The 144,179-nt window shown below is 41.3% G+C and overlaps 4 protein-coding genes across 6 annotated transcripts; 2 read left to right on the top strand and 2 right to left on the bottom strand.

Moving 5' to 3' along the window:
* Window positions 1-48,132: 48,132 nt before the first annotated feature.
* On the bottom strand, window positions 48,133-56,009 carry mzt2b (mitotic spindle organizing protein 2B). 3 transcript variants are annotated; one of them, XM_061733890.1, is made up of 5 exons: window positions 55,950-56,009; window positions 55,655-55,837; window positions 53,901-54,061; window positions 51,145-51,282; window positions 48,133-49,614 (listed from the first exon to the last, which is right to left on the bottom strand). In XM_061733890.1, exons 2-5 carry the CDS (start codon window positions 55,828-55,830, stop codon window positions 49,466-49,468), a joined length of 624 nt encoding a protein of 207 aa, XP_061589874.1. In that variant the 5' UTR covers window positions 55,831-55,837; window positions 55,950-56,009; the 3' UTR covers window positions 48,133-49,465. The 3 variants fall into 3 exon arrangements, with proteins under 3 accessions (XP_061589874.1, XP_061589875.1, XP_061589876.1); XM_061733891.1 differs by having other exon boundaries at window positions 51,145-51,279; XM_061733892.1 differs by lacking the exon at window positions 51,145-51,282.
* A 3,939-nt stretch (window positions 56,010-59,948) lies between these two features.
* trim23 (tripartite motif containing 23) lies at window positions 59,949-68,998 on the top strand. Its single transcript, XM_061733889.1, has 11 exons — window positions 59,949-60,064; window positions 62,174-62,336; window positions 64,197-64,318; window positions 64,401-64,679; window positions 64,748-64,930; window positions 65,015-65,230; window positions 66,157-66,291; window positions 66,374-66,503; window positions 66,591-66,701; window positions 67,298-67,422; window positions 67,524-68,998. Exons 1-11 carry the CDS (start codon window positions 59,966-59,968, stop codon window positions 67,701-67,703), a joined length of 1,743 nt encoding a protein of 580 aa, XP_061589873.1. The 5' UTR covers window positions 59,949-59,965; the 3' UTR covers window positions 67,704-68,998.
* Window positions 68,599-77,113, bottom strand: ppwd1 (peptidylprolyl isomerase domain and WD repeat containing 1). The gene is made up of 13 exons (XM_061733888.1): window positions 76,965-77,113; window positions 76,797-76,868; window positions 76,043-76,114; window positions 75,837-75,939; window positions 74,050-74,153; window positions 73,835-73,955; window positions 73,304-73,751; window positions 73,032-73,222; window positions 71,191-71,380; window positions 70,927-71,108; window positions 70,759-70,840; window positions 70,497-70,679; window positions 68,599-69,225 (listed from the first exon to the last, which is right to left on the bottom strand). The coding sequence occupies exons 1-13, from the start codon at window positions 77,071-77,073 to the stop codon at window positions 69,082-69,084; spliced, it is 2,001 nt and encodes a 666-aa protein (XP_061589872.1). The 5' UTR covers window positions 77,074-77,113; the 3' UTR covers window positions 68,599-69,081.
* A 420-nt stretch (window positions 77,114-77,533) lies between these two features.
* cwc27 (CWC27 spliceosome associated cyclophilin) lies at window positions 77,534-142,175 on the top strand. Its single transcript, XM_061733887.1, has 14 exons — window positions 77,534-77,681; window positions 77,982-78,078; window positions 81,173-81,285; window positions 81,427-81,570; window positions 81,653-81,751; window positions 82,459-82,562; window positions 84,490-84,559; window positions 87,465-87,544; window positions 87,626-87,656; window positions 87,763-87,938; window positions 110,388-110,491; window positions 134,608-134,717; window positions 134,814-134,917; window positions 141,612-142,175. The coding sequence occupies exons 1-14, from the start codon at window positions 77,640-77,642 to the stop codon at window positions 141,772-141,774; spliced, it is 1,437 nt and encodes a 478-aa protein (XP_061589871.1). The 5' UTR covers window positions 77,534-77,639; the 3' UTR covers window positions 141,775-142,175.
* Window positions 142,176-144,179: the final 2,004 nt, after the last annotated feature.

The raw sequence follows: 144,179 nt of genomic DNA, 5'->3' as shown, positions 1-144,179 counted from the left end.
TGAATAATCTTACTCAACTCTCTGAGACCACTGCTGATATCTTTCCTTTGTGGCATTGTGTTAACACACACCTGATTGCTCCAGACCAGCAAACTGAACATCTGCTTTTATTGAGGACTGCACACCTCCTGACGATGGGTTCGTGAGGGGCTGATGATCAGCAGCACCTGTCTGCAACGTCCTCTGTAAACCCTGTGGAAGCAGTGAGGGGCTACTTAGTATTGCCCACACGTTTTATATTTCTTTCTTACTTAATTTTTGTTAAATAAATAATGACGCAGAGAAGTTAGTGTTCCAGCATTTCTAGAAAATGACATGTTTACAGGCTGTTTTAATTTTAAAATACTGTATTTCTGGAATATAAGCCGCACCTGCATACAAGCCGCATCCGCTCTATTTAAAAAAAAAGATATGCAAGCTGCAGATATTTATGTTGTTAGATTAGATATTTACTACATGTACAGAAGGATTTTGAACTGTAAATGATGTACATGTTTGTACCTAAATAGATCCTTTCCTAACAGTGTCTTTTAACATGGCAGCAACTTTGCTGATTAAAACGGGACAGAACCAAGAGAAAATAACCGGTATTTATTTATCTATTTATCTGTTTGAAGGCACGGCAAGGCAAGGCAAATTTATTTATATAGCACAATTCAACACAAGGTAATTCAAAGTGCTTTGAAATCTGCTTCTAGCTACTTCTATCTGCTAAAGAAGAAGTAGTGTATTCTTCTTTGAATTTATTTTGTCCTAGTTTTGATTCTAATTCCGGTTAAAGCGCCCCGAGTGGTGGAAGAAAAATCCACAGAATAGCCGCACCTTTGTATAAGCCGCACGGTTCAAAAACTATGAAAAAAGTAGCGGCTTTTAGTCTAGAAAATACGGTAGGTAGGTTTTAGAAAGGCTCCTTTTCATCTGTTTCATCTCGACTTGCCGTAGTAACAGATGTAGTATATTATTTTTTTGGCTCATATTGATGAAGAAAAGCAAAGCAGAGCTGCTTGTTGAGTCCCCCAGCCCACAATTGAACCATGCTATTTGTTTTTCTGTGGTGTCAGACAAACTCAGGTGCTTCTTAAGGCAAATATCAGCAGTGAACACACTCGATAAAACCCAGAGGAGCCACCCGTGTGTGCATTTGTATGTGGGAGCCTCCTCGCCGTCTCCGCGCTCAGCACATCACTGTTCTCCATTGATTGCAGGATGTGTCACCACAGGCTTCTCTTTGCTCTTTTCAAATGATTGCGCTTCTAATCAAACATAATTTACTCACTATCTCGGCGCTCGCTGCAGCCCTTCTCACCCGCACTCGCCCTCACCCATCCTCACCCATTCCCCGGTAGCCCCTTAGCCCAGGGCCTGTTGCCAAGGCAACCGGCATCTAATTTCTGAAGTGTCAGTTTGCATTATTGTCTTCACGCTTTCCAGCAATAACCTCTCTGCTCTTTCTCTCTCTGGTCTGTTTGTCTGCCGCTCCCTCACATGCTCGTGCGCAGAACACACAAATACTCATACACACACAACACATACACTCGCTCTCTTTCTCTCCCTCCTCTCTCTGGTTGTGCAGTGTTTCCTCTCGGGCCTCTTGCACTTTATTCTCTAGACGTTTTTTTTTTTCTGTGCCATCTCCTTGAATTCCTCCTCTCTTTCACCATCAGAATGCGGTGCAAAACATCACATATAGAGTACGTGATGTAACTGTGTAAAATACATTGCCTTATCCTCTAAAGAAAGACCACACTAAACATTTGAATGGTTTCGTTAAAGTTCCATCTTTGTGCCATCAGTCATTTTTAACCAGAGAACAAAGCAACCCCAACTGGAAACTGTTATTAAATCTTCTGTTTATACATTTTGGGTGTAGAAACGTCTCAATGGACGATATAAATGCCACAAAATAAACATAGCATATAAGCATATATCACATCCATTACATAATCAGGTGTTTTAAGAAATGATCACATTTCGAAATGTGTTTGCCTTGAAGGTTTTACCCTACCATGGTGCACTGGAGGCGGAGCTGAACATTTCTGTTAATTAGACATCGGTGGCCTCAGGAATTAATCTGTCTTTCTTGTGGACAACGTGGTCCTGCTGGAGTGATCGAACAGAGATCTTCAGCTCTCGCTGAAGCAGTTCACAGTAGAGTGTGCAATGAGAATCAGCACCTCCAAATCCCTCTCGGCACACTCCATTTTGTTTATACTTAATACTGCCACAAGAATATTATATTAAATTGTAAAAGAGAGTGGAAAAGCAAGTTTATATATAAAACTTGAGCAGTTGCGTCTGATCTCTGTGCAACATTTTGGTGTAGATTCTCAGTCCTCCAGGTCATGGTAATCCTAAAAAAAAACTAACTTGAAGGCAACTGCAATTCTGTTCTTGGTTCTTGAACATGTTTTACCTCTCATCTGAAAGCCTGAATGCAGGACTGAAGGCGGTTTTTGGATGAAAAGCAAAACATCTTGAAGAACCAAGTCTCGTTGCCTTGCTCCTTTTTTTCAAGCTTTCTGGGATTACCGCGCAGTCCCCACAAACGTTTCTGGAGACAGCGTCTAGGGAAGAATGTCAGATGTGAGTTCAAAACTGAGCAAAAAAATTGAATAAAACGCAGAACCAGGAGATAAGCATGTAGGCTGTAGAGGAAAAATACTTAAATTAAACATACGGGGAGACGCTGAAGGTGCTGCGGATAAAAGGGAGGAAAATCCAAGAGTTGCGAATAAACCAAAGAACTCCCACCGCACAAAAGGCTGGACGACAGACAGAAACGGTAGGAAAACATCAGGCGAATGAATGGAGTGATAGGAGGGAGAGACAAGAGTCCAGTGTTCATACTTAAACTTAAACTTATTTATTTATATAGCAACATATCATACATTTGAAAATTGCAACACATGGTGCTTTACATGCAGAATAAAATGACAATCAGAAAACACAATTTAAAACATCCCATACGATCCCCCCCCACCCCCCACGCATACACACACACTCACTCACACTCATACACATGTGCACACACACACACACACACACACACACACACACACAAACACACACACACACACACACACACACACACACACACACACACACACACACACAGTAAGTGGACTGGTGACATGGCTTAGCACTAACGATCCAGGTGAGGCAAACCCTACCTATGGGTGGCCGTCCACACTGAGAGGCATCACCGACCACGACCACAAGGAGCATCGCCACAGAGGCCCCCCCAACCCGGACAGACCGGCGCAGACCCCACACAGAAGGTGGAGTCAGGCCTGAGGGACCCCCATGACGACACCCCCATGGGCAGAGTAGGCACACCTCCCAGTGTGGACGACCCCCCTGAGGAAACAGTGGAGCTAAAAACTAAAAGATGAAAAGAAAGTTAAAAAAAATGCCTAAAAGTATAAAATGTTTAGAGAAATCTATACAAAACTTAAGATGAATAATAAATAACATAAAATAAAATGAAAGTCATTAAAAATGGATTAAAGGTTTAAAGATAATAAAAGAGCTAAATAAATAAACACAATAAATAGATGAAAAGACTAGGTAAATGAGATCAGATAAAAGCCAAACTAAAAAGGTGTGTCTTGAGCCTCCTTTTAAAAATATCAACGTTCTCTGCGGCCCTGAGGTTCTCTGGCAGGCTGTTCCATAAATAAGGGCCATAATGGCTGAATGCAGCCTCACCGTGGGTTTTGGTCCCGGTTCGGGGAATGGTTAAAAGGCCGGTGCCAGAGGACCTCAGGGTCCGTGAGGGTTGATACGGTAAAAGCAGGTCAGATAAATAAGATGGCCCAAGACCGTTAAGACACTTAAAAACCAGTAAAAGAACCTTAAAATCAATCCTGAAGCGGACGGGGAGCCAATGCAGCGATTTTATAACAGGTGTAATGTGCTGTAATACTCAAGGACTGACTGGGAGAGAAGACACCGGTGGCAACAATCAAGGCAGTTACACAGAGACCAGTAGTAAAACAAAGCAAGACGCACAAAAAAAGTAGCCCTCAAGACAAAAATTAAGCATAAGCACAAGCTCTGGTTTGGAAAAAAAAAGATTCAACAGCAAAAGTATGAAAATGTGCAGTTCCTTGAATGACCACTAGGGGCTCCAAAAGTGTGTCTACAGACTCCTTAGTTACATATTTATAGCCTGGCACAAAAAAGGATTTGGTCTCCATAGTTAGTTTTTGGATCCATGACAACTGTACAGAGCTGAATTCTTATGCACCTCTTCAGGTGAAATTATGTAGAACCACAATGTTTGATGAAAGTGGTAAAAGGGGCTTTTGTTCAGAGTGAAATATCAGTTTTGGTTTCATTTGAAGGATTATTTGTGTACTTTTGCGTCATCTAGCTGTAGTGATCTTCCACTGCTGCTGTCGCCAAAAAACAGCCAAATTAACTGTGCGCTCCCCTCCCAGCGAGGCGACTGCATATCAGTTTATAGCACTGTGTCTCACATAAACAATGATGAAGCTACTGTGTACACCATGGCAGAGGGGACCAAATATGGAGCCAAATCAAGGCCAAAAGTTTTGCTAATTTGAAAATAAAATTTGAACCTGAAAATTCTTTTTTACAGTTTCAATTTTATTTTTTTCAGTATCAGATCTTTTTTCAGTTTCAAATATTTTTATTTCAGTTTCAAATCTTTTTTTCAGTTTCAAATCTTTTTTTTTCAGTTTCACGTCTTTTTTTTTCAGTTTCACGTCTTTTTTTTTCAGTTTCAAATTTTTTTTTCAGGTTCAGACTTTTGGCCCCGATCTGGCGTGGGGGGCGTGGCATCAACTGAGAGGGGCGTGGCATCATGAGTGACAGCATAACAGAGAAGGCGGGGGACGTTCCTCAGTCCTGTTGCCTTCAGGAATCGTAGGTTGCAGAAATTATCAGTAGAAGTATGATTCAACACTACACTATATTCACGTGATTGGCAGTGGAAAAAACTGATATTAGTTACGCATTTCTGTTTGAAAAGCTGTTTTAGACCGTACTTGGCACCAATCGCAGTATAAAAGCAATAAACTATGCCAGACTGTACAGTTCAACAGCCACACTTTAAAGTTTGACATTTCCCACTTCCACATACTACCAAGTACGGTCTAAAACAGCTTTTTAAACAGAAATGTGTCACTATTATCAGTTTTTTCCACTGCCAATCACGTGAATATGGTGTATAGTGTTGAATCATACTTCTACTGATAACTTCTGCAACCTACGTTTCCTGAAGGCAACATGACTGAGGAACGTCCCCCGCCTCCTCTGTTCTGCTGTCACTCATGATGCCACGCCCCTCTCAGTTGATGCCACGCCCCCCACGCCAGATCCGGGCCAAAAGTCTGAACCTGAAAAAAAAATTTGAAACTGAAAAAAAAGAAGTGAAACTGAAAAAAAAGATTTGAAACTGAAAAAAAGATTTTAAACTGAAATAAAAAGATTTGAAACTGAAAAAAAGATCTGATACTGAAAAAAATAAAATTGAAACTGTAAAAAAGAATTTTCAGGTTCAAATTTTATTTTCAAATTAGCAAAACTTTTGGCCTTGATTTGGCTCCATAACCAAACGCCTACATTTGGACCCAAAGGTTCCTCTAAACTGTTTTAAGGGGCTGCAGTCTCAAAACATGGACCAAGGGCTCTAACACCCTTAAGAGTCAGAGAGTTTAGCTGATGTTTCTATCAAAATGACAAGTATGGATGCATGTAAAATAACGATAGTTAGCATAATAGATTATCTTGAACTAAGATAAACTAAAATAACTTAAATAATAAAGTGGGCGTGTTCCACTTGCTGCTAGATTTATTCCCTCCACCCATTTGCCCATTTTTGGATTACCCTGTGGTGGAGCTACACAAGAGCTCGAGAACTGAGCCTCAAAACCAATCTACAGAAACATGTGACATCACAAAGTTTGTCCAGTTCTCTTTAAATAGTCTACGATTAAAACCAGACTTAAATGCAAATCTTGATGCAGATGTTGGCATCAGTACTCATTTGAGTTGATACTTTATGGTGAGTAACCTAAAAATATGATTAATAATAAATAATAATAATAATAATTAATTTTATGTATAGGTGCCTTTTCACCCCTGGTGACCATCAGGGCCGCTGCAAGGGGTGTGCGAACCGTGCGACTGCACGGGGCCTCGCGCCCCAAGGGCCTCGCGCTATTGGCCATTGTTTTCTTTTTTTTCTTTTTTTTTTTTCCTTCTTTCCCTTATAAATATCAACAGTCACGTTCCATTACAGACCTAAATGTGTACTAGTCTGTGCATATCAATACATATATGTGCAATGATGTGCTTGCTGATTGATGTCGCTGCGCAGCTGCGCGTGTCTGTTGTTCAATACAACTGCGTCAGACCAAGCGCATTGACACAAGGTGCTCAGATTGTGTGTAACAAACTGTCACACAATGTTGAGAGAACGAGACAGATTTAGGAAATTTCCATCAGGGAATGAAAAAAGAAAAAAACTAAAGAAAATGGAAGAGTTTAATGCCTCTCTGAAAGGCTGGTTTGATACATTTGTTACAAAAATCACCGATCCAACCAGGTCTCAAGCAGCCGCGGGGCCCCGCGTCGAGGCAAGCCGAGATGATGATGAGGCAGGGGAAGGTATGCAATGCTTCATAATGAACCGTGTGTATGTGTTTGTATCCAGTATTTTGCTAATTGGAGAGTTAAAATTGCGCATATAGACACCCGATCCGACCCGAAAACCCAAAGATTTCACGCGCGCGAGTGTAGCGAGCGCACAAGGGCCCCCCCCCGGCCATTTCGCACAGGGCCTCGCAAATCTCCCAGACAGCTCTGGTGACCATACAAGCTGCAAGAACTATGACCTGGATGGAGGATGATGACCTGAGATGGTGTGTTGATGTGGAAAGGTCATACAAGTAAAAGGGAGCGAGGCCATGGATGATCTTGAACGTAGGTAGCAGAATCTTATATTCTTTAAATTCGATGCAAAGCCAGTGAATCTGTTGCAGGACACGAGACAATGAAGGGTGTTGTGATAATGCGAGCAGCTGAGTTTTGGACTAATTGAAGTTTGTTGATGGATTTGAGAGGAAGACCAGAGAGGCGGGAGTTACAATGGTTGAGGTGAGAAGTTGCTACAGCATGAACTAAAGTGGTCACATTAATAGGTGAAACTCTTTCAAAGGAGAAAATGGAAAAACGTTGGACCCAGGACAAGACTCTGTGGAACACCTGTGTTTACTGGAAGAATGTGATCTGAAACATTTGATCTTGAATTGATATTTTTATAATAATTTATAACAATAATTTTATATCTATGGAGTAAGACCACTTCTGACCTCAGTATATCACAAGTTCATACACATGTCATCTTCTGGTGAAGGAGGCTACAAAGGGCACCTCTAGTGGGAGGAAGTGGTGTAGCAAGACATGCCGCTTCGTCCCCACTCAATAACATGGTATTCTCTTTTCTCTCAACACAGAAAATCAGTGTGCCCCAGAAATGTAATTGCTACATAATGTAGCTTTAAAGAGATGTCCTTATGTGGCTGGTAAATGGCACCTTTAAAAAAAAAAAAACTCCTGTGTATTGGATAATGGCAGATAATTTTGTTATCCACATGAGGATCTCCATCCATCCAAGTCCAGTATTCACTCTATTTTCACTCTATTGCTCTGTGTTGGACCTCCTCATGAAAGAAACTTCTAATCCTGCTGAAAGCTTGCACGTGGTAAATCAGTTGGACTGTTTGGATAGCACCAGGAAAAATAACTGATGCGCTGAAAGAACAAAACTGAGGTGGGTGCTTGAACCCAGTAAGACAAATGCACAAAGTAAGCAATGGGTTCAATAAATGGTTATGTAAAGTGAAGTGTTTTTGAAGGTCTTAAGTGAATTCTACCTGTGATCTCATTAGAAACTGAGAACATTGTGAAGTGCTGGCATTCCCCACACTGTGTAGATTTGTTTAAAAGGCTTGTGTCAGAGAGAGGAAATCTGTTTGTCGGCTCCAGACAGCAGCCAAAGAAAAGCAGACAGGAGATGTAGGATGCTGGAACAATCAGAACTAACTCAAAAAAGTTTGGATGATATAGAAAATGCAACTTAAGAAAGTAACTTTTAATTGGTAAATTTACTTTTTTTTGTTTAAAGACATTATGAATACAAGATATTTCATGTTTTTTCTGTCAGCTTCCTTTCACTTGTTAATCTACATCCACTTTAACAACATGTTCTAGCACTGAGGACACCAAGTGATTGAGCTTGTCAGTTGTCATATTCTCCTATTCTTCCACAGATGTCTTAAGCTGTACAACAGTGCTGGACCGTCACCGTTGCATTGCACTTTGAAATTCAAGTCTCAACACTTTTCTCTGCAAGAAAAATTCCAATATCTGCACACTCTCCTCCCTCAGCCAAGTTTTTGTGCTTGGAGATACTTTTTTCAAAAGCATATACTGCTCAAAGGTCTAAGAGTCATGCTGCTGCATCCTTGCCACCCAGTCATCAAGATGGTCTCTAAACATGTGGTTCCTCAAATGACCACTAGATGCTGCTTCCAAAAGTGAGCAAATGTCCATTGTTAAAATTTTCAGGCTGGTAGAAAATACTGTTGATGTCATGAAATCCTTTTTGTGTAACTGATCATGTAAAATTGTCTAAAGCCACAAATTTGTGTATAATCAAGGATCGTTTTTTTTGTGTCTGTGTCGCGTCTGTAGTATCAAAGAGAAGAACTGCAACCAGGTCTGGGTTGGGTTAGCCTGGACAGCTCTGGGGATGAAGTTTAGCAAAGCAACGGGCAGAAGCTACCCTTACCTAGAGCTGAATGTTGCCACACAAAGGAAAATGCCGCTAGCTCATCACCTGTTAGCTTTGGCAGCAGCCTGGTCCTCCATGTTGCTGAACCCACCTCTAGCTAGCAGCTGGGTAGCTACTTTCTCCCAGATGTCTGCCTGGACTGAGCTCCTCTGGGTTCTGGTAAAGGACCTTGTGGACTATAACATAGGCCACATGTCTGGTTGTAGCCTTTCCAGTGCCATTTCAATTGTTTTTTTTCCAATGCCAATTGTACCGGCTACTCAAGGTGAGCCATCTTCCTGCTCGTGACAGATGACAGCAGCAACTCCTGTGTAGGTTAGTGAGTGCTCTGCTAGTCCAGTAATTTACTTGTTTTCAAATATTTCAGTTATAACATCTGAAATGAGGATGGGCTGACAGATTATACTAGAATAAATGCAACATCCATTAACATCATCGGTTAGCAGGAGCTAAATTAGAGCGTTTGTGGTGACTGAAGTTAAGCAAAAATGATCCAGCCAGTTTCTGGGTTTGTTTGACCAACACATTTCCTGCTTTTTGACTCCCCTGGGTTACGCTCAATGTCCTGCCAATTTGAGGTCACCCAGAACCCCAAAACATGAGCCGAATGGCACTTTTGCACTAGGACTTACTGAGCCCGACTCGGCTCGTCACGCCTCTACCCGTTTGTTTTTCCACAGCCAGGTGAGAAGTGGGGGGGTTGGGGTGAAGCTGCTGTGACGTACTCGATTGCACAACCGCTTTGTTCATGTCGGCGCTGATCAGAAATCAGCTGGAGCCGCGAGCGGCTGAGAGTAAAACAGCCCGTCTACATCCCTTTTTTAATTATCTCCTCAGCCACCAGGTTTATGAACATCTGCACCTCAGAGTTGGATCACCAAACAGACGTTTTGCGCTTTATAATAAAATCGCTGCGAGTCGCGGGTAGCTCTCGCGCTGACTCCCGCTTCCTGATTCAAACGTCTGACGGCCCCGCCCCCCGACCAATCAGTGGCGCGGAGGGTGGTGACGTCAGAAATAGTCCCGGCTCAACCCGCAAAGAACCTCGCCAGAATGGTTACAGAAATAGTATCGGCTTGGAGCGGCTCTACCCGTCTCAGCCCCTAGTGCAAACGTGCAACACGGGGCCGCACCGAGCCGAGCCGGGCGGAGGCGGGACTAGTGCAAAAGCGCCATAACATGCACGCTTCAGAAAAAACCTGTGAGAGATGTCAAGTTCTTTTTATACAGTCTGTGGTTGAAGCTCACCTTCTGTCCAGTTATAAAGTTAAAGTACTGAACAACAGTTTTTATTACCCCTTTACGGGGGCTCTCATAAATCCTTACATAATGGCATTTTCAGATGGTTCAGCTGCATCACATCGCCCAAACTGTGAACATTAAAGACAGAAGTAATGGGTGTAATGGGTTTAAGAGCGCAGAAAGTACTGTGGTCTAGGCTATCTTAGAATTATTAAAAACAGGCTCTACATGTGGAGACCTAAAGAAGTAGAAGATCAAACATGATGATCCTTGAAACGATCACGACCTGCTTCTTCTTAGGAATTTGGATTGAATGGATGGATGGATGGATGGATGGATGGATGGATGGATGGATGGATGGATGGAAGTTTTAGGGAAGAGTTGCCTCAAACTGTAAATCATTTATTAAACAAGTTTTTAAGCAATTATTTACTTTTATCTCTTAGAATACCCTCAAATTTTGCTCAGAAAATCAATGCAAAAGCATATATATTGAGTTGTTTTTTCATAGCTACATATTTGAGCTTTTCCCTTCATAGGGGTCAACACAGCATCACTGTGTTCCACATATTGATGTGGCATAGTTTGTTGGGTTATTTTTGTTTAATTCATTGATTATTTTTTTTAAAATTCATTGATTTTTTTATTATTTATTTTACATTAGACACTTCCGGACACAACTCTTCCCTTTCAAGCCAAGCTTCTGTGGGTGGGCGTTCAGTGTGTTGCCCAAGGACACCGACGCATGACGAGGCCGGGGATCGATCCGGCGACCTTCCGGTTGGAGGACGCCTAACTCTACCACTACATCACTTCTGACATTAATGGAGTGAAATATGAATTAACAACTCAGAGGAATATAAAAAAAACCTATGTCAGCAGATGATTTATAGATATATAAACTTTTTCTTTTCTTTTCTAGAAGTTCCTTGTAGTCACTAGCTACTTACAGTTTATAAATGGGTCCAAGATGCAAAAGTATGGACCATATAATTGCACATTTTGATTCTACACGTTGCATAAAAACTTGCATGTACTGTAACTTCTTTCTCTTTTAAAACTAGCAAAATCGTCTAAGATGAGTTCAGCCACTGGACAAAAGGTGAGACTAATTTTCTTAAAACAAAACTTACAAATGACTTTTTGCAGTACGGTTACTTCGTTATGATCGCGGGTGTCTTCATTTGGTAGTTTTACTGTGTTTTATTGCTGTAAAGCTGAAACAGTTGCTTAGCAGCTTGACAGAAGTTGATCTAACAAAAGTTTCTGTCATTTTCAGCAGATGCTGAGTGAGTTACAATATGTCATTTCAACGTTTACTGATATTTTGTACAATTATGGAAATAAAATGAACTCAATTGTGAGAATAATTTCCACGTAGGTGAGGTTCTTTCATCGCTCTATGAGCTTCTTATTTAAGATAAATATTTATTGAATATTTTGTGGTTACAATAAGGAACCTCTGAAAGAGTTTCGAGGAGCAGGTTATATTTTTCTGTAGAAGTTCATCTCTGCCGGCCTCTCCGAGCCATCCAGTTCACACTTCAGGGCCCAGTTGTTAGAGGCCTCCCAGGACCTGGAAGGTTAATATTTGAGAGAGGGATGGCTCATAAATATGAGCAAAGGGACTTTTAATTAAATAATCACTTCTTAAATATTCTCCTGAGCCTGCTGCTTTTGTTTAAAGATGAGTGATTGACTACTATCTCTCCAGGCAGGACCATTAGTTTCGCCACTCCCCGCCGTACTCCATCCGTCCCCGCTGTCTCTCTATTTTTCCAGATCTGTCAACATCTCTCCTCCCTTTTTCTCTCAATTACCTTCCTTCCCTCTCTCTTTCCTTTCTCTGTCCTGCCTCCCTCTCCCTCCTTCTGCATGCGTCTGCTGTCAGTTCCCGTTCCCTTTTCTGTTTTCATCAGTCCACGTCCCTGAGCCTCTCTCAGGAGGCCCATATTTCTCCAAGCTCATGACAAGGTAATGAGGCCATGCTAAATCCTACCACGCCCTGGAGCTACATCAGAAAGAGAGGGCGAGGGGTGGGGGGGGGGTCGTGGCGGGTCGTTCCCTGGTCCGACACCGGCCCAGCCCCGGCTGCTGCTTCAGCCGCATTTTTTAAAATGAATTCCACACCTTCAACCGTCCTACTTCGCTCTTTGTTTGTCTTTATCTCATGGTCTTGTTCTCTCCATCTCTATCTCTCTCTCTGTCTTTCTCTCTGTGCCTCTCTCTCTCTCTGTGTCTCCGTCTCTCCCTTCCCTCCTTCGTCCGTTTGCTGCAGCAGCAGTCTGCCATGCTCTGCTGATTTCTAGCTGGAAGACGGAGATCGGCGGGGGAGCTCAGTCTGACTGTGGGCAGCTGAGCAATAGATGGCACACACACACACACACACACACACACACACACACACACACACACACACACACACACACACACACACACACACACACACAAGGAAACAGGTATGTGTGGCCAAGGGATGTGAGGAACTGTGGGTGTAATATGTCTTAACATTTGCACCTTGTCATTCTGAAATCTTTGCAGCTTTCAGAATTCAGCATAGGTTATCCTCGTGCTTGCATAAAAGAAAAACACATCCTCATATGTATAAATATTGCATATAATGTGGGAAAGACGTTCACCGTAGAAGTCTTTACATTACTGGGTATAATTCTCAATTATGGTTTGCAGTTTCCAACAAAATTACATTTCACAACTAATTTCTAAATCAAAAAGAGGAATTAACACACACAAATCATTTTTTTCTTTGTTCACCTCCATGAGGGATTTGATAATAGACAATCAAAGATTTGTTCAGTTTTGATTTGAGGTATGTCACGAAATGATGATTTCTTTTTAGACACCGAGATCAGAAGTAGGAGGTTGGAGCGAAGCTGCTGTGACGTATTTGATTGTATGATCTAAACGAAGAAGACAATAACACTAAAGATGTAGAACCTGGAGGAGATGATATATGTGCTGCTGGGTCTGAGACTTGTGTTCGATATCAAGTTAAAAAATTAGAGTGAAAGAAGCTTCAAGCGGCGATGCTTTTTTTTGTTTGTTCGTTTGTCTCGCTGACTCACGCTGCTGAAAAGTCGAGAGCCGCGAGCAGCTATGAAGAGTCAGAGCGCCTGGTGGATCTTGTCGTTCCTTATCGCCCGTCTACATCCCTTTTTAATTCTCTCCTCAGCCACCAGGTTTATGAACATCTGCACCTCAGAGTTGGATCATGAAACAGACTTTTACGCTGCCATTCCTGGTCGAATAAAATGAAGAAGAAGCCACGAGTCGCTCTTTCACTGATTTCCACCTCCTGTTTCAAACGTCTGACGGCCCTGTCCCCCGACCAATCGGTGACGTGTAGTGTGATGACGTCAGATACAGGGCTGACTCAGCACACTTAGAACCTCGGCAGAATAGATACAGAAAAAGTATCTACTCGGCACGCCTCCACCCGCCTCGCCCCCTAGTGGAGAAGCGCAAAACCGGGGCGTGGCGAGTCGAGCCGCGCTGAGTAGGTACTAGTGGAAAAGCGCCATAAGTGGCACATACTGTTATAAGACATGCTGGACCATCCTTACCATTCAGCAACACAGCAGTTCCAATGTAGATGCCTCCCTATGGTCAGAAATAGTACTGCTGCATAAAGTGGTTTTAAAGGAGCTTGAGGCTCCTTTTAAGAAATGAGACTCTCTAGCGCCACCCTTCACCATGACGGCCGTCGGGGGTACTGCAGCCAACAGTGAAGCCGGCACGGGAGAACGGGGAGAACAGGGAGAACGCACATGCAGCGTCATGTGACGTCACATCCGCAGGACAGCGCGGGAAATTCGGGACCGAATTGCAGCACATTTTGCAGCACACAGCCTGTTCAAGGCAAAGGAGAGATACACTAGAGGGCTCATTCTTTTGGGTTTGGAACGCTTCATCTGACATGTATACGGATTTTTTTCATAAATCCTGCCACAATCCGGCCTCAAGCTCCTTTAAGTCAAGTCACTTGATTTTTAGGGGCTCAAAAGTATTTGGACAACAGGACATACTTGTAAATATAACCAGATTTATTTTCCATCCTTGGATGAAAGACAGTCAATGACTGACTGAAGTCTGGAGTCCATGTTTCCGCCCTGGAGACACTTCATCAGGCCTTCACTGCAGACACCTTCAACTGCGGCTTGTTTCTGGATCTTTATGCCTACAGTTTGGTCTCCAGTAACTGTAAAGCTGCTCTGTTGGGTTGAGATCAGACCAGGAACTGTATGTAGCAATATGACATCTGACCATACGGGGACAGCATACCACAAAGATATTCAAGGCTTTTACCCGGGCAAAGTGCACCTCTATGGCGCTTTTACACTAGTACCCACTCAGCGCGACTTGACTCGCCACGCCTCGTCTCGCCTACACTCGCCTTGCCCTCGTTTCTTTTTAGACACCGAGATCAGAAGTAGGAGGGTTGGAGCGAAGCTGCTGTGACGGATTTGATTGTATGATCTAAACGAAGAAGACAACAACACTAAAGATGTAGAACCTGGAGGAGATGATAGATGTGCTGCTGGGTCTGTGACTTGTGTTCGATATCAAGTTAAAAAATGAGAGTGACACTGCAGACACCTTCAGCTTCTGGATCTTCATGCCTACAGGTTGGTCTCCAGTAACTGTAAAGCTGCTCTGTTGGGTTGAGATCAGACCACTGTGAAGCTCCGTCCATCAGTTCTGTAGCATTAGTTTTAATGTAATCAGACAGAATAAACCGTCCCAGAATGCATCTCACTACTTCTACCAGCAGTCACATCATCAGTAAACACAAGTCGTGCTATTCATGCCCATAACGCCACCATGTTTGACACATGGTTTCATTCTGAAGGTTTCATCTGGCCAAAGAACCTGATTCCTGAACACAGGAAGGTTTTTATTTATTAACCCATGTTGAATGTTTTCTGGTGACGTCTAATGTGACTTTCCTCAAATGTTACTGGGGCTTTTGTCCTTGCTGTATTTACATCCATGAAGGTGTCTCATAATTGTTGATGCTGACAATGACCCTTCTGCCTTCCTCACTTTTCTTGACTTCTGTTGATGTTCTGAAGTGTTTTTTCTTCACTTAGAAGTCATCCTGTGATCATCCATGGCTGGAATTCCTAAATGAGATATATATATATATATATATATATATATATATATAGTGTATATATATAGTGTGTGTGTGTTTGTGTGTATTGTAGCGCCATCTAATCTTCTATCCTGTAACAGATTGGAAACCACTGTGCATTCATTAGCACATATTGATCTACATGTTTACCAAACACTTTAATGATACGACTGAAAACTGGAGTGCAAACAGGGAGACTGACACGGACTGATCCATGCGTGGGATGGAGTGACACTGCATGGAGAGTGGGAGAGCGCGGAGAAGAGGCAGGAGAGGTGATGGTGTGATAATGGAGTCGGCGGAGGGGAAAACACTTGGAGGGGACACGGGAGGATATGGAGACGATGGTCCCGAGTATTGGGCAGAGAGGCAGGTAAAGGACGGATGCAGGTGAATGGAGGAGCAGGACCATGTGAGAAAAAGGAGGGGTTGTGTGGTTGAGGAGGAGGAGGAGGAGGAGGCGAGACTTATTAAAAATGCAGCAGTGGGGAGCAGGACGGGGATTCACAGTAATTAGATGACAAAACGGCGGCGCGCTGGAGATGAGAGAGAGGGGTCACACACAATGCCACTGCCGCCGGGTAATTTGTAAGTGTCAATCACCAGCCTGCCAGGGGAAAAGAGAGAGCGGGGACTGGGAATGGAAGGGGGTGGGGGTTAGGGGGGTAGTGTATAGGAGGAGGCGGTGGGCTTAGATAGAACGAGTGAGACTGAGTATGAGGGTGTAAGCAGGCTGAGAGAGGAGGTGGGGGTGGTGGTGGGGTTTAAGACGAGATGGAAAGTCAGAGGAGACAGGAAAGGGAAGCGAAAATTTAAAGACAGAGACAAGAGTGTGAGACCAGGAAGAGGAGGCGACGAAGAGGATACGTGACTTCCAGGTTGTGGTACTCAAGATGTGGGTTAACGTGAAATTAACAGTTTTGGTTTGTGGTCTGTTACTGTTGCTGCACACTGCATTTATTTCTCATTTTACAAGTTGAAAAACACAATTCACAGGTTAAAATTAATTCTCCCTGAATTCCCGGAGTTACAAGACAGTAGGGTGCTAAAACCTTTTGTTTTTATTTTTCTCTCTCGACTTTGATTTATTTTTATTTTTTTGGTTTATTAATTTTTATTTCTTTTCATGTCTTTTATTTCATTGTACACGATTGCACCTGTTCTGTTAGTATCTGTTAATATTGATAAAGAGTGTAAATGTGTATTAATCTGTTTGTGTTCAATAAAAAAATAAGTAAAAAAAAAAAAAGACAGTAGGGTGCTTTCAGGCACTCAAAACATTTATTTAATTCTACCTTCAAAAAACAATTTTTGTCTCTGAAACATCTGCAAAAAGGGAGTTGGGTGCTGAGTTTGTGCAGATGCCATCTGTTCTGGAGAAGTTGCAAGTTACAACCAACTCCCGAGATTATTTACTCAAAATAAACCTGGGAATTCAAAAACAATTTAGAAGAACCGAGGCACTCAAGAAGTTAGAAAAATATAAAAGGCCTTTATTAAATCATGACTTAGAAAAAGTTAAAATGCCATGCCATGCCAAGGCCATGTAGGCCTTCCTCAAGGCAGATAGCCTTTATCTGCCTTGAGGAAGGCCTACATGGCCGAAAAATGTTGGCATTTTAACTTTTTCTAGGCATTTTAACTTTTTCTAAGCCATGATTTAATAAAGGCCTTTTATATTTTTCTAACTTCTTGAGTGCCTCGGTTCTTCTAAATTGTTTTTGAATCTTTTGGATCCCCATGCCGAAGTGCACCTGAAGTATACTCTTTTTTTACACCCAGCAGCACTCCATGCGTTTGTAGTTGCCTTAATAAACCTGGGAATTGTTTGCATATATCTTTCCAAAAAGAAAAGGCTCATAAAAGCATTTGATTTGATTGGCTGAAGTATCCGTCTATCACTGACACATTCTAGTAAGTTGTTAGACCATCGTAGCTCCTCGTGGACCCCACTTAAGAATATATGGCAGAGGGAGTTGGGGATTTGACTTGGGTGAGGAACAGTGGGATTCTACATGTCGGAATGTTTTTATATCCTTGTCCTGTAATAAAATAATTAAACAGAATTACAGGTTCATACAGAGGAGTGGTGAAGAAGGAGCTGAGTCGAAAGGCAAGCTCTCGATTGGGATGGGATCCATACCTGCCAACACTCCCGATTTATGCGGGAGTCTCCCGATTTTCAACCATTTCTCCCGCCCTGCTCCCAATTTGTAATTTCTCCCGCTTATCTCCCGATTTTAAAGTGAAAAGAGTTGGTGTTGTTTCATGATTCGTGGTACCTGACAACCTGGCAACCCAACCGAAAAGCACCCGCCCTACGTGCCTTAGGTGCCATACGTCACTGCCTACGTCCAAGCTCACGTCCATTCCCGGGCTACAAAAAATGAGTGGGATGGAGACCATAGACATGTTTCCTTATCCGCCCCATGGAGCTGCTGCGATACGTCAACGTCGCCGCCATATTGGATGTGGCAAGACTGCGCTATAAACTGATACAAGTAAATTGCCTTATTTTCATAAAGCGCCCTTCTACAAAGAAATTTACGTCTCATTTATTCATTCACACACGCACTGGTATACTTGGGAAACAGTTAGGCACCAAATATAATATATTTAATATTCTCTGATGGCCAAAATAAGAACTTTGTTGATCCCACATAGGAGTAATTCATGTTATATCAGCTATAGAGAACAAGGTAGTGCCGAAAAACAATATATATCCCCCCTCACAAAAAGAAAAATAGAGAAACATATTTTCTCATCAGTAAAGCATATTTGACATAAACATATGTTATTTTATTGTCTGAATAATGGTTTAAATATGTTGTTTTGTTATTTGAAAATTTTTAAATTTGTTTTGTTTGAGAAAATGCTTTGAAAAAAAGCTGAGGGAAAAGTTGGTGGACTACCAAGTCATAGCAGGCAAGGATCTCCCACAGGAAGAAGAGTTGACAGGTTCTGGGGCCTTCTAGGGAAAGAGGAGAGGTTTACAAATCTGGCATCACTGATGAAGGCAATGCTCTGCATCCCTCACAGCAATGCAAGCTCAGGCCACGTTTACACGTAGCCGGGTATTTACAAAAACTGATATTTTTCCCTCTCCGTTTTCAAAAATATCCTCGTTTACACGGACTCGCATGAAAACGCTGGTAACGTCATGCCAGCCAATCAGAATCCTGGAAAAAACATCAACAAATGACACGTGTAACTTCCAGTTAAGGCTGATAAATGGTTCCGCGTTACACCATGTCCACACTGCATGCGAGCGAGCGAGCTTTATTTTTTTATTTGCACTGTCTACACTGGTTGCGAGCGACGCAGCGCCGTTTTGAGCTGGACTTTTGTCGCACGCCCTGCTTCTATTTATAGACGCTGCTGGTGACGTTTCTGTCTCATAATGTGACGTAAATCTCCGTTTTCCTCCGTTTTTGTCTGTTTAGACGCAAACGTGAAGACGGAGTTTTTGAAAATCTCCACTTTGGCCGGAGTTTTCAGAAATGATCGTTTTTGGGGGCTTTGACCTCCGTTTTGGTGTAAACGAACGGCCAAAACGCATGAAAACGCCTCCGTTTTTGCCCCGTGTAAACGGGGCCTCAGAGAGGTCATTCAGCACGGTGACAAAGATCCTCCCAAAAAACAGAATGAGTATGGATAATTCTACTCTTTGCGCACTTCTTTCTTGCAAGATTAACCATACCAGCCCTGGCCACAAGTATGTACCCTCCAAGAAAGTGATTGAAGCTGCAAGGTCTGCAACTACAACTACAACAGGTACTTGGGTGACAGAGGGAACCTGGAAAATTTAAGTCCTGGACACACACACGCCAACACACACACCACCACCACCTCAGTGCGTGATTCAGTATGTGTGTGGTTTAGAAGATTACATTATTGACAGCATTGTTTTTTGTTATTATTGTATGTACAATTGTATTGTATTTTATTGTTATTAATATTAAACATATTTGGCTCCAAGAAGGCTGTAGAGTCATTTTGGGAGGTACATTTTGGCACATTTCATTGTAGCTATGTAGCAAAGCTCATTAAAAGTCGTCTTGTTTATATCAGGGCGGGGATGTTGTAGGGGGAGCATTCCAACCACTACCCCAGAAAATCTCCCTCTTTTTCACAGCCCAATGTTGGCAGGTATGGGGATCACTTATGCACATTTTTTGGGAATGCAGAAATCTCAAGTATTTCTGGAAGGCTGTACATGATCTGACCCCCATCATTTCATTTGTTTAAACAAATTTTGAATGAAAATGTAAGGCTGGGACAATGTTCATTCATTTTGAAAGATAAAAGGGGACATTTTCCTGAGAATATGGAGACCACTTATGGACCTTGGACATCCAAAGTTTAGTCCTCGTGTACAACAAAGATCAATAAATCTTAAACCTTTTTATTGTTGGGCTTTTTTGTTGTTGCTGTTTGAATTATCTTACATTAGTTTTGATTTCTGTGTGGGGTTGTTTATTTGTGAAATGTTTAAAAAATAAAAAAGCAAACAAAAATACAGTTTTCGTCAACTATGGCTCTAACTGAATGCGACCATAAAACTCTCTTTGTTCCAGTTTACAAGGACAAGAGGGGAAACAGTTTACCAACCAAAAGATCAGATTGTCCCCGTTAAGGGGTGATATGCCTCTTTTTAGCTTGTTAGCTTTGGATTTTTCCGGTTGAGCTCTGTACAGTCTACTGTATCTGCCGTGTTCACTTTGGCTTTTCTCGTCTTGTCATTATTGGTGTTCTTCCAGAACTTCCGGGTCAAAGTTCAGGACAGGAACTTGCAGAACACATAGGCCAGTTTCAGTCCAGTTGAACATTTGCATGCAGGGACTGGCTTGGCGTGCAACCGCATTATCATGGGTGCAGACTACAAGAAGTTTGATTTAGTTGGACTAAAATCTTTAAATGCATTTTAAAACAATGGTTTCAATCAGACTCGTGCAATCATTTGATTATTTTTCTAACGTGACATACCGTCACCACACATAAAACCTACTTGCGGCACCACTGCAGTTTACTGACCGGTCCAAACCTTTGCGTTTTGGCCACAAACTGCTAGATCCGTTTCTATCTGGATCTTGCTAATATCAAAGAAATTAATTTTACTATTCGAACATGGTTAAATGACCGCTGGACCTGCAGTAATTCCAAAATTACACCCCTATATCTGTGTTTCTTTCAGCGCATTTGCACTGGATAAGTGAAGTCCATATTTTACTAGGATTTACAGACATTGATCTCCGGAGAGACATTGCATGTTATTAAGCAATTATCTTTTATTCAACATAAACTCATAAATAAAATTTAATTAAATGAAAACCCTCTGATCGGAATCTCTACAGCAATATTTCAGCATTCACACCTCTACAGTATTATTTCAGCATTCACACTGGATTAAAATCAGACTTTAATCCAGTGTGATAGGGGAGTATGAAGGTGGAAACTCATTCCCCTGGTAAAATTGAATGGGCGACCATTTGTAAGTAAAAGCTCTATAAAAAAAATGACCTAGCAACCCAAAACATGATCGTGAACTAGAAGAATCTCCAAATAAATAGTATGAGATCATGTATCTGATTCTCCTGGATGAAAGTTGGGTAAGCTGGATCACCAACAAAATCTACCTGTGTGACTTCACTGGAGGATGGCCAGCCGGAAAGTAGCTGAAGGAGCCAGCAACTCTTACTCTTTCAAGATTCACTAACAGGATTGCTAGTCAACAGTTCACCAGATACTTTCCGTAGGGACCCCAGCTCTGGAGTAAGCGAGTAAGAAGGATTGTGGGGTGTGGGGTTGTGGACCTCCACTCTAGACCAGAAGCATATGACCTCCACTCTAGGGGGCAGCTTTCCCTGACACGTTGCCCTAACCTAACCCTTGAGAGTGGTGGTCGTGTGTTTGCAGGCTAGAATGGAGCCTGCAAGTCTTTTATCGCAGTCTGCAGCCAGATCCATGCTACTGAGCTAAGGCCACGTTTAAATGTAGCCGGGTATTTACAAAAACGGATATTTCCCCCTCTACGTTTTCAAAAAAATCCTTGTTTACACGAAGCGGCATGAAAACGCTGTTAAGGTGCTATGAGCAGCCAAACCTGCAGGGGGCAGTACGGAGCGCGTCGCCGCGTACCCTACGCCGTAGGCTCTGCGTTGGTGTAACGCGGAACCATAAATCAGCCTTGACTGCCAGTTACTTCCAAGACTGAACGAGAGTCTTGGAGTGACAGAGAAGTGGAGTTAGACCCCGTCCACACGTAGCCGGGTATCTGCTAAACCGAAGATACTAAGGTATTAACGCGGCAGCTCCGTGGCGGCTGGGACACGGGGGGACTCGGGCTCGTTAACTGCGGCTTCCCGGGGAAGCTGCAGCTTCCCCGGGAGGCGCAGATGATCTACAGGTTTAGAATGCTTATGAATGTGGTCGAAAAAGCAGATCTTCGGTTACATGTGGAAGGGTTTTTTTTAAAAAAACGATGTAATGTGGATACAAATTATTTTATAAACGGAGGGGGGGAAATATTCGGTTTTAAAAATACCCGGCTACGTGTGGACGGGGTCTTACTTTTTAAGTGTGACTTTAGAATATAAAATACAAGAAAATATTGACGGTGGCCAAACAAATTGTAAACACAGGTCGCACAAATGATGCTGGTGACGTTTCTGTGACGTTCTGAGCCTAAATCTCAGTTTTCCTCCGTTTTCCTCCGTTTTCCTCCGTTTTCCTCTGTTTAGACGCAAACGTGAAAACGGAGTTTTTGAAAATCTCCACTTTGGCCGGCGTTTTCAGAAATGATCGTTTTTGGTGACTTTGACCTCCGTTTTCGTGTAAACGAACCCCGTTTTTAAACGTGTAAACGGGGCCTAAGATTCCCGGCTAAGACCTGAGCTTTCTGCGTGACAGTACCCAGGTCCCAGTAAAACTCAGCAGCTCTGGAAGTCTTCCCTTCAGCTCCAGATGGACACATTTGATCAGCATAAATGTAAGCTATCGTTTATTAGCATCACTAAATAGCAAAACCTAAGCTAAGCTAAAATAGCTATCTTGAGGTGACTGACGTAGCGTAAACATGTCCCATCTGACTGTCCAGGAAGTACAGTCCACTTGGCTTTGGGTTAGAGTCCTGAAAGATGGACAAAACCTGAAGGTGAGATTTCAGAGGGTCTGTCCGGTTGTTTTTACGCAGTCTGTGTGATAGTTCCACCTTTGGTACGAAAGAAAATGTGCTATCTGTTAATGTGGTGGCACCATGAAAAAGCAAGGAGAAACCAGTTAACAGCATGAAATCCAAGAATGAACGCCTGTTAACACAAGCAGACACTATGATTTCTTAATAAGCCAACAAACGTCAAATGTAAAGCAAATCCTTAAATTCAGTCGCAACTGTATAGACACATTCAGACCACCGCTGCACAGATGGAAACAAATTAAAATGGGATTAAACTTAATAGTGTCAGTGATGTATGTAAATACTCATCACGTTATAGGGCCATTGCCATGTCCTTTGATGGATGGTTGAATGTGTGTGTGTATGTGTGTGAGAGAGAGAGAGAGAGAGAGAGAGAGAGAGAGAGAGAGAGAGAGAGAGAGAGAGAGAGAGAGAGAGAGAGAGAGAGAGAGAGAGAGAGAGAGAGAGAGAGAGAGAGAGGGGAAGGCCTTTCTTTCTCTCTTTCTTTTTCTCCTTTCTTTTCATTGTGGGTACAATGGGGGCAGTTGTTGGCATATATCCAGCAGACAAGCGTGTGCAGAGCCAACACAATGAGCAGGCCGTGCAGCTAACACGTGCAAGGGGTTACTGTGCTTTTGTGCACTCTTCTGCAGAGGTACACGCATCCTTGCATGCAGAAAAGGGTAAAAGCTCAGAAATGTACATGATCTGTCTTTACACATGCAAAATACTTGTGCAGATACTGTATTGTGTCGCCGAAGAAGGGCAGTGACACATGACACGAAACAGCAGCACTGACATATAATGGATTCCTCAGAGGGATGAAGTCCTGCAGAGCCGCCGGCCTCTTTATCTCCGGCCTCGCACACACCTGGACAAGCACGTACGTGCATGCATGCAGCGCACTAACACACACACACACACACACACACACACACACACACACACACACACACACACACACACACACACACACACACACACACACACACACACACACACACACACACACACACACACACACACACACACGCAAGGTTAAACTGGAGCACCAGAAATAAAAGCAAGATTTTCTCCTCCAACAAACAAAATGAACGAGATAGAAATGAGAAAAAGAAAAAAAAGACATAAATGTATATCTAAATTGCTATTTGTTGTCGTACTCCTCCTTGATTTGCATCTCAGCAAGCAAACAAATGAACTGGGGAATAATAAAGAAAAAAAAGAAGAAGAGCTCAAAATCAATTCAAACTCATCGGCTTTAAAAGTTTGTAAACTACAAACCGGAGGTATATTAATTAAATACGCATGAATAAAGCCAATTAAAATCTCCACAGCTGAAATAGACGGAATAAAATATTCATTAAAATCTACCTGCGATAAAGATAGATAGGTAACCTCCGTCTCTGCCATGATTAAAAGGAGTTTTGAGCGCTACAACACGCTCGTGCACGGAAAAAGAAAGGAAAAAACTGTAGAAGTGTCTTAATTGGGAAATGGCTCAGCTTTGCTTTCCTTCCCGTATTATTCTTTCTCCTTGGCCTTATGCACAGATTGAGTGTTTTATCCCGACAGCTTAATTAGTTTAATTTTGTTTTGTTAGTTTTATCCTTTTTTTGGTTCATTTTAAGGTTGTTGTTACATTATATTTACTCACCATTTAATATAATAGACCATGTTTGATCTTTGTTTTATGAAGCACTTTGGTTTTCAATGTGCTATTTAAATAAAGTTGAATTGACTTTAGAAGTTTGTAATCAACAACCCGATGATGGTTTTTTCACACGTAACAGTGCGGCATAAATAGACACGCGTTTCACATCCCTAACATTAAATCACATATAGCATAATTTATATATGATTAAAAAGCATGGCACCACCAAAAGGGCTGTAAAAAGATTAGTTCCCAACCTGTTTGTTAACGGATGATTAGCTGGTGACGTTATCAGACGTCTGTTTCACACTGTGGATTGGAACTCACTTCTTAAAGGAACAATAGTGTTCATGTTTCTTTTAATAATATCAATCGATATAACAGCTTATAAAAGTCTGGTAGTTGATGCCACATATTTTCTCTCTCGCTCCCCTGAGATGAGGTCATCAGGGCAGAATAACTCTGCCGCGATCGATAGAGAGAGAAATTTTTTACGTGCGACCAAAAACATGCTTTTTTTTTCTTTTTGAGACCCAAATATCTCAGAAATTGCTCATCAAAACTCAATGAAACTCCCCTCACCTGTCACTAAAGCGGACAATGGTTGCTCAGCATACATTTACCATGACATATAGTGTATCTACAAAAACCCTTTAAATGTTTGATTTGCATCAACATTTTAGGAGAAATGATAGCGAGAAGCTAACATTGCAAATGTGTAACAAGCTGGTGAATCTCTTATTTGGTTGTTTGTGGTCGTACTTCAGAAGTCCCGGAGCCACTGTAAAGACTCAAATATCTACACAAAGCTCTATTTCCTTGCTTTCCGCTCTTCTTTTCCTTTTTGGAGGATGACTACTTCTCCAAAATGTCATTAACCCTTTTATTATGTAAAACCTTCAATACAATTCAACAAAACACTTTATTTGGCACTCAGGACACTTTGTAACAATTAAAAACCTAACATTCATTTTTCGCTCTTTGTTAGGATTAGGAATTTAATTGAATTTATTTATTCATGAGCTCAGCATCTGCTTTGATTGGAGATTAAAAAGTGTGAAACAAATAAATAAAGCATTCAACAGAAAAAATAAAACCGTTTTCACTGTAAAATCTAGTAAAGTTAATAGATAATACTGTATTTAGCTAAACAATGTCCCAAACAGCAGTCAAATCTATGGTGGTCCAGGGGGGACAAACATAAATCAAAATAATCAAATTACAAATATATCTTAAAAAAATAAACAAAGAACACTTTAAAACTATAACAAAAGAAACAAGTCAAACTGGAAAATAAAATAAGAAAGAAGGAAATAGAAAATAATAGCAAGAATATTATGTAAAAAAAAGTTCAAATAAAAGGAATACCAATGTGTTTTGGTCTGATTTTGTCTTGTTTTCTTTTTCTTTCCTTTTTCTTTGTATTTACTTCTAAGATTTACAAGTCTGTTTATGATTTTTGTTCATGCCCTGAAACACACGCAGAATAAAAAAAAACAATAGTAAACAGGATATGTTGTATATCACCTATATGGAACTAAAACTTAATTTTCATTACTTTGCGTAGTTTATTCTTTTGTTTATTTAATCATTTGTTGTTGTTTTCCTTTGTTTTGTGGGTACTACGTCTCAGGCCGAAAAGACATTTTTTTACAATAACACAAAACTAAAAAGAGCCACAAAATCCATGCCGATCCAAACTTTAGTTGATTCCCTTTAGTCCCCACTATCAACGTTAACATACAAAGTTAATTTAAAAACACAATAATTTTAGTCTTGAGGTGTGGTCATGAGGCCCAGTCTCTTGAGGCTCTCTTCTTTTTTTTTTCACCTTGTTTTTTTTTGGGGGGGTGACATCCACTGCTAACCCAGGAACAAGAGCACACGGAAGCACACGTCGAGCACTGTAAATCTGCAACAAAAACCACAAACGAAACACGAAACTGACACGGAGCCGACCAAAACACGAGCAGCAATCGACCCAAATCTCGAGATCTGATCACAGTCTAAGCTAAGCTACCGCTAACTAACCCCAACAACTACAGAGCAAGCATGCAGGTGAACAAGCCAGTGTGTATGTCTATGTGTGCGTGTGCGTGTATGTATATGTCTGTGTGGCTATGTGTGTGTGTGTGTGTGTGTGTGTGTGTGTGTGTGTGTGTGTGTGTGTGTGTGTGTGTGTGAGCGTGTATATGTATGTGTGTGTGTCTTGAGGCTCTCTTGAGTTATACAAAGATACACTGACAGTGGGGAGTTGGCCTTTACAATAAATACATTTTTCTCGAAATGAATCTGAATGAAACTGTTCCAGAGAGTCAGAAATTCTGGACCAACGTGAACGCAGCAGCGTCAAATAACCAGTCCAAGGCTCAACAGCTGTACGCCATGCTTCGAATGTGTGTGTGTGTGTGTGTGTGTGTGTGTGTGTGTGTGTGTGTGTGTGTGTGTGTGTGTGTGCCTCCCAACAGCCTGCTACCCGACGGGGGTCCAAGTGAGTGTGAACTCTGTTCTCTCCCGCAGCTGCCATCCGCAGACAGAAAGACTGCCGCTCGCTAATAAAGTGAATAAATAAATAAAGCTTAAGAAGCCTTGTTTACCTCCTCAGTCTCTGTCGATTAGAGCTACTTAACAAAAAGCAGGGTTGTGTGTGTGCATGCATGCGTGTGTGGATTAGGGTTTATGTATTTACCTTAGTAATTAGAGTCATCCTGACAATCCTTCTGCTTAGTCCAGAGAACGAACTTTTTATTCCACATACTTATAATAATTAATATTATAAATATACTTATTTCTGCTGCAAAGTTGGATATTTTAAGAGGGTCTTTTACATTTTAATTGGGTTTGATCTGGTTTTGGAGCCAAATAAACATATTTACAACCTGGTTCAAACAATAGTTAGATTTCAGATGCATGACAAAAACACAGAGGTAAATTTTATTTTGTACCACATCAGGTCAAATTATATAAAGCAACAAAACTATTTATAACAAGAGGTGTGGACTTTTGGCAGCCAGCACTTACGTCTTAACACTGTATTGACTTCTGAGCTGTGAATGAAGACCTAAAGGACTTAGTCACTCATATTTTGAAGATAATTCGTTTTGTTGTGTTGTTACTGCAAGTGTGCAGAATACGTTTTGTTTCAGTTCCCCGTCTGGTTGCTAGAGTCTGGCTGCAAAAGTGAGTGCATCTCCACAGACCTCCATGTTAAGATGTCCTACTTTAGAGCAGAAATAAACATATTTACAACCTGGTTCAGAAAACCGTTTTGGTTTCAACCATTCAATTTTACACCCATGACAACCCAAATGTTGAAATGTTGAAATGTTTTTCGGACCACGACGGGCGAGTTCATGTAAAGCATTAAATGTATCTCTAATATGACTGATTGGCTGGCAGCTCAGCCAATGGCTGGCCGTTATAAATTCCTCATCAACAATTGTCATGTTGTCTCGCTTAGCAAAGCAAACACCCATTTGTATTAACCCAGCGTCGGCTAAGCACTCAGCATCGAGTCGACACGTTAAGCGGTACATCCCACTGTAAAAGTCTACCGGCAGCTTTGCGGATATTTCAGCTGAAGGAGCTGCGAGCCAAAGCTAGCTGACTGACATAGGGTGGGCAGGGTTGTTTCCGTCGGCTTGCTGGAAAACATGGCAACGCCCCGTATGGAGAAGAACGGGCTTCAAAACCGCTTTTCAGGAGCTAATGGGTCACATGACCAAATGCTTAATCCAGTATAATTGACAGTCCAGAGTTCCGCCTAGTTGCCACAGATAGTAGCGCACCTGATCCAGTCCATGCAGGTCAAACAGTGGGAGGTCCCAGTGGAGCACTCGTTTCAGTAGCGGCGCTTGAAATACGGCCATTTGGACAAATTTGTTTGATGACGAACGTGAAATGACATCAATCAACATCATGCAAATTCTTTTTTTTATAGTCTTAAAATTCAACCAGATGGCATAGAAGATGGATATAATATGGTGAAATAGTTTTTGAATTTAGGAACAACTTCCTCATCGTTTGTTTGAATGTTTGCTGGACATCTTTTGAGGCACTTGGAGGATTTCGTCGAGCGATTCGATGAGCAAGCTCCACCAAACTTTTCCGCTGCAAGTCGGTCAAGCAAAACGGGAGAAATGTCACTCTCTCTGCCACAGTTTCGGTATTAAAATTCTTGTCCGAGTTCAAATTTAATGAATATATGATGCGAGTTTCTCGGGAGCAGCTTTTTCTATGCCATGTTAGGTCTGGCTCAGTTTCATGTGGTACGAGCTGAAAGTGCTGCTCTTCAAATGAAAAACCATCTTCAAAAAACATGTAAAAGGAAAGCGAATCCATGTGCAAAATGTGTCCATTTTCCTGAATATTTCATTCATCTAATATCTTCAGTTTAACTCAGTCTCTTTAAGTTCAGCCAGCCACTTCCCACGACAGGAAAAGCTCACGACAGAAGAATTCTATTCATATTCATATGAAAAGGGGCAGCTATGAGGGCAGCTATGCAAACGACTGCTCAAAAACATATTTCTAGCATATTACTGAAAGAAAAGGGAAATGCTATCTTTTGTCTGTTATCTATCCATGCAGATGCTTTTGTGTTTGAGTTATCCTTCACTGAAATTCGAGCCTGCGTCCAAAACCAGGAGAGCTGAGCGAGATTTGTTCGGTTCACATTCAGGGATGCTGCCGAAACCGACGACACTCAGGTTGGCCTTGGATTTTTTTTCTTTGGAAATTAAAGGGAGAATGGTGGTGGTGGTGGTGTGGGGGGTGCTTTCTTTCACAGAAGAAACTGGATTAAAAAAAAAAAAAAAAAAAAACTTACAACAAAGCCAGGTTTCATATGTAGCAAAGTATTCTCAACTCAAGGTGCACTTGATGCCGTTTTAAAGCTTTCAACAGCAATCCAGTCTTTTCTCCATATTTCATGCTTGAGCGCTTGATAAGCTGTGCCACCTTGTGATCTTTTTTTTAATACTCTTTGACCAATAAGCTAAATATCTTAGTACTTACGGAGGATCCGTCAGCTGCAGGCATCAATGTCGGCGAATCGTGCACCTTGGAGATTGTAAGATTTGTGATTCATGACTAAAGTTTGACTCAAAACTGCATTACACTTAAAATGTTGCTTGTTTGTTTGCTGTTATTCCTCAATACAATCCATCCATCCATCAATCTGCTACTGCTTATCCAGGTTCAGGCAGCCTAATCACAGGGGTCCAGACCAGACCTCCCTCTCCCCAGCCACCTCCTTCAGCTCATCTGGGAGGACACCGGGACGTTCCCAGGCCAGCTGAACAAAATCACATCTCCAGCAGTGTCCTGGGTTTGGCTCTAAGCCATTTCCCGGTTGGACATGCCCCAAAACACCTCCCCAAGGAGCTCTCCAGGTGGCATCCTCGCTAGATGCATGGACCACCTCAATAGCCCAGAGGACACAGCCATGAGGTTCATTCAAGCTGGACCCTTTTTATTTTCCCCGATCCACAAAACACAATCATATCATGCTTTAGTCTGACTCATCCTCCAGAACCAGTTTTCCTTGGGAAAGACGATCTGGACAACACAGTTCCTGGGATCATTTGAGCACTCTTCATAACTCGGCAAGGTAACGGATGCATGAGACAGCAGAGTCAAAACTACAGTGAGAGGAAGTAAAAGATTTATTCACAGAAACAGGCAGAACCGGAGCGACGGTTGCCAGAAGCACATCCAGAGCAGATCCAGTTAGTAGAATGTAGAAAAGACGCTAACAGCAATAAATTGAGTGTTTTCCGGGAGGCGTGGGTATGACCAGTTGGGTATCCAGAGACAGGTGAGGTCAGCACTTAATAAACCTCTAAGAAAAAAACGACTGAAGGCAAAACAGGTAACAGGACGGACTGGTTCAGCAGGAGGTTTCTACAAGTACAAGGAGGGTGTCTGCAACCCTGTAGAATATCCACCAGGACCACTCAAAGCTCCAAAACACCCACCTCCAGCCTTATAAACCTGACTACTGACAACTTGATGTGAGGCAGGTGAACAAAGACCAGTGGTGGACAGTAACGGAGTACATTTACTTGAGTACTGTACTTAAGTACCGGTACATATCCAGAGGATTTGTACTTTACTTGAGTATTAGATTTCTTTGGTACTTATTACTCTTACTTGAATACATTTCCAAGACAAATATTTTTACTTTTACTCGAGTAAATTTCTAGGAAGGCTGAAAAGTACTCGTTACTTTCAGGTCTGCTCTTTTTTCTTCTTCCCTAAAATCCTATTGGACACAAGCTGTTTTTGTCAAAGGAGGAGACCTATCACAGTGCACGCTCTCCACTGGGATGTACGTAAAGCGGAAATACGTCAAGCCTCCTCAAAACGATACCGCCAAAGTAGCCTGCGTTTGTCAAGACAGAGCCGCAACAAGTCAAGACAGAGCCGCAACAACTCAAGACATAGACGCAACAATGTCGTCAGGAGAAGAAAGACAATCCGCTGAGTCGTCTGAGTCTGATAATGAGCCGGACTCGGAGCAGGGACTTTCACAAAATCCTTGGCCGGATCTTAACTCAATGTTTGAGTTCGACCAAGTAAAAAACGAGGGCACAGACAAACAACAGACCAAATTAAAAAATTTAATTAAATTAAAATAAAAAAATATAGTAATTTACTGATGTGGAAAATAAGAAATTTACTCTTACTCTTACTTTTACTTAAAGTACATTTAAAAGCATTTACTTTTGGATACTTAAGTACCTTTAAAAGCAAGTACTTTTCTACTCTTACTCGAGTAATATTTTGACTGAGCTGCTTTTACTTGTAACGGAGTAAATTTTGACCAGTAGTATTTGTACTCTTACTCAAGTACTGGGGTCGAGTACTCTGTCCACCTCTGCAAACGAGACAAAAACAGAGCTCCAGCCCCACCAGCCGCTTCAGGACACTCACAAAAACACACACAAGTCCTGGATGATGAGGTGGTGATTCAGCACAAGGTGGCCCCAAAAATTTTAAACAGCAGGTTTATGAATTTTGACCACATGCAGAAGTACAACCGTGCATTCTTGTTTTCCTGTTTATTTGTCTTTCCAATGAATAACTTTGAGACGTACAATTCTCAAAGAACGATTCCCACTCTCAAGTTCTACTGAACACAACTAATTTGGACCCTTATAGATTCTGCTTTTTGTTTGTTCTTTATTCTTTTCAGCATCACTGGAATTAACTGGTTTTCTACATGAATTTGCCATAAAATGCGATGTGATCGTTATCTAAGCCACAACAGCGGACTGATGTATTGCGCTTAAGCTGATAACAATCAATAAATATCTCTCCTTATTGAAAAAGTCAGGAGAAAGGAGGCGAACCCTTGGAGTTAATAGCTGGTCAAACTTCTTCTGGCAGCGGTGACTTCCAGCAAGAACTTTCCGCATCTCGGGATCAGGGCTGCTCAGTGTTCAGGAGGAAGTTTGGACCGCTCCTCTCACCAGAACTGCTTCAGCTCAGACACATTTGTAAGATCTGGGGACGTTGGTCCCAAGTCTTTTCCTCTTAGGATTAATCTCATTCCTCTGAATTCAGCTTGGATTTCCAGGGGTCAGTTCGCATGGACACAGAAGAACCGCCTCTCGATGCAGTCAGATGGACATACAGTACAAACCGTTGGAGAAACAAAGGATATGAGGTAGACAAAGCAACAGCCAGACTAGGATTGATAAAAGACATCTGAAATGACACCTGGAATATCATACAGTGAAGAAAGGCTAGTGAATGACTGCTGTAGGTTTTGCAATAAAAACTTGTTAATCCAAGGTGTTATAATAAGCATCTCGTGGTTTTGAAAGGTGTCTCTTGGCCATTCCTGGATGACATCACATGCCCCGGTATGAGCGGTGCGGTACGCTCTGTACGCTTCATCACAGTCTTCCAGGTTTTCACGTATGACCAGGCCTCGTGTTTGACGTATGTTTGGCAGCTACAGCTTCAGTGTGTATTGTGACTAACACGGAAATGGTGACTGGAGGGCTGTCTTTGTCCGTGAAGACATGTGACGAGAATCCTGATGTATGTTAAGTTCAGCAGTTGTGTTACTCTGTATGCAACTGCTCCCTTGCTGCAAGAATTAAAAACTGCAGCTTAGCGAATCTGGAGCACTCTTTAGTTTTTGTTCTCTGTAAAGTATTACAGACTTTCAATGAGGCTTATGGATATGTTCTATCACCTTTTTTGTGTATTTCAACTTTACCTCTAATTGTTTTAGAATTTCTGTTTTTCCATTATTGTTAATTGGGGGAGGAATAAAAAGAGCCACAGGAGCCCCATAGTTTTCCTGGTTCATTTTTCAACTTTAAAGTCAAGAAGTCTCGTCATTTTTGACTTGCAGAGGGCCGAGGCCATCTGTATCATTTACTCTGGGAGAAGTGGGGATAGTTTGTCCAAACCTTTTTATCACAAAGACAATTTAACAAACAAATGAGAACAATAAGAGGTTAATTTGCACAACAGAAAAAAAGATCTGCCTTCTGATGCATCATTGTAGGCCGCCTGCGTGGATGTGACATAGAAGCTCCTGCATGCAATACATAAATTACCAATTCTTACTATAATAATTATTCCTGGCATTATCATGATATATTGTTTCATAGTGTATCCATCCATCCATATTAAGTTATGAAATCTCATGGGATGTTAAACTATAGTATTATTTTATTGTTATATATTATAGTATGGTGATATCATTTAGTTATATGTTATATTATAAAAATGATTATGTTATATTAGGATATTACTATATTATTATGCTATATTTATATTATATTGTGCTACACCACTCTATATGATAATTATTTATTTGTTTACTTATTTATTCTCAAATTAATATTCTTAATTTATTTATCTACTTTCATCATATTATTTACACGCACACACACGCCTAGATACATATCATTGTAACTGATGTTGTCTTTTGTCGCTGTTTGCACTGTATGTTAATAAATTAATAAAAATAAGTCACACCCGAAGAGGCCGGGTCAACTCACTGGGCTACGTCCGATTCACTAAAATGTTCCCAGCGTGGAAATCAGAAAATCCTGAAACACAGCCTTTTAACGTACCTCATGAGGTAAAAGCAACACTGGGCCACGTCCAGTTCACTAAAATGTTTCCAGTGTGGAAACAGAAAATCCTGAAAGAAGGGACCCAGCTAGTGGCTGTCCTAAAAGCCACTAAACAATGTTTATTCACCATTTGTATGTAATTGAAATGTATGCTGAAGGGAACAGAATAAAGTCATAAAAAGGGAGTGAAAAAAATAGTTTATGCTTAGAATGACTAGATTTTACTTTCTTTTTGTCTTCTCTTCTTTATGTCACAATTCCAATAGAATAGAATAGAACAAATACAATCCAATGTAATACAATACAATACAATACAATACTATACTGTTTGTTGTCAATACAAAATACAGCAGCACGGTGCAACGACATGCGATTGGCAGCACTGCCATATGCAATGGATAGAGGAAAAAAAAAATTAAATGCACATTCTGTCCAACAAGCACAAAGAACAATGGTTCAGAGCAGCTACGGAAGCTACAGCTGTTGGGAAAAGCTATTCTTGAGTTTGTTTGTGTGGCTGGTAATGACTTAAATGATTATTCAAAATGTACATTAATTAAAGTGATATATTGATAATCTCCTCTTGTAAATTAGTCTCCGCTTACAATCATATCAATGATATCTATACAACTACTGATATTGAGGATCTTTGTATATTTTTATTCTATTTTTTATTATTCATTGACTTTAATAATTTTATTGTATAAAACGGGTCTCTCTTGAAAATGAGACTCCATGTTTTAATGAGACTAACCTGCTTAAATAAATTAATACATTAATTAATAAGTATCACTGGGCCAGTACAGGATCAGTCAGCTTTGGGTTCCTGCATGTGCAATTCATTTTACGGGACACGCCGGGATGAAGATCTCCAGTTCTGACTGGAGCAGGGAGGGGCTACTGCAGGTAGTAGCTGCTGCTGCAGAGAGTGGTGAAATTAAAGTGCTCAGGAAGATAAATAAGCTGTAAAAAGAAGTAAATAGAATACATAGACATATACTAATGACTAGAAAAGTCACACAATTGTACAAATATACAAATATTGCACTGGTCCCTTACCTCAAGTCAATATGAAGACCTGCTGAAAATGTGTAACCATGAGAGTGAAATCTCAATATTAGGTGCACACGGTCAACTTAGTAGCATTTAGCATGGCAATGGCTGAAGGATAGAAACTGTATTTTAGTCTGCCTGTTTTAATCTTTATGGATCTGAACCATCTTCCTGAGGGCAGGAGTTCAGACAGTTTGTGTCCATGTTGCGAGGGGTCTTGTAAAATCCTTTTAATATTCCAGAGACAACGAGAACTGTAAAGACCTTCAAGTGAATGAAGACGACAGCCAACTATCTGCTGAGTGACCTCTATGACCCTGCAGAGCACTTTTTCTGTGCTACTGTGCAGCTGGAGAACCATACACAGAGCCAGTAAGTCAAGATGCCCTCTACTATGCAGCGGTAGAAGGACACCGGCAGTTTGTCAGGGATGTTGTTATTCCTGAGAACTCTCAGGAAGTAGAGTCCCTTTTGGACCTTCTTCAGCAGCTCAGCAGAGTGTGTTCCCCAGGTCAGGTCCTCTCTGATGTTGAGCCCTAAGAAGCGAAGGTCTGAGACCCCACACCAGGGGCGCAGATAGGATTTTTGAACTGGGGGGGACCAAGCTGTCACCAAATGATTCCAACTATTTTGTGTAAATATATATATATATATATATATATATGACCAGAAACTCTTTTAGGGGGCCTATCACCTTGTCACACTTGTCCTCTGCCTCCTTAAGTGGGAAACGGGCCCTCTTCTATTTCATTTAGGGTATGCGTGTGTATGTGCATGTACTGTATGTTATACGTATGTATGTATGTATGTATGTATGTATGTATGTATGTATGTATGTATGTATGTATGTATGTATGTATGTATGTATGTATATATATATATATATATATATATATATGTGTGTATGTGTATATGTATGTATAAAAAATTGTTAACAAAAAAATAATATAATAATAGGATAATATTTCTTTCTGCCACTTTATTGAGGTTTTTGTAGTGAAATGAGGAGGAATCATAGAGATAACTTCTCATTTCAACTAACTGGATCAGCCGTTCTTTATCCATGACTGTTTCCTACAGCGCTTTCAACCTGCTTTCAACCGGTGTTCTGAGATTTCTTCCTACCTAAAATTCTTTCCTACCGTAGCCAAAAATTATAATAAATAAAATCTATCAAACCTTCTTGCTGGATGCTGCAGTTAACCTTTGGTGGTCTGTCCATTTCCTGCTCTACCTGTTGATTTCCATCACTGCTTTTGGCACAAAACTGAATAACTTTTCCAGCTGTTTAATACAGCTGGAAAAGCATATTCACTCACGCACAGGCATAAAGACATGCATTTGATTGGTCCCTCAAACATATATGCATTAAATACTGTCCATACAAAGTATTAAAATACAAGAAACTAACCTTTTCTCTTCCGCGGTGATCAGGTAGCAGGATATTATGGCCTTCTGAAGTCTGAAGTTGCTGCTATACGCATGCGCAGTCAACTCGAGTAGGAAAAAACTATGGGTAGGAAGAAATCTCAGAACACCGGCTTTCCACCAGCTTTCAATGGAAGAAAATAGAACATTTAAATATCACAATATCAAGCTTGTTTTCTGTTTTAGAAAGTACAAACGTAGGAAGATTACAAGTGAAGCAATCACCCATATTTTACTTGTCTCTTTACTCTTTTAGGAGTTTCGAGCGCACGGGCGGGGAGCGCAGTTAAGGCTGATTTATGGTTCCGCGTAAAATCACCGGCGTAGGTTACGCGGCGACGCGCACAGTCGGTGCGTGTCGCCGCGTACCTTACGCCCGGGGTCTGCGTTGGTGTAACGCGGAACCATAAATCAGCCTACAAAGCGAGTTTCAGCTGTCAATCAAAAGAACGTGTGTGGGGGGGACATTAACGCTTTCAGCGTGGACAGAGAGCGTCCGATGTAACGCAGTGCGCGCTCCCATGCAGTTAGGACAGGCTGTTACTGTACATAGGGACAGTGGATGGGAGGGACGGATCGGGGACCACTATAAATCTGGGGGGGACGTGTCCCCCCCGTCCCCAGTGCCATCTGCGCCCATGCCCCACACAGTCCCCATTGATGGTGAGTGGCTGGGTGTTGTTTGCTTTCTTCCTCAACTCCACAATGAGCTCCTTGGTCTTTACTGTGTTCAGGAGTAAGTTGTTGTTCCTGCACCACCGTCAGTCGCTCCACCTCATCCCTGTCGGCAGACTCATCCCCCTCACAGGTGAGCCCTTCTACTGTGGTGTCATTAGCAAACTTAACAATGGTGTTACTGTGGTGGGCCGGAGTGCAGTCGTGGGTGTAAAGCACAGTGGTCACCACACACCCCTGAGGGGAGCCGGTGTTGAGAATGATGGCTGTGGAGAAGTGGGGGCCTACTCTAACCCTCTGTGTGCATTCACTCAGGAAATCCTTAATCCAGAGGCAGGTGGAGTGTGGAAGTCCTATGTCCAGCAGTTTTGCCACCAGTCTGTGAGGGACAATGGCGCTAAAAGCAGGGTTGAGGTCTATCAAGAGCAGTCATGTGTAGCTCCCCTGCTGCCCCAGATGGGACAGGACAGCGTGGACAGCAGTCCCCACCGTGTCCTCTATAGACCTATTAGCTCTGTAGAAAAACTGTTATGGGTTGAACATCGGGAGGGGCTTCTCAAAGCACTACTGGCCTGTAGTCATTGAGACTGTTGGTGGTCTGTTTCTTGGGCAGAGGGACTATGATGGAGGACTTTAGGCAGCGTGGGACGATGGACTAGGGCAGAGACTGATTGAATATCCTAACTTCTAACTTCTGACTTTGTCAGAACTTTGTCTGGAAAAAAGAAACCTTAGGATATCTATCTGAAGACATAATGAACACATACAACTATAGAGACTGATTGAATATACTTGTGAAAACCCTAGCCAGTTGGTCTGCACAATCCTTCAGCACACGTCCTGAGATGGCATGAAGATGGGGTTATTGGGGTTATTCAGCTCTTCTACAAGTGATGCGTCCCCTCCCATCGTTCTATAGTTGGTCCTGTAGTTGGTGTTGTGTCGGTCACACATCCACACCTGCCTGCTGCTGTTCCTGTCCAGGTGGTGCACAGTCTTCCTCTTGTAGTCTGACTTGGCTTCTTGGATGAGCGTTTCCCTGATTGAGGAGTATGCCAGAATCAGAAGCAGAGACGTTTCGTCAGACGGGCCAAGGTGTGGTAGCGGTTTAGCCTTGATGTTTGTTCAGACTTTATCCAGTGTGTCGGCTTCTTTGGTGGCACACTTCTAAGAAGCACAGTTTTTAAATCCACATGGTTAAAGTCCCCAGCACCGATGTATACAGTATCAGGGTGCCTGGTCAGCTAACTGCTAACACTACTATGTAGAAGTGCAATAACGGAGTTAGCATTAGCATCTTGAGCTATATAAACAGCTGTGATTATGACCACAGTTAACTCTCTGGGGAGGTAAACAGGTCTGCAGAGCCCAGCTGGAGCCCCAGAAGTCCTTGTTTCAGTTCTAGCAGTCATCATTTCATGTGTCAATTCAATGAGAATGGATGTGAGGTAAGGTAATTAGCATCATAGGTTTGCATGAAGTAATAAAAAGTAATAGGCTATAGTTAGCTTGTGGTAATTGAGGAAAGGTGGGTAAACTCCAACCAAATTCCTGGCCTGTTCATTTCACCAATATTTCCATTTTTGGATCATGGTCAGCAAGGCGGGGTCCTTCACTGGTCTGAATGATGGTCTTCAGAAACCTGAGTGTGACTTAACTGAAGCTTTGACCATTTCTTTTTATGAACCATCTTCAGCTAAACTGCGCCAGTAAAACCATGCCAATATCAACAACAGTTTGGGCCTGAAAAGCTGGAAAAACTGTCACACATTGGTACTGAAGCATAATGTTTGGAACAAGTGCTGGTTGGATGAACTTGTGTCATTAACTGGTAAACTCATTAAGAGCATTCAACATTAAAACAACATGTCAGTTTATCACTGAAAATGCAAAGTGGCACTAGTCTTTCATACTGAGATGATGTTGTAGGTGACTTTATGCAGCAGATCTGTCACAATAAGACTTTTACATTATTCTAGCCACAAATATTCATTATTATGATATCACCACATCACTTACAGTTGCTAAACAATGAAAGCACAATATTTATTTCTGTGTGGCAAGGTCTGCTTTTTCTTTTCCATCTTCTTCTTTTGACAAAATACAATTCACACATAAGAAGTTGGAGAGAGCCTGTAAAAATGCTGTAAAAAACAATAAAATCCTAATATGCAATCAATTATATTGTTTTTTTTTTTGGTAATAAGATACAAAATGACTAAGATCAAATCAAATCAAAAAGGGAAAAAAAAAATGATAAGGACCCATCTGGTGATTCCCTGCCACTGAAGATCAGACGAACAAGAACACTTATCTTTCTGTGCGCTATTATTTTTTTAACATAAATGAAGTCAAAAAGAAATATAAAACCTGCGGGTAACACTCAACCCTCCCCTGACGCACCTGGGGAAGCTGCAGCCAGGTGCTGCTGATCATCAGCTCCCGATGAAATGAGCATCAGCAGGTGTGCAGACCTCTATAAAAGCAGATGTTTTTGATACTTCGCTGGTCTGTAACATTCAGGTGTGTGTTGACACAGTACCAAGAGGGAAGACGTTAGCCATTGTCTTAGAGAAGAAACTGTTGCTGCTAATCAGTCTGTAAAGAGTTATAAAATAATTTCCAAACAATTAGTAGCTCAACGTGAAAGCATTCAAGATGGTTGCCGGGGAAGTGGACGTCCCAACGTCAGACAATGCTCAAAGAAATACAAAAAGAAAAAAAAGTGCTACATCTCAGTCCGTACATGCCGTACTGAACTTCCACAAAATAAAAATCACACCCACCATTCAGCACAGTGGTGCAGGGATGATGATTTGGGCTTGTTTTGCCGCTATAGGACCATGAGCTTCTCTGTATATTCATGTTTTCTGGAGGTAAATACAAAACCATGTGATCAACAGATGACGTTGATCACTTGGAAGAGGGTCCTTCAACAGGACAATAATCCAAATCACACTGAAACAACTCTGTAAAGAAGAACAGAACTAAATTCCTGTTCAATGAAGTGAAATACTAGGCGTTTTTAGATTGGATCCCGCCAATATGGCTGGATGGTGAACACGTGTTTAACGCCCGTTGGTAATATAAACACACGGCTGGTATCTGTCACCTCAGGCCTGAAGGCGAGTTAAGGAGAGGGAAAGCGGGTCAGAAGGCGTTAACCGCGAAAGATAACGTAACCTTTGTGGGCATGTAGAATGACATAATGTCACTACATTAGCAACATTTATACAACGTCAGACAGTAGTATTCATGTGTTTTTGGCGGGTTCTGGTTCTTGTAAAGCCTTGGTTTGTCATTTTTGTGTCCAGATGTTCAAACAATGGACCATCATCCTTTGTGGTTCTGGACATACGCCAGTTTATGGCGTCTTCGACTCTGAGGCTGAGTAGCGGATCTCCTTGTCTCCCCAGTTACTCATCTTGCAAATATAAATCCTACCTGTGACGTCCTGCTGTTGTTACTCTCATCAGCTGTTTCCTTATTTTATAAAATAATAATACTAAATTAAAAATTAAAAAACTTCCCATGGTGGGTTGTAATGAGGTGACCTCTCCCACGACCCGCCACCTGTTAGTCCTGTTTACATTAGACCTGACCCTGGGAGGTGATTTACTCACGGGGCAGCTCGACATGCCACCCTGCATCGGTCAATGTAAAAAGGACAGGCTACATGCCAGATCTGCATGTTAAACCCGGGGTGTCCACCAATTTAAAAGAGGCTACTGATATAGTGTTGCTGCTGAAGGCAGATACACAAGCTGTTGAGTTATGGGGTTACTTAAAGGTGACCTATTATGGCATTTCATGTATATTTTAAACAGGCCTTGAATGTCTTAAAAACAATCAAAAGCTTGTTGTTTCTACATAAATTAGAAATTCAGCCTCTGGGCCATGTCTTTCTTTTTACCGCTTCAAACCTCCTTCTCTATGAGGGATTCTGAGTGGGCGGGGAGGCTATGATAATGAGGCTCTGTGCAGATTGGCTGCCTGAATGACGTGTAGCAGGGGAGGGCACAAAGCCTCGCTCTGGGTTAGAAGAGCAGCATATGGGGCTACTCAAAGAGCAGTCGGCTCTGTACACTATTAAAGTGTGTCCCATGCGATGCGAGCAAGTGTCACCGACAAAATCAATTCCATTGCTTTATTCTTTTTGTAGTGGACTGTCCTAACTGGCCACGAGTTTAACAGTTTCAGTGTGGACAGAGAGCGTCCGATGTCACGCAGCTCGACGCGATAGTCAGACGCTCGCATGCAGTAAGACACGGTGTAAACGACTCCCTGGGATCTTAAAGCCTGAATTACGGTTCTGCGTTAAATTGACGCGTACCCTACGCCGTAGGCTCTGCGTTGGTGTAACGTGGAACCATAAATCAGCCTTTAGTTACCTGAAGAGGGGACCGTGTCACCTCGTCTTCACACTAATTCACACAGGAAGATTTAATTGAATTCTAAACAGGTACACCACAGGTCTTTACTCCGATTCATCATTTCATTTCTTCATTTCTAATTTTGGACGCTCTGGCCGGCGGCGTTAGTTGTGGGCGTGGTTTAATGCAGCGGAGGCCGACCTATGGAAATCGCTCCCGTCGTTACGTAACGACGGGAGCAGAATCTGAACGGCTCGTAAAAGTCACATGACACTGGAAGGATCATCCAGGCGGGGATGAACAGACCCTACAGAATTTTGTTGCTTTCCTCCTTCTCTGAGTTGGCAGGCTCAGGGTAGGCCACTTTATATATGTTAAAGCAAGAAAAACGTGTTTTTTAAGACCGGATTATGGTTCTGCGCTACACCAACGCAGAGCACACGCCGCTGCCGTGATGCCGTCGTGAACCCTCCGGACTTCTCCAACACTCCATTTCGCCGTGGTGCAATACCCCCCGCGGGCGCTAGGGGGGTGCGATCTTTTCCTGAATGGTTTATCCGACTTTTCCGGTCACAGTGAATCAAAAAGATAAGGACAACTATTGTGCAAAAAAACAAAACAAAAAAAAAAAATCACAAATACACAAAGAAAAGAGTGCTGAAAGTTCATGACTGCTTCACGAACCGGAACCGGAAATGCGTTGCTACCAAGCGAACCAATCACAGCCCCCTCGGTCTGCGTTGGTTCTGCGACCTCTTGACGCGTAGTTACAATTTGTGGGAGGTGCGCATCAGGCATGGCGTGGCATGCGGCGTTGGGTGCAACGCGGCGCAACCTGCGGCGCACACTCTGCGTCGATTTGTTGCAGAACCATAATCCAGCCTTTAGTATTGACGCATTAATAAATTATGGCACACTGAAAACAAATTGCATGCTGTTGTTCATCTGAGTTCATATTTGCCTAATACCCTTTTCAGTGAGATGGTTTTTATTCTGTCTTTGCAGGGTTTAAAAAGGGGGGTATTAACTTTTGCACTTCGCTGTAAGTTGTTTTTGCAACTCGGGTGGACTGACCCGTTTTTGTTTTACCACCACAACTCCTGTAGGAAGATACAACAAAAGCAAGAAACAGAATGACGTTTATGTTCTTCAGGTGCTGATGCAGCTACAAAAGGAACAATGATGGAGGAGGAGGATGAGCAGGAAAATGTTTAGCCGGTGGTTGAAAGACTATAGAGCGTGGAGAGCGTGGAGAGAGTGGAGAGAGCGAATGGAGATAGAGACGGAGGATAGAGGGAGGTGGTGCAACAAGATGGAGAGAGACTGCCTGCACATACTGTCAAGGCAGTTAATATAAGGTGTGGAGATAAGGCCCCACAGACAAACATTGACCAAATCAGGCATTTCTGCAGCGCAGCCCCGACTGTCAGTCAGCCTGAGAGACAGACCAACAATCAGCACTCTACCGCTGATAAGGGCTCTACTGGGCGCGTGCGGGAAATAGCCAATCTGCAGCCGCCCCGGCGAGGAAGATGATGGCGGAGGGGGTGGAGAGGGGAAGTGAATGCAGAGGGACAAACAGAGAGGGGAAGTGAAATTTAGAAAGAATATCCCTCCTCCACGCCCAAATGCTCTCACACAGGAGGAGATTCTTGGGAGGAAGATAAGTGACAGGGTTATTTGGAAAAAAAAGAGAGAGAGTAAGAGAGAGAGGGAGGGAGAGGTGTGATGTTGGCTCTTAAAATAGTGTCTCTTCACAGGTTTTGTCACCTGGGAACAGCTTGCACAGAGCCAGGGTGAGATCTTGGTTTAGACCAACACCTTACTTTAATGATTTGCCAGCAGCTTTGACTTGCTCATTCTTCAACATGCCGCCTGCCTTTCCTCGCACACAATAGCATCATTTTATCCTCTCGATTGATTAATAGTGCATAGGGTGTGTATATGCGCAACTTGCACGAGTCTGTGCAGAATGAAGGATAAGGTTCCCAGTTTAATGGAAGGACTCAGCTCTGGATGTGAAATTCCCTCATAACAAAATAAACACATCCAAAATGCTGGACTGGATACCCTTGGAAAAATCCAAAGAAGTGGAAAGGCCTCGCTCGGATCCACACTGACCCCCGTAGGCCGTCCCGGGAACCGCAGCCGGGCGGCAAGTTGGAAGAAATAAATTCCCAGCCGTTTACCTTTGACAAACACATTTAGGCTCCTCCAAGCAAAACAGCGGAGAGCACCAACAGCTGGCGAGTGTTTATTTTCGGAAGTGGAGTCAGAGGGGTGTCTGAGCTGCCTTGATCATGAACCAAGCCGCCATTACCACGACCACTGATAACAGTGGGAATCGTAAACAAGCTCATCACCCACAGCCTGTTTGTACTCTCATTTGGGTTTGCATTCTCTAGTGTGTTAGTTGGGGGCGTGAAGACGAGAAGAGACAGGCAAGGCTGGCAAAGGGTTGGGGGGGGGGGCACAATTGCAAGGTGGAGTGTGTGCGAAAGGGTTAAGATCCATCCCTGGATGCATGCTGCTTTCCCTTGCTCTGTCAAGCCCCATTAAACCTGCTACACCACTGCAATATGGTGCCATCAATTACAGGCACGCTGCCATCAATGCAGCGGGCAGAGGAGAGGCAGGGACACATAAACAGGACAAACGGCCACATAAAAGCCCCGCAGCCCGCCTCATATCTCCCCTCTCCATCTCCCCGTGCACCTCTAACCTCTGAGGTGTCATTGTGTTTCTGAATGACCATACATTCTTTTTTTCCCCATCAAATATGCACAGGAAAAAAAAAAAAAAAATCATAACACATATTTCAGATTCACTTTCATTCAAAAGCTGAGAGGGTGGAAATTTGAGCAAAGAAAAATCCCAGCAACCACATTTGCAGGAGTGAGCCTGTGCTGCCCCCATGTGATGGAAGCTCAACCACGTGAGCAACACAATCACATCCTGGCTGCACTTCTTGCCAATGAAGAAAAGAGAAAAATCAATAAGATCGTGCCCATGTAGGATCGGCAGACGCGAGCACTCCTTTCAGTGACACTGGGAAATCCTTGTTTCGTCTCCAGTGCAGGGGAACCTCTGGCTTCTTGTTGTATTATCAGTCGCTGACGATGCAAAGGACGGCGCATCGACTCGTTCAGAGCAAAACAAAGGAGAAACAGCTGTTAGCAGCCGGCACCCTGAGAAGGAGGCAACACCTTGCTTGCCCTGTACCGTTGCCAGAGGTGGACAGAGTACTCGACCTCAGTACTTGAGTAAGAGTACAAATACTACTGGTCAAAATTTACTCCGTTACAAGTAAAAGTAGCTCAGTCAAAATATTACTCGAGTAAGAGTAGAAAAGTACTTGCTTTTAAAAGGTACTTAAGTATCCAAAAGTAAATGCTTTTAAATTTACTTTAAGTAAAAGTAAGAGTAAGAGTAAATTTCTTATTTTCCACATCAGTAAATTACTATATTTTGTCTAAATTAATTTAAGGATCTTTTTAACTATTGTTTCTGAGAATTAACTCTTTGAAACCAGCTGCACTGATGTGCTGCTTTTAGAACCACAATGTTATATAAAACCTGCAGAAACACCAAAAACAAATCAAATGAATGGGATCATAAGAGGACAGCAGATGATGCAGAGTTTATTAACAATCATGAACTGAAACCAAATGAACCTGCACCATCCAACTAAGTCTGGATCCCCCTCAAAGACCACTGCTTTACAAAAAACTACATCTCTGCTTTCAATAACTCAATGTTGAAGTCACTTAACTTTACAGGAAGGACATGTACCAGTACAATATAGCAATATAGAGCATAACAAACTGTCTCCCCATGTCTGTCTTGGCTGTCTCCCAATGTCTGTCTCTGTGCCTGTCTCCCAATATCCCAATATTCTTCTCCTGACGCAGGCGTAGCCATTGTTGCAGCTATGTCTTCACTTGTTGCGGCTCTGTCTTGACAAACGTAAGCTACTTTGGCGGTATGGTTTTGAGGAGGCTTGACGTATTTCCGCTTTACGTACATCCCAGTGGAGAGCGTGCACTGTGATAGGTCTCCTCCTTTGACAAAAACAGCTTGTGTCCAATAGGATTTTAGGGAAGAAGAAAAAAGAGCAGACCTGAAAGTAACGAGTACTTTTCAGCCTTCCTAGAAATTTACTCGAGTAAAAGTAAAAATTTTTGTCTTGGAAATGTATTCAAGTAAGAGTAATAAGTACCAAAGAAATCTAATACTCAAGTAAAGTACAAATCCTCTGGATATGTACTTAAGTACAGTACTCAAGTAAATTTACTCTGTTACTGTCCACCACTGACCGTTGCAGAGTCTGCAGGACCAGCTCGGTTAGGTTTCTCCAATCACCACACTAAACAGCAGAAGTTGTACTTGTTGCACTACAGATATCAAAGGAGCATTCTTGAGTAAAATGTTTCCCCACTTAAGTAAAAGTAACAGTGCCGACATAGTCCTTACCGGTGAACACAGAGCAATTTTAGCTCTGTGAGTCCATAGAAAATGTTTCAAAAAGAGCTGTTTGAGCAGATATTTACTTCAGGTCGTTGCCATTTTTCTACCTATGTCGCTCAAACTAAGGTCAACAAACACAAAACGGGCCCTGGATAGCTCAGTGGGTTGAGCGGGCACCATTTACGGAGGCTGTAGTCCTCGTGCAGGCAGCACAGGTTCGAGTCCCCGCCTGTTGCTCTTTACTGCATGTCTTCCCCCCACACTACCAATTTCCTGTCTACTTTCCCAATAAAGGTCACGAGTGCCACAAACACGTGGGAGTTTATTAGCCTCTGCGTCTGTAGAACTGGATCAAGAGTCAGATATTTATGGCAAATTAAGCAAGTGTTAGGACCTGTAGACATGAATTCTCTTCCTCTTGCGTTTGATGACGTTTAACGGACGTACAACTAAATGCGGCCAGAGGGAGATTCCCATACAGGTTACAGTACACATACACGTCCGTAGGGAGCCTATTCCCACTAGCAGTTAAGTGGGATGACATTTTTGAGTCATAAAATAGCATTCCCCTAAAAGTGAACATTAATTGCCATTTTGCTGCAGACGTATTTTCCTTTCCCTCTTAAGCAACCTTGTCTTTCTCTGCCCTTGTCTTAAATCTGCATGCAACACATTCAGGGCTGTTTCTAGCTTTATCTGAGTCCTCTTCAAGATTCTGTTTAGGGGGGACTATTTTTACAGACTACAGGTTGTTTTAAACATTTCTCTGATGTTTTTATTGACTCTCCGATGCAGCGTGCCCCAGCCGACCTGCAACTACCCTCTGTAAAGTAAAGTAACGGTCCAACCTGGATCATTCTCCCGTGGACATACAGGACTGTCTCAGAAAATTTGAATATTGCGATAAAGTTCTTTATTTTCTGTAATGCAATTAAAAAAACTAAAATGTCATACATTCTGGATTCATTACAAATAAACTGAAATATTGCAAGCCTTTTATTATTTTAATATTGCTGATTATGGCTTACAGCTTAAGAAAACTCAAATATCCTATCTCAAAATATTAGAATATCATGAAAAAGTATACTAGTAGGGTATTCAACTAATCACTTGAATCGTCTAATTAACTCGAAACACCTGCAAGGGTTTCCTGAGCCTTGAAAAACCTTCAGCTTGGTTCAGTAAACTAAATCACAAGTATGGGGAAGACTGCTGATCTGACTGCTGTCCAGAGGACCATCATTGACACCCTTCATCAGGAGGGTAAGACAAAAAGAAATTTCTCAAAGAGCAAGCTGTTCACAGAGTGCAGTTTCAAAGCACATCCACAAAAAGTCTGTTGGAAGGGGGAAATGTGGCAGGAAACGCTGCACAACCAAGACAGATGACCGCAGCTTTAACAGCATTGTGAAGAAGAGTCTCTTCCAGAATTTGGGGGAGCTTCAAAGACAGTGGACTGAAGCTGGAGTCCAGGTATCAAAAGCCACTGTTCACAGACGTGTCCGGGAAATGGGCTACAATAGCTGTATTCCCATGGTCAAGCCACTTCTGAACTCAAGACAACGGAAGAAGCGTCTGACTTGGGCTATGGAAGAAAAGAAGCACTGGACAGTTGCTTTTCAGACGAAAGCAAGTTTTGTATTTCATTTGGAAGTCAAGGCGCCAGAGTCTGGAGAAAGGCTGGAGAGGAGCAAAATCCAAGTTGCTTGAAATCCAGTGTGAAGTTCCCACAGTCAGCGATGGATTGGGGAGCCATGTCCGCTGCTGGTGTTGGTCCACTGTGTTTCATCAAGTCCAGAGTAAATGCAGCTGTTTACCAAGAGATTTTAGAGCACTACATGCTTCTGTCTGCTGAAAAGCTCTATGGAGATGATGATTTCATTTTCCAGCATGATCTGGCACCTGCCCACAGTGCCAAAACCACCAGTAAATGGTGTACTGACCATGGTATTACTGTCCTCGATTGGCCTGCCAATTCCCCTGACCTGAACCCCATAGAGAATGTGTAGGGTATTGTGAAGAAGAAGCTGAAAGACACCAGACCCAACAATGCAAATGAGCTAAAGGCTAAACGCTATTGAAGCATCCTGCGCATCCATAACACCTCAGCAATGCCACAGGCTGATTGCCTCCATGCCACGCCGCATTTATGCAGTAATCCGTGCAAAAGGATTCCCAACCGAGTGCATTAATGGACATTTTCAAATGTTTGATTTTGTTTTTCTGTTATAAATCTTTTTTTTTTACTTGGTCTGAGGAAATATTCTAATATTTTGAGTATGTAAGCCATAATCAGCAATATTAAAATAATAAAAGGCTTGCAATATTTCAGTTGATTTGTAATGAATCCAGAATGTATGACTTTTTTTTTTTTTAATAAATTGCATTACAAAAAATAAAGAACTTTATCACAATATTCTAATTTTCTGAGACAGTCCTGTATATGGGGGCTGAAGCGTGTCAAGCAAGTTTAACTTTGTCATGTGGATCAAAGTTTTGTAAGCAATTTAGTTGACCATCTATCCATCCAGCCATCCATCCATTTACACTTATCTTTTCCCTCCTCTGAACTGTACCACAACCCCACCCTGCGATGTTCATTTCATTTTACAGCATGTCAGTCCTTACTTCATTGTTTCACATGTCCAGTAAAGGCTTCACTGAACACCTGACAGGTCACAGGCGCCATGTCCAGGCTGAGCATGCAGCTTGGGCGCCCCCTGGTGGCTGCAGGGGGCCCACGCATCTGCACAGCCTGCACACAGGAAACAAAATATTACCATAGAAATCCTTAACTTTATACACACACACACACACACACACACACACACACACACACACACACACACACACACACACACACACACACACACACACACACACACACACACACACACACACACACACACACACACACACACACACACACACTCTGGTGGTGATGTGTGTTATAAAAGAACAGGAGAAAAGAAAAGGGTCTGATACATTTCTGGTTATATTTCAATTTACTTGTATTTAGATGTACACAATACACTTTTAAAAAGAAAAAAATGTAAACTAATATTTCTGTCAACTTCACTGGTTTGACTTGAATATGGCAACAAGATTAAATATTTTTTCTTTTCGTGACTCTTCGAAGATCAAGAACGAGAAGACACTTTTTCTTTTACTTTAAAAAGAACTTGAAAAATACTCAAGCGATGGTTGAGAAGGCTTAATTTAGTGAAACTTAAGATAATACTTGCAGATAAAAACTACCACAAGAGAACATCTTCATTGATTACACAACTTTGCAAACAGAATGTGATTCAACTTTAACCTCATACAGACTTGGACCCACTTCAGATGATCAACAAACCAACAAATAATAAATATTTTTAATTAATTTTAACCCCAAAAGAAGGGAGTAAAAGTGAACAGGGCTATTTACAGCTCATTTCCCTTGAATTTTAACAAGCTGCCATCTATTCACAAGTTCTAAGACTTCTGTTGATACTCTGCATGGCTCACGTCAGTGCTCATGTGCTGACCCCAAGTGGTCACAAGTGGAATTACTGCATAGAACAACTTCAACTGATATGTGTGCTTTAAAATATTTTTCAATCAAGTAATTAACATAAGTAGGTGAAGAAAAATGAAGATTTACTGTGTTGACTTCCCAGCTACACTCATTTTTATTCCTCTTCGATAGGAATAGGAAAAACTGTTATGTTGTTTAAAAACTTGCTGTCATCGTGGTTGTTCAGTGGGTTTCGGATGCTCCTGCAGCAATCATCGAGGTGCACCTCAGTCATTTAATGAAAGAGAAGTGATGCACTGGATGTTTGTCTTTAAATACTGTCCCCATTTGGTCAAGAGTAGTATTGTTACATAATGTGGCTTTAAGCTGATGAAAGGTCTCGCTACAATCCTCACACCAACTCTTGGCAGTTCACAGTCTGTAAAGATGGCTGTCACTAGTCCTGCAGTGGTGGCGCTGTAAGGCCTACTCTGTGCAGTTCTAGAGGATGGTGATAAGACAGATCTCACCCAGGTGGTGTGTGTGACTCTCCATGCTGTGTTTAGAGCGTGTCGTACAAGCTAGGGAAACTAGCCTGAAGTATAGTGGGCTGTCACTGTGTACCATTTAAGAGGCGACCCTGTTGTTGAAGCCTGAGCCTCGACTGACATCCCTCTCGAAGCCCCCTATGTGTTTTATGAACTGCTAATTATGAATAAAGATTGTCCTTTTGTATATCACCCCTGTCTGTGGGTTTGTTTAAAGTTTCTGACATTCTTAGCTTTTATAGCTCAAAGTAAAACCCACATTTATCACAGTCTTATGTGGAGTTGATCTGCGAGGAGGAGCTGCTGCTGCCGGAGCTCTTGGTCTTCTGCCCTCTGGTGGCACTGGGCTGCCGCTGCACCCGCTGGCCGGAGGTCTCTCTGCTCTTGTCGCTGTGGCTCGCACCCCCTTTACTGCGCATCGCTGCAATAGAGCAGCAATTTTAAAAAGAAAGTCAAGTTAAAAGAAAGGATTAAGAAGTTCCAATCAACTCATGGAGGTGGACATGAAAGCATGCAGAAATGTGAAGCCAATCTGAAGGTGCACATTATTTTTACTTATGATGAACATGGCGGAACATAAACGCTGCACACCTGAGCAAGAACCATAAAGTGGCAAAAATGTTCTTCCAGTGATAGTAAAAACTGATAAAGCAGCAACCCTCGAGAGACTGGGTCCCAGTTCTATCCCGAACCTGCTTGGCCTTCCCTTTTTTAGGCTTTTATTTGCATTTGTTAACAGGAAGGGTTCTAGGAATGCTGCCCCACAAGTTTATGGTGAGTACAACTGCAGTAGATTGTTAACATGATTGTGGGACATCACGTCAGGTTATAACAGTTTTCACTTCACATTAGTGATATGAACCGACCCATCAATAAGTCCTGCCTCCTTAGTTACTGTTGCTAATCTTTCAGTGTTTACAGCTTTAAAGCTGCGACTGTCTGTGTCAAAACCTTGTCCCAAGATGTTTTCAGCATTCAAATGGGACAGAAAAACATCCTGGAGGGGATATGTAGAAAATCTAAAACTAGATCACCCTTGAGAAAACCTCAACATATATATTATTTAGGGCTGTGCGATTAATCGATTTTAAATCTAAATAGGATTTATTAATCAAGACGATGTTAAAAAAAGGAAAATCGGAAAATCGATTTTCCTTTTTTGCAGCTGGCTGCATTACAGACAGAGCACGTCTAGTCATCTTTGTTTGGTCAAGAAAATTGTAAATGTTGTCACTTTACTAAACCCAAGGAGGATTTACAGTATCTTTCAATTGCACTTCATTCCCAATAGGGACATTTGTTTGCTATTTTTCTTTAAAAATAAAGATAAAATATTTAAAACAATTTATTCCATTGTCTTTTGTAGTTTTACCAAAAAAATCAAAATCGAAATCGAAAATCGGGTTTTCAGAGAAAAGAATCGGGATTTTATTTTTGTCCAAAATCGCCCAGCCCTAATATTATTATATATATTTTTTACCTTTTTTTTTACCCCTCCCCTGCATGTGTGTGTTAAGTGTACTGCTGCTGAACAAAGTGAGTTTCCCCATTGAGGGAGAAATAAAGGATTATCTTATCTTATCTTAACAGTTTCCTTTAAATCCATAAAGGAGGTTAATCATTTCAACTTAACTGTATCACTGGTTACCTGTTTTTATTTTCACTTAAGAAAGTTAAAAAAAAAAACTAACTTTCTGGCCACTTAAAAAGAAATGTAAGAAATAACAACTGCTCACTGAATATGTTCACTTGAAAGTGAATGACATTTAGGGCAGGTTCTACTTTTCTACTCCAGACACACAAACAGTTTCCAATCAGCAACGAAAGAAAAAAGAAATTAAGAAGTCCAAGCCCTAATCATAAATCACACAACACTTGTTCAGCATTCCTCAGAAGGCAAGCAGAGACAGACGGATGAAGGTGAAGGAGACAGAAGAGCAACAGAGGGGACCTTGGGAGTGAGGAGAGCTAGCATCTTGGGGGCCGTAGACCGCAATCTTAGTGTTGACCTTTGTGGCTCTGGGGCCCGACGCTGAGGGGGGAGCCGCGGGAAGCTTAGGGCTCTTCCCAGAGACCAAAGACTCCTCTTCTTCGGGGGAACAAAAGGCACAGGAAGAAAAGAGAGAATTCATGGAGCGTAGAAAAGAAAGAGAGAGAAGCGTGACGGGCACAGATTGAGAATCAGCTTCAGTTTTATGTTTTCGTGGCTTCAGTTCAGCTCCACACTAAGTAAAAACCCTCACGGTGGGGTGAAGTGACGAAGAAAGAGTTACAGGGGACGAAGCAGCCAAGGAGGACCCTTTCTACGTACGTCCTCTTTTAATCCCATTTATTTTTCTGTAAAACATAATAAAATCATCATAATGGATACTATCAGGCAAATACAATATCTGATAAACAGCGCAATACTTTTTATTTTTCGCTGTGCTATTAGTTATTCAACAAAAATTAAGTCAAAAAGGAAAATCAGGTGGGTAATACTAAGTACCCCCATGTTTCAATAGTCTAGCACAGGGGTCGGCAACCCACGGCTCTAGAGCCGCATGCGGCTCTTTATCGCTGCCCTAGTGGCTCCTGGAGCTTTTTCAAAAATGTTTGACCTTTTTTTCTTCTTTTTTTTCTCTTTTTTTCCTCTTTTTTTCTTTTTTCCCCCTTTTATCTTTTTTTTCTTCTTTTTCTCTTTATTTCTCCCCTTTTCCTTTCCTTTTTAATCTCGACATTTCGACTTTTTTCTTGACATTGTACTTCAACATTAACCTCGACATTTCGACTTTTTCTCAAGATTTTCACTTTTTTCTCAACATTTCGACTTTTTTCTCGAGATTGTACTTCAACATTAATCTCGACATTTCGACTTTTTTCTCGACATTTCGACTTATTTCTCAACATTTCAACTTTTCTCTCGACATTTCGATTTTTCTCTCGACATTTTGACTTTTTCTCGAAGTGCATAATGAAAAAAAAAATCTTCCCCCAGTTATAACTAATATAGATACATGCAGCATGTGTTATACAAGACTTTTCATTTTTTGCGGCTCCAGACATATTTGTTTTTTGTGTTTTTGGTCCAATATGGCTCTTTCAACATTTTGGGTTGCCGACCCCTGGTCTAGCAGCACTGTGGATGGATTTTTTTTTAACAACATTGCTTCAGTTTACTGGGGTTTTAGGGTTGCTTTATGCATAAGCGTTGCTCTAAGGGCCAGGACACACCAACTCGACGGTTGGCAGAAAAGCAATCGAACTGAAAGTTGGCTCCATAGATTGGTCATAGAGGCCGACGGCTAGTGGCCAATTCTACATGTCGAATAGGCCAAAATGACCGCCGACTCAGACGCCGAGGGACAACTGCACGGGACACACAAACCCGATTCGAGTCACCGGCCTCGCCCAACTGCCCGACGGCATCCGACGGCCGATTATGGGGTTGGTGTGTCCCGGCCTTAAGACAAGTTCACGGTCGACTGCAGAGTGTCCAATGGCGCCTCCACCGACGTGCTTGATGACGGGTCTGAAAGTGTGGCTTGTTCAAATGCAGTTCTGTGGACCTCGTTTGTACTTCTGGCAACAATTACTTTTTTCTGAAACCATTGCTTATGTCTTTTCCTTTTAGAGTTGTGTTTACATGCACCTGCTTTAACAGCCTAATACAAAGAACCTCGATGATCAGATGATTCATGTTTTTACACCAAGAACGTAGGATTAAATGAGGGGGTACTAACTTTTTCACATTCCTGTAAGTGAAAAGCATCGTATAGGATTAAGTAAAATTGGGTAGTTGGTGAGGGGGATTATGCAGAGAGAAGGAACCACCTCCACAGAACTTAAGAGGAAGTTTGGAAAGAGACATAGGAAGTAGAGGAAAACATTTAAAATAATTCAAATGATACAGTCTACTCTGCCAGCACGGGCAGAGTTTGAGATCAATATATGAATAAAAATAAAAATAAAAAAAACCCAGAAAACCTGTTAAATTGTTTATCCTACAAAGTAATCCTTTTATGTATTTATTGCATGTTCTTTGGGCTGTTTCAGCCCCTCATCAAATTTTATTTTATTTTTTCCACAGATGTTCAGCTGTCCATAATTTTGTTTGTGCAATGCATTTAAGGAGAATAGCACCCAAAATTTGCAGTTTTAAAAACAGTTCTTGGAAAAGTTGTTTTCACAGCAGCAGTGTTTAAAGACAGACAGTCTCGGCTAATTATCTTTCTCCAACGGCTGATGCTGGTGATTATTCACATTTAGGTGTGCTGATCTCCACTCAGATTTTGACACATTTGTTTACATAATCCAGAGAGATCTCTTTCAGTGGTCACCAACCCTGGTCCTCCAGATCTTCTGTCCTGCATGTTTTAGATGTTACCCTGCTTCAGCACACCGTGATAAAGGCAGCTGCGTCAACAACAGAACTGCCCAGACCTTGATGACAAGCTGATGAGGACCGTTAATTAGAATCAGGTGTGCTGAGGCCGGGAAACATCCAAAACACGCGGGACAGTAGATCTTGAGGACCAGTGTCTGTGATCTTCATGGCTGCATTATTGGCCCTTTTATTAAATGTAATGTTCTAATGGGACTTGATTGCAAACTAAATATTCAGATGTTAAGTGTCCCTTTTTTTTTTGCAAATGATGCAAAGACCTGTATGCCTGAGCTGCAATGCTGTGTTAAAGCATTTCCATGTCATTCTTCCACTCCACTGACCTCTGGCCTCTGTGGGTGCTGTGTTCACACTTGTTGTGTGGGAGGCAGTCGATGTTTCTCCTCCACAGCTTTCTGTGACCCTCTGACCTGCACACATGGCCTTCAGGGTCTGGAATACCGCCTGCGGGGCCACGTTCATCTTCAGTAGGTCCACTATAATCCTGGAAGAGCAAGAAGAGGAGGCAGAGAGGTTAGAGTCGGTTCATCCGACATGTCGACTTCTGTTTCTGCCATACCTGTCAAGTCTCCCATTTTGGCCGGGAAACTACTGTATTTTATCCCCCTTTCCCTCCGTCCTCCTGTATTAGCATTTCCGCTTAATTTTCCAGTTTTATAATGTAATCATTTTTTTTTAAATAGATTTTTATTGATTTTTATCAAAATGAAAGAGACATTGAACAACAAACAAGTGCTCTCTGCAATCACAAAGGTATCAAAACAGGAAGGAAAACATACCACCATCCAAAAAAAAATAAAAAATAAAAAATTACTCAAGGTAGGATAGTCAAAAAAAAAAGGATAAGAAACTAATAAATAAATAAAAACCCTGCATCCCCACAACCCCCGGATACACTCCTCCAGTCCTACTGCCTCCCCAGCTACCGCCTCAGTCATCTATCCGCATACTGTGCCAACTGCCACCTATGTACAGTAGAAGTATATTAAAATTATAAAAATAATAATAATAATAAAAATAATACAGTACATAGAACAACGTGGATGAAGTTAATGAAAATAGAAACAGATACACAAATAAATAACATACATAATTAAACTTCAAAATTCCTAAATGAATGACATCGATAAAACCATCAGTAGGACAAAAATATAAATGTATAAATACATAAGTTAAATAATTAGACTAATTTAGAACAAAGCAAAACGATACAGCGAGGGGGGGGGTCTACAGACAGGTGATAGCAGTAGATAGGCACATTATATATAATGTAATCATTTTTAAAAAGGATTATTGTGCCTCTTCAAACTGAATTGTCACTAACCTCGCGAGAACTGTCCCTTGTTGTAGCCTGGGGGGCAGTTCTCGCGAGGTTAGTGGCAACAACGGGAACAAACTCGGAACAACAAATCAGAGATGGATGGATGTAACGAGAGTGAAGGCATTTAATAATAATAATAATAATAATAATAATAATAATAATAATGAATTTAATTTATAATGCACTTTCCATTCGGTGAATCTCAAAGTGCTACAAGAAAAAGGTAAAAAAGTCATAAGATAAAAAATAAATAAATTTGGCAGATCATTGATCATAGCTGGCGTATGATTTGCTGAAAAGGTGGGTTTTAAGTCCTCTCTTAAAAGAGTCAATTGACTGTGGTTCTCTCAGGTGTTGGGGGCGTTCTACAGTTTTTTTATGCTAAAAAAGCGAAAACTTCATGTAAATATATCTAAAAATGGGAGCCAGAGACCCACATGAGTGAAAATGACAAATTAAAAGAAAATGTTTCACTTGAAGACAATCAATTTGTATATAAACTGAAAATATTTGAAATAAATAAATGTGCTTTAATTCCCCTTTGTGTTTTCATTGAGGCTCTATTATAGGAATTGCTTACATAGGAATGTCAGCAGCATTTCAGTCAACAAAGGTAAATAAAGAGTACATAATTGTAGTTTGTAGGTGGTTGAGTAGTACATATTTTAGTCTTAAAATGTGATACTGGACCTCGGTTGGGCTGGTCCTAATTATGTTTCAAACCAAAACTTGACAGCTATGTTTCTGCTGACTCACTTGAAGACCTCCTGGTCCACAGAGATGCCTGCAGCCTCCGTCAGGTCAAACAGCTCAGTCTCCTCGGGATTGAGGACTTTCTTCTTCTTTATGGCATATTTCTGAACATTAGATGTGACTACCAGCGCGGGGGAGTCGGGGGCGGCTGGACACGTCGGTGGGGGTTGTTGAGACATCACTAACCTGAGCAATCAAACGACATTCTAGATCAATATTAGGACACACGATGACAGCATACATGCTAAATAGGTAAACATTTACAAGGCACAGCTTGATTTTAATAAGGATTTCATACCGTTATGAGCAGCAACACAGCACACTAAACAGTCCACTCTGCAGGCGGAAGTTAGACGCGCCAAACATACGTCACGACGCTTGGAATCATGGGATATGTAGTTAGGTAGTTAGAGAAACTAGATAGATAGACGTTTCACAGATCATATTGATTGGAAAAAAACTTGGATGCTTCCTAACAAATTTTTAATCACAAATAAGGTTAAGGAGGTCTCTTACAAAATCATACATAAATATTATCCTGCTAGCCATTACATGCGGAAATTTAAAAAGGACATTAATACAAATTGTTCTTTCTGTAATTTACATCCAGAAACAGTTCATTTATTCTGGCTTTGCTCTCATTCGAAAAAACTATGGGCAGATATTAGCAAATTTATTATTGACTCTTTTGCTATAGATTTTAATTTACATTGGGAAAATGTTGTTTTTGGTTTCCATTGTTTCCCTAAGAAAGAAGGAAAATGTTACTTTTTGATAAATCTGTTTTTATTTTTTGCCAAATTTCATATTCATAAGAGTAAATTTTCAAAGAAAACCCCTTGCTTTTTTGTTTCCCAGAAAGAAATGGAACTTTACTTGAAATTAATCCTAAAATCAACAAATGGAAAGGCTATTAAAACCGTAGACCTGTTTAATCTTCTTGAATAACAAACATCACCCCTGGCACATGTTCTATATTTTATTTGTTTACTGTTCTTGTATACTGTTTTGTGATAATTCTTTTAAATAAAGTATTAAAAAAAAGATAGATAGATCTATATAGATAGAAATGATAAAAAGACTACAAGCACCCCATAAAGACCTGGATGACTCAAAACTTTCTCCCTCTAAATTTAGTTAAAACTGAAGTTGTTTTAACTGAGTACTTAAGGAACATATTGTCTAAATGTCTTTGCCTTTGCCTCTGGTAGTACAGTTAGCAACCTGGAAATGTTCTTTTTTTACCAGAATCCGTCTCTGGCCTCCCTCTCTCTCCTTGCGTTTGGGTCCTCAACACCACGCCTTGTGACAATGAGGTAGACATGGTTATTGAAAGGTGCATTGTTACAGCATATGATTGTGGTTATTATTATTGCACAGTGGTTGATTCCTCTGAGACTCTATGAGTGATGAGAGTTCATCAGAGCAACAGCTTGGGGGAAGAAACTGTCTCTGAGTCTGGAGGTTTGAGGTGGGTCATTGAGAATATAAATCGCAGATTTTGTCCATAAATGGACATCCTTCAGTTATTAAGAATGGGTCTTTAACAATAAATCAAAAATGTACTAAAGCTCCTTTAATCAAGTGAATCATGGCTAAATGAATCACTTTAACTTTTGGTCTAGCTACCTCTGACCACATACCAACCAGTTGTTAAATGTTGACACTGTGCCTCTCCTGGTGGATACTGGGATTTCTGTCAACTCAGAGAAATTAAACTGGGCTAATTTATCTAAGGAGGACATTAATGTATATACTGTTTTATCTGACAGCTTACTAAAACATGTTGTATTGGCATGGGATGGCATAATGTGTCTAGATATGAACTGTACTGACACGCAACACACGGCTGACATCTGTGATTTATATGATAATATTATAAAAGTTCTACATGCCTCCGCAGGGTCTTCCTGTAGTCACAAGAAGGTGTTCAACATTACACCTGGGTGGAACGAGTTTGTGTCTGAATATCATGCTGCAGCAAGGGAAGCCTTTATACTTTGGGTTAATGCAGGACGGCCTAGACAGGGTGATGTGTTTGAGCATAAGAAACAAACTAATGCTAGATATAAATATGCTCTTCGTCATATTAAGACAAATGAGAACACTATTAGAGCCAATCTGCTTGCCAGGAAGTTACAAAATAACAACCATGGTGATTTTTGGAAAGCAATAAAAGTGATGAATAATCATACAACTTCTTTACCATATGACATTGAAGGTGTCAGTGGTTCAGATAACATTGCAAAACTATGGCGTGAGCATTATATCAAGCTATTTAACTGTGTTAAGAGTAATCTTGTTGCTGTTAATGTTGATTTGGACAAGAATGTTACAGTAAGGCCAGGTGAGGTGGTTGATGCTGTTGAGATGCTTGATAACAACAAAGCTTGTGGTATAGATGGAATTGCTGCAGAGCATCTCAAACATGCCAGCTATAGGCTCTCTCCACTGTTGGCCATGTGTTTCACTGGTATCATGGTGCATGATGTTCTCCCAGACTCCATCCTGTCTGTTTTGCTGGTTCCGGTTCTTCAGGAGAAGGCTGGCAAATTAAACAGCATGGACATGTATAGGCCAATTGCCCTTGCCAGTATCCTGTCTAAGGTGCTGGAAATAATTATTTTAAATAGGATGGAAATGTATGTTTTAACTACCGACAATCAATTTGGGTTTAAAAGAAAACACAGTACTGATTTATGCATCTATGCCTTAAGGGAGATAGTTATAAATATCAAAGTCAAAACTCTTCTGTGTTTCTCTGCTTCATTGATGCCTCTAAGGCATTTGATAGAATCAACCATGAAAAATTATTTGTCAAATTACTTGAGAGAGATGTTCCTAAATATATTGTTAGAATTCTTATGTATTGGTATGCTCAGCAAACATTCCAGGTCAAGTGGGATAATACTGTCTCTGCTCCTTTTCATGTGGGCAATGGGGTCCGTCAAGGAGGAATTTTATCTCCTATTCTTTTTAATGTATATATATGGATGACCTTTCAAGACAGTTAAATGAATGTAAAACAGGCTGTATTGTGGGAGATCATGTTGTTAATCATCTCATGTACGCTGATGACCTTGTTGTACTCTGTCCATATACTGCTGGGTTACAACAACTGTTAAGAATATGCACACAGTATGGCAGGAAATTTGATATTAACTATAACGCCAAAAAAAGTAAGGTCATGGTCGTGAGATCTAGAGAGGACAAGAAGTTGTTTTTTCCTGCCTTCCACCTTTCAGATCGCTATTTAGATATGACTAAGGAATTAAAATATCTTGGACATGTCTTCTCAGATGATTTTATGGATGACAGTGACATCCGCCGTAAATACTGTAAATATATGCACAAGCCAATACTTTGTTGAGGAATTTTTTTATGTGTTCTACAAATGTTAAATGTGCTCTGTTTTGGGGCTTATATCACCCCGTTATATACAGCTCATCTCTGGTCTTCTTACAGAGTGAAAAGTATGCAGAAGCGTAGAATGGCATGATGCCATGAGGTTGCTGCTCCGTGTTCCTAGGTGGCACAGTGCCAGCCAGTTATTTGTGTCCTCTAATGTACCAACATGTCAGTGCCTGACAGTCAGGCACTGTTACGAAAGCTAATGTTTAGTTTTTTGTGTCGACTGGATATGACAGAAAATAGCATCATTATGGCTTTAACCAGCCCTATGATGGGCTATCGGTTTGACACTGTGTGTCTGCGTGTGTGTCTGTGTGTGGAACTTGGGTGAATTGTGGTGTGCTTGTGTCTGTCTGTCTGTGTGTGTGCGGGGAGGGGGGAGGGGGGCAGGGCATTAATACGTTTTATGTTTATTTGTTTTATGAAAAGCACTTTGTGTTGCATTTTTTGTATGAAAGGTGCTTTATAAATAAAGTTTGATTTGATTTGATTTGATCGGTTCACATCCAGGCTTCGTAAGCACTGGCATGATAGCTTGCACCTTTTTTCTGTACAGTGATGAAATGTTGTTTTTTTTTTTAAGTATGTAATGGTTGTGTGTTTGTGTATGTTGGATGTGTGTGGACCTTCTGAGTCCGTAATAATAAAGATTTAATAACTGTGTTATATTTGCTTTCAGAACACACCAAATTGTAATTACAGATGAAAATGTTATGGTAAAAAATAAAATATACATATATACCTAATAAATCTAAAATTGGGCCAAACCCCGTAGTCCATCTAATCTTTTTAAATGGATTTATTATTTATTAAAAACAAAATGGCTAATATGAGTTAGGGAACGAAGCCGGAAGTGCCATCGGTTAGTCCTCTGCGCATGCGTCGCTCCCTGGTCGTCCAAGAATGGCCGCTGCCGCAGCAGGAATAAACAAGCACGGCGCCGCAGCGACGATGGAGCCCTGTCTGCGCCATGGCAGGGGGAGCAGTGGCAGCACCGTCAAGGTTGTAATTATGTCACTAATACGCTCAGCTAGACTGCGTGTGCGGGGCTTGTTTTTGGGGGTTAGTTAGTGTGCACGGCTGGTCAGCGGGCCAGGCGTCACGGTGCGCGGCTGCGGGCGAGTGTTGTCGCAGCAGCCGATGCCAAGCATCCGTGCAGGGTCGGGAGAGCCAGTTATACACGTTTAATCGGGGGAAAGTTCGCTTTTACTCGTTTTAGAATACATTTACCGTATTTAGGACACCTATATGGCTGGTGTTTTGTGCATGCGACATTATATTATTTTTTTAATTGTATTGATGCTGACCTTTTCCTGTATTTGTTTTAACTTGTTTTTTTTAAATATCTTTTTATTTCACAATAATTTTCACAATTCACATTTTCACATGCATGATTTCTATTATACCCACATTCCTACCCTCCCCATAATTACCCTAGGGAAAAAAATAAATTAAGGGAGAACAAAATTAAATAAATATTAAAAAAAAAAAAAAAAAAAATATATATATATATATATATATAATGGCAGCAACAGCGATATCAAACTATATATATATACCCATATATACATACAAACATACATACATATAAGGCACAAGTTCGAAAATAAAGATACTCATTGGTCCCCTTTGGAAAAATTATCCAGTTTTGAGAATAATGGGAACCAAAATTCTTGAAAAATATGAGCACGGTTGTATTTTTCTAAAGTTAATTTTTCCAATGGTAAAAAAACTGAAATTTGATCCAAAAAAAACTTGAAAGTTGGAGGGGAATCATCTTTCCAAAGTAAAAGTATGCATTTCTTAGCGAAGTATGTGATCATAATTAATATCCTGCTTTTTTTCCGGTCTAACTGAAGATCCAGTGTGTCATTTAATAAATACAAATTGGAGCTTAACTCAAAATTAATTTCTAATACTGATTGTGTGAAGGAATGAATTGATTTGCAGAAACTTATTAAAAGATCACATTCCCAAAACATATGTACAAATGTTCCATTGATTCTTTTCGTTTTAACTTGTTTTAATCTTGTAAGCACTCTGAAATTCCCTGAATGAAGAGTGCTCTCTAAATACAATCTATTATAATAATTATTATTATAGAATAGAATAAGCTTTATTGACCAAGTATGAACATGCCAGACAATTAATTTGTTTTCGTTTTTTTCTCTCACTGAACTCTGATTTAAATAACTACAAACAGTAATTATATTATAACAGATTATTAAATGATTAATTAATTATTAACTTATAACAAAACCGCTAGTTTTGCTTCTCCGCCTCTGTTTGTATTCAAGGTCCCACTTGATCAGGGTTGCGAACCGTCCTTTGAAAAACGGAATCTTTCCGTATTTATAAACTAAAGTACGCATCCCGTATTGAACTGGAAAGGGACGCACTTTGTCTCGTATTACTGTGAGAGTCAAAAAATAGTCATAAAATGGCAAAGGAAAATGGCATCGAGCTGTTGATTTTTTTTATTTTTTTTTTCCGTTTTACTACAACTGTATCCTACAGTCATGGTCTTTGAGGCACAAATATGTTTACAAGTTTTCTACAGACTCTCTGTTTGCACTTTTGTTATTGCACTAAAAATGTGCACTATTACAGGATGGATGTTCTGCTTTCTTTCTATTGTTTCATATTAATTTATACAATTTTTAAGTTAAGCAGGACAGGTTTCTGTTTAAGAAAGATACTTATTTTATTCAGTTAATTTTTGTTATTTTGTATTGAAGGGAATTGCTGGATAATAATTTGTTTTCTATGTGTCTATGGCATTCAAAAATATGCATCTAATTCAATTCAGGTTCGAGTCAAATAGTTAAAAAATCGTTTCACTCTCAAAAAAAAAGGGGCTAAAAAAAATTCACCACACCAGGAAAGGTGAAGGCAATCGGGTTGGCCGGCCCTGCAGATGAGGTTTCCCTTATTTATTTTTCAGGGAGTTGGCAACCCTACACTTGAGAAAGACGCTGTGAGTGTTAATAATCCACAGGCTTCACGTCAAATTCAGCAAAATCATTTTCTGGCAGCTTTGAAATGTTCCTCCCCGGTAGTTGCAGCAGCGGTTTTCCAGATGTGTCAGCCAGCTATTTCCATCACCCGCAGGTGCTGGAGTGCGGCGTGTGCGAAGACGTGTTCTCCCTCCAGGGCGACAAGGTTCCCCGTCTTCTCCTCTGCGGCCACACGGTGTGCCACGACTGTCTGACACGGCTGCCCCTCCACGGCAGGGCTGTCCGCTGCCCCTTCGACAGACAGGTCACCGAGCTAGGTGAGTCGGGACGCAACGCCAAAGAGGTGTCGAGTTCAATCGAGTTCAATCAAGGCCCATGTACTGAGGCTGGAGTCCTCCTGCAGGGGTAGCAGGTTCGATTCCTGGTCTGCAGCTAGGGTTGCAAAATTCCAGGAATTTTCAAAGTTGGAAACTTTCCATGGGAATTAACGGGAATATATGGGAATTAACGGGAATTAACAGGAATAAAAAGAAATTTACAGAATTGAAGGTTGGTCCTTAACAGGGAACTTAAATATAGTTGGGGAAAATATATTGTAGCATAGTCTTGGCTAAAACAACCAGATTTAATGCAAGTACACTCCTCAATCACATGCACACAGCACATTGCTTACTGCAGCGCTATTGAGGCCACACCCCCAACATGCACTGTGCGTTCCTCCATCACATGCACAGGTGATTTCTTGAAGCCTGGAGGCCACACATTTGAGCTCAAAGCACAAGACTATTGAAGCCACATATTTGAGCCCACGGACTATATAAAGTCAAGTAAGTTTTGATAATATTATGGGGTAAATATATTTGATCTATAATGGTATTAATGTTTAACTTGCAAATATTAAATAAAAATGTATTAACACAGTAGCTAGCTAGCTGGTAAGTTAGGTGCTAAATGAAAGCTATTTTTCATTTCATTGACCATTTAAGAGGCTAGCTTATTATGGTGGTAGCTACCTCAAATTTGATGCTGTTTTTTCTGACTCCAGCAAGACGGTTTTCTGTAACCATTCAAGAATTTATACATCAATTGTCAAATATTTTGAAGACCATTCCAATTTCCAGTTAATTCCCATAAATTCCCAATAATTCCCATAAATTCCCATAATTCCCATGGAAAGTTTCCAATTTGGAATATTTCCAAAATTCCCCAGCTTAACTTCCCATGGAAAGTTTCTGGAAATTTACCGGAAATGTTCCACCCCTTTGCAACCCTATCTGCAGCCCTTTGCTGCATGTTGTCCCCATTCTGTCTGTCTACCCCCATCCTGTCTACACTTTGAATAAAGGCCACTAGAGCCACAAAAAAAAAAAAGTCTCACTGTAACCTTTGAAAGTAAAATATACGTTTTTTTAGATTCCCAAATCATCACATTCTGCTTTTATTCCTATTTTAAACACTCTCCAAACCTTTTACAACATCCAACTGTGCATTTGAGAGTACCACCAATATACAGGAAGGTTTAAGTTCTCCTGGGGGAGGTCCTAAGCAGATTCTCCTCCCCATAGATCAGGGGTGGGCAATCCTGGTCCTCAACGGCCAGTGTCCTGCATGTTTTACAGTTTCCTCGGCTTTAACACACCTGATTCAAATTAATCATCATCATCAGCTTGTCATCAAGGTCTGCACTTGTATCATGGTGCAATGAAGCAGGGAAACATCTAAAACATGCAGGACAGTAGATCTCGAGGACCAGGATTGCCCACCCCTGCCATAGAGAATCCATGGTCCAACAAGCCCCACCCTCCTGTGAATGCCCCTCCTGCAGGAGGTGATGACGGTTGAGATGATGTGTGGATTGCTCCGAGATCTGAAACAAATATTTCACAAATTCACTTATCTGCTGCTGAAATTGCCTGACCAAACCGAGTCAACCAAAGAGTTGAATGCAGACGAGTATATACCACTGTTGACGCATCAAATGTGGGACTCGCCCTTTTATATAGTACTATTATTTAAAAAACACAATATCTAGCTCAGCCGGCATATTTACTTTGAAAAGTAGCAGAAAAGGTTTCTGGTGACAACAGTCGAGTGTGAATGGGCTGTAAGGAGGTGAGTGTTGTAGTCAAAGCGGGGAGAGTTGAGCTCATGTTTTCTGATTCTTCAAATCGGTTTAGGGGACTCTGGAGTTTGGGGTCTCAAGAAGAACTTCGCTCTGCTGGAGCTGTTGGAGCGTCTCCAGAACGGAGCCACCAACCAGTCGGGAATAGCCGAGGATGCCCTGAAAGGCATGGGGGAAGTAAGTGAGCTGTGGTTCTTGCTGTGATCTGAAGGCTCTGGGAGACATCCTCACACCTGCCGGTTCTTCTCGCTCCCTCCAGTGTATAATCCGGTGCGACGAGGACGAGAATCACACGGCCTCCATGTACTGCACCGTGTGCGCCACCCACCTGTGCGCTGAGTGCTCTCAGCTCACCCACTCCACTCGCACGCTGGCCAAACACCGCCGCGTCCCTTTGGCTGATAAGCCTCATGAGAAGATGCTCTGTCCACAACACCAGGTCCACGCCATCGAGTTTGTGTGTCTGGAGGAAGCCTGTCAGTCTGGCCCCCTTATGTGCTGCGTGTGCAAAGAGTACGGCAAGCACCAGGGACATAAGGTGAGGCAAGTTCTGAGAGTGGATATCTGAATCTGAAGGGGTCTTACATGGTAAAGCTTCCTTTTCAGCATGCTCTTCTTGAGACTGAAGCCAATCATATCCGTGCATCCATCCTGGACATGGCCCACTGCATCCGGACCTTCACGGAAGAGGTGTCCGAGTACTCGAGGAAGCTGGTGGGCATCGTGCAGCAAATAGAGGGCGGCGAGCACATAGTGGAGGACGGCATAGGAATGGCGCACACGGAACACGTAAGATGAGTCCTGCGGCTTCTCCATTAACCTCCAACAGTGTTCTTCTTCTTCTGCTGCTGACAAGTTTTCCACGTTTGCCAGGTCCCTGGAACCGCAGAGAGCGCACGTTCCTGCGTCCGAGCTTACTTCGCCGACCTGCACGAGACTCTGTGTCGGCAGGAGGAGATGGCGCTGAGCGTGGTGGACGCTCACGTCCGGGAGAGGCTCATCTGGCTGAGGCAGCAGCAGGAGGACATGACCATCCTGCTGTCTCAGGTCTCCACTGCCTGCCTGCACTGCGAGAAAACTCTTCAGCAGGTAGGAGACGGTGACATAAGCAAAGGGGATGTGCCAACTAGGGGTGGGTATTGGGAAGGACCTCACGATACGATACGCATCACGATACTTGAGCCACGATACGATACACATTGTGATATCCCGATTATGCGATATCCCGATTATTATATTCTACATAGTTCACCGAAAAATTTAAAAATGCATTACACATCTTAAAATCCAAGTTGTATATATTTACATCAGATGATAGTGATGGATCTTAAAATCCGAGTTGCACGTTCATCAGATTATAGTGACAATTCATGGGACAAACTGAGTCGAAACAATGTTTTATTATAACTATACAAGCTAAAGTTACAACATATTTGTATATGTTTTTCATATTATTTACATCATATGAAATTAACATTAAATTTAGTATGAGGTTGCTTTAATTATGTGGCAAATGATAATAAACACAAGAAAGATGGGTACTAAAACCAAGGACAGGCACAGTGATCAGTCAGTATAGATATAAATCCATAAATAAATAAACCTCTGTCCATTATTTTTCATTTTTTAAGGACAGGCAATTGTGTTATATAAAAAATAAATTATAAAATGAAATAAAACGTGAAATAAAACCTGAGCTCAGTGCAGGGCCCTCCCAGGGTTGGTAGAGAGTGGCAATGCCCAGGACTGTCACTTAGGTAGGAGCACTGGGTGATATAATGGGAAAAAAATCGGGGATAAAAAATATTTTTTAAAAAATTTTAAAAAATCGATATTCAAATTCTTAATATCGATATTGAATCGGCTGGAAAAGTATCGCGATATATTGCCATATCGATATTTTTGCCCACCCCTAGTGCCAACCGAGAAATACGTTTCCTTCATAAGACGTAGCCCTTTAAAACTCCAGCTGCGGTGCCTCTGAAAGTCAGATGTGCTGCTCTTTCCCACTGTAGGATGATTGCAGAGTCGTCCTGGCGAAGCAGGAGATCAACTGTTTGCTGGAGACACTTCAGAAGCAGCAGCACCAGTTCACCGAGCTGGCGGATCACATTCAGTTGGACGCCGGCATCCCGGTCACCTTCACTAAGGTACAGTCCACGGCTCAGTCGTCCCGGGAAAGAGCTTGGGTTTGCCGTCCTGTGTAAATAATCCAGGTCCTTTTGTCTCCAGGACAACCGGGTCCACATTGGTCCGAAGATGGAGATCCGTGTTGTGACTCTTGGGCTTGACGGGGCTGGAAAAACCACCATCCTGTTCAAGCTGAAGCAGGATGAGTTCATGCAGCCCATCCCGACCATTGGTAAAGGCTTTTTGGAGTTAAATCTATTAGTTGACGGTGAAATCTCTTTAATACTGTCCTAAATATTCTTTTAAATCTCATATACAGGTTTTAATGTGGAGACAGTGGAATATAAGAACTTGAAGTTCACTATCTGGGATGTTGGTGGAAAGCATAAGCTCCGGCCTCTCTGGAAACACTATTATCTGAACACCCAAGGTATGTTCTGCACTCTCTGGTCTTCTTTTATTGTTCATTATTGGGGTAAAGTTTTTAAAAGGCGTTCTCTGAAAGTTAAAAAAACTGCAGCATACTTGCGCACTGATTCTCAGGCATGTTTGTGTTCAAGGTGTATCAAACGTCCTGCCAGGCAGGTATAAAGCAAATATGTTTTTGTTTTTATGGCATTCAGGAACTAAAGCCTGAATGTGAGGTAGTTGAGGAGTTTCTCCTCATAAGTCTTATGGAAGCAGTAAGAGGGTACTTACTATTACCCGTATTATTTTTTTAAATGTATTTCTTTATTGTGGCCACGGTTTCGTCAGGCAGGCTGGAAAGTTGTTTTTGTTTGTTTGAGGTTTCGTTTGCCTGAAATTAAGATTCACTAATGTGATTTATGGCTCTGTAGATGCACAAACAAACTCTTGGACTGTACAGGAGCTGGAGGGATGGAAAACCCCACTTTAAAAAGCTTTGAGTTATTCTCAAAATTTCTCTGCTATATGACGTAGCCAACAAATGATTGAGATATTTTAATCCAGACTAAATTAGTATAAACAAACACCTTTGACTCTGGACCTCTTTTGTGTTTGCAGCGGTGGTGTTTGTGATTGACAGCTGCCACAGGGACAGACTCATGGAGGCCCACAGCGAGCTGGCTAAACTACTGACTGAGAAAGAGCTGCGGGACGCCCTGTTGCTCATCTTTGCAAACAAGCAGGTACGGGTTAAAGCGGTCCGTAAGGTCTCGCAGTGCATGAAAACCTCGTCTCATCGCAAATGTTGAGATGATCATCACCTTGCATGCGTTTCAATTTGCAGGACGTTCCTGGCGTCGTGTCCGTGGAGGAGATGACAGAACTGCTGAGCCTGCACAAGCTGTGCTGTGGGAGGAGCTGGCACATTCAAGGCTGCGATGCCCGCAGCGGGATGGGCCTCCATGAGGGGCTGGATTGGCTCTCCAGACAGCTGGTGGCCGCTGGGGTCCTGGATGTGGCGTAAACTTCTTGCACCCCCCACCCCACCCATACTTATTCTCCCCCGACAGCTGAGTCCGGATCACCCACTCTCAGAAACATCAAAGCTGAAGTTTCAATTTCTTTCCTTCTTTGTGCCCCACAGACGGGCAAAGAAAAGAAAGATGTAAATGTTTCCTCTGGCTTCATTAAATCAGACTGTGGACAAATCTTTCAGTCTGACCAGTATCCTCCAAACCTTGCTGAAATAAACTCAAAGCTTGGCTTCAACCCTCGATCAAGTCCAAAAAAACCCACCTGGAGTCATATCCAGTTGCTTTCCTGATTTATTAGTTTTTTTTCTCTTCATTCTAATATTTTTGTCGGCCTCCCGTTTATCTTGCTCCTGTAACTAGTTGAATCGTGTCAGTTTTATCTTAAATGCTCCTGGTTCCCTGACAGTGGCCTCCTTCATGTCTGAACTGCATTTAGAGTGGTCCATGTTGTAATAACAGTATAATTTATGTACCTTTTTAGTTGCTTCAGATAATCCAGCAGAGTTGCAGTTAAGTGAAATGGGACAAGTATCAACTTTAAATGAAACCATTTGATGGCCAAACATTCAGATTTTGCCTTTCGTCTAATTGGCTCTTTTAAGTTATACATGTTTTTTTTTTTTTTTTTATGTGTGTGAAGATATTTAATGCCACAGCGGGACTTGAAATGGCACACCCGTGGAGTGTTTTCTGTTACGAAACAGACTGTTTACTGAACTTATTTATCAGCGAGAGGAAGGACGTTTAAGAGCGTCTACGTGCCGATTCCACGTCCATTTGTCAAGTGTCCTGGACGCAGAGTTCGTTGAACGTCATTATCTGCTGCCTCAATACCAGTTTTCCCTTTTTTGGTTTTTCCCCAGTGTGTATTAACTTCACTGCAGTTTAAACAGAGCTACACTTTTAATCAGTCTTAATGTGAAACTTGGTAGAACATAAAACCTAACAACTTCTTGTTATTGAGGAACCGTCGTTTGAGTTAATCAGTCTTAATGTGAAACTTGGTAGAACATAAAACCTAACAACTTCTTGTTATTGAGGAACCGTCGTTTGAGTTTGGTCTTTATTCATTGCTATGTAATGTTTAATATTTGCATCCATGTATCAAAATACAGAAGAAAAGCGCGTGTGAAGAGCCTTTCCACAGTTTGAAGACACTTCCTTTTGTTTTCTGGAACCGAGAAGCACAACGTGCACTGAAACCTTTGTTACGGTGAACTTAACGATGGTTTTTTTTTGTAAATTACGCATAACGTAATGCTGTAAAATAAACTGGTTGACATCATACATTTGGCTCGGAGCTTCTTCCTCACTTCAAATAGTCCTCAGATTTGCATAATAACTCCACAAACATGAATATGTGTCCGATCATTTAATTGTGATGTTGATGATACTGATGTCTTCGTACGGTTTGTCAGTCTTGGGGTTAACTTTGACGTTGGAGATCCTCTGGACCGCCTCCATGCCTTTGGTGCACCGTCCAAATACGGTGTGCTTGTTATCGAGCCAGGGCTGCAGAAAAAACGAGCAGATCAGGCCGTCACAAACAGATTTACACAAATATTAAGGACTGTAATGTTGCTGAGACAGCCGCAGACTTAAGTTTTTACAGCAAACCTGGACAACAGTGAAGTATAAAACCCATGTTCAAGTCCAAGTCAATACTTCTGCGTAAATGTAAAAATAATATCTAAATACTTGCGTCTCAGTACAGTTACAACTGCCATATCATCTTTAAGAGAGTACTTATGCCCTGTGAGGTCTTTATTCTCAGCTCAGAAATCAAGTCAAGAGTAGCTAGAGTGATAACAGCTGTTGGCAGCACCAACCAAACAATCAATAGACCACATCCCTACTATACTTAAATTGGCTGTTTCAAGCAAAGGAGAGAAAAACCTTTTTCGGACAAAGTTGGACATTTTAACATTTTTTTGAGGGATCGCTGGAGACTAGGGCTGTTCGATTTTGCCCAAAAATAAAATCTCAATTTTTTTCTCTCAAAATCCGATTACGATTATTTTGTGAATTGACAAAAGGCAAAGAAATGATTTCAAATATGCTGTTTTTTTATTGAACATTTGCCCCATTGGGCTTTAAGTGCAAACTTTGCTCTTATTAAACCAAAAATGAATGAATAAAGTGCAAAACTCTGTAAAATAAGTTGAAAAAAAGTTTCAAAAAATATAATAAAATATAAAGTTTTATCTCTGAAAAAAAAAAAAATCAGCAAATCAGCACTTGCAAACATACAGTAAGTTATATTTCCAATTAAATAAAACAAGATTTTAACAACATTTTCTAATTAAACTAAACTGGGTCTTTGCATGCTAAATAATAATGCAACCCATGAAGGAGGTAGAGGTGTGTAATGTCAGTCATTACATTTGCTATTCACATTTGCAAGTTTTTTGCAAGGAACACGAGCCGGTCTACCGCATCTGGCTTGATGGATGCCCGGTGTCATGTTACAATCATTAATATGTGTGCAGACAAGGTTAAAAAAAAAAAAAGAAGTGAAAAATCGATTTTACGATTTTCACGTTTTAACATCGTTCTGATTACATAATCGCGATTACGATTTAAAATCGATTAATCGAACAGCCCTACTGGAGACTGATTCAGTTTTGGAGTCATCCCCTGGTGGTCAGTTGAGGAATTGCACCTTTCTTCGCTACCAGGTTTACATCAGACAAGCAAGCCGTTTGGGGCAAATTTAAACATGTTCAGCTCAAACAACATTAAATAATTGTCAGCAAAGGTGCTGTTGTTGGGCCGTGGCTTACAGTTGGAACCACGGTGATGAAGAACTGCGATCCGTTGGTGCCGGGGCCTCCGTTCGCCATGCTGACTGTGTACGGGCGGTCGTGTCTCAGCGTGGAGTGGAACTCGTCCTCGAACTCTCCTCCCCAGATGCTTTCTCCTCCCATGCCCGTACCAGTGGGGTCTCCAGTCTGGATCATAAAGCTCTGTATGCGAGAGAAGCTAAGACTTAGACACAGTCCCAAATTCAGCTGACAATGGGATCAAAAGCACAAGGACACGTACCTTAATAACTCTGTGGAATATGTGGCCGTTGTAGTAGCCGTTCCTGCTGTGGACGCAGAAGTTCTCTACCGTTTTTGGGCATCTAAAAAAACAGACAAATGACAAAATATCTGAAACATTAAGTAGCAGCTCAGGAGAAAGTCTTGGTGCTCGGGGGTGGAAACCTACTCGACAGGGAAGAGCTTGATGTGGATGTCTCCCATGGTGGTGTGGATGATGGCGCTATCAGACACCCTCTTGGGGCCTTCAGCCTGAGTGGCGGCCATCACCTCGTCCTTCGAGGGTTTCTCGTTGAAGATGTCCCTGTCCGATTCCGCACTCTTCGTGTCCTCCGGTTCTCTCTTTGTGAACTTTTAATTACATTTTGCTTTTAGATAAACATAGCAGAAAAACGAGGATTGTAAGGCTAAAACCAATGTCCAGTTATCTCACCATGTAGAAGCGGTTCTTCTTAAACGCGGTGCAGAAGACGGTGGGGTCGGGCTCCACATTCTGGAGGGCCGGGTTGTCGGAGGCCTTCATCTCTACTGTTGGCGCGACTTGCATGGCCTTTGCAACACCCTGGAACAGACACAGCTGGACCACACGGATGTTCTCCAGCTTCCCCAGGATCCGAACACATCTGGTGGACGATATCCACAACAAAAGAACTCAGCTTTCCATCCATCACCTTTACCTGCCTCTTGCAATGCAGGGCGACGGGGGCCTAAACCAGTTTTCTTCAGGTGAAAGGCAGGAGTTCACCCAAGACGGGTCGACCGTCCATCACAGCGCCACATAGGGCTGCGCGATATATCGAGATTTTAATATATATCGATATATTTTCAAACGCGATATGGTACGAGACAATATCGTTTATATCGATTATTTAAAAAAATAAAAATAAAAAAATATGATTTTAATATACTTGACTTGAATGTTTTATTTGAGATTTGCACCAATGTTTTGTTATTTGCACAACTGTCAACCTCAGTGGAAAAGTCTGCCTGTTACTGTCTACATTGTATTAATTGCACAGTGTATTTTAATTTAATTGTTATGCAGGAAAGGGATATTTGTTTTATTTTATTCAAGAAGCATTTTTATTCTATATGTGCAGGCAGTTTATTTTTATTTCATTTGTTTTATACATTTTGATATTGTGCAGACCTCTGTTAACAAAGGAACCTGTGTGACATTTGGCACGAGGCTTTGTATTAAAACTGACTGTTTTTTAAGGGTTTGCCTCAGAAAAAATGAAGCTAACAGAGATGCTAACAGAGATGCTATGCTATAATGCTTTGGGGGAAACCCCAATTATGGCACAGACAAAAATATCGATATATATCGAGTATCGCCATTCAGCTAGAAAATATCGAGATATGACTTTTGGTCCATATCGCCCAGCCCTAGCGCCACATATGGACACATGACACACACTCCCACAGAATTATCAGTCAACCTAAGATACACGTTTTTGGACTGTGGAAAGATGCCCGAGAACTCAGGAGAACATGCAAACACCACACAGAAAGAATTTATTAATATAAAATCATCTGTATGAAGGAAAATTAACCTCAAGTCTACTGTCATATTCTTTTATGCTTGGATAATTGCATAAATCTAAGTTCTAACCCAGAACATCTCAGTCAGTGAAATATCTCCTCTAACTCTCCAACGGATGTTCTCACAACATCCACGAACACTCTTTGATATGATACAAAATGAACTGAATCAGTGACTTAAGGCAGTGATGAATCCCCAAACCATGAAATTCCCACCTCCGTGCTCCACAGTTGAAATCAGGCTCTTCTCCTAAAATGATGACATTTCTTGTCGGCCTCATGTTTATCTGGCTCCTTTAACTAGTTGACTCATGTCAATTTTATCTTAAATGCTCCTGGTTCCCTGACAGTGGCCTCCTACATGTCTGAGCTGTATTTAAATTAGTCCATGTTGTAATACCAGCAGTTGGAATCAGGCTCTTCTCCAAAAATGATGACATTTTGAAGAGTATTTGAAGAGCTGGTGTGGCCGGTCCTGAAGGGATTCCTAGTGAATTTTTCTGGCCTGATAAGGTCACATCCGAGGGATTCTTACATTTATTTAACCCATTCAGACTTATAGGGGACATCTTTACTCTGTTCAAGAGAGAATATATTTGGGTAACTGAAGTAGCGTTCAAATATCTGCCGGTTCCAACAGTAAATGCCACTTAATTTAATGTGAGTGGAACTTGCTCTGCCCACCTAATCAAAACGATTACAGGTCAAAAGTGTCTTCATCTGACCTACCTGTTGGTTTCCACGTTGACGACTTTGATGCCCAGCATGGTCCCGTACAGGACAAAGTGTCCGGTCTCGTCAAACACGATATTCATCAGCCGGATGCCGTCCACCTTCTCCAGTTCTCTCTCCACCGCCATCCGCCTCCCGAACTCCATGTCGGGCAGCTGCTGCCTCATCTGCTGCAACTCTGTGAACATCTGGCACACAAAGCAGGTGCGAAGGGTGAGTTCACGGCGCCCACGAAGATCCCAACGACCGGACGGCAGTTAACAACTCACCGTCAACGATTCATCAAACACTCTCGTCAGTTTTCCTGTTAGGAAACGGAAGATACGAACTTTCCGGTCAGAGGCGATGGTGGCCATCCTCTTCCCATCGGGGGAGAAGACGAGGCTCGTTGGATACGTTTTGTGTTTTGCGAATTCGTACAAGTCAGTGTCCGTTTTGTATTCCCAGTCCACATGCTTGGGGAACTTGAATTCATTTGGAAGCCCTGTCCAGTATTCCAACATTCCTGCTTTGTCAGCAGACACAATGACTCTGAACTTAGGATTCAAGCGAATTTGGGCCAGTGGTGAAGAGTGCATCTTATCAAAGACATGAAGTGGCTCGTTGCTTCCCCGTCCGTCATACACAAAGATCTTCCCCGTGGATTTCTCTGAACAAGCCACGGTGCAGATAGCATCCCCGGGATTGTAGATCCACTCGGACTGGCCTGGATGGAAGCTGCAAGCACAAACCCCAACGGAGAACGTCAGGACTCAAGAAAGAAGAAGTGAAACAGCATGTCTGATGGAACATTAACTCACCCCAACTTCAGCATGTTGATCATGTCAAAGTTGACGACATCAAATACTTTCATGGCCAGATCATCACCAACAGAGCAGAGGAGCGCTCCTTCGGCGCTGACTGCAATGCTTTCAATCACACCTGAAGAAAAAAAAAAACAACCAACAACAATATTCAGGCTCAGGCATTCAAGCATCTCCGCCTGACGTTAAATCCTGATGCTTCCACTTCATACCAAGGTGAGATCTGAAATGTTTCACAAACTCGATTCCCTCGTCCTCCATCTTCTTCCAAAATTTGACATGACCATCCTGGCTGGCGGTGATGATAAAGTCTGTCCTGGAGCAGGACGAGATGTTTGGTTACACACACATCGTAAAAGTACACATTCTGCTTTTTTTCTGAATTTAAGTGACTAGTCAAATTCCTTGTTGTCTGATGTGATCAGGGACTTGAAAGGCTTTCTATGGACATTTTTCAGCTGGGTATTATTGCAACTACTTACATTTCTATGGTTTTATCGCTCTTTACTCTTCACCTGACCCTATTCAGACCTGGCATTCATCCTAGGATTTCTGATCACAAGAGGCTAATGCAGCATCTGAACACAGTCCAAGATGAATTCATGTTGGATCACTGAGGATGCATTGAAGGTGGTTTACATTTTCTTCATAATCTGAACATGAAAGTGTCCTGGGACAGAGTCAGGGATCAGCTAATAAACTAAGATCGGTTCTGGAAACTCGTTTGAGTTTACATGCGAATGACCACAATAAAACGTTTTGTCTTTCGATTTCTTCTTATTTGTGGTGGATCGTTTTTCGTCATGCCCACACCCTGATCTTTATCTGTATCATTTGTTTAAGTTTGTGGAAGACTTTCTTTGTCATTTTATTTTTCTTGTCATGGTTTTATCCCTGAAGGTTACACCTGCTCTGTTACTCCTGCAACTGGGTAACTTGTTTATTTCAAGATGTTGCCTTAGACTATTAAAAGTAACAATGCATTTGGTGTTTGCAGTTGAAAATGTTGTGCATGTGTGTGTGTTCTATATGGGAAGGTCAGAGCTCATCATTCAAGATGAATTTGGATAAACATTTGAACTAAACTGCTGGGCACTTGTGATCAGAAGCTGATGCCAGGTCTGACGGGGTTTAGTGAGATCAGTACGCTGGTGACCTCCCACTTTCTTCTCCTTGTTTCTTTGTTCTTATTACAACTACTTATTACAAGAAGGTGGGATGATATGGAAAACGAAAAAAATAGATATAACAACACAATTCTGAGATTTACATTGACTTTCATTTCCTTGCAGACAATATGAATCAAAGATAAATCATGTTAGGTTTTTTTTCCCTGCTTCCTAGGTGTTTTCCACTTTTGAATAATCTCTACATACAATTAAAGTATTGAACCACAGTCATTGGAAATGGTTTTATAACCCAATTCCACCTTAATATGCATCAGACATTCCTTCTCTATAGAGCACTGGTAATGTATTTCCAACTTGGCATTGTGTTTGTGTTACACGCCCAGGATGTGGCTTTGTAACAGATTATATATTTTTTTTAAACTGTTCTGCCGGGTTTTGGTGTGTTTCTCTCTCTCTTCCTTGCGCATCTGCTTTATTATCAATCATCTTCACAAAATATCAATAACTCATATTTCCTTCAGTCATATATGTCTTAACCATTACAATGCCCTCTTCTATTCATTCATGTTCATATTCCCATATGTTTTCTCTTCCTCAGCATCAACATACTGTAATCATGTTTGCTTTTTTTCCACAATCATGTTACTTATTGCACAGAATTAATCATTCTTTTTTTTATATATCGTTACATCCCTAATAACTGTGTTGTTATTCTAAACTGTCCCATAACTAAAAACGTTTGCTGCTCCAGTCCAAGCTATTGATCAGCTCATAAAGGGCAGATGCTTAGCAGCCTGCAGCACATATACAACACCAGTATAAGGGTCAGAATGGGTTTGGGGACCTTGAAGTTTACGTTTCAGACTTACTTCGAGCAAACCAAATGGGTGATGAGGTCTCTGTGCATGTAGCTGCGTTCATACATGGCAGCCGAGGGCAGATTGCCCAGGTAAACACGCTCGTATTCCAGAACTTAAAAACAAAAGCAAGCAACAACACATCTGTGATCAGCATGTTTCAGCAGCAGTCGTACATCAACAACGACGGCGTGGCGAACTCAGCACCAGATATTCACCTTTTCGCTTCTTCGCCGTTGAAGCTTCGCTTGGCATCGGTCCGACCCACTCTTCCTCTTCTCCTTCCTCATCTGCAGAAACAAAGCAACAACACATCTGTGATCAGCATGTTTCAGCAGAAGTCGTACATCAACAACGACGTCGCAAATCCAGCGGCAGATTTATTTTTATTTATTTATTTCGGATCCCCATTAGTTGCTGCCTCAGCAGCAACTATTCTTCCTGGGGTCCAACAGTACAAATATACATTTCTATAAAACTTTTACAGTACAATATAAAATGTTATTTAAACAGAATAAAACAAAGTAGCTAACAAGTACAAAGAACAACAACTAAAAAGAAAATCAAGACAAAAAAACTAAAACAAATAAAAACTAAAGATAATAATAAGCAGAATACAATGAAAAAAAGATAATGAATTTTCCTAAATGAACAAAAAAAAAATCCAAGTACAACTAAAGATAAATAAGTGCATACTAAATGAGGCAAATACAAAAACAAAAACAAAAAAAACTATTTCAATAGAAGAAAATTTTAAAAAGAAAACTCCCGCAAACGTTCTTCTCACCAGACTACTGTTTTATAAAACAGTAATAATCAATAAAACAGTAGTCTGGTGAGAAGAACGTGTGCGGGAGTTTTCTTTTTAAAATTGGCTGCAGCTTTCCTCCTCCGACGCACCTTTCTGCACAACCGGTGTGCAAACAGTTTCTACTTTTAATAGAATTTTTTTTTTTAAATCTAGATGTTCACCGTTTGGCTTCTTCTTCGTTGAAGTGTCGACTGGCACCGGTCCGACCCAGTCTTCCTCTTCTCCTTCCCCTTCTGCAGAAACAAAGTAGTAACACATCTGTGATCGGCGTGTTTTAGCAGCACTCGTACATCAACAACGACGTCAAGAATCCGGCGGCAGATATTCACCTTTTGGCTTCTTTGCCTTTGGGGCTTTTGCCTTTTCTCCACCTCCGTATTTACCTTCATCTTCCACAGCTTTCCTTTTCAAATCTACATCTTTTTCACACGCCGCCATCGCTCCTCTGCGGTCCTTTCCTCTTTGCGGTACTTCCGTTTGGCGCCTGGAGTTTCTCTTGATAATTATTTTTTGATACGCATTGTATTTTTAATTTAAAAAATCAAGTTTTATATAATTTTTGTTTTTTAAGTATGACTATTCTAGATTTGAAATTTATTTTAATGTCTAGTCGTTTTGCAGCCGAGGGAAAACATTACCCACATGTTTCTGCGGGTTTGTTGTTCCAGAGCACACGGACCGAACCAATATTCATCTGCGGGGGTGGGGGGTCTAATACTCATTTTTAGTTTGTTTTGTCAATAGTTTTTTTTGTAGGTTTATACATATATAGTAAAGCGAGTTTGTAACTTTAAAAACCCAAGACTAAATTTGTTGTGTTGGAGTATTAGATAAAATAATGAGTATATAAAAGCTGCCCCCCCCCCCCCCGTACTTGGAAGTAAACTGTTCCCGAACGTGTTGATTTGGAAATACAACAGTGAGATGTTTGATATCCTTTAAAGATCATTATTATCCGTTTACATTATACATTTTTGTCAGGTTAAGTGTTAGATAGTGACAGAATGAGCAACATATACATTCAAGAGCCGCCAACAAATGGAAAAGTAAGCGCCATTTCTACTTTGATCCGTGTGTATTTTTTGTCTGTAATTCGTTGATTTAACCTTCAGGATAACTGATATTCACATGTTAGTTTGGTGTTTCCCAATACTGGTCCTCATGGTCCCGTGTCAAGGTCTGTACAACTCTAGAGCATCTAAAACATGCAGGACAGGGGCCCCGAGGACCAGAAGTGGAAAACACTGCTTTAGATTAATTATGTAAGTCCAAATATCAGTAATGATGTGAAGAAACATGACTTTAGTATGACATTTGAGAGTCTTGCTATGTGATTTTTGTGTCAGGTTTTGTTGAAGACCTCAGCAGGGGACATTGACATCGAGCTGTGGGCCAAAGAGGCCCCCAAAGCATGCAGGAACTTTGTGCAGCTGTGCATGGAAGGTGAGAAATCACTACCAAAGTGGTGTAAACCAATCAGTGGAGCCAACCCAGAATTTCCTTATTTTCAGAGTTATGTTTTTGTATTGAAAGATGTGCAAAAACATCTGTATGTGCGTGATGATGAGGCTCCATTTGTGCCATAAATATGTCCACATGCTCATTGTTCAAGTCCACTGAGCGCTCGAGACACTCTTCCATGTTTAATTAACCTGAATTAAAACTTTATTTGTGATAAAGCTCTTTTGATATATACATCATCTGTGTAGGCTGTTCTGATTGCTTGATTGCTTGATTGATTGATTGAAGAATTTATTAGAAGAATTGCATAGGATCAGGTACAGTTTAATGACAGTACAGATTCGCTGATACAAAGTCAACTAAAAGGCATTATTCCAAGAAAGCATTACACTTGTTTACATTGGAGACCTTTTTAAATTCATATAACATTGAATGACAGACAGGTAAGAAGCAGTACTTTGTAGGGAAGATTGTAAAAAAAAGAAGAAAAGGGGGGAATTACTGTTATTTTGCACCGAGAGAGACTAAAAAGGTGATGAGACAAATAGAATAAGCTAGGTAATACAAAACAAAAGCAGAAAACATAACAAAAAACAAAAACAAGAAACAATAATCAGAAGGAACAGCGGGATGTGCAGTAGAAGCTTTGATTATTCCCAGTTACGAGTAGCAGCCTCCTGTAGGTGGCTTTTTAGGGCAGACTTGAAGGAGATTAGGGATTTGCTCTCTTTTATGGCTGTCGGTAAGGAATTCCACATGTTGGTAGTATAGGATGCAAACGAATTTGAACCTTTCTTAGAGTTTACCCTGGGCTGAAAGTGATTTGTGGAGCTGCCTCTAGTGTTATGGTGGTGAACATCTTTTACATTCTGAAAGTATTTAGACAAGTTACAAGGGTATTTTGGAGGTGTAATGTATCTTGTACACCAAAATCAATGCAAGAAACTGTACTCTGTCGGCTACCAGGAGCCATCCCACGCTGAGCATATGGTTTGCTGTTAGGTGAGCCCGAGATGGAAGATTGAGCAGAAGCCTTATCAGTTTGTTTTGAGCTGTCTGGAGCTTGGTTTTCAGAGCCTTAGTGGCGTCACGGTACCAGACATGAACTCCATAATCAAAGTGAGGTTGAATGAGTGCCCTTGCCACAATCTTCAGTGTATCTCTACCAACTAGAGGGGCGATCCTATACAAGAATCGGGTTCGTTGGTTGACTTTTTTGACTACCCTAGCAGTCATTTTTTCTGAACAAACAACAGTGTGGAAAAGAGGTGAAGAAGAGAGTGCAGGCAGGGTGGAGAAAAGTGTCAGGTGGGATGAGAGTAGCAGCAAGAGTTAAAGGGAGGGTCTTTAAGACGGGGGTCAGAGCAGCTGTGTGATGTGGTTTAGAGATGGTGACACTGATGAAAAGATGGAAAGCGGAGCTGAAGATGCTGAGCTTCTCTTTAGGAGTGACGAGGATGGATGAGCACTTAAGAGGGACAGCTCAGCGGGGCTGCTTTGGAGACAGATCCAGAGAGGCCAAATTAAGCTGGTCTGAACATGTGCTGAGGAGGTAAAAATGGAGATACTGGTAGAAGGATGCTGATGACGGAGCCACCAAAATCAGTTCATATCAATCCAAATTTTATTCATGGAGCAAAGTTAAACAACCAGGGTTGACCAAAGTGCTCCTCAACAGTAGAGCGACTGAAGACACTGTCGCTGAATCACAGTGTTGTGAAGAAGATGCTCAGGGTTCTGCTTGATCTACAGTGGTTACGGAAAGTATTCAGACCCATTTCAATTTTTCCCTCTTTGTTTCATTGCAGCCATTTGCTAAAATCCCAAAAGTTTATTTTATTTCTCATTAATGTGCACTCAGCACTCCATCTTGACGGACAAAAACAGAATTGTAGAAATCTTTGCAAATGTATTAAAAAAAAGAAAAACTGAAATATTTCCATACCCATTGTATTTCATTTTATGAAGTATCCTCGGTTGCACAATCATCTCCAGAGGGTCCAGAACAGAACCAGCCTTCTTTATTAGTTTGTTCGGTTTCTTTAGTCACGGGATCTGATGCTGCTCCCCCAACAGAGGGCTGCAGATGTGACTGAACTCTCACTTATAGAAGATATTTAACATCTTGCTGCAAACGCTGAAGGGTTTTGTCATCGGGCAGGTGACAAAGAGGATATTTATGGATGCGGTGAAGCAGCTAGTTTTTGTGAAAGTAGAAGAGGCAGAGGACGGGGCCAGCCGGGGTAGAATGTTGTGGTAAAAGCTGAAAGAAGATAATCTGTGTAGATCACTAACATGACAGTGTTTGGTCGCGTTTATTCAACTTTATACTTCCGGGGTCATTCTGATGGTTTCAGTAGAAATTGCCTCAAAAATCAACAAAGCATCAACTGTAATATAATTCTTAATTGAAAACTGACGGCTCATCAATTCGAAAGAAGCTGTCAAAGCGACGCATGAGAGAAGTGAGAGCGCATGGAGACGATGGAAGTATCGACCCAAACGCTGCGTCAGGTCAGCGATCCACACAGACAATGCAGTTATTCAAAGAGCTTTTTCACAATTAAAGTGTTGTTGAAAGTTACATGGACAAATGTCTCGCGAAGCATCGGTGGAAACAAACCATGAGCGTGTGACAAGTTAATGGCACAAATACAACCTTACAGAGGTCTTACCTGTTCATACTTACCTTATAAAACAATTATACAGTCACATAAGATAAGATAAGATAAGATATCCTTTATTTTCTCCCTCAGTGGGGAAACTTATTTGTTGTCAGCAGTACACACATATAGGGGAGGGGTAAAAAGACTGAAAAGTCAGAAATAAAAAATACAAAAGATACGTATAAAATATAAAATGTGAACACAGGATATGAACAGTATATATGATCAGTTTCATCATTATCTTACGGTTTTCTATCCAATGTATTCTTATTGTAGATGTAAAATGTGAGAAAGAACAGAACTCTTCTTGAAAAATTCTTAAGAATTACAAAGATAGATTTTTTTTGATTACTGGGAAAGTAAAAACGTGTTGTGTAATTGTTTTTAAACCTTATTTCTCAACATTTTAGGTTACTATGATGGCACGATTTTCCACAGAGTGGTGCGGGACTTCATCATTCAGGGTGGTGATCCTACAGGAACCGGGACGGGCGGGGAGTCAATCTACGGCCGCCCGTTCAAGGTCAGACTGGTTCCCTTTTCTCTTTATTTAAGACGTTGTGTGTAAATGTGAAAACCTGCAGAAGTTAATAGATAAATGAGTAATCCTCAAATTCTAAAAGCACCGCCTTTTACATTTCCTGTCTCTCATTCCAACTTTTAGGATGAGTTTCATTCCAGGTTGCGCTTCATTCGGAGGGGTTTGGTTGCCATGGCGAACGCCGGACCACATGACAATGGCAGTCAGTTTTTCTTCACTTTGGGTCGCGCAGATGAGCTCAACAACAAACACACCGTCTTCGGGAAGGTCAGTCAGTCGGAGAAGCAAGTACCGAGCTGATTTAAGGCGGTTGTTAATATGTTTGTATTTTTGACGGTCCTCACTGCAGGTGACCGGCGACACGGTTTATAACATGCTCAGACTGGCGGAGGTGGAATGTGATCAGCAGGAGAGACCTCTGAAACCCCACAAGATAAGAACAGCTGAGGTAGGGCTGGGCGATATGGACCAAAAGTCATATCTCGATATTTTCTAGCTGAATGGCGATACTCGATATATATCGATATTTTTTCCATGCCATAATTGGGGTTTCCCCCAAAGCATTATAGCATAGCATCTCTGTTAGCTTCATTTTTTTCTGAGTCAAACCCTTAAAAAAAAAGTTTTAATACAATGCCTCGTGCCAAATGTCACACAGGTTCCTTTGTTAACAGAGGTCTGCACAATATCAAAATGTATAAAACAAATGAAATAAAAATAAACTGCCTGCATATATAGAATAAAAATGCTTCTTGAATAAAATAAAACAAATATCCCTTTCCTGCATAACAATTAAATTAAAATACACTGTGCAATTAATACAATGTAGACAGTAACAGGCAGACTTTTCCACTGAGGTTGACAGTTGTGCAAATAACAAAACATTTGTGCAAATCTCAAATAAAACATTCAAGTCAATTTGTCACAAAATAAGCTATATCAAAATCATAAAAAAAAAAAAAATTATTATTTTTTTTTAAAATCGATATAAACGATATTGTCTCGTACCATATCGCGTTTGAAAATATATCGATATATATTAAAATCTCGATATATCGCCCAGCCCTAAGCTGAGGTATCCTTAGTCGTTTTTTCCCATTTCTGATGACAGTTTTGGCAGGGAAACTGCGTTTTTACACCGTTTCTGTTTTTCAGGTGCTGCACTCTCCCTTTGATGACATTGAGCCTCGTGAGACAAAGAAATCTAAGAAGGAAAAGGAGAAAGAGGAGGGAAAGAAATCACAGTCAAAAGCCACAAAGTGAGTGCTCGGTCTAAAGCAGGGGTGGGCAATTCCCGGTCCTTGAGGGCCGTATCCTGCATGCTTTAGGGGTTTCCCTGCTTCAACTCACCTGATTTTAGTATTTCATCACGGTCTACACAAGTCTGTAAACGACACAGCGGTTTGTATCAGGGTTGTGTCGAAGCAGGAACAAACCTAAAACACGCAGGACACAGCCCTCAAGGACCAGGAATTGCCCATCCTGGTCTAAAGGAAGCCAGATATTTATGAAAACCAGGAATATGTGAATGATATGACTCGTGATTTATGAATACTGATGTATACTGAGTTAATATCGTTCTGTTTTGCTGCTAACATAGACTTCAATCAGAGGACAGACTATTTGTACCCTGGAAAGAAGAATAAAAATGTATTATTGGTACTAAATGAACATGGATTTATTTTAAAAACTGCAACAACTTCTGTATTGGAAATTAAACATCTGAGTTTGTCTTGATCGTTTTAGTGAAACATCTCCACGATTGACTAACGTTTCCTGCTATGGAGGACCAAAACTGACATAATTAAAAATAAAAGCAGAAATATATATATTTTGTTTTTCCTTTTCATTACACATCCATTCCTTGTTTTTACATTCCCTCGTCTCCTCTTTTTACTTTATCTTATGCATTTCTGCCTCATTCTGCAAGTGCAGAGGGCTGAGCTTCTTGGTCCAGCTCCGCTACTATTGGTCAATAAACAGGAATGATCCTGCTTCTTCCTGTTGTTGTTGTTTTTTTTATTATGAAATGCACGTATAAGGAAAAGGAAGAACAAAATATGTACATTTCTGCTTTTATTTTTAATTATGTCAGTTTTGGTCCTCCATATCCTGCAGTTTTCAGAGGAATTAAAGTAAAGATCCTTTACGACTGAATCATTTATCTGTTTGTTTGCTCTGCTGTTTATTATAATTATGCACCAAATATTTTGTATATGTGGCTGGAGTAAAGTAACATCAACTCATGGTCTTAGAATCCATCGGAAGAAATGCGTGAAATGTGTCAACCCAGGCCCCGCAATTGACCATATTCTGTTAAGAGGAAAGTCAAATAGGTCGAATGAAACTCAGCGGCAGGAAAAAACCCACAGTCTGCAGAGTATCAGCACCCTACGGGATGAGGAAGAAATTCCAGGCACAAGCAGCAGTCCGAGACACAGCCAGATATATCATAAAGTGGAGAACATGCAAGGACGTAAGCCATTGGTGAAATGGCCCAAGTCTATGGGGGCCAAGGGTCGATCCCTCCAACAGGCAATCAAGTCCTTGTCAAATGCAGCGGAAAAAAACAACAATTGGCTTTGGATTAAAAGAAAAGACAAGAAAGCAACGTAGGAGGGCGTGGAACTAAGGGGGGTGTACCTGGGACGCCAGGTATCACCGTTGAGCCCTCTGGAGTCTTTGAGTGCCCTGAAAAGTGCTATATAAATAAAATGTATTATTATTATTATTATTATTATTATATCAACGAAACGTCAAGGAAGGAGGGTGCCCACCATATGACTCCGATGAAGTACCCGCCCTCCCTCTCACCACTCTATTCCTACTGCTGATGTCAAGGGTGTTGAATAACCACAGGAATTGAAACATCAAGTCCTACTAGCTCTGCATATGTTTTTTCTACTTTGCCTCAGAAAACATTTGTGCAATACAAGTAAACAGTAAGCTTCAGGAAACAAATTGAACTCCAGAGTTATATATTGATATTTCACTATATTTTTCTAGGTATATATGTTCTCTGTCAGTATATAATGTTCTTGAACGTCGGTTTCACTTGCCTCATATTGTTTTCCATCTTTTCCATAAATCTTGTTGGATTGCATCACTTTGATTCTTTTTTTTTTTTTAATATTCAATTTTCAAATGTCATTTTTATTTATTTGATATTTGTTTACTTCCTTGTAGGAACTTCAGTCTTTTGTCATTTGGAGAGGAAGCTGAAGAAGAAGAGGAGATGGTGGCTCAAGTCAGCCAGGTAGAGAGGTTTTGATATCTTTTTTTTTTTTTTGTTGCTTTTTTCTCTTTCCGGTACAGATGCTGATTCCTGGGATCAGCGTCATTGGCCGATACTGAATATTGATTTTGTGTTATTTATTGCTGTTATAATTTTTTTTTTATCAACACCATATTACTGACGTGATGCTGATCTTAGAGGGCTGTGCTTTCGTCAGTGCCAAAGTATTTCCAATGCTTGCTTTGAAGCGTACCGGCTTCGGATAACGAGGAGAAAAAAAATGTGTCAGATCGCTGCATCTGTTGGCTGCCAACCCTCACAGCTGTTTCTCCTCTACGTCAGTCAAGGATCACGGCATTGTTTCATTTGTTAAATGTCTGCGTAAAAAGACAGAAAACTGGGCATGTCCTCCGGTGGATGGGCTGCTGTCCCTGTGATTCGAATTCAAATAAACAGGAGATGAAAGGGCGGGTGAACATGGGTTAGCCCGTCAGAGGCTTTTAATGTCAGCAGATCCTCATGTGGAATTTTTGAACGTGTTTAAAACTGCAGTCAACTTCATGTATGTGAACTTCAGACTCAAAAGAAAGTCATACAAAAAAAATCTCATGGTTCTGAGACAAAAATACATATAATCTCCTTTTCTAACTGACTGACTTTATCCTCTTGATCATACGTGGGACATGTACGGAAGAGTGTTAGGGCCAGGCAGGAGAAAAATAAAAATAATATTTTAGAGGAGGAAGATTTCTTTTTTTCATTATGCACTTCGAGAAAAAAGTTGAAATGTCGAGATTAATGTTGAAGTACAATTTCGAGAAAAAAGTCGAAATGTTGAGAAAAAAAGTCAAAATTTTGTGAATATAGTTGAACAACAAGGTTCAGAATACAAGAATTGGCTTTACGATATTGATTTGAAACACATATCACACATATGCAGTTGTATAACTTCAGAAACGTACCCTTAACGTTACACTCCAAGGATGTAAGTTATAGCGCTTTTCCACTAGTACCTACTCGTGCCGAGTAGATCCTTTTTCTGTATCCATTCTGCCGAGGTTCTAATGGTGCTTTTATACTAGTACCTACACAGCGCGACTCGACTCCCCTCGCCTCCACTCGCCTTGTCCTCGTTTGTTTCTAGACACCCAGATGAGAAGTAGGAGGGTTGGAGCGAAGCTGCTGTGAAGTATTTGATTGTGTATCTAAACGGAGAAGACAACAACACTAAAGATGTAGAACTTGGAGGAGATGATATATGAGCTGTTGGTCTGTGACTTGTGTTCGATATCAAGTTAAAAATGAGAGTGAAAGAAGCTTCGAGCGGTGGTGCTTTTTTTTAAATTTATTTATTTATTTTTTGTGTCGGCGCTGATGAAAAGTCAGCTGGTAACCGCGAGCGGCTGAGAAGTGACCAAGCGCCTGATAGATCTGGTCGTTCCTTATCGCCCGTCTAGATCCCTTTTTAATTCTCTCCTCAGCCACCAGGTTTATGAACATCTGCACCTCAGAGTTGGATCATGAAACAGACTTTCGCACTGCCATTGCCTGTCGAATAAAATGAGGAAGCCGTGAGCTGCTCTTGCGCTGATTCCCGCTTCCTGATTCAAACGTCTGACTCAGCACGCTTAGAACCTCGGCAGAATAAATACAGAAAAAGTATCTACTCGGCACGCCTCCACCCGCCTCCACCCGCCTCCACCCGCCTCCACCGGTAGTGTAAAAGCGGGGGCGTGGCGAGTCGAGTCGCGCTCATAAACGTGCTGAGTCGGCCCTGTATCTGATGTCATCACAATACAGGCCACCGATTGGTCGGGGGGCGGGGCCGTCAGACTGAATCAGGAAGCGGGAGTCAGCGCAAGAGTGGTTCGCGGCTTCCTCATTTTATCCGACAGGCAATGGCAGTGCAAAAATCTGTTTGGTGATCCAACTCTGAGCTGCAGATGTTCATAAACCTGGTGGCTGAGGAGAAAATTAAAAAGGGATCTCAGCCGCTCGCGGTTACCAGCTGACTTTTCATCAGCGCCGAGACAAACAAAAAAGCGGCGCCACTTGTGGCTTCTCTCAATCTCATTTTTTAACTTGATATCGAACAAGTCACAGACCCAGCAGCACATATATCATCTCCTCCAGGTTCTACATCTTTAGTGTTGTTGTGTTCTTCGTTTAGATCACGCAATCAAATACGTCACAGCAGCTTCGCTCCAACCCTCCTACTTCTGATCTGGGTGTCTAGAAACAAACGAGGACAAGGCGAGACAAGGCGTGACGAGTCGAGTAGGTACTAGTATAAAAGCACCGTTAGTTAGTTAGTTAGTTAGTTAGTTAGTTAGTTATGGCTGCTGCTGCATAGCTGTCCGTCACTCTCCTAACTGGATTTGATGGGCCAGAGGAGACATTTCGACTTTATTCACAAAATTGTATTTCAAGTTTATTCTCGAAATTTCGACTTTATTCACGAAATTTCGACTTTATTTTTGAATTTGTATTTCGACTTTATTCTTGAACTTGTATTTCAACATTATTCTCGACATTTTTACTTTTTTCTCAAAATTGTATTTCAACTTTATTCTCAAAATTTTGACTTTATTCACAAAATTTCGACTTTATTCTTGAAATTGTATTTCAACATTATTCTCGACATTTCGACTTTTTTCTCGACATTTCAACTTTTTTCTCCAAGTGCACAATAAAAAGAAATCTTCCCCCCTTAAATATTTTGGCATGGCCCTAACTCTTCCGTAGACATGAGACTGCTACAAACCTCCACTGCAGCGGTAAAGCTCAGGTGGTTCAGGGATGGGGTTCTCCTGCAGGTTGTTTCTGGCCTTCCAGGCATTCTCTGACCAGGCGATGTCCACCTCAGAGCTACCTTCAGGATGGGCTGAAGAAGAAAAAATTCAATGTATGGTCTTTGTCCCTTCAGACGTTAAAGGGAAAAAGCAAAAGCAGCCACGATCTCCTGAAAGACGACCCCAGACTGAGCTCCGTTCCAGCGGTCGATAAGTAGGTGAACCCAATATTTAATGTTAATTTTCTCTAGGCTTGCTCTCAAATATTAAACTGTATCCATTCTCCTTTTAAAAGGAAGAAAAAGAAACCTGGAAAAGCAGCTGATGTAAGTGAAACACATGTAGAAAAACCAAACAAAAAAACCCAGACGGTTCATGAAGTTTTAATTTTTTTAAAGTTTCATCTTCTTTTTTTTTTTTTTGCTACCCCAGTCAGACGACGAGGCAGATGATGACATTGAGGATGACGTGAATGCAGATGAAGAGTATGACTCGGACGCAAAAGAACAGATGAGAGAGCTCATCAATAACAAGTTGAAGAAAGAAAAAGCTGGAGAGAAAAGCACAGAGCCCCACGAGGAGGACCGAACAAAGAAGAGCAGCCGCAGGTATGAGCGGGGTTCACTTTCTAAATTCTGGTTTTTTTTCTCTTAAGTTCGTCAATATCCTGTAAATGGCAGGTTTGGTTGGTAGCTTAATATCAATGTTTGTTTCAGCAGTGTCGTCATCGTTCACGTGTAGTACAGCGTGACCACCACACGGGGCCGCTCCTGTCCTGTTTTATACATGGACCTCAAGCTGAAACCTTATAACTGCATTTTATTTAAGAGATATAATAACAAAATCATATTTGGTTCAAACTTTACTGCTACAGAGAGCAAAGTGTTTATTTAATCTACAGGAGATGGGATAAGAGCATTAGAAATGTTATTTACAGCCCAGATGACAAATGAGAGGAGAAACTCCAGTGTGATTTTTGATTACTATATCATGTCATGTTTACTCTACATAATTTAAACACGTCGTTTTTTTGTGTTTTTTGTGGGGGGTCACTGATCCAGAAAGATGAAAATGTATTTTGTCTGAACAACCATTTAAAACTTCAAAACATTCAGTTCAGCGCCATACGAGGCAGTTAAAAAAATGAGGAAAGGTTTAATATGTCTTGTGTCTATTGACCAGCGAGTCGTTTCAGAGTTAATTTCAGCCAATTGACAAATTCCAGAACCACATGAAGGATATGAGATGAAGATTTAGACAACCCTCAGGCTGAAGCACACCAAAAACAATCATTAGCATGTATTAATTATGTCTCTTTGTGGTGGCAAATTCCCCCAAGCATTCATGTTTTGTCTGGCGGTTTCTCTGATGGGGTTGCGGTTGGTCTGGCAGAGGACTTTGATGTAACTTTGAGGCACAAAGGAGAGGGCATTTTACAGTTTAAGAGTCCTGTTGCACAGAACATTTTCCCCGCTCAGACATTTTGTTCATCAGCAGACGTCTGTGGGGGTGAAGAGGCACGGGTGTGGGGGGTGGATGACCAGAGGTTTAAATATGGACCAAAATTAGATCATGTGGGAAAATAGGCAAAGGTTTGCTGATGCAGTTGCACTGACATTACATTGTAACTTAGTTAAATTGCCTCCATTGTTGTTAGTCCTTTTAGGTCCAAAAGGCACAAACCTTTCTGGGTTCTGGATGTCAGGAAGAGTTTGGGAACCATTGCATTAGGCTAATATCTTGTAAATGTGTCTTAAGGTTCTCCAAAATCTGACGACATGTACGAGGTAGATTAAAAAACGTGCTTGATGAATTCATCTGCATAGTAGTTCTCAGTTTGATCCGTATTAAAGAGAGAGATAGATAGATAGATAGATAGATAGATAGATAGATAGATAGATAGATAGATAGATAGATAGATAGATAGATAGATAGATAGATAGATAGATAATGTATTAATCCCAAGGGGAAAAAACCCATCAAAAACAGCATTGGTTAGTACACCAAATTACCTTCCACCATAAAGCCACTATATGTAGCGATACCTCTTCTGGTGGCATGGGGGCATATCGATCTTCTGCATTGACAAAAAAGCCACTGACAGTGCTGTGCTAATGAGTGGGGACCCAACAACAAAACCTTTGTGGATGCTCAGCCTTGACCTGTACATGGAACAGGGCTAATTTTCTTCTGCACATCCCCCTGAAACCACTGAATGTAAACCACGTAGCTCATTACTGAATTTCATCATCAAAGTTTACATATAACATTGCCATCGTGTTTGTGTATGGTTCCCTTCGTATAGTATCCAAACACCTGCCTGGCTGCTTTCGTTTGCAAGTTTGCTTCATCGTGTTTCAGGAGTGTAAATCAGCACCTGCCACCCGCCAAATGTGGGTTATATTAAGCAGTGCCGGCCGATTTTCTCACTGAGGAAGTTATAATGGCCAAACGTTGGCTGAGTTGACCCCCCCAAACATTTAATGCCAGGTGGCAAGAAAGTGACACATTTCTGAGAAGCATTCAGTTTTTGTCTACTTCTTTATATAGAAATAATGTGGTGTTATATCCAATTTTCTCCTCTTCATATTCTTCTGTTTAGTTCAACATCTGACTCAATACTGCCCCCTTGATGTTCTGTGGTATTGCTATATTGGTTCCATATTCATAAGCACCCAAAAAGATGGGTGAAATGAATGTACAAACTGAAAGCTGTCAGAAGTCTCCATATCTGTTTCGGACCTTGACCCTAAAAGGTCCTCAAGGACAGAAACTGACATGTGAACTTTCTTATGATATGCTTCCCCCATGTGGTCAGAAGTGGTATTACTACATAGTAGCTTTAAAGGTATTGTGACATGAAAAACACATTTTTCTTGATTTTTTGTGTTTTGTTGGGTGTCTTGACATCAATTACACCCAAAAAACAACGAACTTTTAACATTCAGTGTATTGTGTGCTTTCTGGGATTTTCGGCATAACTGCAAAAACGGCTCATCTGGTTTGCTGGCGGGTCGTTACGTATAAACCCGCTAAATCACCGCCCCCTCCACCCAGCTCCCTGCCTCCTCTCCTCTCCAGCGCACCATAAAGGCTGATTTATGGTTCCGCGTTACACCGACGCAGAGCCTACGGCGTAGGGTTACGCGGCGACGCGCACCGTACGCTGAACCCTACGGCGTAGGCTCTGCATCGATTTAACGCGGAACCATAAATCAGGCTTAACACGGAGCTGTTTAGAGCCTCTTCTCTTCTCATCACCGGAGGAAAACTGCTAAGAAGACCCGCGGCCACTGACTGGACTTAAGATAAGGGGACACTGCTGCTTGCATGCCTTTATTTTTATGATTGTTTGCTGTGGTTCGCCCTGCTGCTTTTCCGTGCATGCTTCGCCTGTCGCTCCCGGCTTAACTCTCCGACGCCGCTGTGAGCGTATGGCTGGAGGAGGAGGTTTGGAGGAGGAGCGGAGCAATGATTGACAGGAAAGGGGGAAAAGGAAGCATTTTTCACGGTGCAAAAAAACACTGTCATAAAAAGCCAGGAATGGAGTACTAGAGTGAAGTTTTTCTTGTTACACTCTTTTAGACACATTTGAGGGATGTTGGCCAAGACTTTTAATAGTGTTAAAAGCATGTTAAAAATGATGTCACAATACCTTTAAGGCTGCAGGGTTCACCACACAGTTTTTAAATATGAATATATCTAATATTCATTTAAATATAGAAATGTTTTGAATATATTTAAAACATTAATGTACATTTCTTTTTTTGCAATGTAAAATCACTGGCACCTTCATGTGTCGGCTCCCAGCGTCAGACAGGACTAAGTGCACCTCTAGTGGAACAGAGTGGAATTACAAGTTGTCAGTGTACTTTAGCACAGCACTCTCAGTCGACCCAGTAGTTCTTCCTGCCCCCATGTGGTCAGAAGTGGTATTGCTACACAGAGTGATTTTCAACCTGGGCTTTTTGTGGTTCTTTTGGTGTACTGCATATAGTGTGTCATGCTTAATCCGATTTAGAAATGTCTTGAATGATCTCTGGTTGTACCGGGGTCACTCTTCAGGGAGAGGTCGAGCAAATTGATTTATTGTTTTTCATGTTGAAGCTTGTATCTGAGCGGTGGACAGTAAAAATGTAAACTGGAACATGTCAGGTAAAAAATACCAACATCATGCTCCCTAATTTAGTTTTCTTGGCATTAATGTCATAGGCTGTCTAGCCATATCCTTCCACTTCCTCCCGGTTTTCCTGCTCCGCTCTATTCTGTTTTCATCTTTTGTTGATGTTGTCCTGGATGTCGGTCTGCTCTTCAGTACCCGCCTCATTTCTGGTCTATCCGGTGGCCTCCAGAGGCATCAGTTTCTACCGTCCCCTGGAATTCCAAGTTGAATCCAGAGGAACCAGGCTCGAGGAAAAGAGTCAGCCAGGCTCAATTATGGGTCATAATAATATGTCACACATATCGTGGAGCGTACGTCTTAGCTGGCAGCTGGATGTCATCTTTTTGGCGTGTTCACGTGTGTTTTATTTTTGTATTTTTCCCTCTTCGCCCAGACTCATCTAGCGTGATGAGACAGGAGTTCTCTGGTTCCTCACATGGGCGTATAAAAGCTCTTATCCAACACTCCTGACTGACAGCTCCGTGACATCATTGAGGTTGTAGTCATAGTTACGGGGCTTCTCAAGAAAACATTAAACAGCTGTTTTCCCATGCTGAGTCAGGAGGATTTGTATTTGTGGACACATTCGGTTTAAAATAATCATCCAACAATGATCTAATCTGTAGCTCAACATCTTTTGGTCTTTACCAGCCTCTGCTACGGCTTCGTTTTCACAGATATGGTCGTCTTAGCTCCCACCTGTCGAAGTAGAGCGTCCTCGGCTCCGTTTCCACACTCTCACGCGCTCCCTTTCCTACAAGCACACACCACCAGATCACACACTCGTCTCAGTCGTAGATCGCTGGACCAACATCAGTGGCTCTGCTATTTGAAACAGGAATGTTGGCGTGCAGCGCAAATTACTTACTGTGTTGAAGCAGAAGCAAACGGTGTGTATCTCTGAGCCTTTGTTGTGTGTGTGTGTGTGTGTGTGTGTGTGTGTGTGTGTGTGTGTGTGTGTGTGTGTGTGTGTGTGTGTGTGTGTGTGTGTGTGTGTGTGTGTGTGTGTGTGTGTGTGTGTGTGTGTGTGTGTGTGTGTGTGTGTGTTAGGAATGGGCGATATTTTACCGTTCACAATATACCGTCAAAAAAATTCCTTTTAGGAAGGAAGGAAGGAAGGAAGGAAGGAAGGAAGGAAGGAAGGAAGGAAGGAAGGAAGGAAGGAAGGAAGGAAGGAAGGAAGGAAGGAAGGAAGGAAGGAAGGAAGGAAGGAAGGAAGGAAGGGAGGGAAGAAGGAAGGAGAGAGCAGAAGGAAGGAAGGAAGGAAGGAAGGAAGGAAGGAAGGAAGGGAAGAAGGAAGGAAGGAAGGAAGGGAAGAAGGAAGGGAAGAAGGAAGGATGGAAGGGAAGAAGGAAGGCAAGAAGGAAGGAAGGAAGGGAAGAAGGAAGGAAGGAAGGAAGGAAGGAAGGAAGGAAGGAAGGAAGGGAAGAAGGAAGGAGAGAGCAGGAGGAAAGAAGGAAGGAAGGAAGGGAAGAAGGAAGGAAGGAAGGGAGGGAAGAAGGAAGGAGAGAGCAGGAGGAAGGAAGGAAGGAAGGAAGGAAGGGAAGAAGGAAGGAAGGAAGGGAAGAAGGAAGGAGAGAGCAGGAGGAAAGAAGGAAGGAAGGAAGGGAAGAAGGAAGGAAGGAAGGAAGGAAGGGAGGGAAGAAGGAAGGAGAGAGCAGGAGGAAGGAAGGAAGGAAGGAAGGGAAGATGGAAGGAAGGAAGGAGAGAGCAGGAGGAAGGAAGGAAGGAAGGAAGGAAGGAAGGAAGGAAGGAAGGAAGGAAGGAAGGAAGGAAGGAAGGAGAGAGCAGGAGGAAGGAAGGAAGGAAGGAAGGGAAGAAGGAAGGAAGGAAGGAAGGAAGAAGGAAGGAGAGAGCAGGAGGAAGGAAGGAAGGAAGGAAGGGAAGGAAGGAAGGAAGGGAAGAAGGAAGGAGAGAGCAGGAGGAAAGAAGGAAGGAAGGAAGGGAAGAAGGAAGGAAGGAAGGAAGGAAGGGAGGGAAGAAGGAAGGAGAGAGCAGGAGGAAGGAAGGAAGGAAGGAAGGGAAGAAGGAAGGAAGGAAGGGAAGAAGGAAGGAAGGAAGGAAGGAAGGGAGGAAGGAAGGAAGGAAGGGAGGAAGGAAGGAAGGAAGGAAGGAAGGAAGGAAGGAAGGGAGGAAGGAAGGAAGGAAGGGAGGGAGGGAGGGAGGGAGGGAGGGAGGGAGGAAGGAAGGAAGGAAGGAAGGAAGGAAGGAAGGAAGGAAGGAAGGAAGGAAGGAAGGAAGGAAGAAGGGAAAAAGGAAGGAGAGAGCAGGAGGAAAGAAGGAAGGGAAAAAGAAAGAAAGAAAGAAAGAAAGAAAGAAAGAAAGAAAGAAAGAAAGAAAGAAAGAAAGAGAAAGAAAGAAAGAAAAAAGGATAAATTCCCGTTGATACGTTTTTGTGTAACAAACATGACGGATCTGAGAGCGAGATAGATTTACAATAGAAAAGGTGGAGTTGAAATGGTATTTTTTTATCGTCATTTTTATCGTTATCGGGATAAATGCCAGAAATTATCGTGATACATTTTTTAGTCCATACCGCCCATCCCTAGTGTGTGTGTGTGTGTGTGTAGAAGGTGAGAGTATAGCTTGACGGCTTTTGAGACAACTTCAGTATGAACACGACCTCAGGAGAACTCGCAGAGCGATTTATCTTTCATCTCTCTTTGATGCTTCAGGTTGGCCGGCTACGTCTCCTCCGTATGAACAGGTAGCCCTCAACACACGTTATGAACATACCCTTCTCTCATTAGCGCTAATGGGATAAGGAGCAGGCCCCCGGTCAGTTATGTGTGTATGACCTGACTGACAGCCAGCCCGATGCAGGCGGACTGAAGTATATTAAACACAAGCGCAGATTGTTTTGCTACAAGAACTGTAACCCAACACAGTGGTTTGTCTTGGCAGGGAATCAAAGAGCAGACTTGTAGGTACAGTGTTAGCCCAGGACAAAGAGGGCATTGTTGCAGGGTGAGCTCCGCTCTCCCACAGACACTTTGCTTCACGCTTTTCAGCTAGTCTGTGCACAAGGAGGAGCACTGACTGGTATCTAGTTATCAGGGTCAGACGGGAAAGAGGATGTTAAAAGCAGGCACTTTTCTCAGTTCCGTGCCTGACTTCACAGATGCTTTTCAGTCTTTCATTTAAATCCTTCATACTGTAAATTACCAGTCCTCACTGGATCCTTCTCTGTATAGCCGAAGCTGCTGGAAAATGCATGAAATTAGAAGTCACCCTGAATCCCAAATGGTTTTCACATCAGGTCAAAACTATCTTCTGTTGCTGTCCAGCAGCCACCAGATTAAATTCCACTATGACATGTTTGCACAGTGCTTAGATTGTACTCACGTTCAAGAGAAAAGGTGCCCCAAAAGCTTTAAAGCGCGGATGAATTATGGTCCGGGCCTGAAAGGAGTTTGTCTCAATGTGTCTCGGGGTTTGATGGACTCGGTCATTCAGGTTTTAGGATTTTGCTCACTCACTTCTTTTGTGCTCCAATTGATCAAATCTGGTTTTGCTGTGTTTGAAGTAGGCCTCTTTTGGGGTGGGGGTGGGGGGGTTGCTGCTCTATAAAAGACACTACTGAATGAAGTCCCAAAAGCAGCGTATGTGGTAGTCGCCACTTTTGTTAAACCCGACGGGGCATGACTGGGGAAGCAAAACGTTTCCATATGGCTGCGGGACGCAGCGTGAGCTGCTTCTGCCAGCAGGGCCTGGCTCCCTCTGCTGCTTCTGGTAATCGCTTTTCAGTTACTGCAGCCCGAGGATAATGACACAAACTGCACATCCTGTTATTCATATCGCACATTATCACATACCTGTATCTCTGAGACTTTAATGACGCAGTGAGGATGACTTGGAGTCTGTAAAAACCAGGGTGCCATTGTCTATTTGAAGCCACTTCACAGCTTGACGTTAAATGAATGCGAGCTGTTACTTTAGTGGGAGTTTATTTGCTATAAAAACTTCCCTTTTTTGGGACCAGTATTCCTCCCGAGTACTACAGCGATCATAGTTAGGCAAAATGCCACCGTCAGAGGTCCTGGATGGGGTAAAAGTGAAGCAATGACAGTTGAAGTCATACTTATTGTCTTTAAAATCAACTTCAGTTTAGAATTAATTCTTAAACTATTTTCCATTTGGTAACTAAGAGTGACGACTTCTGCTCCAATTTTTTGCAATTTCAATGGTTATTAATTTAACCCAGCCAATCATTTTCAGATTTTCTGTGGCTGACCCAGATTTTTAAAATTCAGGTCAATCGATGGCTGACTCACATCACTTGTGCCGATTTTTGTTCTCCATGCATCGGTACCTTGACAGTGTAATAAATGAGCTGGCCTGGGTCCCCTGGCGTGGTCACCAAGGCCTTTGGTAACCTGCCTTGGATTTAGGGCTGGGCGATATGGACCAAAAGTCATATCTCGATATTTTTCTAGCTAAATGGCGATACTCGATATATATCTCGATATTTTTCTGTGCCTTAATTGGGGTTTCCCCCAAAGCATTATAGCATAGCATCTCTGTTAGCTTCATTTTTTTCTGAGGCAAACCCTTAAAAAAACAGTCAGTTTTAATACAAAGCCTCGTGCCAAATGTCACACAGGTTCCTTTATTAACAGAGGTCTGCACAATATCAAAATGTATAAAACAAATGAAATAAAAATAAACTGCCTGCATATATAGAATAAAAATGCTTCTTGAATAAAATAAAACAAATATCCCTTTCCTGCATAACAATTAAATTAAAATACACTGTGCAATTAATACAATGTAGACAGTAACAGGCAGACTTTTCCACTGAGGTTGACAGTTGTGCAAATAACAAAACATTTGTGCAAATCTGAAATAAAACAAGTCAATTTGTCACAAAATAAGCTATATCAAAATCATAAAAAAAAAAATGTAAAAAAAATAAATAAATAAATAATTTTTTTTTAAAAATCGATATAAACGATATTGTCTCGTACCATATCGTGTTTGAAAATATATCGATATATATTAAAATCTCGATATATCGCCCAGCCCTACTTGGATTCAAAGAGGGGCCCACAACTCCCATAGTTATTCAGGGTAACGTGGACCTGACACCTGCTCCACCTCCTGTGAAAAAGGGGTTCTGCTGCTATTTTCTGTTAGATTTTGAAAAAAATACCTTTAACCAGGAACCTGCAGCACGTGTGGTTGATTATAGTTGTTAAAAAAGAACAAAAAAAGACAACTTGGAAATATCTTTCAGGGGATATTTCCGTTTTAGCAGTTTGTGCAGCACCTTAATAAAAGCATTCTTTTAGCCTTGAATAAACTTCAATTTTAAAGGGGAAATCAGACACCAATTACCCAACAAAAAGGCCGTACCCCAGATGGCATGTTGCTGCGTATTAATTGGCTGCACCTGTCTCTTGTCATCGGTCATAACCCGGCGCCTTCTCAGGAAAAGGTTGCAGAGATCAGGAAGGCATTTCAGTGCTGCGTTTTTGCAGAAAACTGCTTGAGATAATCCAGTTCTTGGCAGCGGGATTGTGTATGTTTTGGGACTGCCAGTTTTACACATCTCTGGTTTTTCAACCTTACCTCATATGGGGCACTTGCTGACTGGAAGCAGTTCCAGACAGTAATGCAAACCGAGTATGTGGGGTTATACTTTAGAGTGAGTGAAAAAAAAACAAAAAAAAACGGGCAGAATACCACTTGGACTGGGCTCAACGTCTGCTACTCTCAGATGAGCAAAATATTAAGTTAACCACAAAACGTAACTCGGCAAGATTAACGACTGAAGCACCTAGTCGGTAATCATGGGGCATAAAGGGCTCGCTAAAAAGAGGAAGCTTAGGTTCACTGCATTGGTAACGTCTTAGTCTTGATTGCTCTGCAGAGTCTCGCAGATTCCTGTATTGAGGTTGAATTCCTCCTCTCCAGCTCACAGTTCTCCTTGGCTTTCAACCAGGTGCCCCCTGAGGGGAGTTTTGCCCGGCTACCTTGTTATTCCAGCACATTCATCCACATCACTTGTTCAGTCGTTAGCCAGGACTGAACCCACCAATGCGGGAGGAGCTGCTGCCATCCTTGTGGTGTACTTTCTCCAAACAAGACTCGGGTGTTAAGTTTTACTCAAACATTCGACTCGTCTGAGTTAAGCCGGGGCAATATTTAAAACTTAAATGACTCGATTTTTGTCAGTATTTACATTTCTTAGAGTCAGATGAAGGCTGAATGTGGAATATGAAGAATTCCAAAAAAGGCAAGCAGGCCCGCGTGCACGTTTTTGGAGAACTCTTGAATTTTTGATGAACCATACAGTCATCACTACTATTTTTAAGGCTGTCAAATTCCAGTGTCAGCCTCAGACTCCTGCCAGACACTGGCGTATTTTAATGCAAGGTTCTGAATCATGAGAGAGGACTTGGGCTGTTGCCAATCAGCTCATATGCTTTCTTTATGAAAAGTTAATCATCCACAGCTCTTCTGGTTTTCACATTTTTAAAATTTTCTAAAGGAGTGACAGAAACTGGCAGCCCCAAAAGTCGACTCGGCCTGCCAGGAGTAGTGGGGAGTCACAGGAAAGGTTCGTAATTTATCTAGCTTTTACCAGTTTAGGTCTGTTTTTCTGGAAGCAAATGACAACAGATGAGTGAGCAATGAGCAGGCAAGAGTTTGGTCATAACACAAAGGGACAGATCCTCGGTACTCCACATAAACTCCACTTGTGTGATGTTTTTCATTCTCTGCTCAACCCCAGTTATGAACGCATGACTGCATTTTGGTGTCAGGCCTTTCCTGACTGTCCTAAAGTCTGAGCCAGATGAGTACGTTTTTAGGTTAATCTGCATCATTAAAATTTGAAGAACATCTCAGCTGGCAGTGTGTACACGAGAAATACAGTTTTTGAAAGAGCCAATGCTTGTCATTACATCAGCCTAAAACATTTGAGTCATTGACGAGGAATTTAAAATTTTCATTCATTCCTTCCTTCCTTCCTTCCTTCCTTCCTTCCTTCCTTCCTTCCTTCCTTCTTTCCTCCTGCTCTTTCCTTCCTTCCTTCCTTCCTTCCTTCCTTCCTTCTTTCCTCCTGCTCTTTCCTTCCTTCTTCCCTTCCTCTTTTCTCCCTTCCTTCCTCCTTTCCTTGTTTTCTCCCTTCCTTCTCCCCTTTCCTTCCTTCCTTCCTTCCTTCCTTCCTTCCTTCCTTCCTTCCTTCCTTCCTTCCTTCCTTCTTTCCTCCTGCTCTTTCCTTCCTTCCTTCCTTCCTTCCTTCCTTCCTTTCTTCTTTCCTCCTGCTCTCTCCTTCCTTCTTCCCTTCCTCCTTCCTTCCTTCCTTCTTTCCTTCCTTCCTTCCTTCCTTCCTTCCTTCCTTCCTTCCTTCCATAAATCAGCTTTACACAAAAACATCATCAACGGGAATTTATCGTTTTTACCGCGTCATGACAAATTCTTATCGTGAGGAATTTCTTTGACGGTATATCGTGAACGGTAAAATATCGCCCATTCCTAGTCAAAACCGTTAAGATTGTGAAACTCCTTCACTCACATCCCAACTCGGTCGGAATCGAGAGTTCACCAAAAACCAGATTGGTTAAACTGTCACTGACCCCATTGAGACCTGGCTGTGAAACATTTCATTGGACATCTGACAGATTTCCAACGCTAATCCATGGTGTGATTCATATCTGATTACTTAGGGACGTGGTCTTGGACACCTGCATCCACCTGTGGACACTTGGGATGGATTCATGGACTGCCGTATAAACTAACCTAATGGGATTAGGTGATAACTCATTTGAGTTTGTGCTCAAATGGCTGCAGCTTTTTGTCTTCGTATGTAATTTCAGGGGTAAATATATTCATTATTGCTTTAGATTTATTTAATCTGCCATTTGCAAAAATTATCAGACTGAAAGTGGCTTTCCATATGGACTAAGTTTATCCTGTGTGACAGTTATTTGGTCCTTAGTGAAGCCTCATCTGGGGTAAACTTTCCTCTGAGAACATCTCTGAAGCGTAGGAGGTTGCTGTGAGGATGTTTTTATGATTCTTCTTTTATCACTGGTTCAGGAAAAAAAAACAACTGATAAATGTTCTTCAGTTTCCATGTTGAGGTTAATTTTTTGATTTAAACAGCTGTTCAGAACTCAATTTTAGAAAAATAAAGCCGACCAGCGAATCCACGTGTTTGAAAATGTTACATTTAGGAGATAATACTAATAGTTTTTCAACATTTAGGTTTAAAGTTTGTCAAAGTTACAATTTGTAACAGAGACTGAAAATGCACCTGCAAGATTAAGTTTGTTTGAATAAACTTATTATAGCACTGTGAAGAAAGAAAATAATTTGCGGGGTTTGCTGTGCCCTCAGGTGTACCGGAACAGGTGTTCTGGGGGCATTTCCTGTCCCTTCTGGCCTCTTTGTCTTTATTGGCACCGAAGCGGCGGGGTTGGTTGTTAGCCTGTTGCCAGGGATACGTCTCCTGTTTTCCGAATGGCAGCTTGTCAGGGCAGGCAGAAGTGATCCCTCAGTCCAAAGAGCACTTCAGTGAAGAATAGAAATGTCATACCTCACCTCTCAGTCCTGGAGAAGAGTCCTGGGAAAGCCTGGGGTCATACTTGTTTCTTCAGTCATTAAGTGTGCCTAAAAGCACGTTCCCACAATAAATAACGGCGTCATGAGGGTTTTTCTTTGGCTTTTTTTAGTCCGGCCTTTCCCCTTGTTAGTGAAATAACTTCTGCAGTGCATCGCTGCCTTTCTGGAAGTGACATTTTTCTTTAAGAAAATATTCCTTAATGTCGGATTTCGTCACCTATATGATTGATCCAATCATTCAGTCAAAAAGGTCTGGTTCAGTAAGGGTCAGATCACAAAGAATAATTTATACCCAAATTTAAAGAAAAATTGGATCCAGAGTGGATAAAAAAAAAATCCCATAATTTCACAGTGTCACCGTGGTTTCTTAACCAAAAGTAAGTCTTCATGTATGGACCCTCCCTGACACATTATTGCTTACATATGGCAATAATTACACTTATGGAAAATAGGCTGCTCATGTTGGTTTTACGGTGGCAGTTTGGGAACCTCTTGCTATTTTCTGGTTTTCTGCATTCATCTGCCATAAAATGTGGCTTGATGTATCTGAGTTGCAGTAATCGTCAAACATAATGTGCACGGCCTGATTTCAGACGAACATTTGTTCCGTTTTTATTAGTGATGCACCGAAATGAAAATTTGTGGCCGAAACCGAAACCGAAAATAATAATAAACACTTGGCCGAATACCGAACAATACCGAACATGGTTCTTCAGCAGTTTTTCATTTATTTTGCCAATTGTTTCACCATTGCATGAATCAAATACATTTGATTTCAGCATGCTTTTCAAAGAAAAAAATCTTTTACAAAATTACAAGGTAGAAAATATTTATTGAACATAAAGAATGAAATCTTTTTAATTTCCCAGCATTATGTTGTTTTGGTTCCACCTCCTGGTGAATGTTGGTAAAATTCTTATGGGGTTAGTTTTTGGTTGGCCAACGATTTATGTAGTGTGCAACGTTGCGGGACGGAGCGGCCAGTCTATTTCCTTATATTACAACGGCGTTATTAATTGTTCGGTTTTTTTTCCCCACTTATTTCACCGAACACCGAAAGTGTTTTTTTGCCATTTTCGGCCGAACAATTTCGGTTACCGAACAATCGGTGCATCACTAGTTTTTATTGATCAGACCCATACAAGATTACCAGTTGTTATAGATACAGTGAGTGGAGTTAGGAGCTGGTTGACTTCAACCAAACCATTTTGATCTGAGTCTGAGCTGTAAAACACCTGTTCCAGGTTCTGACTGGACCCCTCCGAAATGAAGGTTTGTTTTCTTCTGGGCCGTTGTCCTGCTGCATCACCCAACTTCTTCTATGCTCCCATTGGTGGACACCCACCACGACTTCATCATGTAAGAGATTTTGGTAAACTTGGGTATAGGGATGGGCGGTATGGACTAAAAAATGTATCACGATAATTTCTGGCATTTATCCCGATAACGATAAAAATGACGATAAAAAAAAAATACCAATTCAACTCCACCTTTGTAACTATAAATCTATCTCGCTCTTAGATTCGCCAGTTTTGTTACACAAACACGTCATCAACGGGAATTTATCTTTCTTTCTTTCTTTCTTTCTTTCTTTCTTTCTTTCTTTCTTTCTTTCTTTCTTTCTTTCTTTCTTTCTTTCTTTCTTTCTTTCTTTCTTTCTTTCTTTCTTTCTTTCTTTCTTTCTTTCTTTCTTTCTTTCTTTCTTTCTTTCTTTCTTTCTTTCTTTCTTTCTTTCTTTCAGGCTCATTTACTTCCTTCCTTCTTTTTTCCCTTCCTTCCTTCCTCCTTTCCTTGTTTTCTTCCTTCCTTCCTTCCTTCCTTCCTTCCTTCCTTCCTTCCTTCCTTCCTTCCTTCCTTCCTTCCTTCCTTCCTTCCTTCCTTCTTTCCTCCTGCTTTCTCCTCCCTTCCTTCCTTCCTTCCTTCCTTCTTTTTTCCCTTCCTTCCTTCTTCCCTTCCTCTTTTTTCCCTTCCTTCCTTCCTTCTTCCCTTCCTCTTTTTTCCCTTCCTTCCTTCTTCCTTTCCTCTTTTCTCCCTTCCTTCCTCATTTCCTTGTTTTCTCCCTTCCTTATCCCCTTTCCTTCCTTCCTTCCTTCTTTCCTCCTGCTCTCTCCTTCCTTCCTTCTTTTTTTCCTTCCTTCCTTCCTTCCTTCCTTCTTTTTTTCCTTCCTTCCTTCCTTCCTTCCTTCCTTCCTTCCTTCCTTCCTTCCTTCCTTCCTTCCTTCCTTCCTTCCTTCCTTCCTTCCTTCCTTCCTTCAACACAGAACCATAAATCAGCTTTACACAAAAACGACATCAACAGGAATTAATCGTTTTTACCGCAAGATGAAAAATTCTTATTGTGGGGAATTTTTTTGACGGTTTATCGTGAACGGTAAATTTAAAATATCGCCGATTCCTACTTGGGTATTGATTTTACTCCTCTTAAAGATTTCTAGGCTGCGACTTCAAATCACGATGTTCCCTGTTAGTAAGGGAAGCGTCTGAAAATCTGGGAACTAAATCGTTACCAAGAAATCTCTTCACCAATGTGTTTCTAAAGGTGTCTAATAACATGTCCTAAAAAGTTGAAATTCAACTCCTGGGGGAAACCTCATAAAAAACTGCACAAAGTCAGGGTACCAATAACCGATTTTTGAAAAATCGAAAATGCTTAATTTGGCCTTAATTAACTTGTGAGGGGTCAAACTAGGGTTTTTTTTTATGATTCTGAGTTCATTTATAGCATTTGTTTTTCAATACAACCATTCCTTAGTGGAAAAACTGCCACACCATTTTTTGCATTTACATAAGATTGCATTTATTACAATTCGTTTCAAATTAGTCAGAGCAAACAATGATCCCCCTTGTGGAATGCTTTATGAGTCAATGTCTGAGTATTCCTCATCAATGCCATCACTTTTAAAGTAGTCATAGCTATCCATCCATCGTCCGCCGCTTATCCGTTCCCGGGTCGCGGGGGCAGCAGTCTCAACAGAGATGCCCAGACTTCCCTCACCCCAGACACTTCCTCCAGCTCTTCCGAGGGGAGTCCGAGGCGTTCCCACGCTGCGTGTCCTGGGTCTTCCCCGGGGTCTCCTCCCGGAGGGACATGCCTGGAACACCTCTCTAGGGAGGAGGGACATGCCTGGAACACCTCCCTAGGGAGGAGGGACATGCCTGGAACACCTCCCTAGGGAGGAGGGACATGCCTGGAACTCCTCCCTAGGGAGGAGGGACATGCCTGGAACACCTCCCTAGGGAGGATGGACATGCCTGGAACACCTCCCTAGGGAGGAGGGACATGCCTGGAACTCCTCCCTAGGGAGGAGGGACATGCCTGGAACTCCTCCCTAGGGAGGAGGGACATGCCTGGAACACCTCCCTAGGGAGGAGGGACATGCCTGGGACACCTCCCTAGGGAGGATGGACATGCCTGGAACACCTCCCTAGGGAGGAGGGACATGCCTGGAACACCTCCCTAGGGAGGATGGACATGCCTGGAACTCCTCCCTAGGGAGGAGGGACATGCCTGGAACACCTCCCTAGGGAGGAGGGACATGCCTGGGACACCTCCCTAGGGAGGCGTCCAGGAGGATCCGGTACAGATGCCCAAGCCACCTCAACTGACTCCTCTCAATGTGAACGAGCAGCGGCTCGACTCCGAGCTCCTCCCAGGTGACCAAACTCCTCACCCTATCTCTAAGGGAGCGTCCAGCCACCCTTCGGAGGAAACTCATCTCGGCCGCTTGTATCCGCGATCTTGTCCTTTCAGTCACTACCCAAAGTTCATGACCATAGGTGAGGGTAGGTGCGTAGATTGACCGGTAAATCGAGAGCTTCGCCTTTCGACTCAGCTCCTTCACCACGACTGTCCGGTACACCGACCGCATAACTGCGGAGGCTGCATAACTCATAGTCATAGCTAATGAAAGTAATATACTTTGCATGTACACACACATGTTACTGACCTCAACCGAGCCATCTGTAACAGTAGCCGATGCCTCTCTCACAATTAAAGTGTCAGCATCATTGTCACTCTGCACAACGGTGATGCTAAGCTTCTGGAATGTTGAAGAGAGGAGGTGAATGAGCTCACTCTTATTATGGCTGTTGTCCAAGAACTTTGCTCTTGGTGCCCAGTGTATCAGATCCGGTCGAATCTGGAGATCACAGCATGTTTTCTTGGTACGTCAGATGTGGTCATGATCTTTTGGCGATCTGTTATAGCCATCAAAGACCACAATGATCTTTTGACAGTTATGGCCAAGATTCTGCAGGTAGCTTAGGTAACTGTTGGCAATCTCCTGCCAAGTCTGACCTTGTTCCCACTTCACCATGTAAAGAAGCCACCATCAACCACCAAAGTGGAGCAGGGTTGTTTAGTGAGGTCAAGTGGATCAGTCAACTCCTTCAGCCAAAACTTGGAAAAGCCTGCTTTGTTTGCCTTGTTCATTTTATGATCTCTGTTGCTGAAAAGGGACAATGGGACAGGAGTCAGCTCATACTTCAACGTTGTCTCAACCGTCATATCCCGTTGGGCAAAAATGATTAGTCGGTTAAACAACTTCAGTGAGTCAAGGTTTATCTTCTTTTCGTTGATCTTAGGGATCTTTCTCAGAGAAGAGAGGGCTTGCACCTTTGACTTCACCGCCATTGTTGATGTCGCTGACTTTCCATCCAGCTTCTTCTGCATCTCTCTCCCTACTTCAGCTGCTCTCTCAGCATTGACTGGGTCATCTGCTGTGCTTGTGAATCCTGTAGAGAAAGATACAAGCATCTCTTTGTCGCGTCCATGGTCAAATGGGTTGTTCTCCTCAAACCATTGGAGGGCAAGTTTAACTGCCTCTGCATTACGCTTCATCTGGGTTTTCCCAAGGTCTATGTAGAGTGGAGCATGTTGGTTTACACTTTCCTCCATATGCTTGTTGATATTAGAGAAGTGGCTGAGTGTGAGCACCCAGCACTTATGGCCAGAATCACTGCTTCTCTCTGCTCAGTCCACCTTCTGATTTGGCCGCCTTCATTAAAGGTATAGTCTGTAATCATATTCAAAAACATTTATTGTTATACGGGGTGAAATGGTCCTTCCATCCTGAGAGTAGCCAGTGAATAATGTGTTCAGAAAAAGGAAAGAAGAAAATCTGACCTCTCTGACAGCTTTAATCCTGTAAAAACTCTGACCAATCTGTTTTTTGCACACCGAATGGCACGGATTGGTCAGAGGACCAGAGGATTGGCAGGGGGGAAAGAACCAATCAGATGACCCCCCCTGTCCCATGCACCCACTCTGCTTCCAGCTGCCTCCAGCCCCCGTGACCACTTCCCACGGGTCCTCCTCGGCCAGAGTGTCCCAGTGCAGCCCACCCCTGCCCCCCCCTAAAACCGGCCTCGCTTACAGGTGAATGAGACATGGGGTAGTTTTGTTGAAAATGTGCTGTCCAAAATGTCCTGGAAAACTCGACTCCTGCAAATGCGCGTTCCCCAAAGTTTGTGGGGGCGTGGCTTTGGATGGAGCGCTGACGGGAGGGGGAGGAGGGGGCGGTGCTTAGAGGAGGTGCCACTTTCAAATCTTGCTAGCTCTCCAACATCACAGACTATACCTTTAAGGTCTGCTCAATGCAGATGTCACACCAGGTGCCAGACCAATCGTGGCTGGAATACCGGACAACATGGTTCCCATGGGCAGTGAAACGTTCAATGGTCTCTTTGTAACCAGGCAAAGTTTCCAGTTCCTTCATCAGTTGACAGTACAGCCGTGCACCTTTGGCATACTGATGATGGCCTGCAGCTGCAAAGATGTCCAGCATCCAGGTAAAAGCAGTATATTATGTCCATCCATGATCAACAAAGAAAAGGGATGCAAATGGATCCAGCATGTTTGGTCCTAATGTTAACTCAAAACGTCCTCACATTGAATGCAAAAACAACTACAGCAACCATCACTAAACACTGACTTGGCCTATTCATCATGTCAAACAATAAGGAGTAAACTATTATCTTTTTTTCTTTTTTTACATATGCTGTGTGTGAGTGGGGGGGCATTGCAGGGATGAACGATGACCTGGGAAAGTAGGCGTGGCCGTTTTTCCACTAAGGAATGGTTGCAGTGAAAAATAAATACTTGCAATGAACTCAGAATATTGAAAAACCCCTAGTTTGATCCCTCACAAGTTATTTAAGGCCAAATTAAGCATCTTCAAATTTTCGAAAATTGGTTATTGGTACCCCAACTTTGTGCAGTTTTTTATGAGGTTTCCCCCAGGAGTTGAATTTCAACTTTTTAGGACATGTTATTAGACACCTTTAGAAACACATTGGTGAAGAGATTTCTTGGTAACGATTTAGTTCCCAGATTTGCCAAATATCCCATAAGATGACCTTACTATGTGCTGTCCCGCTGTGCTTCACCATTGGGGAGATGTTTCCCTGTTGGTTCACGTTCCCCTGTTTGCACCGTACATAGTGCTGAGTATGCTTGAAGTTCAACTTCTCATAGATCTTTGGAGGTCAGACGTCTTTCTTCCTCTAGCCTGCGTCCATATGGGTGTTTTTAGTCACTAAAATAATTCTCATGTTGCTCACTTCCTTTTCAATGGAAGGAAAAGTGCTGATGACTCTTCTCCGTCAACAACCGTGAAAGCCAACGAATGCTTGCAGTTGGTGCCACCAGCTCGAGGAGGGGTGGTGCTTTGATGAAATATAAATAAAACACAAACTATGGAAAGTACGATGATTTATTTTTTCTTTTTTTTTTTGTCGTGATATACCATGATACCGGAGACCAACCCATCAAGTCCAAACACCAACGGATGACTTTTCTGACCCCATGAACATCGACTTCTCTTCAACCTCCAAACTCATTTCATTAACTGGGTTCCAATTCGATTTGTTAGATTTATTAGTCTATTTGTTAACTAATGTTTTTCTCCGTCACCACCATGAATGTTTGTCTGCTATCACATCAGCTTAAGCATATTTTCCTTGCAGATCAATTTTAAAGAAAATGTTTTCAAAAACCCAAGAAAAGAAATTGAGATGAATTAAATTACATTGCATGTGAAAGTTGACTTTGTTGCCTGGCAACATCCGTAGTAATGACATCACACGCAACATCGGAGGGTACCTCAGGTGAGGTCTCAGTAGAAATTTACATCCAACAGTTCAACATCTGGGGTGCAGATGTGCTCCTTCACAGTCACACGACAAGAGTTACAGTTTCTGTTGACAAGTACTGCGAATCCTCTCAGTCCACCTTTGTAGGTCTGTCTGAAGACTCATGTCCATCTGTATTATTTTAAATCCACGTAGAGAGATGCTGGAGTCCACAACATGTTCCTGCAGCAGTGTCTTCAAAAACACTTTTATTAGCGGGACAAGCTCATCCATCTCCAGCCTAATTTATGCTTTGATAGCGCTGTGATCTCGAAGCGAACTCCCCTCCGGAGAATTCTGCTTTGTGCTGACGTGCACCTCCAAACCTTTCTGACCACACAACGCAGACGGCAACAGTTGTGATTGGTCTCCTTTACTGCATAATTTATGGTAACTTTGCTTTTTCTGCTCCGTCCCTTCTGCTAGAATCATTGGAAGAGCATACAGAGCACTTTCTCGCATGACTCCATCGTATATGATTCAACAGCTGCAATAAAAGCGTTTGTTGTTCCTCATCGGTCAGCTCAGACTCTAACATTGCCCTCTCTCATAGTGTTTCACATGATGAAAAGGTCCTTCCAAAACACAGAAAAAAGAAGATAAGATTCTTCTGTTCTGCAAAGCCAAAAAAGTTTATTTTCTTTTGACCCTTTTCATCATGTGAAACTCTGAACAGAAGCGGTGGTAGAGTGGTGCGTTATTTTGACCACCTACACTTCTTCACATCTGTGTGACATTACAATACCGTGTGTGAAATAAGAAGTTTGTCGTCACTGCCTCTAGACAGAGTCGGGCACGTGACTTCCTCAGACATATTAAGTGCCATCCATTTTTGCTCTTGGCGACTCAGCCTGAACTTCAGCTGCAACGTTTTTTTCTTCAGCAAAATAGAGGACTAACAACCGCGTGTCTGTATTGATTCCTGATGTGTATCCTCAGAAGAACCAGGGACGCTAACAAGGAAGACACATGACATCGAGTCAGACACAGCTGTTCATATTTGCCAAAAGCTCTTATACTGAAAATATCCTTCAGTTTGAGTCACTGCCACAGACAATGTCGGGGAATTAAGCAAACGTAACATGAGCTATAAACAGAAGAATCAAAGCCCCAGATAAAAGGAAAGAAAAGATAGAAATGAATGTCAGTGCAGAGAAGCAGATGTAAGAAACAAAAGCAGCCATTGTTTGCTTTGGAGATGCCTCGCATGTTTCTGGGCCAGGGACCCAGACTCTGCAGCTTACCTGTGCTTTGTGCCTCTGCGAGGGAACGGGATGAAAATAGAGCTGTCAGGCAGTGCACAAATATTATTACTTCCTAACATAACACTTCTTCTCTGCAACTGGCATCGGCCTCAGGGATGTGAAAGGGAACAATAATCACCATTGATAGTCTGGTTTGATCCGAGACATTTGCCAAAAGAGACAAAAGGGAAGTGGAGGAAGCTGAGATGGTCCATGACCTGCCTCTCGCATCCTGTTAAAGCTTTTATAAGGAGGGCCACACTCAGGAAGTGCCTAAAATTCTTAATGTAGTGCCACTTGAGAAAAGGAAATATAAAGTATTTTATTACTTCTGCCTCTAAAACATTCTGCTTTTAATGTGCAGCAAAGTGTGTTGCACTGATTTAAAATGCATCATTCATGAACACAATTGCAGATAATTGATGGGAGATACAGTTTTGATTATCGATCTAAACTGGATACTCCCTGACCTTCTACATGAAAGGTGCTTTGACATTGGTCTCTCTTGATTAAGGACTTACTGCTCTTGACTTTGGACCAAACATTTACTAAGCTGGGACTTTTCAACCAGAATTTTAGAGACGATCTGGTGTTTCTGTATTTGCATGCTGTGACATTGTCTGGACATTGGACTTATTGAACTGGATTTTCTACTTTTTAGTTTTGAAGCAGAAGTGAAAAAAAAAAACGGAATCGGGCCTTGATTGTCCTGACTTGCATCTTATTGATCTTTCCTTGGTCTTAACTGGCAACATCATGTATTTATTTAGACTTGATACCTAATGGTTTAGTTATTGTTGACATGGGAGTTGTTTACTAGATTTTGTTTTCTCATGAGATTTGATAGTCTTGACCTTGGAATGGATATTCATATGTAGGAATTGTCTGGTCTTGGGTTTTGATTATATTTACTTGTGACTTGTGGGCCTTATTCTGGATATTTACTTTACATGGGAATTGTTGGCCTAGACTTGGGTCTTGTTGGTCTTTCCTTGATCTCCAAGGAAATATGGTTATGTTTTTATTTTGGATTATTCAACTTGGCACTTGGGGGTCTTAACTTTTTTTGAATTTTGTGGTCATAACGTGGCCATTCTCGTCCTTGTCTTGCGATTTTCTGATCTTTAATTGGAACTTATTTGCATTGGCTTTATCTTCTTAGTCTTGTGGTAGAACCTAACAAGTCTTAGCGTCAACATTAAGCGTCAACTTTTTCTTAACTTGAACTTGTTCTTTGTGATGTTTTGGTCGTTTCTAGATCTCAACATGGGATTTCTTGACTTTTTTTATTCTGGATTCTTCATTTCTTCATTTCAACATCTTCATTTGGTTTTGACTTCAGACTTCATGGTCTTGACTCAGTTGTCCTTAACATTTGAAAGATTTTGTTGTCTCAACTTGGGATATCATTCCAAGCTTTTATGCTTGTGCATTGCACTTTTAGTTTCAGGATTTTCCGTAAGTATTAAAAAAAGTAATGTTTTGCTGCATTCCAGACAGATGCATTATCAGGATAGACATCCAAATAAAATAAAAACTGTGACAATAACGAGGCTTGTTTAAAGAAAAAAATCACTTTATTTTCTCAATGTCAGCACCCTTCTACAGGTTTCCAGACGCCTATAGGAGAGAGCAATTATTTTACTACCCCTTCATTAAATTTATTGGACTTTAACAAGCTTTTAATGTAACCCCCCCCCCCCCCCCCCCCCCACACACACACACACACACACACACACACATACACACACCTAAGGGTAATTAATGTTTGTTTTTGTATACCTACATCAGTAGCCTTGTACGTAACATTTTTAAAAGCATAAAGTGTCTAAACAATCACCAGTTTGTGAAGATTTCTACACCAGGAGCCATTAGTGGCATAGAAACTGCTATAAAACAATTTATATAAGTTGATTTCAAGTTCTTAAACCTTGTTTCTCTGCTCACAGTGAAGAATTACGGAAAGAGGCCCGTCAGTTGAAGAAGGAACTGCAGGCCATAAAGCAAAGGAAAGAAGAGGGTTCAAAGCCTCCAGCAGATGAAGTCAAGGAAGGTACATGTGTTGCTTTTATTTCCATTCCTTGCACTCTTAGCCATTAAACTGTAAAGCAATTGGTGTAATTGATGCATACAATAATAACTAGGTACCTTTTTTTTTTTTTTTTATTGTTTAAAAAAAATGTCTTTCACTTATCTAACTTTAAGAGAGAAGTCTCTAAGAGGGTGGTCCGCGCTGCGTTCCCTGCTAATGTACACCAAGACAGACGGCCCTCTGATTTAGTCAATTAGCTGCAGCCACCACCACCACCCCCGGGTCTGCATTTTTCTGAAAATTCCAGGCTGAAAATTGTTAAGTGGCCATCATAGCTGCACATCTACACTGTTGTGCGTTTGTTAGTTTGCAGCTTTGGCCAATTAGATCCTGTAAGAATCTGAGCCCAAATCTCTCCAGGGTCTTCACCACACTGCAGTCTGTCATGCTCCTGTCAATCTTTGGAGGTTTTTTTTTTTTTTTTTTTTGCTGATGCTGAAACACATTCTGGAAAATTACAAAAACCACTTAGTCACAGAGGTTAGCCTCAGGTTGTGTGCGTTGTTGTGCAACAACGCAAAATAGCTTTCAGGGGGGTTCTTCTTGGACCAGCGTAACTGTGGGATTACCACCAGCCAAAATTTATAGGAGACCATGATGGGCTTTTGTTTCTCAAACATTGTTTTTGTCTCCACAAACATTGAGAGTTTATGTTTTTAATCACAGACAATGAGCCAACTCTTGACGTGCTGCTGATTTATTCAAGATTTTTGGTGAAACGGGGAAAAAAAAACAATCACTTCATTGTACTTTAATACTTAACTTACTGTCTTTTCTCTCTTAAATAATGTGTTGTAGTTAATATGAGATATACTCATTTAAATTAGGTATGTAATTTTCCAGTAGGTATCTCAAAATAGGCTTAGTTAGGGAGATGTTAATCTTAAACTTAAATCCACTAAGAGACCTGTAAATATTCAGCTTTATGCTCAGGTTTTAGATGGTAACAGTCCTGCATTGTTGTACCAAGTGGCGACTGGCCTAAGACCCTCCATTATCTTACAAGCCATTTAAACCCCTTTCTTATGTGCTTTACTGGCGGCTTAGCCAGAGGCAGGAGTTTCTTTCAAGAGTTCCTCATTACATTTCCGTGTTGGAAGAAAAAGTTAATTCCATTAGATGGAATTCATAGATGTCATGACCACTGCAGGGGAGACGGATGTCTTTTCAGACGCTGTAAATCCTAAAGCCCCACTCAAACATACACAAAGGCTTTGATGGTTTAGTTTTATCTCGCACACTGGAGAAGCTGCACAATCTAAGAAAGAACACTGATAGCTGGGCTTATAAAGATAGCACCGTCGTTTAAAGCTCAAATGATGGTCTCGGTTAAGCTCTGACACGACGACGGGTCAGTGTCCGCTCTAATATCGCCCTCATGGCTTTTAAACTGGTCACTGTAGGTTCGGTGGGCATACACATGAGAGGAAAGTAGAGCATTTACATGTGAGAAAATCAAACTACAAAGTATGCTTGTAGTTTACATTTGAAAAACCAACAAACCTTAAAATTGTTGAATGATTTAAAAAAAATATATATATTTCTGGACTTGCCGCTCTGACGGCCTGCCCGCGGGCCATCCAGTCCATATTCAGTCCACACTCAGTCCAAAATTTACAAAACTAGGTCATTTACAAATCTTGTACAAACCTTACAAATCTTGCTTAGAAAGCTAAGATTCTTCTGATTCCAGCAATATAAACGATTTCAGGATATAATCATAGCAGCTGGTACATATGGACACCACAAACAAACAAACAAAGATTTGCGCAGATGATGCAATTTACCGATGAAGCCTCATACAACACCTCCAAGTAAAAATATTCCCACAAAAATAGTCTGGTTACAGTCGGAAAGGTCCAGTAGATCCAATCCAGTAAAGTATTTAGTCCAAAATACATTATTATACCAGTAAATATCCGCTGCTTCATTGTGATCATTATCGGATGTTCACATGTTTACATGTCTGTAAACTCCGTTCTGCCCGTCTGATCCAAGAGATCTCGGTCTCAAAATGGAGCCTGCACCTTCTCCTTTTGATTGACATGTCATCCGACCATACAGGAGCTTCCCTGTCCCCTCCACCGACTTCATAGCGAATGAGCGCCTGTATGGAAACGACGCGCACGTCCGGCTTTTGTCATGAAAAAAAAAAGAGCCAATTGCAGCAATCGCCCTGATGACTGGCACGTTGTATATCCAATGAAATGCTGAAAACAATGATATGCGGCTCGAGGGGGTGGGGATAAATCCTACAGCGGGAAATTCAACCAGAATGTGAGAATCACTGCTCGGATCAGACGCGCGTCCGTGTTTTGACACTTTTATATGTATTTATATATATATTTCAGCAATATTCATAGTGAATCTGGATATATGATAGGATACCGCTAAGTGTCAGCTTTCATTAGAGGCCAAAATGATGACTGTATGTTGAAAAGTTCAAGAGTTATGCCTATGGGACATAATCTAATGTCTAATAATAATAGTTTTGTAAGACATAATCTTACAAAAACATGTGTAAATACTCATTTTTGTGGTATTGTTATCAAATTTGAAATTGCACTAGATAAGGCTTAATGCTGTGGTCTCATTGTGTTTTCCAGCTAATAAGTCACAGATTCACTCATATGCAGACATCTAATTACAAAACAAATTTCCGGCTGAAATAAAAACCTTCTATTTCAGTGTGTTCAAACTGAGATTACTCAATTATAGTAGCAGTTACAGTGATTCTGAAAAACTTCAGAGTGTTACCTTTCAAAAGAGACCAAAACCATCCATGTACTTCAAATGGTTCAAGAACAGCTTTCAATTTACTTTGGGTATGCCTTGGATAGGCGTTTTGGGCGACTTTTACAGGAGTGGGAATAGCATAGCATTGAATCTTTGAAAATGAAATAAAAATAATCTTTACCATATGTGATAAAACTGCTACTAAGTCCTAACCTTTAAACATAAATCATCTGAATGATTAAGTTCTTTCTTCTTCTAGAGCTTTTAATGTGAAGACTTCACTGTGCCTTAAACCCAGTGCAAGCACTGAAGAGTTTTATTGCTTTCGCTTGGTTAAACAAGATATCAATATCACAATTAAAAGATGTTTCATTACCAATTCTTCTTTCTAATATTGATTTTGCTACCCGGGCTTTGGGTATGTATGAGTACTGTTCCAATACTGGGTTCTGTGGTGTTCTTCAGGGATTTGTTTTTTTTCTTGTTTAGTTTGTACATTGTTAGTTATTGAGTTACAAAACTTTTGCAACATTTCCTATCATCCTTTTGCCGACAATATCCAGCTTCTCTCTTTCCATCCAAATGATCCCTTTAGCATCACTGAATTAAATGATCGTTGAACTGTCATCAAATTTTGGTTAGCCGCAAACTGTCTACAATTAATACAAAGAAAACTGAGACTATTATTATATATTATACATCCATTTCAACAGTAAAACAGAGGTTGGGGTCTGCTGGGGTGTTTGTAAAACCTCCGAGTCATTCTGGACAGCTCTGTGTTTCTAGACGCTCACGTTCAAGAGTGACTCGCTGAGACTCTGGACCCCTCTACCACCATCTCTATATTTTATAGTCTCAGATGACGCTTTTAAAAATCAGCTGAATACATTTTTATTTAAAGGAGACCTATTATGAAAAACAAGTTTTTTTTCTTGCTTTAACATATATAAAGTGGTCTCCCCTGAGCCTGCCAACACACAGAAGGAGGAAATCAACCAAATTCTGCAGGGTCTGTACAGCCGCCCGGATGATCCTTCCAGTGTCATGTGACTTTTACGAGCCGTTCAGAATCTGCGCCTGTCGTGACGTCACGACAGGAGCAGATTTCCATAGGTCGTCCTCCGCTGCTGAAACCACGCCCACAACTCTCTCCGCCGGCTGGAGCGTCCGCCATTGTTCCGAAGCGGTGGCTGTTTCAACAGCAAGGGACAGTAAAAATTAGGTTTTGCATCGACATTTACCCTCATAAAAGGATCAGTACCAACAGTACGGACCCGGCAACTGCACACGAGTCAGCGGTAAGTGACGTTAATTTTTTATGTTATTTATATTTGTTTACTAAGTATGATCTTTGCATGGGCTAAGTATTTACGGATGTTACGGAGCTCTATTAGTACCGTAATACATTTTTTTCTGTTTATGGTTTCAGATCTTCCAAGCAATGCACCTGAAGCTGTTCAACGACACCTTCAGAAGAAATGCACGGTCCTTCCAATAGTGCATAAATGTTATTTATATACAACTTATGTTATTAACAATAAAGTTGCCATTTGTGAAAATTCAGTGTTGTGATTTCTTTACAGTTAACATGATTCATTTGTCTTGTAACATAAGAAATGAAATGATGAGGAATCGGAGTAAATAACTGTGGTGTACCTGTTTAGAATTCAATTAAATCTTCCTGTGTGAAGACGAGGTGACCCGGTCAGGGAACTAAAGGCTGATTTATGGTTCTGCGTTACACCAACGCAGAGCCTACGGCGTAGGGTACGCGTCGATTTAACGCAGAACCGTAATTCAGGCTTAAAGAGCCGTTTACACCGTGTAACTGCATACGAGCGTCCGTCTATCGCGTCGAGCTGCGTGACATCGGACGCTCTCTGTCCACACTGAAACCGTTAAACTCGCGGCCAGTTAGGACAGTCCAATAGAAAATAAAGCAATGGAATTGATTTTTGTCACTGAAGTTCGATCGCATCGCATGGGACACGCTTTGTGTACGCAGCCGCTGCTCTTCTGCCCCGGAGCGAGGCTTTGTTCCCTCCCCTGCTACACGTCATTCAGGCAGCCAATCAGCACAGAGCCTCATTATCATAGCCTCCCCTCCCACTCAGAATCCCTCATAGAGAAGGAGGTTAGAAGCGGTAAAAACACATGGCCCACAGGCTGAATTTCTGATTTATGTAGAAAAAACAAGCTTTTGATTGTTTTTAAGACATTCAAGGCTTATTTAAAATATACATTAAATGCCATAATAGGTCTCCTTTAAATAACAAATTAAATATTCTTTAAAAAAAAAAAATCTGATAAAAAATATTTATTAACTAAAGAAATCCAAGAATTAAAGGGAAGCCTCATATATGTAAAATACTTTTACTTTTAAAGACATTGGGGGTCCAAATGTCAGTTGTAAAGCTGATTGTCTCCATTTCTCTCAGCTGACATGAAATATGTTCAGTCTCACATTGTTTGGAGAGAGACGTTTCAGTTATTTTTGACTTGAAAAACTCTACCAAGTCTCCAAAAGTTCACTTTTGCAGTAAAATCCAACATTTTCAATGACTGCACAATCAAGACAACAAATTCTAGTTTCGCCCATCACTGTATTAGTTTCTGACTTTCTTAGGGAATTTCTCTAATTTTCTGAAAATCTAAATCCAAAGTTTGCTGCTGCAGTTCGTCCCTTTTTCCTGATAATTTGTTAAACTCATTTTTTTTTCACATGATTGCTCCTTAAATGCTTAATAAGGTTGCTTATTTTATTTTAAGTACCATTCGTGCCACATCTGGAAACAGCCGACTTGCATAATGAGAACGTTCCCATTTTCCTGCTGGGATTTTCCAGCCTGAAATAACACTATATCGTCAACATAATGCTAATGGTAGATGACTATCTCAGTCCAACAACTCTCAACCCAAAACAGAAATTGCCGAGACAGTATTGCGTAACTTCTCTGCTGGGAAGAACTGGTAGTCTGTTAATAAAATGGTGCACAGAACTAAATAATCAACAACAACAACAATAAGCTTATATTTGGCAGTGTAGTCAAGTATTTCCAATACTGGTATCAGAACAACTTGAATCTCAATTTATTGCATTCCTTCTTTGAGCAATGCAGGAGTCAATTCCAGGTGCTAAATAGGCGATGTGAGGTGTGTTAATTTGTATAGCACATTTCAGCAATAAGGCAATTCAATGTGCTTAACATTATGAATACCAATATTTAGCGACATATTATATTCTGTTTGAGTTCCTCTTTTATTCCTCAGCCCCTATTTTATTCTAATGCTTTAAATCCAGTTTGTTTCAGAATATTTTAAGGATATTTTGATGCACTTTATAACAAAAATATTGAATTAGCAATGATGCTTTTGAAGTAAAGGCTACTATCTCACATACTATTTATATTCTAATTAAACATAGTTAACATAACTTAAAGGGGACCTATTATGAAAAACACGTTTTCTCTTGCTTTAACATGTCTGGCACATAGAAAAAGTGTGTGTTTTTGCTTACATGTGCAGAAATATCCAAGCAACTGGATAAGATCTCCAAAACCAAGGAGTGAGCAGTTCAAAAAGTGGATGCGCAGTATAAAAAAATCACATTATTATTCATTATATGAATAATGTTATTTATATACAACTTGGTGTATATAAACAGTGTATGTTGTGTATATAAGTAGTGTATATGGTGTATATAATGTGTACAAATGTTTTTTTTTTTTTTTTAACTATAAAGTTGCCATTTGCAAAGATTCAGTGTTGTTATTTCTTTACAGTTAACATGTTTTTATAAAAATAAATGACACAATCCCAATGGAATTATAATGTACTTATACATTGCTTATGATTACCAATTTGCTGATTCAATAAGCCTGAGCTTTGTCAATAAAAGACTGTGTGCTGTGATTGAATGTTACATGTAGTGTATTAACACAGCACAAGCGTGTTGTATATACATTTATTATACAGTATACTCAAATTACATTTTGGAAATATAAGTGTTGGGGAAATCAAATTATACATGGGGGGCCTCGCCCCCGTGCGAAATTTTTGGGTGTTTCGGGTTGGATCGAGTGTCTCTATGCGCAATTTTAACTCTCCAATTAGCAAAATACTGGATACAAACACATACACACGTTTCATTATGAAGCATTGCATACCTTCCCCTGCCTCATCCTCATCTCGGCTTGCCTCGACGCGGGGCCCCGCGGCTGCTTGATACCTGGTTGGATCGGTGATTTTTGTAATAAATGTATCAAACAAGCTTTTCAGAGAGGCATTAAACTCTTCCATTTTCTTTTTTTTTTTTTTTTGTTTTTTCATTCCTTGATGGAAATTTCTTGAATCTGTCTCGTTCTCTCGACATTGTGTGACAGTTTGTTACACACTCCACCCGTCTCGATCAGAGCACCTTGTGTCAATGCGCTTGGTCTGACGCAGTTGTATTGAACAACAGACACGCGCAGCTGCGCAGCCACATCAATCAGCAAGCACATCATTGCACATATATTAATTGATATGCACAGACTAGTACACATTTAGGTCTGTAATGGAACGTGACTGTTGATATTTCTAAGGGAAAGAAGGAAAAAAAACGAAAAAAATAAAAATAAAAAACGGCCCATAGCACAAGGCCCTTGGGGCGCGAGGCCCCGTGCGGTCGCACGGTTCGCACACCCCTTGCGGCGGCCCTGTATAGGTTAGCTGCAGGCTATGAATTACTTCAAACATACTTTACTAGGCAACTCAGACCGTGTTTGGTTTAACCAAACTCCGACAACATAACGTTACTCCAGTCAGATGAAAAAAACAAACGGAGAATAAGGACATTACTGCTGTGCGTAATAAACGTTACGTTACATCACGTTTATACAGGAGAGCAATTCATAATCTAGTGGCTCACTACACGAGACGAAAGAGACAACCAAAAACACATTTAAATCTTAACGTACCATTGTGAGACATCCTGCTGTAACCGCGGCTGCGACTCATCAACAGACTCACTTTCGTCCTGCCGTTCTGGGTCAGGCTCTGGATCATAATAATAGTGCCATTTTTCCTCTGCGCTCATGCTCGGCATGGTCAATATTTGATAGTCCCTATTTTCTACTATAACTTTTGAATGGTTTGACATAGAGAGTCGTGGGTGGTGTCATCGAACTCGGTTTTGAGTATTTGACCTTCGTTGGCATGAATTAACCCCGCCCCTTTTTCTGATTGGTTGATATTTCATAGATCCTATTTTCTGCCATAACCTTTGAATGGTATGACATACAGAGTCGTGGGTGGTGTCATCTGACTCAGTTTTGACTCCTTCACCTTAATTGGTGCAAATTAGCCCCGCCCCTTCTTCTGATTGGTCGATATGTGATAGTTCCGATTTTCTGCAATAACTTTTGAAAGCTTTGACATAAAGACTCGTGGGTGGTGTCATCCGCTAAATGTCCAGGCCTGAAGAATCTACATGCAAGTCATACAAGCGCTTCCACTGCAGCACGCCTGAACGTGCACAAGGATGTGAGGGCCCGTTCATCGCTGTTTGCAGCTTAAATTTTACATTATTGTTGCAAATATAAATATTTTAATGTGTCAGTGCTAAGTGGATCCTCTGTCCTTTTTATTATATCAGCAGAGTTTGTGTCTCGTTTTTCATCCAGCCTGTATGAAGTCGGTTGGTGCCCATTCTTCATCTTGCTTCGGCAGAAGTCATCCATTTGGCTGGCATATGCATGACATTTAAATTAATTTGAGTAAAAAGCAAATAGTCACTCCGTGGGTTTCTATGTCATAAATTATAGTATGTTCCAGTAGTCTGGATTTCTCTTTCTTGGCAAGGCTGCTAGTTAGCAGAGCCAAGAATAATCTGTCTGAAACCACTGTCCATTCAATACCCTCTCGAAAACGCTCTCACTTCGACGTTATAGCAGTTGTGCCCGTGTGCTCGTCAGCGACGTTGTCGGTTCTCAGCATAGCAATATTAAAGATGCAAATTCCATCAACATCTTCACATTTAAACCACTGACAAGTAAAGTAAATGATAGTTTATTTTGTTTAGCGCTGAAAACTTGAAACAGCGCTCAGCATGATGTTGCTTTGACAGTTACCTGCCTAAACATTTGTGCTGCTAGAATTAATAAAGGAGTCCTCAAAAGACCACAAAAAGTGTTTGAGGTGCGGCCTCCAGTTTGATGCCTGGTTGAGCAAAGTTAAGCTCTATGTTTGAGGCAACTGGTAACATGTTTCTATGAACTCTGACATTTCCAGATGTGCTTTGGCACCTAAATGTAACCACTTTTGCTCAAATGATTATCTCTTTCCAGCTACACAAAACATGTTGGTTGTGTAAGCTGTCCTTCAATGTGGCCCTGGACATATTGTGTTTAGACTGCTAAAAGAGAGGTCACGTGGGCCTTGACCAGACCATATTTGGTTTGAGCGTTCTTATCTTAATGTGTCTTCAAAGATGTCCTCAGTGCGTTTACATTGGTAGTAATAATACCAAGTTTAAACGCAGCCATAGATCCTACCAATTAGGGATGCAAATTATCGATTATTTCAGTAATTGACAGTTGATAACCTTATCGATCGATCATCGATTAGTTGATAAGCGCCGTTTTTTCCCCCATCTGAGATACAAACATAATTTTTTTTGCCTATATAAAATACAAAGGACATTTTAATGTATTCCTTAATCAAATATTTATTTGATACAAAAGTAACAAAAAGACATTTTTGTACCACAAGGAATATAATATAAAGTGCACTTCAAGGCTATTAGTAGTAGCAGCAGCCATAATAGTGTCATTTGTGTCAAGCTAATTTTAAGTTCTAGTTACGTTTTAAGTTAGAGTTTTGGCAGTGTTCAAAATAAAATAATGAGACCTGCTGTATTGGAGCACATTTTCTTTTAGTTAAAACTGTAGCGGGGACAGATGTTTAAAGAAACCTATGTATGTACCAGGTGAAGGCTGATTTATGGTTCCGCGTTACAACAACGCAGAGCCTACGCTGTAGGCTACGGTGGCGCTCTGTGTCGATTTAAGGCGGAACCATAATTCAGGCTTTAGGGGAGCATATCGGAGAACAACCAGAAGAATATAGAGTGGATTAAAAATAAAAGTTAAGCACTGAGCTACATGTGTCTCCCGTCTGGGCCATTGCAGACTCATTGCCTGAGCATGATATTACTAAAACCAAACATATCCGCCGTCTCTTTCTTCTACTTTATGTGCGCGGCGCGTTGTGTCGCATTAAATGTGGTCCGGGTGTAATACCAGCTGGTGAAATTAAACGAAAAAAAATAAATAAATAAATAGATTAATTGTAATCGTTAATTTTAATCGGGTAATTTCATAACAGCAATTAATCGAAAATCGAGTAATTGTTAACATCCCTACTACCAATAGACTGTATAGAAAGAACTGAACAAACCCCGTCTGACATCACCTGAAAGTTTACTGAAGTGCTTTTGAAGCTTTTTGTTTTCTTTTTTAATCCAGCTGCACAGCACCATGTTGGCAAGAACTGACGCTGCTCAAACTCTGTTAATCAAATCATAACAATAATATTAAAATCGGGAAAATGGGTGAAAAATTAGTTAGTCAAGTCGTAGTTGTCCAAAGGTTGACCGAGCCTACCGACCTTGGCCTGCGGCTATTAACTGTACAACAAACTCTAATATGTATAAAACAAAAATTAATTGGCTTATTTATGTCTATATACACATCTCAGAAGTCAATTAAAGACGGCAAAGAGCATTAAGTAGCTAAATTGATCAGCCTAAGTTATAGATAGCCATCTATCAAAAGACCATGCCCCAATTATGCATAAATTGGACTATGTAATTTTGCCTAATGAGCCACATAAAAAGTCAACCGCCCTGTTCAGTTGTTGGGGATATGAAAAGTATCTACTGGGACTAAACCAGGGGAAGGTGGACATTTAGGAGGTTAATTGAAATTGAGCCATTGCACAGGGGTCAGTCAAAGAACTGGAGTTTACTTCACTACCAGGTTTGCGACAAACTGGCAAGCCTGATATAAGCCACATCATCCCCACAACCCACACAGTCCAAATTACTGCTGACGTCCTGCTCCAGGGTTTCCGCGGGGTTTTAAAAAGTATTAAAAAGTGATAAATGAAAATTGCCAAATTTAAGGCCATTAAAAGTGTTAAATTCACTGTCAGAGGTATTATTTGTTTTAAATTGGTATTATTTTTTACCTTTTACATTTTAAGCAGTCTATTTTATTGTCATTCACAAAGTGAAATAAATGTGAAACATCTGGTCAACATCAATGAGTCTATAAATCTGTTCTGTATAGTGTTCTATAGTTCAAAATCTGTATTAATGTTAAAATGTCCGTGATTAACACTTAATGTTGTGACAGTTTGTTTTTTTTTTAAATCTGAAGGTAGTGAAAAAGGTATTAAATTGGTATTAAATTTAACATAAGGATTGCTGTATAAACCCTGTGCTCATAAAGACCCCAAGGCACTCTACGATGTTGTTGCTCTGAGTGGCCAGAATTGTCCTGATGCCATGTAGCGGGCCTTGTCCGTCTCAGGCCGATGGTTGTAATATTTTAGCTCATCAGTTTATTGGCAGATGAAAGTAAGATCAGGGAGTTTGTGACCAGTTTAGCAGTTTTCACAGCACACTTTTGAAAGATTTTCACGCGTAAACTATCCTTGCTCTACTTAAATGGCTGACAAATACTTGGCGTTGATCACAAAACACTTTACAAATCATATTTGATGTGGTTTTGACTTGAAAAATCTGTTGATTGTTTAAGAGTAAAGTGGAACCTTTTATCTCATTGAAGAGGCGTTTGTCATTCACAACAGCTTTTGGTTGCTACGACATCAGCCGCTTGATTTGTTGCTCTCTAGAGCCCAGATGACAGGAGAGAGATGGAGGAATGCAGTTAGAAAAGACCATCAAACTCAAAGTTAGTAGCTACTGACAACAGCTGGCGAGGGTGAAGTGTGTTCCTCATGTAGGACCTCAGGGCATCATCACTCAGCATCCAACGTGTCACAAGCTGCAGAGGAGCAGAGGTGACTGAGGGAGAGAGAAAGCGAGAGAGAGTTAGAGATCTCTTTTTGGCCTCATAAATCAAAAGGGAAAAGGTCTGCCCTGAAGCAGCAGCGCGGGCTTCTGTATTGACACCAGAGGATGTAGCGAAAGTGTGGCATTTAGATTTCCAGGGTTGCATAACTGCTCGTCATCAACTGGTGTTTGCACAGTAGTTGGATTTTTCACAACCTAAATTTCCAGAGAAACGAGAGAAATTGCTTGGTTTTCTTAAATAACAGTCCCCCGGAGCGCTCTGTGGGACTGAAACCTTTCATTGTTTGGTTACAAATCTCCCCTTTTTTTTTTCTCGAGAGCTGCTCTAGTTCTCCACAAAAACAAATGCGAGCTTTGTCAAATCAGTCTTGTTTCATTAGAAGGGGCAATGAATTTAAAGTGATTGACATGACATTTAATTCACTTACCTTCACTGCTGTAATTACATTATTTGTGGTGTTGAGAAATGGTTTTTAAAGCATTGACGTTCCTTTTTGGCATCGCTGATCAGAAATTCCTTAATAATCCTCAGCAAAATATCATTTGAGTGTTCTGAGAGGCTTCTACATCTACTATTATTCTCAAATGAATTGGGACAATTTGTATAATAAGTGACATGAAGAGTAAGGTTTGAGCATCATCCATGGTGACAGTCTCACTCTACTTGAAGAGGCTACAGACAGACTGGGAAGAACAGAGAGCTTCTCCATCTTTCAGATGCTGTGAAAGCCAGCAGAGGAAGTTATGCAACGTTATCTCCTACACCATGACAGTACACCAGTCTGAACGCTTTATATGATGCCTCCAACATCCTATTGGTAAAACCACTTTGTGTTGCAATGCCATTTCTGACCACATGGAGACATACTGATCTGCTGCATTGACCAAAAAGCTAGTATAATATTTGTGCTAATGGGTGGAGAGGATCCGGCAGGTTTTGTAATACCACTTTGTCCCACTAGAGATTCATTTTTGTCACACCAGGGATTGCTATATTAACTTTTCAATGCTCCCCCATGTGATCAGAATTAGCATTTCTATATAGACTACGTTTACATGCAGTCAACATTCCGGTTACTGAAACATTCGGAATAATCTGTTTACATGCGTGAGCAAACGGGGTTATCCCCATTTACATGGTAATTGGGATATCAATAACAGCAGCAGCAGATTAGCACCTTCCTTTCGAACGTATTAAATACAGACACAATCACAATACGCGCAACTACTTTCAGGCTTGGTAAATCTCATTGCGCGTGGTAAATGGACCAATTTGCATCTTCCCCTCCCAGTATTTAGGATTTCTGGCGGGTACGCCCCATATTGATTATTCATCAGGGCAAAAGTACTAACTGAATTGCGTGTGCTATTCTGCGCATTTCAGAGACGCAGTCGTCTTTGCACGCTGTTAGTAGATCAGCTGGCACTTTGGTTTGCGGGTGCTGTCAAGTTTGCACACGTTTTTACACACGCAAACCTTTAGTAAATCGGGCCCCAAGTGTTTGTAAGTGAAAATGCATGTTTATTTGCACATGGAGGTGAACAATAAGTAAAGATCACTTGAAGCACAGCTGGGTACACATTTTAATGCTAGGTGTGACACGAATGGAGCATTGGGCACTTTTGATTGGCTATCTCAGGACACAAGTTAATACAAAATCTAGATATATTATCTTTTTTTTTAAGAGAAAGGTAAATAATTTTCACAGGGTTTCATAAAATGTCTGAGATTTTTTTTCTCTCCAGAATACCACAGTTACAGCCCAAATCTGACCGTTCTCAACCTCAATTTTATAGTTTGGTTCATAGCGGTTGATTTATTTTAGGAGGCAGATTCACTCGACTTGAGTCTCCTCTCTCATCTGCAGGGTTTGCCTCTTTTAGAATTTAGTAATACAGCTTTGCACCACCCACAGCAAAACCATGATGTGAACCTCGGTGGTGATAAACGTTAAAAATTTGGATAATTAGGGTCTGTGATGTCACAGGGCTCCTTAAAGGAGCCGTCTGTAAGAAATGGCCAAAACTGGTACTGCAGTCACTTTCAAAATATTGTTTGAGCGGCGTGTACCCTCCCCCTCCTCCCCACGACCAGAGGTTGCCAGGTAGGCTGCAGAATGCAGCAGGAACGTAGGCTGCCATGGCTGCCATAATTAGAGCCGAGCTGGCAACCCGGATGCCGAAACATTACTGACTTGGTGATTGGGAGATAGGTGGAGGGTGGAGCTTCAGAAACAATACAGACTTGGTGATTGGGAGATAGGTGGAGGGTGGAGCTTCAGGCCAAAACAGAAAATGACAACATCAACATCAGTTGAGGGCTGCAACTCCTCTTTTTAAACGGGAATATCCTGGCTTGAGTGCTGTTGTCAGTGACATAAGTATTTGAAATGAACATGATTTTTAAATGTCTGTTGACATATCGGGGTCATTTTATGATTCGTTTTATTATTGCTCTTACATACAGCTCCTTTAAAGCTAAACGTGTCTCTCAGATTTTCAGACGTGGTGGCCTCTGACAAAGTAACAGGGTTGATATATATCATACAAAGTTACTTCTAGCACCCCAATAAATGCTCCCAGGCACAGATTTTTCTTTTTCTTTTAATCGTCGTCCCCTTTAAAGGTTGGATACGAGATTTTGAAAAAGTACAACCGTCTTCCTTCAGACCTGCCCCTGAAGCCATACCTCCAAAACACACAAAATGGTTACCTGTTAAATGAAGAAAAATAAAGTTTGACACACAATCCAGTGGCCTGATGATTTGTAGAACAATGGCATGGTGTTTTTAGAGCCCCGTTGATTCCACAGGTGATTATTAGCATTTCATTTTGACATAAGAGCAGTGACTTAATTGTTTGCTGTTGGTGTGTGAAGGCAATTTCAGGTTATGTCGCAATAAATGCTTTAGAGAATGGTCTACCCACCCTGAACATGAAACCATCCAAAATATTTATTTGCACATTTGCCGCTTCAGTGAACAAAACTGCAATTTAAAGGACTTTAACGTTTTTAAACTAAAATCCATCCTGTAGACATGTATGAAACTGAAAGTACATCTCAGAGAGCATCCCGAACAACTGTTGCACATTTGGCTTCCGTCACGACAAGAATAAATACACTTATGAATAAACAAGCATACATATAAATAAAGATAATGAATAGAACGCTGCACGCTCTTGAAGTAAATAATTCTATTCGAAAACATTTAGGTGTTATCTTCATCTTTCATTCTTTATTAAGGATCTTTAAATGATTATTTTATATTCAGAAGATAATTGCTGTTTTGAGATGATGGTGCTTTTGAGTCGTAAACATGGCTTTAAACATGGCTTAAGATGGTGGTAAAATACTAGTAATGTTGAGTAAACACTTGGAAATGAAGGATGTTCCAGTCACAGGTCGTTTAGTTGTGGTCTCTTACTCATTTATCAGATATCTTTTTCTTTTTCTTTTTTTCTTTGTCAGTATTTATTCGTTAGTTGAGCAGAATTCTGGTCCTGGGTTAAATTCTCGCTGTGGGTGCTGAGTGCGTGTTAGGTTCCCCCATGACTTCAGCGCCCACACCCTGAGTGGGGTTGGCGAAAAGGCCTTTCTGTGTGGAGTTTTCATGTTCTCCCTGTGCCCTCACAAAAACATGCAGCAGTCTTGATGACAGAGATGGAGCGCCTTGATGGTCTGGCTGTACTGGAGATCCAGACCGTAGTTCAAACCGAGCTGGTAGCGAATCTCAGCGAGCAGGCGGCTGTCCGGGTCCAAGTGAGTCCACCTGCAGATTCAGACACTCCTGGAAATCTTCCAGCGCTTGTGGCTCATTTCCTGATTCAGCAGAAACTTCACCAAGTTTCAGGTGGGCTCATTTACATAATGAGACGTGTATTATATGCAGTCGACCAGCAACAGTTTTCAAGGCACAGTTGTTTTGGGGGGTGAAAAGAATATGATGTTAGTGTAAAACCTTGTGCACTTTTCACAATCCTCCTCTGCTGAACGGAGGACAAACGGGTCCTGGCAAAATAAATGACAATAAAGGTTCGGCCTGATCTAAAAAAGAAAAAAGAGGTAAAAAAAATACCTTAAATCAGTTCAAATTAACTAAACAAAAGATGTCCTTTAATTGTTAAAGGTATGACCTCTTATTCGGCTTACTTATTCGGCAATTCATCGGTGTATGAAATAAACAGAGTTAAGGAGATCTCACTGATCAGGTTAAAACATTAGCTAAATTGGCCATTAGCTCTATGGGATCTTGAATTGATTGCGTTGCGATTGTTGATGCTCTTAACGCAGCAAATAACGCACCAAAAAGTATTCAAAAACAAAAAGGAAACTCACCGTCGAGTAGATGAACAAATCATTATTTCCTATTGAAATCCCATTGAAATCAAACAAACTGAGTCAGAGCACAGCCACAGGGAGCAGCAGCATGAAGCAGGAGGAAGTGACATGAGGTGGCGTGGAACTTAAAGCGACTAGTAGCAGGGCCACGTGGGCTACATCAGGTTACTACCTGCCTCTACTACCTGCCTCTTTTAATCCTGTGTTTTAGTGTAAAGCACTAAAACCCCTCTGATGTACCAACTCTCAACATTAACAACCACAGATGACATAACTTTTGAAGCCAAAAGGATTAAAAGCAGCAATAACTTGAAGTAGTTTACGTCTATGGTTTTACGAGTCGTATTAGGTGGTGGGGGAGTTCTGGTCCATTATCTTTTCGGACATCCACTTGAACACAGCTCTCTGAAGGTCCCACCACAGCATCTCAGTTGCGTCCAAGTCTCAACTCCAAGATCTTGATTCTTTTCTTCTGTAGATTTTCTGCTTTGCTTGGGTTATTGTCTTGTTGCAGTGTCAACAAGGCATCATATTCGTCTTCGAGAAGAGGAGTTTGCGTTCCTCTTGGTAACTGCCAACTTCAAAACGAGCCCAAATCACACTGCTTTTGTTGAAAAGCTGCGTTTATTTTTTCATCAAACATGGGTCTGGATATCAGGGCCAAACATCTCCAGTCTGGTCTCATCTGTCCAGAGTACACTGTTTCAGAAATGTTGTGGTTTGTTCAGATGCAGCTTTGTGACCCTCGGCCGTGCCTCCATCTTCTGTATAGACTAAATAGGTTTTCTCCAGACTCTCCAGTCTTTCAAACAAACTGTGGACTTTGTTCAGTCTTCTTCTGATTATCCCGTCACAGACTTAAACACTTAACATGCTCAGAGAGGCCTGCAGGTCTGTTTTGTTTGGTTAGTTTTCTCTGAAAGTTGCACATTGTGACCGAGGGGTACGTTTGCTGGGACGTCAACTCCCGGGATGTTTGGTAGCTGCCTTAAATGCTTTCTACTTGTGAATGATCTATCTTGCTGTAGAACCTTGAAGTCCAGGAAACATTGCTTTTCTAAAAAAAGAGATGCACCGATTGCAATTTCCTTGCCCTATTCCGATTTTTCAATTTTCTTTTAAGTGTGTTTGACCTGACAACACCGATTTCCCAATACACTTATTTAGCATATATTATATTATTGTTTTTATTGTTGACATGGAGACAGAAATTATAGTTATTATAGGCATTAAAAAGAATTGCAGCTTTCAGTGTTGCTGAAGCTTTTCAAGCACTAAAAGCTTTATGGTTTTACTTCATTACAAATTTTCATGGACTTCACGTTAGGAATGGGCGATATTTTACCGTTCACGATATACCATCCAAAAAATTCCTCATGATAAGAATTTGTCATCTCGCGGTAAAAACGATAAATTCCCTCTGATAAAGTTTTTGTGTAAAAATGATTTATGGTTCTGCGTTAAATCCACAACGTACGTGAAGGAAGGAAGGAAGGAAGGAAGGAAGGAAGGAAGGAAGGAAGGAAGGAAGGAAGGAAGGAAGGAAGGAAGGAAGGAAGGAAGGAAGGAAGGAAGGAAGGAAGGAAGGAAGGAAGGAAGGAAGGAAGGAAGGAAGGAAGGAAGGAAGGAAGGAAGGAAGGAAGGAAGGAAGGAAGGAAGGAAGGAAGGAAGGAAGGAAGGAAGGAAGGAAGGAAGGAAGGAAGGAAGGAAGGAAGGAAGGAAGGAAGGAAGGAAGGAAGGAAGGAAGGAAGGAAGGAAGGAAGGAAGGAAGGAAGGAAGGAAGGAAGGAAGGAAGGAAGGAAGGAAGGAAGGAAGGAAGGAAGGAAGGAAGGAAGGAAGGAAGGAAGGAAGGAAGGAAGGAAGGAAGGAAGGAAGGAAGGAAGGAAGGAAGGAAAGGAGAAAAGAGGAAGGGAAGGAGAGAGCAGGAGGAAAGAAGGTAGGAAGGAAGGAAATGAGCCTCAGAAAGAAAGAAAGAAAGAAAGAAAGAAAGAAAGAAAGAAAGAAAGAAAGAAAGAAAGAAAGAAAGAAAGAAAGAAAGAAAGAAAGAAAGAAAGAAAGAAAGAAAGAAAGAAAGAAAGAAAGAAAGAAAGAAAGAAAGAAAGAAAGAAAGAAAGAAAGAAGGATAAATTCCCGTTGATGACGATTTGTGTAACAAACATGGCGGATCTGAGAGCGAGATAGATTTATAGTTGAAAAGGTGGAGTTGAATTGGTATTTTTTAATCGTTATCGGGATAAATGCCGGAAATTATCGTGATACATTTTTTAGTCCATACCGCCCATCCCTACTTCACGTCCATGAAGACTCTGGTACCACTTCACATGAATTAATATAAATGTATTTATCATTTGGGGCGTAAACATTTGATGGCCAGTCAGCTTAGCCAATGGCGATCCATCATCCCGTCCTCATCTGTCGTTGTTGTGCTACGAAGCTGAGCGAAGCAATCAGCAATTTGTACTCGGCGGTATTAACCCAGCATCATCTGCCACCAAAACAGCATCTGAAACGGGACATTCCGCTTGAAACATTCGCGAGCAGCTTCTCCAGCCTGGATCGGCTGAAGGAGCTGGTAGCCATGGCTAATGTTGATTGACATAAGGTGGGCATGTTCTAGTTGGCTCCCGAGGCCAGTTTGTCCATTTATAACATATCCAGTCCCCGACGGTGGATCTGTGCATCTTTATCTAAAACCATTGCTTAAGTCTTTCCCTCTCGATGTTACTTTGCACATGCATGAACTCTCTGTAGTTCCTGAACGTTTGCTCTTATAGAGGTTTAAACACCTGCTGATGATCAGTTTATCAGAGGCTGATGATTTACATCACCTGGCTGCATCGTACCTTTCTGAATCATGGGGAAGCAGTAAGGTCATACTTAGTATTTTCCACGTTTTTTTTTTCTTTTGATCTTTTTTGGCTTTATTTTTGTTTTAGAAAAATAATAATGGGAAGGTAAAAAAGATATATATTTGTTGTTGCTCAACTAAGGTTGTGTTTGAGTGACACTAAAAGCCACTATAATCAGATGATTTTATATTTTTATACAAAAACAAAACAAAAGGATCAAAGCAGGAGGTCCGGGTTTTTTCCATGAATGTTAACTTCTTATTTTATTTGCCAGCTATTTAGTCTTTTGCATAATTTTTCCTTATTTGTGTGTATTTTTCATATGTTTTTGTACTTGTTGATTTTTGTCGGCATGTCAAGTCCTCTATACTTAATTGGTGACGATAAAAGTCTGTATAAGTAAACACCCATTACAGAACTCATAACACTGATGTTTGTAATTGTGTGAGAAAAGCAACAGATTTATATATTTACTCTGTTACATCATTTATTTGGTTGCGTGTGAAAGTGTTTGAGGGGTTCAGTCGGTAGCAGCCTGTCCAGTGGGGCAACGCTGTCCCGCTGCTCGCCGGGTGCGTGACATCACGTTCTGTTGTGGAAAGAAAGTGGCCGTCCAGCCGGCGGGCTGTAATGGTTGGCAGCTGCTCTGTGACCTCACAGGCTACGTGTCTGAGCGAGGAGACGTTTACTGCATGTGACACTGCTGATTGTCTCTCCTCTCATTCATGATGACATGAGTTTTCACAAATACTTCAGAGGAGGACAGTTTGGTGGAAAATGGCTCTCAGGGTTAACGTCAACATCGCCATGTTATTTAACTGTGTCTGCCTGCACTTAAAAACAAATAGCACATAACTTCTGTGCTCATGTGCAATCCCTTTTTTTTGTGTGTATAAAAACAATAGTAGTTTATTTAAAAGGCCAATACAACCTTGCATGAACAACTCATAACTTATTTTTTTCTTTTCTATTATTTATTCATCAAAATAATTATATGGACAATAGGGCTGTTCGATTTTGCCCAAAAATAAAATCTCGATTTTTTTTCTCTCAAAATCCGATTTTCGATTACGATTACGATTATTTTGTGAATTGACAAAAGACAAAGAAATGATTTCAAATATGCAGTTTTTTTATTGAACATTTGCCCCGTTGGGCTTTAAGTGCAAACTTTGCTCTTATTAAACCAAAAATGAATGAATAAAGTGCAAAACTCTGTAAAATAAGTTGAAAAAAAGTTTTAAAAAATATAATAAAATATAAAGTTTTATCTCTGAAAAAAAAAATCAGCAAATCAGCACTTGCAAACATACAGTAAGTTATATTTCCAATTAAATAAAACAATACATTTTCTAATTAAACTAAACTGGGTCTTTGCATGCTAAATAATAATGCAACCCATGAAGGAGGTAGAGGTGTGTAATGTCAGTCATTACATTTGCTATTCACATTTGCAAGTTTTTTGCAAGGAACACGAGCCGGTCTACCCGGTGGCATGTTACAACGCCCCCTCCTACACTAAAGAGCCTCTCCGATGGGGCACTTGTCGCAGGTATTGAGAGGTATTTCCATCAATCATTAATATGGTATCAATCATTAATGTGTGCAGACGAGGTAAAAAAAAAAAAAGAATTAAAAAAAAAAAAAGGGAAAAATCGATTTTACGATTTTCACATTTTAACATCGTTCTAATTACATAATCGCGATTACGATTTAAAATCGATTAATCGAACAGCCCTAATGGACAACACTAAGTTCACCCTCACTGCCTATGTGGATTGTAAGAGACGAAGTTGCTAAACATTAATAGGTGTATAGACCTCGATTCAAAAAGATGCTTTGGCAGTGTGTTGGTGTGAAGCGTTCAGATGTCTGTTATGACAATGCCACAAGGGAAAGACATCAGTGTTGGCTTTAGAGAAGCAACCGTCGCTGCACGTTAATCTGGAAAGGGTTGTAAAACCTTTTCCCATAAATGTAAAGTTCAAGGTTCTACGACGAGAAAGATTATTCACAAGTGGGAAAACATTTAAAACAGGTGTCAAATCTTTTCAGGAGTGGACGCGCCCAGCCAAGATCAGACTGTGTAAAAACAGCCAAAAGCTAAAGCTCGGACCACAGCCGAGGTTCACAAAACTGCATCTGAACAAACCAGCAAATTTCTGGAACGATACCCTCTGGACAGATGAGACTGAAGTGGAATAGCATTTCAACAAAAACCCCTCTGAGCCTCTGTCGAGCAGTGGTGGAGGGGTGATGATCTGGGTTGTTTTGTGACGGCATCATTCTCAGTCGAAACGGGGTTATGCAACAGGTCAATAATCTGAAGCAAACTAGAAAAGTCCAGACTTCAACTTTATTGAGAAGCTGTGGTGGGACGTTACTCGTTGCTGGACCAGAGTGATGGACCCAAATTCCTCCACAGCCACATGAGAGGGCGATTAATTTATACAAGAAACAATTTCATTTCATTTCAATTTTATTTATTCCGTATCATGGAAATGGTAGTTCACATACATGTTCCATTCCATGATCGAAAAGGGGCAAGAAGAAGAAAGCCTTATATTACAAGCCCCTTTCTCAAAAAAATAAAACAATACATATGAAGATGGTCTGTCCGTCTGTTCAACAGTCACTGCTTATATATTACCAAAAAAAATAATGAAAAAAACAAAACAAAAAATAAGAAAACATACACAATAACTCACCAACAACACCAAAAACAAAAAAACAACAAAAGATATTTTACCCGTTAAATTCATATTGTCTGATTATGTTGTCTTTATAAAATTTCTTGAACTGGTGAATATTTTTACAATCCTTTAAATCAATTGTTAAGCAGTTCCATAATTTTACACCACATGCTGAAATACGCATTTGTTTTAAAGTAGTTCGTGCAAACCGATGTTTAAAATCAAATTTTCTCCTATGGTCCTTAGTTTCTGAACTAAACACAAAAAAACGTTGTATATTTTCAGGCAATATTCTGCCTTTTGCCTTGAACATAACTAATAAAGTCTGTAACTCAACAATATCTTTAAGTTTAATTAATCCTGCATTGATAAAGAGTCCATTGGTGTGTTCTCTTGCCTCCTTTTTATGTAAGATCCGTACTGCTCTCTTCTGTAAAATAAACAAAGGCTTGATATTTGTTGTGTATGTATTCCCCCAAACTTCGTAATGCCTGTTAGATTTTGGGGGGGTAGATGGAAACTGAAACAGGTACCTCACATTCATGAGGTGCTACAAGGCGAAAGTAGGACGTACCTAGATTTGAGCTTCAGCCCATTTATCTTCTCAATATTTTTAGAAATGTATAAGTATATTTGGTTGATACGTCCTTCGTGTTGTGTCTTCTGGTAATCAGACCATCTTTGCCTGAGCGGTTTCAGTGTCAGACGTGAATTGCTTCATCCTCTGGGGGTGTTTGTGTACCTGAAAGCTAGGTCACCTGTGAGTAAGATGAAGTGAGGGGTTATGAGGTCGGGCGTCCAGTCCAATACATCTTTTTGAAGAATAGCAGCAGTATGGATTTAAGCAGGATGCGTCAATCAGAGATAAGGCCACCTCCTGTCTCTAACCCTTCTCACCGAAAGGCACTTAGATCATTTTCAAGAACAAGTATCAAAGTAGGCCTGGGCGATTTTGGACAAAAATAAAGTCCCGATTTTTTTCTCTGAAAACCCGATTTTTGATTTCGATTTTTTCGGTAAAACTACAAAAGACAATGGAATAAATTGTTTCAAATATTTTATCTTTATTTCTAAAGAAAAATAGCAAGCAAATTTCCCTATTGGGAATGAAGTGCAATTGAAAGATACTGTAAATCCTCCTTGAGTTTAGTAAAGTGACAACATTTACAATTTTCTTGACCAAACAAAGATGACTAGACGAGCTCTGTCTGTAATGCAGCCAGCTGCAAAAAAGGAAAATCGATTTTCCGATTTTCCTTTTTTTAACATCGATTGTGATTAATAAATCCGATTTAGATTTCAAATCGATTAATCGCACAGCCCTATATCAAAGCTTAGCCCATTATGAGCTAAAGCATTACTTGAATAATAAGCCTTAAAATGAATAATTAAAGATTTTATTTTCTGGAGCGCTTAGAACTTTTCGGTTTCTTACTCTAAAGAAACCAGAGACATGAAACACAAATCATTTGAAAGATTAAACCTCACACTTTATTTTTGCGCGTGTCACTCTGGAATTTAAAGGTAAAAACGTTCCACCTTCCAGGTTGAAGCCGGCGCGAAAGTAAGACACATTGCAGTTCATCTACTGACCACTAGGGGCTGGCTCCGACAGCGAGGCAGCCTCCAATGACTGTGAAAAAATGTCCATTTGTATTGACTTCAGACACAGATTCCCCTCAGGGACCCTACTCACACCATCGCTTAGGTAGAATGACATTTTTTGTCAGAAACTATTTATTTTTATGTCAGTCCATTGCCCTGAGTGCAAACACCAATGTTGATTCTGTTCTCTTTCAAAACCGCTTCAGTTCACAATGTTTCGCTTCTTTACGTTTTGGTCTTGCATCCTTTTCCTTTAACAGATGTTGACAAGTAAAAGACAACCCAAGACCTACAGGACTTATAAGGTCCAAGATTTACAAAGTCTGGTCGCTCTGCATCCCGTTTCTTTTGCCAGAAAGTAAAAACTCGTCAGGGTTTCTTTTCCATGTTTCTTCGGTCCCCTTTGGTTTCTCTCTGCCATGGCGAACGTACCGGGAATACTGATCCAGCCAAATTCCGGCTGACGTTGCCAGCGGGCAGAGGTGTTGACGTTGGGGTTGGACCCGTTGCCAAAGCGAGATACGTGCGGTGGGAGTCCCATTCACCAAAAAAATGCGTCAATGAAAGGTCATAAGTGTTCACTGAGGTGGAAAAGCCACTTAAACAAATACAGCCTGGTCCTGGTCCAGAGGATGTTTTAAAATAAAGAGATGCTTTAACATCTATTTCTTTGAATGATTTGTAATGTTTTGCCTTGTTTCTGCTATTGGTGATTTTAATGACGTAAATGGAGAAGTAACGGTAACTTCCATTATGTCTGTTGCATCTTTCTGAAGTCGAGAAAAAGCAGACGAACGAAGCAGTCACCGAGTACCTGGAGGGACGAAAGAAGTACGAAGACCTCAGGAAAGTAAAACGGACAAAAGCCTCAAGCAGAGAAGAACAGGTGAAAGAACTCAGCTTGCAGTCTTTTTATTAGTCATTTCACCTGTCAAATATGTAAGAAATAACATGTGTGTTGTAATCCGGTCTGATACATTAGACTCTGGCTGTGCTCAATCGCTTCAAGTCCAAGCTGTCGTCGGCCATCACCGAGGGTCCAGAGGAAGATGTGGAGGAGCTGGCAGAAGATGATGACAAAGGATGGTCAGTGGCTCCCACAGCATTTCACTATAAAAAGTCGACTGCTCCCATGTTGTGTTGTTGTCTTCATGCTCGTCTTGCTGTGATGTCTCGCATCGAGGAGCAGGCCACATGACCTTTACCATTACTAGGCATGGGACGATATGAAAATTTCATATCACGATATTAGTGGACAAAAATATCACGATTACGATATTATCACGATATTAGCGTGTCGCTTATAAATTCTTAAAATGCAAGGAAAAACACTAACCGTGGATCCACTGGTTCCTTCAGAACATTTATTCTCAAATCATTCTCAACACAGTGACACTTGAGGTAGAGAACAAATAGTGTACTGTAAATGTTATGCATTACAAAGTGTAAACTATAGTACCGGTACTTATTTGAACTTTCTTTTTTTGTAAGAAAATACTTCCCTGAGAGTCGAAAGAAATAAGTGACAAATAGAAATAAAGTGACAAAGTAGAGCCAAATGCACACTGATTGTATTACTCTCTGAAACTTTAACAGTGGCTGGCTGCCTGCTACTTAGTACGGCTCTCTGGAAAAATAATAAAATAAAGGCACTGCTCTGTAGTATACAAAACAAAAGCTGCATGGCCAACACAAAGATTGAGTGAAAATAAAGTGCCACAGTAGTCAAATGCACACGGATTGTACTACTCTCTGAAAAAATGTTAAATAAATAATAATAATAAATAATATTAATAAAATACATGAAAAAAAATAACACTGGCTTCTACCTGGCTGGTAGCCTTGTGTGACCAAAATAAAAAAAAATAATTTAAAAAAATAATATATTTATCATGTATATATCATGTCATCTAGGTCACGCTAGCTCAAATCCAGAAGGTTCCTCAGTTCAGAATGATTGTTGGAGAATTTCAAGCTTATAAACTGTTGACATCATATCATCACTCACGCTCCCATCACTCCTGTGGATGAGTATAGGGATGGGTATACATTTACACGGCTTATTGATATTAATTTGGAACAAAAGTTTAAGGAATGACATGACAAATGCTTAAATTCATAGGCAGGTGAGTTGAAGCTGCATTATAAGTTCTGGATAGGTGAAACCTGAGGCCTCTTCATCTGTTCACTAGGGGTGGGTATTGGGAAGGACCTCACGATACGATACGCATCACGATACTTGAGCCACGATACGATACACATTGCGATATCCCGATTATGCGATATCCCGATTATTATATTCTACATAGTTCACCGAAAAATTTAAAAATGCATTACACATCTTAAAATCCAAGTTGTATATATGTACATCAGATGATAGTGATGGATCTTAAAATCCGAGTTGCACGTTCATCAGATTATAGTGACAATTCATGGGACAAACTGAGTCAAAACAATGTTTTATTATAACTATACAAGCTAAAGTTACAACATATTTGTATATGTTTTTCATATTATTTACATCATATGAAATTAACATTACATTTAGTATGAGGTTGCTTTAATTATGTGGCAAATGATAATAAACACAAGAAAGATGGTACTAAAACCAAGGACAGGCACAGTGATCAGTCAGTATAGATATAAATCCATAAATAAATAAACCTCTGTCCATTATTTTTCATTTTTTAAGGACAGGCAATTGTGTTATATAAAAAAACAAATTATAAACTGAAATAAAACCTGAGCTCAGTGCAGGGCCCTCCCAGGGTTGGTAGAGAGTGGCAACGCCCAGGACTGTCACTTAGGTAGGAGCACTGGGTGATATAATGGGAAAAAAATCGGGGATAAAAAATATTTTAAAAAAAATAAATAAATAAAAAAAAAAATCGATATTCAAATTTTGAATATCGATATTGAATCGGCTGGAAAATTATCGCGATATATTGCCATATCGATATTTTTGCCCACCCCTACTGTTCACTGTAGCTCTGTTCTCAAACCGCCTGTCTTCTCTGTCCAAATGCAGTCTGTAACTGCTTACTATGTACAGAAGATTCTCAACAAACCGCAAGAGTGATGATAGGGTCAGTAATTGACCTGCGACTCCAACAGCTTTTAAGTTCAAAACTCCCCAGCAGCCAGTTGGAACTGAGGAAACCTTCTGGGTGGAAGGTGACACTCTGAAAGGTGAAAACTCTGAGGACTTACAATCAAAAGCACATTTCTCTGTAGAAATCTTGGAAACCGGGGAAATTGCACAGTTAAAAAAAAGAATTACCACTAGATCCACCGGCTGAAGAAAAATACCAAATAAGGAAATTCCGCCCTCTGTGATGTCATAGAGAGCCAGTGTTAGAAAAAAGTCTCCAGACAGAAGGGTCTTCAGCACCCTACAGAACCAGTTAAACCTCATTTTATGAACCTTTTATCATGTTTAAGATGATAATTCGACTAAATAGCCCTGTAGATGGATCAGAAGACAGAGAAAAGCACAATATGACCCTTTTTAAAGCTTGCTGTTGCAGACATTAGGAGCTCTTAGTCATATGTTCCTGCAGCGTTCAGGAGGGGCCCTGGCAAATGCAATTTAATTTACTGTAATGTTTATTCATCACAAAGCTGTTTCTTTAAAGTGTCTTCAGTGTTTACATTATGTCATTTATATTTCCAGACACTGTCATGGTTACGTTTTTAAGAAAATATTTATTATAATAGTATAAGCAGCATGACTGGGACGGTGAAATTGTTACAAACTGCTCAGAATCCCTCTTCACACTGGGAATGATGAACCTGACCTCTGTCGCATTCAGCGCTTTCCTTCAGGTTGTGATAAATGTGTGCGAAAGTTCACGTTTCACGCATGTGTGTGTTTGGATTTGAATCCGCAGCCACCAGATTGGCCATCAGGAAATCAGCCCTGACGCTGTGTTTTCCTCTCATATTCTGTTTTTCACCAAAGACCTCAGCCTCTAACTACACAAGAGCGAGGGTTTGAAATGAATACCATGTGTGTAAATTCGACCAAAGTGTCTGCGCGCGAGAGATTTTTAGAAAAACAAAATCTGTAGTTGCTATTAGTCTCGAGAAGCGCTCTTGAAGTGCAGTCTGACTGTGTGTGGGGGCCCTAATGAATTTGCGAGAAAACCTGGGCCGGCGTTTGGAGCGTCTCCCGGCTGTAGACACCTCGCCGTGCCAGGTAGGGTGAGAAGGGAGGGACGGGGGCAGCGGTGGAGCAGTCCTAGAAAAACACCAGTGGGAAGTCTGTGCCACCTCTAGACGTACTGCGAACAGAATGTGGGTTACAACAGGTCAGACATTGGAAGTCAAGTCTGGGCCAGAGGAGGTAAACTATTCCATCTGTGTCTACACACTCCGACTCCTCGGCCCCTCCTCCTCTTCAGCGAACACACTCATCCTCACAAAGTCCACGCTTGCAGTGCAGAGTTTGCAACTGCTCACACCATCCCTCCTCCTGCACTCATAAATTTCCACCCCCTACTTGAGCTTTAAAAAAAAAAAAAAAAGGGGGGGGGGGGGGGGGGGGGCAGGAAAAATAAATTGAGGGAAAGCTTCTGTAGATTCGTTTCACGGTAGCGCAGAGTGGTTTTGATAAGCCGAGTTTCCACATCACGTTTTAAGCGCTGTATCGCGCCGGGGCTGCATGGCCGGCGGGCTGTCATCACCGAGACGGCGAGACAAATTATCTGAGGCGGCCCAGTCACCCAGCAGCAGTCGGGGGGGGGGGGACACTTGTAGACGTCTTTTAGACGCTGGACCAGCAGCAACGGGAGATGGTTGCCTGATGATTCATGATGCCTTCAGCCTAACACACAATCACATGATCCGTTACATGAATACAGTCACAAGAACATTCTTGTCTTTCCTGTTGTTTGGGTAAAAACATAATAAAATTCATCTGCTTGTCACTGGTCTGAGTATTAAAGACGACTTCAGATGCACACCATATATCTTTTTTTTCCACTTATTTTGACTATTTTCATCGCTTATTAAACAATAAAGAAAGTGTACTCACACACGAGCAAAACTAAGCACCCCCAAAGCTTGTAGATCCACCTTTTAGCAGCCGAAACGTGAGCTACTCGTTTCCTTTTCTTTTCCTTTTAGTCTGTCAGACTTTGCGTGACTGTGGAGGTATTTTAATCTGCAGCTCTGTGAAGGTCCGACTACAGTATTTCAGTTGGGTTTCATTCTGGACTTTGATAAACCCGTCCAAAACCTTGATTCTTTTCTTTTTCAGTCCTTCTGATGTAAACTTGCTGCTGTACTTCAGATCTTTGTCCCGTGGCTTGATCCAATTACGGCAAGGCAAACAAATTAGTTCAGTGTCCATTTGAGATGTCCAGGTCCTGTGGCTACAAAACAACTCCACATCATCATGTCTCCACCACTGTGCTTGACACCATGAGGTATTTCTGCTGAGATGATGTTAGGTTTGCTCCAGGATGGAGGCCAGACCACTCCACCTTTGTGTCATCCGTCTGTAGGACATTGTTCCAGAAGTCTGCTGGTTTGTTCAGATGCAGTTTGGTGAACTTCAGCCGTGCTCTTTTGTCATGATTTTTTCAGACAGAAGATCTTTTCTCCTGGAAACCCTTCCAGTTCAGTCTTCATCTAACTGTGCTGTCATGGACCCATTTAATATTTTCGGTAGAACTTGAGATATAATTCTTGGTTTCTCTGGGCATTGCATGGTCTGGTTTTGGGGTAAATTAGCTGGAACGTGTTTGGATATGACTGTGGAGAAGGATAAAAAGCACAGCTTCTGTCTTTTTGACTCTGTGAGCTGACCACTCAGACGAGACCGGGAGTTTAAAATATAGCCTTTAATTTAGTGTGCATGTTTGCAGGCCGGAGCTTCAAGAGCTGCGTGCTAGCCTGCAGTCCGCCCGTCCCCCCCGGCTAACCCGTTGCTGCTTCCACATGCCTGTGTGGATGTCTGCTGTGTGCTGCTGACGTCCCCGACCCCCCAGTCTGGCCTCCGGCAGGAGGGTCCCCCCTTATGAGCCTGGTCCTGTCAAGGTTTTATTTCCCTCCTAAAGGGGAGTTTTTTCTTGCCACTGTTTGGCTTAAGGCTTTTCTCCCACTATGGGAGTTTTTACCTGCCATTGTTTATGTAATAATTGCTCGGGGGACATGTTCTGGGTCTCTGGAAAGCGCCTAGAGACAACTTTTGTTGTATTAGGCGCTATATAAATAAAATTGAATTGAATTGAATTGAATGCTGTGAGTTTCAATAAGTTCAATTGCATTGCAGAGTATAAAACAACCCGTTTACGATAACGTAAAGGAATAAGGTACAGCTGTTGAGCTGGATGACCCCAGAGCTGGATCTGTTTCACAGTCTGGCTTGCATAAACGATTGTCTTGTGTGTCGGTTGAAACATTTTCCATACCTGGAGCCATGCTGCAGCGCGGTCAGCAGGTTTTCTGCCTCCCACCAAAACAATCCAGCATCCTCGCTTATCTCCGACTCTTCGTCCAGATCCAGATACGGGGGCACGAAGCCGCTTTGCAGCAGGCTGCCGGCCCCGCTTTGTTGTTTTGATTATGAGATAGCTTTCAGCATGCATCTGAAAAAAATCTCGTCAGTGTTTATCTGTGAAATGCTCACCGCTGATATCTCTTCTGAGGAATGTCCTGATTCTTGAATCTGTCTTGGGGAGGGAGGGAAGGGGCAGAAAAGCTAACAAGGAAAATGAGAGACACATGAGCATCTTTTCACTGGGGACCAAAATTTCTTTCAGCAGTTTTTCCCAGATGTGGTCACAGTTTGAGCTTTTTAAGTAGCTGTGTAGCTGCCATTTGGATACGAGTATTACTTGATCACAATCACAGTTTGATCATTTTGATTAGCTGCACCTGAGACATAAGTTTAATGGCTGTATAACAGGATTTCAGTTTGGGATTTTTATCGCTTGATATTATGCGGCTTCTCTGTTCTGGGATCTGTATTTACATCCTTTTATAGTTTATCTGAAAATCTCAAGAAATCAGCAAAAGACCAGCAGTCCAACCACAATTTATCCGGGAAGTGTTCTTTCTGGTGATAGATTATTTACTTTAATTTGCCTCTTTATTTTTATTTATTTATTTATCTTATTGGAAAGCATATGGCTGTCCTTTTTTAAAATTTTCTAATAACGTTATCAGGCTGCTTCAAAAAGAGAAAGATGGGCCTTTTAAACCAGCTTAAAATCGGTACTGGCGCTGATGGTGGTGCTATACCGGTACTAGAGCCCGGTCCAAACAGGTTTTACAAAGAACTGGATCGCTTTTCCGTAAAAGGAGCGTGAAACTTAAATATCTCAAAGACAAACCTTTAATGGAAATGCCAAAAATCTTTTTTTTTTCATAAAAAGAAAAATAGTTCAATGGAAACATCGATGCCCCACAGCAGCTCCTTTATTTATTTCTTTTTATGATAAAGTTTAATGGAAATGTAACTAATGGATCATTATTTTGGCCATAAAAATCTTGTGTAGAGTCCTGAATTGACTTCATGCAGGTTTCCGCCATCAACATCAACAGAGTTTACATTACAGGAGGAAAGGAATACTTACTAGAGTCACATGTTTGCTGTACAGTACACGTATTTTTGATTGCATGATTAAATCAGTAAGAATGGATCCAGAATTCCGTGATATGATAGGATAGGCTGTGTTTTAAACTCTCAGACGTTGGTTAAATATTGCGGTTGAGTAGTTATGGTTGGTTGCTGCTGCACCTTGAACTCTCACCTCCTCTCCGTCTGGTTTAGGATGGCCCATGTCCTCCAGTTTGATGAGCAATCCAAAAAAGTCAAGGATGCCAACATGCAGGACGAAGACACGTTTGAGATCTACGACCCTCGCAACCCTGTCAACAAGCGCAGGAGGGAGGAGAGCAAGAAGATCATGAAGGAGAAGAAGGCCAAGAGGTGAAACTGCAAGGTCAAAGGTCAGGTCGTGTCAGACCAACATCTGCTTCTCCGCATCCCTCCACTCTGCTGACCAGTCTCTGGGGACACCTGGACCCAGGATGCTGACCTGAGCTCATCTGTGATGGGATAGCTGCGATGGACAACGTTCAGTGATTCATGAAATAAGGCTTTTTGTTGATTGTATGTAACAATGTTGACTTTTTGTTTATTTGATGTTATGTTGAGCCCTGACTTTTACAAAAAGAATAAACTTTCATCTATGAGCATCTATGATGAGCTTCGTCCACCTTCATGTTTGCACCGTGGCACTACGTTAAAAATATATACCACCACCAGGGCCGGTTATGGCCTATGCCAACCTGTCCAAATCCTTTACGACTGTACAGCTTGGATGCTCCAGCAACTTTACCATCTTTCACCAGTTCCACAATGGAATGACTGCTCATGTGACCTTTGGAAAAAAAAAACCTTCCTCCTTCCCTGTACATACAGGGGTCAGACGAAGATATACATTGGCATCGGTGCCAGGGTTTCCGTTGTCCGGTAATTGCCGGACTTTGTCCGGTAAAATATGCCGAAGTCCGGTATTTTATAATCTCTCCGGTCAAAATGTCTGGTGAAAATACTCACTGGTGCTGCGGGACTAGGGACTAGAGTCCCCGGGAGTACCGCGGAGGGACACGCCGAGCCTCGGTGCCGGGAGCCGGGAGGAAGCGGAGCTGCGGCGCCGACATCCACGTGTGCGTTGATTTATGGTTCCGTGTCGCACCGACGCAGAGCCTACGGCGTAGAGTACGCGTTGCCGCGTACCTTACGCCGTAGGTTACGCGCAAGCTTCTGCAATATTTATTTATTTTTTGAAGTTACGCTCGCGAGTCAATTGACGGGACTTATTTTATTTTAAATACCCTGTTTTTCAATAAAAATACTATTAAAAGACTTGCATTGATATCGTACTACTGCATATGATTTATTTTAATTCATATAGCCTATGTGACCGGAATTTCAAACATTTGTCCGGTAAATTGAAACCCTGCCGGTCACATTGTCCGGTGCCAATTTTTTCTAGCGGAAACACTGATCGGTGCTCTTAAACATCTTTTCTCCGATGCATCACCCAGTTCATCCACGAGGAACTTTCATAACGGCTGGAAACCTCTTTAATACCACAGGGCTCCATGCAACCACCAAACTCTAGGAAACAAGGATCCCTGAGCTACAGTATGTTGGTGACTCTTGTGTCTCACACCCCTGAAGACCTCCAGTTAGCTCTCAGTGGCAGTGAGAGTAAGTAGTTGACCTTCAAACCCACTAAAACAGAGATTATCTCCCACTCACCTCTACACATCTTTGGAATCACCTGGTGAGATTGTGCACCTTGTTTAGAGACTCTTAGCAGAACTAACTCCCGTAGTGTTGATGATCATTAAACATCAGTTAGGCTGGAGCGGATTGTAAGAATACCTCCATTTTGGCTGCTTTGTAGAGTGCTGTTTGCCCAACAAAGGCGTAGATGCAGCGCTGCTGGAGGATAGAAGAAATATTATAAAAACCAGTGAAGGACCAGACCTCGGGACCTGGAACATCTTCCGGCTCCGTGGCACCCAACGGCAGCCATATCTGAAAGAGAGCCGGGTGCTACAGGAGGCGAAGATGGCCGTTAAGGCGCAGAAGAGACTGAGACTGGGGACAGACATGGCAGTACCAAACACATTAAACTTCGTATTTGAAATAGAACCTGTGGGTCTATGGAGCCAAATCAAGGCCAAAAGTTTTGCTAATTTGAAAATAAAATTTGAACCTGAAAATTCTTTTTTACAGTTTCAATTAAATTTTTTTCAGTATCAGATCTTTTTTTCAGTTTCAAATCTTTTTATTTCAGTTTCAAATCTTTTTTTTTCAGTTTCACATCTTTTTTTTCAGTTTCACTTCTTTTTTTTCAGTTTCTTTTTTTTTTAAATATTTTTATCCTGTTTTTTTTCCCATTTTTACCACACCGTGCTCCTACCTAGGTGACAGTCCTGGGCATTGCCATCCTCTACCAACCCCGGGAGGGCCCTGCACTGAGCTCAGGTCTCCTCCTTTTTTTCAGTTTCAAATTTTTTTTTCAGGTTCAGACTTTTGGCCCGGATCTGGCGTGGGGGGCGTGGCATCAACTGAGAGGGGCGTGGCATCATGAGTGACAGCAGAACAGAGAAGGCGGGGGACGTTCCTCATTCATGTTGCCTTCAGGAATCGTAGGTTGCAGAAGTTATCAGTAGAAGTATGATTCAACACTGTATATACACTATATTCACGTGATTGGCAGTGGAAAAAACTGATATTAGTGACACATTTCTGTTTGAAAAGCTGTTTTAGACCGTACTTGGCACCAATCGCAGTATAAAAGCAATAAACTATGCCAAA

The sequence above is a fragment of the Cololabis saira genome, chromosome 11, assembly GCF_033807715.1.
Source record: "Cololabis saira isolate AMF1-May2022 chromosome 11, fColSai1.1, whole genome shotgun sequence".
NCBI classification, from domain to species: domain Eukaryota; kingdom Metazoa; phylum Chordata; class Actinopteri; order Beloniformes; family Belonidae; genus Cololabis; species Cololabis saira.
The sequence above is the reverse complement of the archived record's forward strand: the minus strand, read 5'-3'. Positions and strand labels throughout refer to the sequence as shown.

What these genes read in the sequence shown, in the direction of transcription:
- cwc27 (XM_061733887.1), top strand. Translation starts at nt 77,640, where the DNA reads ATGAGCAACATATACATTCAAGAGCCGCCAACAAATGGAAAA. An exon ending in TGTGCAGCTGTGCATGGAAG is followed by an intron (nt 78,079 to 81,172) that starts GTGAGAAATCAC and finishes TCAACATTTTAG; the next exon opens with GTTACTATGATGGCACGATT. An exon ending in ACAAGATAAGAACAGCTGAG is followed by an intron (nt 81,752 to 82,458) that starts GTAGGGCTGGGC and finishes TCTGTTTTTCAG; the next exon opens with GTGCTGCACTCTCCCTTTGA.
- ppwd1 (XM_061733888.1), bottom strand. Translation starts at nt 77,073, where the DNA reads ATGGCGGCGTGTGAAAAAGATGTAGATTTGAAAAGGAAAGCTGTGGAA. An exon ending in AACGAAGAAGAAGCCAAACG is followed by an intron (nt 76,115 to 76,796) that starts GTGAACATCTAG and finishes TTGTTTCTGCAG; the next exon opens with ATGAGGAAGGAGAAGAGGAA. An exon ending in ACCCATTTGGTTTGCTCGAA is followed by an intron (nt 74,154 to 75,836) that starts GTAAGTCTGAAA and finishes GTCCTGCTCCAG; the next exon opens with GACAGACTTTATCATCACCG.
- mzt2b (XM_061733890.1), bottom strand. Translation starts at nt 55,830, where the DNA reads ATGTCTCAACAACCCCCACCGACGTGTCCAGCCGCCCCCGACTCCCCC. An exon ending in AGCACCCACAGAGGCCAGAG is followed by an intron (nt 51,283 to 53,900) that starts GTCAGTGGAGTG and finishes GTTCCCCCGAAG; the next exon opens with AAGAGGAGTCTTTGGTCTCT. An exon ending in TAGCTCTCCTCACTCCCAAG is followed by an intron (nt 49,615 to 51,144) that starts GTCCCCTCTGTT and finishes GCTCTATTGCAG; the next exon opens with CGATGCGCAGTAAAGGGGGT.
- trim23 (XM_061733889.1), top strand. Translation starts at nt 59,966, where the DNA reads ATGGCCGCTGCCGCAGCAGGAATAAACAAGCACGGCGCCGCAGCGACG. An exon ending in GCAGTGGCAGCACCGTCAAG is followed by an intron (nt 60,065 to 62,173) that starts GTTGTAATTATG and finishes CATCACCCGCAG; the next exon opens with GTGCTGGAGTGCGGCGTGTG. An exon ending in GCGAGAAAACTCTTCAGCAG is followed by an intron (nt 65,231 to 66,156) that starts GTAGGAGACGGT and finishes TTCCCACTGTAG; the next exon opens with GATGATTGCAGAGTCGTCCT.